Source organism: Chiloscyllium plagiosum, unplaced genomic scaffold (assembly GCF_037043375.1).
Source record: "Chiloscyllium plagiosum isolate Xiang-an unplaced genomic scaffold, Cpla_swu_hap1 HiC_scaffold_25, whole genome shotgun sequence".
NCBI lineage: Eukaryota > Metazoa > Chordata > Chondrichthyes > Orectolobiformes > Hemiscylliidae > Chiloscyllium > Chiloscyllium plagiosum.
In genome coordinates, this window is record NW_028270163.1 from 23,772,539 (window position 1) to 23,886,057 (window position 113,519).

The 113,519-nt window shown below is 41.2% G+C and overlaps 1 protein-coding gene across 2 annotated transcripts; it reads left to right on the forward strand.

Annotated features, from left to right (window-relative positions):
* Positions 1-13,558: 13,558 nt before the first annotated feature.
* On the forward strand, positions 13,559-112,275 carry LOC122562349 (MYCBP-associated protein). 2 transcript variants are annotated; one of them, XM_088000819.1, is made up of 19 exons: positions 13,559-13,677; positions 16,402-16,529; positions 24,753-24,903; positions 30,352-30,458; positions 33,863-34,037; positions 38,511-38,626; positions 39,156-39,306; positions 42,616-42,734; positions 56,656-56,765; positions 60,696-60,804; positions 61,569-61,761; positions 66,743-66,930; positions 84,321-84,467; positions 91,833-92,450; positions 94,957-95,081; positions 96,344-96,459; positions 102,768-102,862; positions 106,744-106,914; positions 111,963-112,275. In XM_088000819.1, the coding sequence occupies exons 1-19, from the start codon at positions 13,617-13,619 to the stop codon at positions 112,056-112,058; spliced, it is 2,976 nt and encodes a 991-aa protein (XP_087856945.1). In that variant the 5' UTR covers positions 13,559-13,616; the 3' UTR covers positions 112,059-112,275. The 2 variants fall into 2 exon arrangements, with proteins under 2 accessions (XP_087856945.1, XP_043571160.2); XM_043715225.2 differs by having other exon boundaries at positions 13,586-13,677; positions 16,399-16,529.
* Positions 112,276-113,519: the final 1,244 nt, after the last annotated feature.

Genomic DNA, 113,519 nt, shown 5'->3' on the forward strand with positions numbered 1-113,519 from the left:
GTGTCCCAGAGATATTCCCTAAAGCGCTCTGCTAAGAGGCGTCCAGTCTCCCCAATGTAGAGGAGACCGCATCAGGAGCGACAGATACAATAAATGATATTAGTGGATGTGCAGGTAAAACTTTGATGGATGTGGAAGGCTCATTTAGGGCCATGGATGGAGGTGAGGGAGGAGGTATGGGCATAGGTTTTACAATTCCTGCGGTGGCAGGGGAAGGTGCCAGGATGGGAGGGTGAGTTGTAGCGGGGCATGGACCTGACCAGGTAGTCATGGAGGGAACGGTCTTTGCGGAAGGTGGAAAGGGGTGGGGAGGGAAATATATTCCTGGTGATGGGGTCTTTTTGGAGGTGGCGGAAATGTCGGCGGATGATTTGGTTTATGCTAAGGTTGGTAGGGTGGAAGGTGAGCACCAGGGGCGTTCTGTTCTTGTTACGGTTGGAGAGGTGGGATCTGAGGGCGGAGGTGCGGGATGTGGACAAGATGCATTGGAGGGCATCTTTAACCACGTGGGAAGGGAAATTGCGATCTCTAAAGAAGGAGGCCACCTGGTGTGTTCTGTGGGGGAACTGGTCCTCCTGAGAGCAGATACGGCGGAGGCGGAGGAATTGGGAATACAGGATGGCATTTTTGCAAGAGATAGGGTGGGAAAAGGTGTAATCCAGGTAGCTGTGAGAGTCGGTGGGTTTGTAAAAAATGTCATGTCAAGTAGGTCGTCATTAATGGAGATGGAGAGGTCCAGGAAGGGGAGGAGGTGTCTGAGATGGTCCAGGTAAATTTAAGGTCAGGGTGGAATGTGTTGGTGAAGTTGATGAATTGCTCAACCTCCTCACGGGAGCACGAGGTGGCGCCAATGCAGTCATCAATGTAGCGGAGGAAAAGGTGGGGAGTGGTGCTGGTGTAATTACGAAAGATCAACTGTTCTACGTAGCCAACAAAGAGACAGGCATAGCTGGGGCTCATACGTGTGCCCATGGCTACCCCTTTGGTCTGGAGGAAGTGGGAGGATTGGAAGGAGAAATTGTTAAGGGTGAGGACCAGTTCAAAAGAATGAGAGTGTTGGTGGAAGGGTACTGTTGGGAATGTCTGGAGAGGAAAAAACTGAGGGCTTGGAGGCCCTGATCACGGCGGATGGAGGTGTGGAGGGATTGGATATCCATGGTGAAGATGAGGCATTGGGGGCCAGGGAAACGGAAGTCTTGGAGGAGGTGGAGGGCGTGGGTGGTGTCTCGAACATATGTGGGGAGTTCCTGGACTGGGGGGATAGGACAGTGTCGAGGTAGGTAGAGATGAGTTGAGTGGGGCAGGAGCATGCTGAGACAATGGGTCAGCCAGGGTGGTCAGGCTTGTGGATCTTGGGAAGGAGGTAGAACCGGGCAGTGCCGGGTTCCCGGACTATGAGGTTGGAAGCTATAGGTGGGAGATCTCCTAAGGTGATGAGGTTCTGTATGGTCTGGGAGATGATGATGGGGGGTACAGAGGGAGTTTGGTGATGGGGGGGTAGGGTCATGATCGAGAGGGCAGTAAGAAGAGGTGTCCTCGAGTTGGCGTTTGGCTTCAGCGGTGTAGAGGTCAGTGTGCCAGACTACCACTGTGCCCCCTTTATCCGCTGGCTTGATGGTGAGGTTGGGATTGGAGCAGAGGGATTGGAGGGCTGCGCATTGTGAGGGTGAGAGGTTGGAGTGGGGGAGGGGGGGTAGACAGGTTGAGGCGGTTAATGTCCCGGCGGCAGTTGGAAATGAAGAGGTCGAGGGCAGGTAATAGGCCAGCGCGGGGTGTCCAGGTGGATGCAGTGTGTTGGAAGTGGGCGAAGGGGTCCTCGGAAGGTGGGTGGGAATCCTGATTGTGAAAGTAAGCTCGGAGGCGACAAAAGAATTGTTCGACGTCACGGCGTGTATTAAATTCATTGATGCGTGGGTGGAGGAGGATGAAGGTGAGTCCTTTGCTGAGGACTGATCATTTGTCCTCAGTGAGGGGGTGGTCTGGAGGGATGGTGAAAACTCGGCAGGGCTGGGAGCTGGGATCTGGTGTGGGTATGGAGCTGGGAGTGGGGGCAGAACCTGTAACTAGAGTGGGTGTGGTGGTGGGGGAATGGGGGTGCAGTCATGAGCAGGGGTAGTGTTCCCCTCGGGGTTCTGGGGGGTGGGGATAGTGGCAGTGGGGTCTGTCGGGGGCGTATCAGCAGGATGCAGGTGAGTGGCGCTGGTGGGGGCGGAAGTGGCGGTGACCACGGCAGTAGGGGTGGCGGACCTCACTGAGCGTGTAGCATCAGTGATGATGTGAGGGGCGGAAGTGATGTCATGTGTAATGCATGAGGAATTGTGAGGGGCGGAAGTGACTGACACCAGAGCAGTCAACCTTTGACGCAGTGAACAGCAACATTCTGATAGATTGTAAACATAAGGAGCGTTATCACAGCCTTGCTGGGCTAAAGTCTAGATTTTGAAGTCATTCATTTGCGACTCTTATTAAATTGTCGAACAGGCTCGAGGGCTGTTCCCGGCAGATGCAATAGTACCATTATAAGGCAATTGCATGATTGTGATGGAATTCTTTGCGCAGTCAAATCTACATGACCTCATCATTTATTGAATCAATGCCTTTAGAGTCATGGAGCTGTACCACACGGAAAGAGACCCTTTGGTTCAACTCGAAGGGCTTTTGCCCGAAACGTTGATTTTCTGCTACTTGGATGCTGCCTGAACTGCTGTGCTTTTCCAGCACCACTCAAATCCAGATCCAACTCATCCATGCAGACCAGATAAACTCTCAATTAACCTTGTCATGGGGATCAAAGATGGCAGCAATCTGTGAAGACCACGTTGCAGAGCTCTGCACCACATCGCAAGTGGGGTGAAGTCCTAGCCCGCCCTACCTGGACCACCGCGATATCCTAGCACTCTGAATGGTTGTAGAGTCCCAGTAAACTGTCAGATAGCAACTTAGCTTGGTTTTCGCTATCTAGGGATGATGGAGAAGTGAGGAGGTATGTCCGAGGCCAGGCCCATGGCCCAGCCTGCAGAATTACTCGGACTCGATTTCCTACCAGGCCCTGGTGAAGGAGCTAGCGAAATTTTGCAAGATGTTAGGCAAGCAGATAGAGGATAAGCTGGCCCTGATCTCTATCATGCAGCAGAAGTATGAACAGTAGCTGGAAGCTCTGGAGAAATGGACGGATGAGATAGAAAATCTGCTATTAATCTGGGGCGGCACTGTGGCTCAGTGGTTAGCACTGCTGCCTCACAGCACCAGGGTCCCGGGTTCGATTCCAGCCTCGGGCAACTGTCTGTGTGGAGTTTGCACGTTCTCCCCATGTCTGCGTGGGTTTCCTCCGGGTGCCCCAGTTTCCTCCCACAATCCAAAGATATGCATGCCAGGTGAATTGGCCATGTTAAATTACCCATAGTGTTATGTGCATTAGTCACAGGGAAATGGGTTTGGGTGGATTACTCGGAGGGTCAGTGTGGACTGGTTGGGTTGAAGGGCCTGTTTTCACACTGTAGGGAATCTAATCTAATCGAGGCACAGTGGTGGAAGCTGATACCAGTTCCTCCAAGGATAGGATCCAGGCCCTGGAGACGCAATCTGTAATTTGCTTGACCAGGTTGATGGCCTCATGAACAGGAGAAAAAGAAATTTGGATCGTCAGTCTGCTGGAGGGTAAGGAAGGTGAGTGGCTGGTGGAATTTATTGAGCACTGGATGCTGAAATTCCTTGACTTGGAGGCTTGAAGATTGAGAAGGCTCAAAGTTTGTGCGAAGATTTGTAGCTCGGGTACTCGTTGTTGTGGTTCTGTTTGCCGAGCTGGAAGTTTTTGTTGCAAACGTTTCGTCCCCTGGCTAGGCAACATCATCAGTGCTTGGGAGCCTCCTGCGAAGCGCTTCTTTGATGTTTCCTCCGGTGTTTATAGTGGTCTGTCCCTGCCGCTTCCTGTTGTCAGTTTCAGCTGTCCGCTGTAGTGGTTGGTATAATGGGTCCAGGTCGATGTGTTTATTGATGGAGTTTGTGGATGAATGCCATGCCTCTAGGAATTCCCTGGCTGTTTTCTGTCTGGCTTGCCCTATGATAGTAGTGTTGTCCCAGTCGAATTCATGTTGCTTGTTGTCTGCGTGTGTGGCTACTAAGGATAGCTGGTCGTGTCGTTTCGTGGCTAGTTGATGTTCATGTATGCGGATTGTTAGCTGTCTTCCTGTTTGTCCTATATAGTGTTTAGTGCAGTCCTTGCATGGTATTTTGTACACTACATTCGTCTTGCTCATGTTGGGTATCGGGTCCTTCGTTCTGGTGAGTTGTTATCTGAGCGTGGCTGTTGATTTGTGTGCCGTTATGAGTCCTAGGGGTCGCAGTAGTCTGGCAGTCAGTTCCAAGATGCTCCTGATGTATGGTAGTGTGGCTAGTCCTTTTGGTTGCCACACTACCATACATCAGGAGCATCTTGGAACTGACTGCCAGACTACTGCGACCCCTAGGATTCATAATGGCACACAAATCAACAGCCACGCTCAGATAACAACTCACCAGAACGAAGGACCCGATACCCAACATGAGCAAGACGAATGTAGGGTACAAAATACCATGCAAGGACTGCACTAAACACTATATAGGACAAACAGGAAGACAGCTAACAATCCGCATACATGAACATCAACTAGCCACGAAACGACACGACCAGCTATCCTTAGTAGCCACACACGCAGACAACAAGCAACATGAATTCGACTGGGACAACACTACTATCATAGGGCAAGCCAGACAGAGAACAGCCAGGGAATTCCTAGAGGCATGGCATTCATCCACAAACTCCATCAACAAACACATCGACCTGGACCCAATATACCAACCACTACAGCGGACAGCTGAAACTGACAACCGGAAGCGGCAGGGACAGACCACTATAAACACCAGAGGAAACATCAAAGAAGCGCTTCACAGGAGGCTCCCAAGCACTGATGATGTCGCCTAGCCAGGGGACGAAACGTTTGCAACAAAAACTTCCAGCTCGGCGAACAGAACCACAACATTGAGAAGGCTCACTAGGTCACGGAGTGGAAGTCAGGTCTGGACCAACGTCCTTGTCCTATCTAGGTGCGGCTTCATCACTATTGAGATAAGGAGAGAATTGTGGAAGCTTCCAGAATCCAGGGGAAGGAGCCGAAGGCCCAAGCTAACAAGGACTCTAAGATCATGTTCTTCCAGTACTTCTCAGCGGCGTTAATCCGGAAAAGAAAATCCTGTGACAGCGTCAAGAGAAGATTGAGAGAGCCTAGGATCCATTACACTTTTAGGTATCCAGCGGTGCTTTGGTTCACCTTAGATGGATCTGTACATCTCTTTGACATGTCGGACAAGGCAAGAGATTTTGTGGACAAATTAACTTAATCTGAAAAAATTAGTATGTACAAATAGTGTGTTGTTTGGGTATGTGTCTGTTTTTATTTTAAAAAAAGAAGTCCGATTGGGGCTTTCTTTTCCTATTGGTAATAATCTGATCTAAATTATGTCTGGGGGTGGTTGGGATGTATACTTTCAATTTCTAAGTTAAGTTATACGAAAGGATGGTTAGGGTACTTACCCTTTTTTTTCAAAATTGCTTTGTTCACATTGTTATTTCATGGTGTATTTTCTTTCTTTTCTGCTTCTGTTTGTGGTGTGGCTCTAGCTAGAAGAAGGGAAAATGGTTGGGATGGCTAGATGCCTACTTTTGGGCAGCTTATGCCCTGTTCAGGTATTTAAATGCCCGGGCTGCAGTATGGCAACAGGATGGGAAGTTGGGTTCTGGGATGTGTAGATGCCCCCTTTGGGCAGGGGTTGAGTTCCCCTATTCAATGCCTTTGGTGCTTTATATGTTGGTTTATTTTGGTTTTTGTTGTATATAATCTTTGATAACTTTGTAGGTTTGTTAACTGTAGTGGTTTTAGTTTATGTAGTTTTTATGTTCGATGGATCTTGCGACACTAAAGCTCGGCGATTTGTAATTCGAGTTCCTCCTCTCTGGAATCTAAACGTTACTGCAGAAGGTTATGGCTAATGACTTGATTAAATAGTGAACCTGGAACATCAAGGGGAACATTTGAAACTACAGCAGAATGGCAATGACTGGGCTTACTTTTTATCTTTTAATACCATAGGTAGGGGAGTGGCTATATTGGTTAGGAGGAATCTTCCATTTAAGTTATTAGAGTGTGTTAAAGTCACAGACGGGAGTTTTGTAATCCTCAAAGCTCTGATAAATGGGGAAAAATATGGAGTTTTAAATGTATATTGCCCTCCAGTCCATCCCCTCAAATTTCTGGTAGATGAGCTCTCTAAACTGATCAATCATGAGTTCTGGCATGTCGTTGTAGGGGGAGATTTTAATTGTCTTATGGATCCCATGGTAGACAGGTTGCCCAAAGGTCCCCCGATATTGTCTGCGCAAACTAAATAATTAGTGGATCTGTGTGTGGAGTTAGGGTTGGTGGACATCTGGAGGCATCTCCAATCTATAGGCACGGATTTTACGTCGTTTTCCAATCCACACAAATGTCACACCAGGATTGATTTTTTCTAACCTCCGTGACAACCTGGACTTGCTGGCATTTTGTACCACTGGTAATATTACCATCTCCGATCACGTTCCAGTGTACCTGTTGGTTAAGATGAAGGATGCTATAGTGGGCCTGGCGAATGGATCCCTTTATCCTTAAGTATAATAAGTTTATGGAGTACTTCTTTAAGGAATTAAGGGCATTCCTAGACATTAACTCAGGCTCAGTTAGTAGCCTGTCCATCCTTTGGGAAACTGCTAAAACCAATGCCAGGGGGTTAGTTATTCCCTACTCTGCCAGTAGGAAGTGGCAGAAGGGCGAGCAGCAACGTCTCCTTGAAACACGGTTGAAGTCAGCAGAGAAGGCTTACTTTGACAGGCCCTCATTGGCCAAGCTACAGAGGATTACGGCACTGCGGTCTGCATTGAATTCCGTGCTCACGCAGACAGCAAAGAAGGAGCTTTCTTTCGCAAAACAAAGGTTATATGAGCATGGTGACAAGCTGGGCAAGTACCTAGTATATATCTTGCCAGGAAAAAGAGGGGTCCTCCAGCCATTACATCAATTAAGGAAGGGTCTGGGAACCTAACGTGATTCCAAAACGATTAATGTGGCATTCCAGATTTTACTCTGAATTATACCAATCTGAGGGAGTGAGGATGGGCAGGCCAAGATGGAGTCCTTTTTCCAGGATCTGGAGCTGCCAGGTGTGACCCCTGAAAAAGAGTCTTTCTCAATGTCCCCTTATCAGAACACGAGTTGCAGGAGGTTTTGAAGCAATTTCAGAGTGGAAAGGTGCCCGGTCCTGATGGACTTCCCAGCAAATTCCATAAGGGATTTATAAACATATTGTCAGGCCCAATGCTCAACATGTTCAATGATTCATACAGTCATGATTGTCTCCCGCCATCTCTAAGAGAGGCCAATCATTTGCTTGTTCTTAAAAAAGGGAAGGTCCTGGAGCACTGTGCTTCTTACAGGCCCATTTCACTTGACTTTAAAATCCTCTCTAAGACTCTTGTGCTGAGGCTGGAGATTGTTACATTCTATTGTTAAAGAGAACCAGACGGGCTTCATAAAGGACCGCAGATTCTCCAATAATGTTGGGAGGCTGCTTAATGTATTTCAAGCATGTCAACAACAGTCAATTCAGGGATTGGTGATTTCTCTAGATGCAGAGAAGGCATTTAACCGAGTTGAGTGGCCGTACCTTTTTAATACTCTGGAGCGGTTTGGCTTGGGCAAAGCCTTTATAAGATGGGTAAAGGTTCTCTACAGTGTCCCTCTCGCTGCGATCATCACCAATGGGGTGCGATCAAGCCATTTTAATATTTTTAGGGGCAGACGGCAGGGCTGTCCCCTTTCGCCATTGCTTTTTACATTGATGATTGAACCGTTGGCGGATGCCATTTGTAGGGATCCTAATATATCAGCTTCAGAAGTGGGGTCAAAATTACATAAGATTTTGTTGTACGCAGATGATGTCCTCATTATTTTGTCAAATCCAACAATTTTGGTGCCTCGCCTATATAATGCACCAGCACGTTTGGCACCTTTTCGGGGTACAAGATTAATTTTGCAAAATCAGAGGCTATGCCTACGGTTGGTCTTGCGAAGGTGCTAGGTCTTGAGGGCGAATCTCGTTTCCCATTTAAGTGGTCACAGGGGTCTTTTATATATTTGGGCATACTCATTACTCCAGAGTAAGCCCAGCAATCAGCCAGCTTGACTTCTATGGTGGAGAAATGTCTTGAAATGATTATTCAGAAAATAATTGATAGTCAAATGGAAACATGAAGGTTAGTAAAAAAACAGAGGATTACGTCCCACCTGCTCCATCTCTGAATGGGTTGATTAGAAAGATATGTTAAAAAGAAAATAAGGAGCCAGCACAGAGTTGTTAAAGGTGGCATGATAGAGTGAGTTGTAAAATAAAGCATACATTATCTTAAACTTAATTAACAGAGTTAAAAATCACACAACACCAGGTTATAGTCCAACAGGTTTATTTGGAAGCACTTGCTTTTGGAACATCACTCCTATATCAGGTAGTTGTGGAGTATAAGATCATGATCACAGAATTTATAGCCAAAAGGAGTCCACTGTCACAGAGATGTGATACATTAAACAATTTTAGATTAAGAGTCGAGCAGCAGACTCAGAGGAATTCATCAGACAGATGAGACTCAGGGAATTCTTTCAAGATGTCAGCAGTGATCTCAATGAGTCCACCAACAAACCAGAACAGTCATCACAGAGAAGCAACCAAAGAAGGGGTGACCTTGGACCCATCGGAAGGCCGCTGCCCTAGGCTTGATATGTATGCTGAAACAATCAGGAAATATATAAATGCCAGATTCATCATCAGCAAAACATCACCCGATCACAACGCAATGCCATCTATGCTTTCAAAACAATCACAACATCATCAAAAAAACCAGCAGATAAAGGAGGAGCCATCATCATTCAGAATAGAACGGATTCCTGCAAGTAAGTGTCCCGACAACTGAACAGCCACCATCACTACAGGCAATAACTGGTCAATCCAACCAAAACACATACCCATGAGCTAGAAACATTGATCAGGACTTTTAATCCAGTCCTTCAGAGTTCCCTACGTTATCTTATCCCACATACTTCCCACTTAGGTGACTTCTACTGCCTTCTGAAGATATATAAAGCCAGCACACTAGGACGCCTCATCGTATCAGGCAATGGGACCCTTTGTGAGATCTTCTCTGGCAAGATGTCGAAGGCATCTTGATACCCATTGTGCAGGGGATGCCCAGCTTCTGTCGCGACACTACAGAAACTCAGCAACCACGGACCAGTTGAATCGGGAATATTCCTTGTCACAATAGACATGTCAGCACTCGTCATCAGCATCCCCTACGATGACGGCATCAGGGCAACAGCCTCAGTACTCAATATTAACAACTGTAAATCTCCGAACACTATCCTACAACTCATTCCCTTCCGCCTCAACCACAGTGTTTTCACCTTTGACAACCAGTTCTTCATCCAGACACAGAGAACGGCCATGGGGACTACTTTTGCACCCCAATATGCCAACATTTTCATACACAAATTCAAACAAGACTTCTTTTCTGCACAGGACCTCCAACTAACACTATATACCAGATATATTGACAAAATGTTCTTCCTCTGGACCCATGGTGAAGAGTCAGTGAAACAACTACACAGTGATATCAACAAATCTCATCCCAACATCAGACTTATCATGGAATACTCTTCGAATCTGCTTCATTCTTTGACACATTCTTCTCCATTAAGGATGAGCACCTCAACATCTCACTGAACCTCAAACCCATGGATAACCTCACATTGCCATACTTCTCTTGATTCCACCCAAAACATATTAAAATAGCCATTCCTTACGGCCAAGCCCTATGCATACACAGGATCTATTTGGATGAGGAGGAACATGACGGATACTTGAAAGTGCTCAAGGATGCCCTCATAAGAACAGGGTATGATGCTCAACTCATCAACTGCCAGTTCCAATGTGCCACAGCGAGAAACCATAATGATCTCCGGGGATAGACATGTGCTGCAACAGGTAGGGTACCTTTCGTTGTCCAGTACTTCCTGGGAGCCGAACAAGTACGTTATGTTCTTCACAGTCTTTAACACATTATCAATGAGAATGAGCACCTCACCAAGACTTTCCCCATGCCTCCACTTCTTGCCTTTAAGCAACCACCAAACCTTAAACAGATCATTGTGCGCAGAAAGCTGCCCAGCCTTCAGGATGACAACAAAGTACAACCTTGTCGTGGTAGCTGCTGCAAGATGTGGCAAAGTATCAACATGGATAACACCATTACATGTGGGCACACCTCCTACCATGTACATGATGAGAACTTATATAACTCGGCCAACCTGGTCTGTCTCATATGCTGAGGCATGATACATTGGCGAGACCGAGCAGACACTACAACAATGGATAAGTTGACACCGTGCGACAATCAGCAGGCAGAACTGTTCCCTTCCAGTCAGGGAACACTTCAGCAGTCCAGGACACTCAGCCTCGGACCTTTGGATGACCATCCTCCAAGCCGGACTTCAGGACAAGCAGAGTGGCTGAGCAGAAGCTGATAGCAAAGTTCGGAACCTGTGGGGAATGGCCTCAATTGAGACCTTGGGTTATATCACACTACAGGTGACCTCACTACACTATATATACACAGACACACACACACTCCTACATACTCACACACCCATGCAGACCATCTCTCAGACACAAACTCTCTCACATATGCATACACAGACACCCCCCTGCACTAACACCCACACACACACCCTCTCACAGACACATAACCTATCACACTCACACACAATTTAACCAAGCTTACACATATATGCTTTCACGTGCACTCACACCTACATGCACACACCCATATGCACACTCACTCTGTCTCTCCTACACACACATAAAAGTTTAGGGGTGAATTTGCTTTTGCAGAACTACATTTTATTTTACTCAAAAACTGCATGAATCCATGTAAAACTCTGTAAAACTATGCAGAAGGCTTGTCAGTCTGACTAAACATTAGGACACAGACAGACTTCACATCTATTGTTAGAAAAGCTGAACTATTTTGAGAATATAATTTAAAAGTATTTACATATCAAAGAACAGAAACCAGCATATCCAATTTTAAAAGATAAAAGATTTAATCTAAAATTGTTTAACGTATCATATCTCTGTGACACTGGACTACTTTAGCTACAAATTCTGTGATCATGATCTTATACTGCACAATCACCTGATGAAGGAGCGGCGCTCCGAAAGCTAGTGTGCTTCCAATTAAACCTGTTGAACTATAAACTGGTGTTGTGTGATTTTTGACTGTAACCTAGTATTGTGTGATTTTTAACTTAGTCCACCCCAGTTCAACACTGGTACCTCCACATCAGATCTATTAATAGAGGCATGGAGTGCAGGAGCAAGGAGGTTATTATGAACTTGTATAACACAATAGTTGGGACCTCAGCTGGAGTATTGTATACACTTCTAGTATCTCACACTAGGAAGGATGTAAACATATTTCAGAGTGTGCAGAAGAATTTTACAAGAATGGTTGAAAGATCAGAAACTTCAGACACGAAGGTTGGTTGGTGAAATTGGGATAGCTTTCATGGAGAGGAGAAGGCGAGGAGGTTTCACTGAAGGGGTTGGCAGAACACAAATGGTCTCTGACATTGATCAAGGATGAAAAGGAAATTTCCAAAAGAAGCAATTGTGATGTGAGAAAACCTTTTTCACACAGTGAGTAGTTCAGGTCTGGAACACAGTGCCTGGAATTATGCTGACAGCCAGATTGATTGAGGCATTCAAAAGAGCATGAGATGATTATTTTTTAAAAAGCAATATTCGGAATTATGGGATAATGCAGAGGAATGGCACCAAGTCATTGGAGCAGTGCAACTTACTTAGGTGCAGCTGAGTGTCAGTGCAGAGTGGACTGGAGGCTTTGAGTGGAGCAGGACAGTTGTTGAACTGGGGCCTGTTACAAACAGACGACGTGCTCACTGAGCTGCAACAATATATTGTCGATTTCAAATTCTTTACTGGACAGTAAACATGTTATAAATATCTTATTTCTAACATAATTTTTAGATGCTGTAAATAATGTTATTACATTTCCTTTTATTCCTCTTTTGTATGAGATTTGTATTGAGGTACTCGTACCTAAGGTGGCGCTATTAGAGGCAGCCATTGTAAACACCTTTTGCTGTATTCCTGTACTTCTGTACTGGAGTAAATGTGACAATAAAAGGATATTCTATTCTACTCCAGAAAACCAGTGCAGACTTGATGGGCCAAAAGGCCTCATTCTGTACCATTCTCTCTCCCTCTCTCTCAATAAACTAGTCTAAATGACTCAATGTTTGTAATAATCTAGACAGAATCCTCACTCCCCTGTCCCAGTTAACACACTCTACACTCCACTCCACTGTCCCCGCTGCCCCAGTCTAATCCCCACTCCCCGTCCCCACTGACCCAGTCTAATCCCCACTCCCCTGTCCCACAGACCCACTCTAATCCCCATTCCCCTGTCCCCGCTGACCCAGCCTACTCCCCACTCCCCCGTCCCCGCTGACCCAGTCTAATCCTACTCCCCCATCCCCGCTGACCCAGTCTAATCCCCACTCCCCTGTACCCACTGACCCAGTCTAATCCCCACTCCCCTGTCTCTGCTAACCCAGTCTAATCCCCACTCCCCTGTTCCCGCTAACCCAGTCTAATCACCATTCCCTTGTCTCTGCTAACCCAGTCTAATCCCCACTCCCCTGTCTCTGATAACCCAGTTTAATCCCCACTCCCCTGTCCCCACTAACCCAGTCTAATCCCCACTCCCCTGTCCCCACTAACCCAGTCTAATCCCCACTCCCCTGTCCCCGCCAACCCAGTCTAATCCCCACTCCCCTGTCCCCGCCAACCCAGTCTAATCCCCACTCCCCTGTCTCTGCTAACCCAGTCTAATCCCCACTCCCCTGTCTCTGATAACCCAGTCTAATCCCCACTCCCCTGTCCCCACCAACCCAGTCTAATCCCCACTCCGCTGTCCCCGCCAACCCAGTCTAATCCCCACTCCCTGTCTCTGCTAACCCAGTCTAATCCCCATTCCCTTGTCCCCACTAACCCAGTCTAATCCCCACTCCCCTGTCTCTGATAACCCAGTCTAATCCCCACTCCCCTGTCCCCACTAACCCAGTCTAATCCCCACTTCCTGTCTCTGCTAACCCAGTCTAACCCGTCTCCATTAATAAAACCTAATTTCTTCTGACTCCCGCTGAGAAATAACCGAGCATCCCCCTCCGGTAATAACCCTACTCTCTTTGTAATAGTCCAGACTAAATCCCCCTCAGTGTCTTCAATGAGCCTCTAACTCTCTGTGACCAGGCCGCGGTGCGCCTGTTGTTGTCTGGTTGCTGAGGAGACGGCGGAAGTGTCGGTTGCCTGGAGACAGCGGCCGTGCTTGGGGGTGGGTTGTTCCCGGTGACGGGGCGCGCTCTTCTGTGCTGTGCTGTGCTGTGCCAGCCCTCGGGCTTTGGCTTGAGACGATGGGGACACGGGCTCCAGTGAAAGCTTCCCGGAAAGACACCACCGTGCGGAGTTCACCAGGTACGAGTGAGGGGGAGGGGGGGGGTTCTTTCTCCCCATCCCACCGGAGTGAGGCATGGAGGATGCTCCAGCGCTAGGTACACCAGTCCATGGGGCCTTACCTGGCACCTTCCAGTTCCACCTGACTGATGTGGCATGTCCCTGGACTGTGAAGACCCTCTGCAGGTGGTGTGGGTCTAGAAACCCAGTTCGACGACGCTGGAGACTTCCTACGAGAGGGTTAATCATGTCAAAGGCTGAAAACCGGTTGAGAAGAACAAAGGAGGGAAAGTGTATACTTGGCAGTCACAGAATTTCCTTTGTGACTTTTGACAAAACTTGGTTTGGTACATTTGCCGGGGTGATAACCTCATTCCAGGATACATAGGGACATATTTGGAGATGATAACACATTCAAGGATGTGTGATGAAAGAGGTCACTATTTGTGACATTTTAATGATTGTGTAAATGAGTCCGTATGTCTCTTTGGATATTCAGCATTTCTAACTTTTTTACCATTTAGAAATGTTTTATCCTTTTTAGGTTCTCACATGTGCCTCTACTGAAACCCAGCTCTCACAGTTTTATTCATCCATTTAATCTATCTAAATTTCCTTGTAATTTCCATCATACTTCTTACTTCTTTGTGTGGGCAAATTCAAATATGGTCACAGAATAAGAGTTACTGAATGACATCATTCAGCCCACCAAATCTATGCTAGCTCTCTGCAGAGCAATTCAGTCAGTCCCACTCCATCTCTGTAATCCTGCAGGTTTATTTCTGTCAAGTGCCCACCAGTGAACTTTTGAAATAACTGATCATTTATGTTTCCACCATCTTCTTGGGCATCAAGTCCCAGGAAATGACCTGTTGTGTTTTTTACGTTTTTAACAAATATGGTGAATTGTAAGGCCCAAAATTGCCATATTATACACCACCAATCACCAGAGTACCTGCCTATCTTCCCAACATATCAACTCCTCCATTAGAACAATTTCCTCAGGTCAATAATTAGCCTTCAATTCCATGAGCTACAACTTCAGCTAACATTCTATAAATAGCCATCTTCCCACAACTGCAATTCCTAATCATAACTGCTACACCATTAGTGAATGTGCCTTCAGTTGCTTTAGCCTTGGACTCTAGAATTCTCTCCATATACTTCTCCACCTTTCCAACTTTCCTCGTTAAACCCACCCCCTTAACAAAGCATTTGATTATCCAACATAACACTTCCTTCGTGGTGTCATACTTTGTTCTACAAAATTCCTGTGATACCATTGTTAACGTTTCATTATGTTAAGTGTGATATGTCTGCCTTGCCATTCGGACAGGACATTCCAGGGATGGTAATGGTGATGTCTATGACATAATCACAGACATGGAATCATACCAAACCTACAAAGTCAGGTTGTAACTTCACAACTTGTGAGACAGCTCTCCTAATTTGGGGCAAGCTACCAGGCATTAGCAAGGAGGACTTCCATATCATTATAAAACCACAAACATATATTCTAATGATATTCTAGGAATGTCTTGTTATGAGGTCTATAAATTATTTGTTTCTCTTTCTTGCTGTTATTAAAAAGCAAAGAGAAAGGTGAAATCTTGCAATCTATTGGAACAGTTTCAGAATCGATTGAGCTTTAGACGAATACAGAGAGATCATGTTCAGTAAAATCTGAAGATGGAAACCATCTGCTACTGGGGAGAAGTCCCTCCTTTTCCATTATATTATCTTATTTTTGTTAATTTTGTTGATTTGATTTTTGTTTGCTTGAAATGTGCAGTCTTCTGCCACCTCCTCATGTAAATATCAACACAAAATAGTTACACAATATGCAAACATTTTCTTTGTTTCCATTGACAATACCACTTATCAAGAGATCCATATTGCTCCTGATCACCCTCTTTTTCTTAATGTATTTGTAAAAACTTTGTGTTGATTTTTATATCCCTTGTGGAGCTTCTTTTTGTACTCCATCTGCTCAAAGTTTCACAAGACATTATGATGAGAGCTTTATGCTGTTTGGAACCTGCGTTCTAACCCACTTCAAAGTGTTTCTTAGATCAGTGTAGAGGAGCATTACCCTGTACCTAATCTGTGTTGTATCTGTCCTGAGAGTGAATGATGGGACAAGTAAAGGCAACCAATTCCAATGTTTTGTTCAGTCCTGATTTAAACAAGTCTCCAGGGATGTTTGTGCCAACAAATGCCCAGGCTCTAAATCCTGGAATTTCAATTATACATCTCTACTTCACTTTTCTCCTTTAAACGCTACTGAAATAACTCTGCAGAGGCCAGTAAGTCACCAAGTCACGCTTTATTTACACATTATGAACCCTTGACTTTAGTACTGCCTCATTTCGTGTCAGATACTAGAGTGTCAGTATCTTTGACACTCCTCTTTTTTATATTTCAGCTCGGGCTCCCTTATTGGATCAGATTAACAGCTCCAATCAGAGAACTCATATTCTATGATTTCCAACTGGCTGACCTCATTACAATCACAACATTCACCTCTTTGACAAAGCCTTTGGTCATCTCCTAATATATCATTTTGTAATTCAGTGTCATAATTTGTTTTATAGTGTTTCTGTGAAGCACCTTGGGATTTTTTTGTGCTACATATTTTTGACCTGTTTTGTTTTCTCCACAAAGCTGAGCAAAAAGTCCATTTGCAAAATTTATTAATTAAGGTTTGCCCTACAATGTTCTGTGAATGATTGTGTTGTTCAGCAGAGAAAAAGAAGGAAAATAAGAAAGAAATTGAGGAGATAATCCCCATTAAAGAAGAGCCACAAAAGGAAGATGTATTGAATGGAGAAGACATCATGGCCTTGGCAATAAAACCAGAAGATCTGACTCAGGTACGGAGAAACATTCCATTTCTATAATTTTAGTAATTGTGTTTGGATATGATTTTGGCTATTCCTGTGGAAATAAGTTTGTTGGACTGCAGTGGCATCTTTCATTCCATTTTGCACATGCGCAATTGCTGTTGAATTTGCATTACAGAAGCCTGAGCTTCCTCTGCATTACCTCGACTTTGAGCACTCCCAAACTCAAATCTTGGTAGCAAGTTGAGAAGATTTGTAGCTCAGGTTGAGATTTTGGATGTAGCTTTGCTTGCTGAGCTGGAAGGTTCGTTTTCAGATGTTTCATCACCATACTAGGTAACATCATTAGTGAGCCTCCGGATGAAGCACTGGTGGTATGGCCTGCTTTCTCTTTATGTGTTTAGGTTTCCTGGCTTGGTGAAGTCATTTCCTGTAGTAATGTCATTTCCTGTTCTTTTTCTCAGGGGGTGGTAAATGGGATCCAAGTCAATGTGTTTGTTGTTGGAGTTTCGGTTGGAATGCCATGCTTCTAGGAATTCTCATGCATGTCTCTGTTTGGCTTGTCCTAGGATGGATGTGTTGTCCCAAATACCTTGCAAGAATTGTGACAAACACTACATTGGACAACAGCAGAAAACTAACCACCAGGATACGTGAACAACTAGCCACAAAAAAGACATGACCCACACTCACTAGTATCCTTACATACAGATGAGGAAAGACACCACTTCAACTGGGACAACACATCCATCCTAGGACAAGCCAAACAGAGACACACATGAGAATTCCTAGAAGCATGGCATTCCAACCGGAACTCTATCAATCAACACATTGACTTGGATCCCATTTACCACCCCCTGAGAAAAAGAACAGGAAGTGTCATCACTATCCGTGGAAAAATTAAACACATAAATAGAAAGTGGGCCATACCACCAATGGTCTATACCACCAATGGCTCACTGATGATCGTGACGAAACGTCTGAAAATGAACCTTCCAGCTCAGCGAGCAAGCCTACATCCTCAAATGTTGGTGGAAGCCAGCACGTGATTACAACAGACTAGGCTCATGCTTTTTATCTTCAGCTAAAAAAGCTAAGGGAATGTTTCCCTCTTCTTTTGTAAATTGCACCACCATGGAAGCTAATCTTTAGAAAATTTAATTCATTCCACATGATAAAGAAATAGTTGAATGCACTAAATGCAGCAAAGGTTCACGCCAAGCTGTTTTAGTACAATGACAACACTGGCACCCAAAAATCAAAGTGGAAAAATTACCAAGGTACAAGATGTTTGGATTCACTTTCATTACAAGACCTCACAGGCTCAGTGGTTAGCACTGCTGCCTCACAGCACCAGGGTTCCAGGTTCAATTCCAGCCTGAGGCGACTGTCTGTGTGGAGTATGCACATTCTCCCCGTGTCTGCGTGGGTTTCCACCGGGTGCTCCGGTTTCCTCCCACATCAAAGATGTGCAGATCAGGTGAATTGGCCATACTAAATTGCCCATAGTGTTAGGTTCATTAGTCAAAGGGAAATAGGTCTGGGTGGGTTACTCTTTAGAGGGTCGGTGTGGACTGGTTGGGCCGAAGGACCTGTTTCCACACTGTAAGGAATCTAATCTAATCTATGAGAATTATAATTATAAATTGAGTGTGAGAGAGCCAACCTGAAGTTTACTAGTCTTGATTAATTACAATACCTATTCCAGGTATCATTTCACAAGTTTTCTTGAGTTTACCAAAGCAAGTAGAATGAAATTAATACTTAATAAAGCAGAAGACTCAGTGGATCACAATTTGCATCAGACTAGGCTACTGTCCCACGTTGCTTTGACTGAAGTTGTCCTTCTGTCTTTTTACACATGAGGCAGGCCTTATTAACCCTTGAAAGCCATTACTCCCTGGGTATGTTCAGACACATACTGAACTCTAATTAGCTTGTTAGTGCATGAAGAGTTCATCGTCAATCTCAAATTGTCTAAGTTCCATGTGCTCAATTCCTGCTTATTACTTTGAAAGAAACCAATCACCTTAATAACATTATTTGCTATTACCTTTTGATTGGTTCCCATGATGTCAATTATTTGTGAGGCATCCACTTCATCACGGTTTGTTACTTTTTTTTATCATTTACAATATTTTCTTTACTCATTAGTTCAGGTAGGAGGATGTACACTGTCATGTCCTCATGACTGACACCCTGAGTCCACCTTCTTCGAGTTGTTTAAATTAATAAGAGTTTAAATCAGCCATCTTATCAGTGACGGTTAGCTGTTTGAGGCCACCTGCTTGGGAGTGTGCTTCTCAGCCTTTACTGGATTGGAGGTGTTACTGCCCCATAGGAAGTCAATGTCACGGTCAGCACAAGAGGTTTTAAACATATTTAAAAACTACTGTGCAACATGAGGGGTGAATTGATAGAAGTTTATAAAATCATGAGGAGCATGAATGGGATAAAGAGACAAAGTCTCTTCCCTTGGTGGGGGAGTTCAGAACTAAAGGACATAGATTTAGGGTGAAAGGGGAAATATTTAAAAGGGTTCTAAGGGGGCAACATTTTCATACAAAGGGTGGTGCATGTTTGGAATGAGCTGCCAGAGGAAGTGGTGGAGGCTGATATAATTACAACATTTAAAAGGCATCTGGATTGGTAGGTGAACAGGAAGATCTTAGAGGGATATGGGCCAAGTGCTAGCAAGTGGGACTAAATTAATTTAGGATATTTATTCGGCATGGATGAGTCTGTTTCCTTGCTGTATATCTCTATGACTCTATAAAATGTGCATTTATTTTGGAAAATACGAATGATCTCCTTACACGCAAGTAGACTTTCAGCTGCTTTGTCAGTGTTGCAGTCTTCATGCTGCTCATGACCATTCTGCTTTCTGAGAATACAGACTGGACATCTACCCTAATGACCTAAACAATGACTTTACATGGGCCGATTATGTTGCTGTTTATAGAGAATGAAAATCACTTAGAAATCAATCCACATAAGCTTACTGAAAGATTTGCACTGGTGCAACAAGAAAAACATTTTGAAGAGAAGGACACAAAACACTGCTGGTATTTTGGAAAGCCAGATATAATGTGGATACTAGACCACAGAGGCTGCCAAACCAGAGTGTGTTGAATTAAGGAGATACAATTTGTACTTAAAAAAAAGCTAAACAGTGTATAAAGTAAAAATGCATAATGATAATCAATGTGTAAAAGTCTAGTTAGTGAAGTATACTTAGACATTCAGAAAGTACATTGTCTTGAGTGATATACATCCAAAAGAATTATAGAGTCAGAAAACTAACCACACACTATTGCAGATCTTAACTCTAATACAAAGAATACATTTAGCAAATTATAACTGTTTCTCACTTTCTAAAATACTACAGATAAAATTAGTCGAATGCAGAACACAGCTGTTATTTTACTTTTCCCCTCTTCACATAGTAAGCACCTTCAACTTTCCTCTGAAAGTGACAAATGGCAGGTACTTGATAAGTATTTAATGATGTAAACTTGCTTATTCAACTTTGAAAGGCTACAAGTTCTCATTCTGTGATATGGAATTAAGTATAGCAGGTGTTTCTCCCTTTCAAATAAGGGTTGGGTTACAAGCTGAGTTAATTGTATGATGAATAAGTATCGTGCTTTGACTACAATTAAGGAAATACAATGTAATTGTTTAGTCAAAATTTATTAATCATTCATGGCCATAACAAACAAGACAGAATGAAATAATCTTCATCTCTAACCATTGAGACACAGGAATTCAAAGCATGGTTAAACACTCTTCACTTGCTTGGATGAGTGCAGACTTGAGTGTCGATGGCAAATTACTAACTTGACCATTCAATTGCAGTTCTCGCTGGACTATGTAAAATACTATTAAATTACACTATCTTCTGCCAAAGCTGCACATTTTTCCAGATCATTGTGAATTGCAAAGATATCGTATGGCTTCTCTTAGAGTCATACAGTACAGAAACAGACACTTTGGTCCAACCAGTCCATGCCAAACATCATCCCAAACTAAACTAGTCCCGCCTGCCTGCGTTGGACCGATATCCCTCCAAACCTTTCCTAGTCATGTACTTATCGAAGTGTCTTTTAAATGTTGTAATTGTGCCCTCATCCTACACTTCCTCAGGAAATTCATTCCATATGCGAACCAACCTTTGTGTAAAAAAAAGTGTTCCTGCCTTTTTAAATCTCTCTCCTGTCACCTTAAAAATATGACCACTGGTCTTGAAATCTCCCACCCTAGGGGAAAAGACACTTATCTATTAACCCTATCTATACCCCTCATTATTTTTAAATCTCTATAAGGTCACTGCTTCTTCACTATAGGATGTCTTCTGAAATCCCTGTCACCTGTCTCTTTCACCCTCATCTCTAACAGGTTCAAGGGTCATTGTACACTTCTTTTGTTACAAGGATTTGAGACCAATCAGCTACCTCTGCTGATTCTCTCCCTTGCTCAGGACACATGGCAAAATATCCACTCAACCTTTCCTTGTTCTAGTTTCTTCTATTCCTTCTTTCCTTCTCCACCTCTCCTCAAACTTGTCTTGTCCACAAGACGTTTTCTTGTTCCAAAGACCCTATTCTGACCAAATAGTAAATGATCCAACTGTATTTCCTGGTCCACGTTAGCTGATATTGTTAACTGTTTTCTTCTCCTTCAAATCTTATTATCACCCACCTCCTCAAATAACTCACTACTCTATCCTTGCAAACTACTGCCCTGACATATCTCCAATTTCCTTTTTTTCTTTCCAAAATCCAGGTACATGTGTAATCACCCATATCTGTCTACACCTTTCTCAGAATTCCAAGTTTGATCACTTGTAATCAGATTTCTGTTCCTGTCACAGTTAATGAAAGTCCTTTTATCAAAGTCACATAAGATATTATTTGTGATTGTGACAAAGATAAATTATCCTCCTTCATTTTTCTCAAACTGTATGCCATCTTTGACAAGGAATACCACAGTCTGTTTCTCTAACATCTCTATTCTATCATTTGACTGGGAGGACTGCACTTACCTATATAAGTGTAGTCAGGGAAGTGCTTTCAATGTGTTTTTTTTCTCCTTTTTTTAAGGTTACGTATATTCAGATTGAGAGAATTGATTGTGTAATTACTTCTTCAGCACTTTAGCTAAGTGTTCTTGACGTTTGGCCACGCAGTGCAGGGTGGTTGTGGGAGGAGGTGGGGGGGCAGTGGAGGGGTTAGGGGTGGTGGTGGCGGGGTGGGGTGTTAGAGTGTTTTTTTAATTCTGTAACAGGATTAGGATGTCACTGGCTAGGCAGCATTTATTGCCCTTCCCTAATTGCCCAGAGGGCAGTTGAGAGTCAACCACATTGCTGTGGATCTGGAGTCACATATCAGCCAGACCAGATAAGGATGGCAGTTTCCTTCCCTATAGGGCGTTAGTGAACCAGATGGGTTTTTCCAACAATTAGCAATGGATTTATAGTAGTCATTAGATTCTTAATTCCAGATATTTATTGAAATCAAATTCCACCATCTGCCATGGTGGGATTCAAACCAGGGTCCCCAGAACATTACCTGAGTCTCTGGATTAGCAGTTCAGTGATAATATCACTAGGCCATCGCCTTCCCTTAGAGTGTATTATCTCCTCATAAAATGTTAATTTAATTTCTTTTAAAAAAAACACAAACATATTATAATTTATGTTACAATGTCTGTTTAAGGGGCTTTTGATTAAAAATATCAATGAAGAGAAACGTATGTTTCTGGGCTTGGCCATGAACAGCTCAATGGACCATGTTAGAGGTTGTTAGATCAACTGCCTTCCTCTCTTTCGTGGTTACATTCACATCTGGGCATCTTTGAAGAGTGAGCACAGGTCTGTTAGTATGCTTGAAGCCTTCCATGACCACATCATCAGCCCTAGGAACATTGTTTTAAATTAAATTTGATAAGGCTCCATAATGTTATGAACCAGGCCAGAGCCCCTCAAAACATTTCAAGAAAGCAGCACGGACCTTAACTTTGCTAGTTGTTTCAAACAGGTGTAAAGTGGACATTCCCAGAGAGATGTAACTGGCCCAACCGCTTAGTTTTAAACAAAATAGAATATATTTGCAAGATTACCGAATGAAACACAAACAAAAGACAACATAATAGAGAATAACTTAATCTATCTGAAAACCCAACAGACTATCCAAATGTAATGATGCTGTTTCAAATTTCTGCAACAATCCCCATAAGCACCCCTTGGCAAAAAAGGTAAAATCAAACACAGGATTGTACAGGAGAGAGAGAGAGAGATGACGGAGAGATTCAGCATGGAACACCTTCTTCAATGGAGCTGTTTCTTGGACCAGCAGCCTCAAAACTGACTGCCTGATTTTGCTGCTCCTCGGATGCTGCCTGAACTGTTGTGCTTTTCCAGCACCACTAATCCAGAATCTGGTTTCCAGCATCTGCAGTCATTGTTTTTACCTGCTTTCAGTGAACAGCCAGACTGCTAAAGTCAAACCGAACCAAAGAAAAGCTGAACTGGGAGAACTGGATGCTTCCCTTTCATTGCACAAGTGTTTTGTTTTTAAACTTGAAAGCCCTTTGCCTGAGGCAATCAAATTGGCCTTAAAATCCTTCAAACCTAGATTTTTCAGAATCACTGCTTTTACAATCTCTCTGGGAAAAATGCCAAGGGTAGCATAACTTTGTTGAAGGAGTAGCATCGTCACAATAAGAAATCTGATTTGCATTGCAGTACTCCTTTAAGAAACACTTACTACTAGGTCCAGGCCTGATGTCCTTGTATAAGTAGCATACAATGGTCATTGGTACATTTGGGGCTTTCTGTGACCAGTGGGTCCCACAGGAGCTGAAGTACATCGTCAGTCCTGGAAATTTATATGTTAATCCAATTTCATAAGTTTACTCTGTTCATGATTTTTGTTATAATGGTGCTTTAAAGTGCTGACAATGAAACTAGAGTGCATCTTTTCCACCCATCATGATTATTGTTTAGTTATTTTGTTTATTTGATTTCACTCAAAATACAACAAAGATAAATGTGCTGACTGGTGTGAAAGTACAGTTAGAGTTGTAGATATGTAATATTTCACTCCATGAATAAATCTAAAACTGCTAAACATTGGCTTCCGGTCTTCTCTTTCACCAATGGGTATCTCGAAGTTTAATACTCTGAGCAACAGCATCAAAAGTGCAACTGACCTATATCTCACCATGACCACCATGGACCCCCAATGTCTCTGGTTTGTCAAATTTTAGCTTTATCTTCATAATACTAAAGCACATTGCATGAGTACAAGTTTGCTGATGACACCACTGTTGTAGGTCAAATCTCAAACAACGATTACACAGAGTACAGGAAAGAGATTGAGTGCTTAGCAGCAGGATGTAAGACAAAAATCTCTCCATCAATGTCAGCAAAACAAAGGAGCTGGCCATTGACTTCAGGAAGCAGAGTGGAGGGAATGCCCCATCTGCATCAGTGGTGTGATGATCACTAACAATCTGTCCTGATCCACCCATGTCAACGCAGTAGTCAAGAAAGCAAAATAATGCCTCTACTTCCTCAGGAGGCTAAGGAAATTTGGCATGTTCATAAAGACTCTTAGCAATTTTTACTTTGCATCTTATATGGATGCATCAAAGCATGGTTTGGAAACTGCTCTTCCCAAGACCACAAGAAGCTACAGAAAGTGAACACAGCCCAGTACATCATGCAAACCAGTGTTCCTTCCATTGACTTCATCTGTACTTCCCGCTGCCTCAGGTGAGCAACCAACATAATTAAAGACCCCGCCCACCCTGCCAATACTCTCATCCACCCTCTTCTGTCGGGCAAAAAATATAAAAGTTTGAAATCATGTATGAACAGATTGAAGAACAGCTTCTTCCCTGCTGTTATCATACTTTCGAATGGACCTCTCAAATGTTAATGTTGATCTCTCTCTCTCTGCACATTTTTTGCAGCTGTTCTGCACTCTGTTCTGATACCCTCATGCACTTGTAAGGTACAGTCGGTTCTGCTATAATGCGGTAGTTTCATTCTCGTGCAATTCCGTGTTATAAGAAAATGAGGTAATAGTGGAAAACTTGTTGAAGTCAATAAAATAGGAAATTAGATGAGATTAGATTAGATAACTTACAGTGTGGAAATTGCCAGATCAAAAAGCTAAAAGTTTACCTAGTTGGAGTTGTGACTAACTGTAACCGACAATTAAATTTGTTCCTCTGTGTTCCTCGTAGCTGCATGCTCCTCGGATGCCTTTAAAGACAATACCTATCACCAGCAAATTGGTGATTCGAAAGCCAAAACCAAGGAAAGAAAGGGAAGTGAAACGTATTATAGCCAAAGCTGCTTCACCTACGGATGAACTGAAAACCATGGACTATTCAGGTTAGTAATTGTTCATGAAATGAAGTAAGATTCCCTGCTCCTTCCCTATATTCTCCCTACTTTTCATTCAAAGGCTTTGTAATGGTGAAGTGATTTGGCATGTTAAAATATGTATGTATCTGTGTCCAGCTGGGGGAAGTGCAAATATATATACCTGTGTGTGAGAAGTATGTTTGTGTGTGTGTGTATGTATGCATCTTTCTGCGTTACTATCTGTATGTGGGAGAAATTTACATCTCTGTGTATGGAATGAGTCAATATGTGTGGGCATATTATATATAAAGTGTGAATGTTTACCTGTTTGTGTTGGGAGTGTAGAATCTGAATTAAAAGTAGAACCTCGAAGGTAAAGAATGATATAAAGACAGAAAGAAAGGATTTTGATTCCGAAGATCAGAAAGTAGTATCAGTATGAGGAGATATTTGAAATAGCAAAGATTAGGAAATACTGCTGGAAGTAGTTTATACAACTCCCAATAGTCGATATACTTTTGGACAAAGTATTAAATAAGATATTATGGGAGTTTTTAACAATTGTGATGTAATAATTGTCAGAGACTTTAATCTTCAAAATGTTGGACAAGTCAAATTGTTGAAGATGGTTTAAAGGTAGAGTTTGTAGAATACTTTTCATGATAGTTTCCTGGAATTATAAGCTGTAGAGCAATAGGCTATGGAACTGACTAGGAATAAACCTATTTTAGATTTAATATTGTGCAATGCAGCAGGGTTAATTAGTAATCTCAAAGAAAATGATTCAGTAAGAAATAGTGAGCATGAAACAACTGAATTCCAAATTAAGTTTGAAAATTATATATTTCAATCACAAAAAAATGGTGAATCTAAAGCAGAACTGATCATATAAGTATGAAGGAAGAGCTGACTAATATTGTTTGTGTACATAGACCAAAGGTTAAAACAGAAAAATTACAATGGCAAATATTTAAATGAATAATTCAAAATGTTCAACAAAATGCCTTCCATTCAAAAAGAAAATCTGAACAAAAAAGATCAATCCATGACTTACTAAGGAGGTTAAAGGTAATGTTAAATTGAAAAGAGATTTATATTGTTGCAAAGAATAGTAGCAAGATTGAGGATTGGAAGTCTTTTAGAAACAAGCAAGTGAATACTAAACGTTGACCAATAAGAGAAAGAAAACATGGAACGAGAGCAAACTAGCCAGAAATATAAACACAGATTTTAAGAGCTTTTACAGATACACTTAAAGGAGAATAACTAAAGTAAACATCAGTTCCTTAAAGACACAGTTAGGAGAAGATATCATGGGAAATGAGTAACTGGCAGAGAAATTGAACAAATACTTTATATCTGACTTCACAGTAGAAATCAGAAAATATCAGAAATAGAAGTTAATTTAGGAGTTTATGAGTGAAGAACCTACGTAATTAAATTTAGTAGAGGAAAAGTACTGAAGATTTAATAAATCTAAATAAATCTAAAATCTAATAAATTCCCAGGATACGATGGTCTATGTCCTAAGGTTCTAAAATAGATAACTGCACTTATGATTTTTCAGAATTGCCTAGATTTTATCAAGTTTCCTGCGAATGGAAAGGAAACAACTGTAACACTGCTATTCTAGAAAGGAAAGAGAAAGGAAATAGGAAACTATAAACCAATTAGTCTGATGTAAGTAATAGAGAAAGTATTGGAATTTATAACTCAGGGAAATCTTCCACAATGCATTTAGAAAAATCATACTATGATCAGACAAAATTAACATGTTTTTATGAAAAGTAAATTATGTTTGACAAATTTAAAGCCTTTTGCTCAATTAAGGTTTGGATAGATAAAGGACAACCAATAGATGGATTAGATTAGATTAGATTACGTTACATTACAGTGTGGAAACAGGCCCTTCAGCCCAACAAGTCCACACCGACCCGCCGAAGCGCAACCCCCCATATCCCTACATTTACCCCTTGCCTAACACTACGGGCAATTTAGCATGGCCAATTCACCTAACCTACACATCTTTGGACTGTGGGAGGAAACCGGAGCACCCGGAGGAAACCCACGCAGACACGGGGAGAACATGCAAACTCCACACAGTCAGTCGCCTGAGGCGGGAATTGAACCCGGGTCTCTGGCGCTGTGAGGCAGCAGTGCTAACCACTGTGCCACCGTGCTGCCCACACGGTGTATGGAGTATGGAGTGTGCTTACATTTCCAAAAGGCATTTCATGGTATGCCACTCAGAAGATTAATAACACAAGATAAGGGCTCATGAAATAGGGGTAATATATCAGTACGGGTAGAAGATTGATTAACAGATAAGATTACACAGTGTAGACTGCAGCTGCACAGTATTTGATATTTTATAAGTCATGGATTTAGTGGAGAGTTGCTTTATTGTTGGCTCTCAGTTTGTTGATGTTGAAAAGCTTTCCATTGAGTCAAATCTCAACCATGTCCCATTTTGGCGGTTGGTCATGAACAGGCTGAGGTGAAGTGAGTTGATGCAATCACACATCCTTGCTTGATGTCCATCTGAATATGCAAGGGCTCAGCATCCAATTCACTACAAAGGACAGATGCTATTGGACCATCATGCAAGAGGCACCGGAAGGTAACAAATCTTATTGGACATGTTACTTCCTGGACGTTCCAAAGAGCTATGGTTCATGAAGTTCCTATGATAAGTAAAGACCATTGTTTATCCAGAAACTTTTGTCAAGTGACAGACATCATGTCTGTAATTCCTCTGGATGACCAGAAACCACATTGGGTCTTTGGAAGGATGTTTTGGCTGATTAAGATACATTTCAAAATGATCAATGTGAGAATCTTCCACATTGTGGAAAGAAGGGATATACTTTAATACTTCCCAAAAATCAACCTAACTGTTTCTTGAAAAGTGAAAAAATGATGCGTTTTGGAGTTCAGGAGGTAGCACCTCTTCTGCTTAACCTTTTACATAAAAGACTGAGAATTTGAGTAGAAGCTCATAACTGTAAGCGCTATAAAGCTGTACTGATGTGTTGTCCAGACTGCATGTCTTATTATTTCTCATTTGGATCTCCTTTAGTGTTTCAGCATGGTTGTCAGCATTCCCAACTTTGATTTCTCAAGCTTTTGAAGGATTATTTGGATTGTTTTGTCCAATACTTCAATTGAACTTTGACTTGAGAAGTCTTGATAGTGCTCCTTCCACTGGTCTCAGATAGCAAATTATCTTTGAGAACTGTATTGCTGACTTCAGCTTGGAGTAACGGGACAGGCCATTTGTTTTAGATTCATAATTGGTTTTAGTGACCTGGAAGAAGCTGTGTATGTCACGCAGGTTTATTAGAGTTCGATTTTGTATTTTTCATATAAACGTATGGATTATGAGGATTTGTACATTAGGGTTGAAGAGAGATTTAATGTGATTTCTTGGAAAAAGTCAAGCATCAAGGGGGGTTATTTGCCATTTACTGAAAAAGCAAATTATTTTGGAAAAGAAGACAACCCAGAGCTCTTAAAAAGAGATTGCTTTTACAGTCTTAATAGCTTGTCAAACCAACCTGAACAGAAATCCTAGGATCTATGCTGCAATCACCCAGCAATAGCATCTGAATTTTTAGTTTGTGTATTGCCACAGAGTTCGGAGTCAGAAGAAAACTAGCAGGAGCAAAAACATCCCCTCCCCCTGGGGAGTAAATTATAAGCTTTAGAAGAAAACCGGGAGGAGATATCTCAGTGAAATATGATCAGGGAATCAGAGAAACTTCCAGAAATCAGTATCTCAGATATCCTCAATACTCTGAAAGCTGAACTGTTCATTCAATCCAAGGGCCTATGGGCCCAAACAGAGGATCTTGCATCAGTCTGCAACTTAATTACATTAGTAGGAAACCAAATGCACGATGAGAAGTCAACTCATTCTACTTTTTTAGTTTAGACATTTGATCCAGAAGGGCACTTTTTGTCCTAATTTTATCCCATTTATAATACTTTATTCGAACAGTGTCTTGTTTTATCTCAGAATCAAAATATGTGTGTGTCTGTGTGTGTATGTGTGTGTGTGACTGTGTATGTGTGTGAGTGTGTGTTCAGATTTAGGGGCTTATAGTTTAATTCTGCATTGAAGCTTAGTTGATTACTAGTTTTGACACTTATCTAAAGAATACGTCTGTTTTAAATAAACAAGATATTTTTGACTTTATTAGAAAAAACCTGGTGAAATTCTTTTTTGTTGTAATTAATAATGATGAAAATCAAATTGACTGTTTTAAATAAACCATCTACACTTTTGACATGGCTTGTGGACTGGCAGAGCTTGTCTTTTAGCGCACTCCCCCCATCAATTACACAAATTTCATTGGCCTTCTCTATCCACCACTTATATTTGTTGACACAAACCATTCTCTGAGCTTCAGACTTAAGTGGTAAGTATTCATCGTATTTCTGCAGTGAAATAGATTGATTTTGACGTAATGAAGGCTTTCTGAGAAATTAGTAGCTTTCTGAGAAATTAGTAGCTTTCTGAGAAATTAGTAAATTTCTTCTTCATTCTCATTAATTCAGTCTTCATATCTATAAAATTTAAGCTTGACGATCTTTGTGCATGTTTTTTAAAATCTTGTTCCAATTAAGTCCTTCCATACTGACATATTTGGAGTGTAAGAGAATGATTCAAGAAAAATGTTGTACGTGGAATTTTTTTTAACATATCCTAGACAATGTGAATGCTAAATCTTCAATTGGATTTCTTGGACAATCTTCAGCTTTTGGCTGCTGATGGAGCATGAAAGTCTGCAGTCTATCCAGCAATTGTGTGTACTTCACATGGCTCAGAAAGTAAGTACATTCTTCTGCACCCAGTCTCAGGAATGATGTAGTCCTGGAAGTGTCATATCATTGGATAATGATTACCAACTCGTCAGGATTGTGCGGTTGTCAAATTGCACTGACGTGTTCATGATACATACAGTTCTCTGCTTGGACATGAAAAAGCCCATGGCGATGAACAGCTAGGGGCAGAACAATTAAGATAGTGCCCCAGGGATAGATCAAGAAAGGTTGTCCAGGACTGCACCTAATACTGTACTGCTGGATGTGAGGTCAGAGTATGATTGGATGTGGCTGCAAAGATTCACAAGACTGAATAGTTTGCCAATATTCACTGATGTAACATAAAATATGTTACGTTGATGGCAAAACAATCCAACATGAAATTGAGGCTTTTAATGTAGAAGGAAAAAAAATTGCAATCAAAGTATACAGACCTCGTGGTGGCTAAGCCTTATATTTTCGTATTTGGGAAGAACAACCCTTTATGTGATGTTTTGACTTTGCAATGTGATCATGCTTGGTATCTCAAGGGTGTGAACATATTGAATACTGTGAATTATTTTAACCTTCAAAGCTTTCCTCTGGGTAATACCTAGCAACAATCAACTTTTGCTAACAGTGTAATATCATCGCATCTTAAACCTACAGGTTCCGGGGGTCCTCGCTTTGACACAGAGGGGAGAGTACTGCCTCATAGCATCCTTGGAACCATGGCAGATTTTAGGCAGGAATTGCTTGCAAGAGGACTTTCTGAGGTAGAGTACAAGCAAAGTATTATTTCTGATATGAACTAAAACATACAAATAGTCATAAGAACGTGGGATATGGTTTATCTAAATTGGCTCATTTATAAATCTTGAGGACCACATTGAACGAATACAGTTCTAAAAGAAGGCTTAACATTTGAATTTGAAGTTGGAACAGTTGAAAAAGTGGGTCATTGAGTCACAGAGATGTCCAGCACAGAAACAGACCCTTCAGTCCAAATCGTCCATGCCACCCTGATATCCAAAATTAATCTAGTCCCATTTGCCAGCACTTGGCCCATATCCCTCTATTTGGTCACCAGGAAAGACTGATTTATGAACTTTGGTGTTGAAATAAGCTGTTTGGGATGGTAGACAATGAGGTTGGGGGTTGTAGAGAATCCTAATTTAATTTTCCAAATTATTTGCTGTGCTCTTACTTTTGTTACTTGTTTATAAACGTGCTGTTACTTTTGCAACCACATTATTATCAATGTATTGAAATAACACATTTCAATTTGAAGCAACTAGACTTAGCATTAAGTATACAACTTGAATATTGAGTAAAGTTCCCACTGCAAGCATTCCATCAAACACACCCAAAACAAGTACAATTAAGAATTGATGCAAAGTAAGGCAATCTCTATGTTGTGTACATCAAACACGCCAAGGTACAACAAGGGTTAGATTTAATATAAAGCCTCCTCTAGATTGTTACAGCAAATACTGCCAAGACAATGTTATGATCCCACCTAATGATAATATTAGACAAGTCAGATCCCAGAGTGAAATCTAGCTTGATAGATCATAAGTTTAATTTTTGCAGTTGGTGCTGTGATAGTCACTGAATACTGAACGAAGATGCTAATGTTCTTTAACGAAAGAACAAAGGTTTATTGCAAAAATGGGGGAAGAAAACTAAGATCTCTATTTATAATTTTTATAAAAATCTTAACATTAACAGCAATATATTTTATAAATACTTGATTCCAGAGAAGAGTCACAACTATCTTAACTCTGTAATCTCTTACTTTGCTGGCACTTGCGAGTTTGATGGCCTGGAAACTTTTTTCCAGTTCTGATAATCAAAACCTCTTTTCAGTTCTGACAGCTTGAGAGCATCTACACAAACTCTCAAAACTAAAACCCTTTTGCTAGGATGAAATTGTTCTCCTGAACTGAAACCTAATTCTGAACTGAATTCAAAAACAGTCATCCTTGGTCTCTTTCTTTCTGTACATCACTCTAGTTCAACTTTGTAAACATTCCATCAGTTAGCATAACAGGTATCCTGCTAAGCACTTAAATTAAGTCATATGCCTTCTTAGACCATAAGACATAGGAGTGGAAATAAGGCCATTCAGCCCACTGAGTCCAGTCTGTCATTTAATCATGGCTGATGGGCATTTCAACTCCACTTACCCACACACTTCCCTTAGCCGTTAATTCCTTGTGAGATCATGAATTTATCAATGTCTACCTTGAAGACATTTAAAGTCCAGCCTCCACTGTGCTCCATGGCAATGAATTCCACAGGCCTACCACTCTCTGGCTGAAGAAATGTCTCCGCATTTCCATTCTAAATTGAGCTTCTTTAATTCTAAGGCTGCGCTCACGGGTTCTAGTCTCCCCACTGAACAGAAACAACTTCCCAGCGTCCACCCTTTCTAAGCCATGCATTATCTTGTAAGTTTCTATTAGTTCACCCTTCAACTTTCTGAACTCTAATGAATACAATCCCAGGATCCTTAGCCGTTCATCATATGTTAGGCCTACCATTCCAGGGATCATCCGTGTGAATCTCTGCTGGACACACTCCAGTGCCAGTATGTCCTTCCTAAGGTGTGAGGCCCATAATTGGATACCATATTCTAAATGGGGCCTAACTAGAGCTTTATAAATTTTATATTCCAACCCTCTTGAGATAAACGACAACATTACATTCGCTTCTTAATCACGGACTCAACCTGCAAGTTAACCTTTAGAGAATCCTGGACTAGCACTCCCAGATCCCTTTGTACTTTGGATTTATGAATTTTCTCACGATATAGAAAATAGTCCAAGCCTGTATTCTTTTTTCCAATGTGCAATAATTTGCATTTGCTAATGTTGAATTTCATCAGCCATTTTCTGGACCAGTCTTCCAAACTGTCTAAATCTTTCTGCAGCCTCCCCATCTCCCCTGTACTACCTGCTTGTCCACCTAACTTCGTACCATCAGTGAACTTCACCAGAATGTCTCCAGTCCCTTCATCCAGATCATTAATATATGAAGTGAACAGCTGCGGCCCCAACACTGAACCCTGCAGGGCCCACTTGTCACCGGAAATTATATCTTCGGTTTGATATTCCAAAAGACTTTCTGATGTCTTAGAAAAATTACCATCACACAACTGAAACTGTGCATCTATTTTACCTCAACTTAAAAATCCAAATTCCAAATGTAATAATTACATTGTAATGATTATAATATATTTTATACCTTTATCATAACAGTTTAGATGGAAAGTAAAGCTCCAAGCGCATTGTGACAATGTTGAGTTTATACTATAACTAGACAGATAGCCTCAATAATGCTGCCATTTATATATCAACTTATCATCAAAATTATAATAACCTTATTGCAGTTTCTAGTACTTTGGCCTCTGTATCAGAAGCTTGTGATTTCGAGCATCATTCTAGAAGTTTGAGCAGATAAAGCAAGCTGACAATTCAGTTTAGATGCCATATATCAGTAGTGACATTAAATTAAAACCCCCATTTATCCCCTCACCTGGATATTAAAAAAAAATGATGGCCTGGCTAATATTAACCTCACAACAAACATTCTGAAAAACAGCTTATCTGGTGGGGATGTTAGACTGTTACTCTTTTCCCTAAGCTTAGTAAAGCACCACATGGTTCCCAAATGGAAAAAGATAAGTAACCTTAAATGCTATATACATGGTCTGCAGGATCACCTAGACAAGAATCAGCTAAGGTGTTTATAAAGTCATTTTCTGGTTTTCTTTCTCCGATTAGCCTTTTAAATTCATGACATGACCAATAGTGGACAAATTAGTGAGTGGGCACATGAACAGATGTCTGCTTGGGGAAAAGTGTAGAAGGGAATCTTTACATGTGGGTGAGTAGGAGGGCAGTTGGGAATAAATGGGCAGGTGGGAATGTGGACATCTGGTTATCCATTATCTGTGCTTATTCATGAGTTTGAGTAAAAAGGTAACATTCAGCTGACCATTTTCTGCCTATAAATTCTGAATGTTACCTTTTTACTTCCAGAGAGGCTTTCATTTTTTGACGATTTGAGCCTAGATCCTAGACATGACGGGCATCTGATCCATTCTCCACAAATTATTGCTTGGCTGAATTGCATAATGGTTATCCACTTAACTTTCTATTTCTCTGTTGTTCAGTTGGCCAATGCGATCTCAGAACATTTTCCTGCTGAAGCCACACCTCAGGAGCTGCAGGTTTATGAAAAGAAATCCAAAGACATTATTTATGCCAAATCACAAAATCAGGACCATGCCTTAGCAAATTGGCAGTGGCACATGGCAGAAAGAAAGAGAACACAACAACTGATCTCCAGTAAGTAGAACTGAATAAAGCTAGTCTTAGAGATTGAACCATTGCCTACCAAGTTTAGAATTTTAAACCATTTCCACATTCTGTCGGATCTTTTCTGCGCCCTTGCCTTTGAAAAGCCTTGAAATTCTTCTCATAGTCTGGTGCCCCAAATTGTACCCAATTCTGAGGCTTAATGAGTGAATGTTATGACTAAGCATAACTTCCTTGTTTTGTAATCTGTGCCCCGCTTGCAGAACCAAATAAACAGTATGTTTTCTCAACCTTATCATCTTGCTCTGATGTGGTGAAAAATTTCCGAATTTTGAGCTCTGTTTTGATCAGATTTGTACCATTTAGAATGTTCTGTCACTTCGTGGTACTCCTCTGAACATTTGAGTCATACCTAACACAAAAGATGATGATTGTGGTTGTCAGAGATCATTCATCTCAGCCCCATTTCATCTCTTCAGGAGTTCCTCAGGGTAGTGTCCGAGACCCAATTACCTTCAGCTGTTTCACATATGGCCTCCCTTCATTATAAGATCAGAAATTGAGATGTTTACTGATGATTTCATAATGTTCAGTACCATCTCCAACTCCTTAGATACTGAAGCAGCCAAAGTCCAAACGCAGCAAAACCTGGACAACATCCAGCCTTGGGTTGACCTCATGGAAATTCTTGGCAATGACCATCTCCAGAAAAAGAGAATGTAAATGTAACTTCTTGACATGCTACTACTGTCTCCAATTGTCACCATCCTGACCAGTAATCAAATTGGACTGTCCATATAAATACTGTGTGAACACAAGCAGGTCAGAGACTAGGAATCCTACAGCCAAAATACCGAAAGCCACAAATACAATAGGAATGTGATGGAGTACTTCTTACTTGCCTGGATGAATACAGCTGCAACAACAATGAAGCAGTTTGATAGCATCCAGGAAAGAGCAGCCTATTTGTCTGACACCACATCTATAAATGTTCATTCCTGCCACCAACACGAAATAGCAGCACTGTGTACCATATACAAGATGCAGGTCAAATATTCATCAAGTTTTCTAAGGCAGCCTCTTCCAAACCTATGGCCATAGCCATCTAGAGGACAAAGGCAATAGATATATTTTGCTGATCCTTCAGTGTTGCTGGATCAAAATCCTGGAACCTCCCTCCTTAATGGCATTTTGGGTGGACGACTGTGGTTCAGAAAGACAGCTCACCACTACCTTTTTAAGGGCATTTACGAGTGGGTAGTGAATGCTGCCCTAGCCAGCAAACCTCACAAGCTCTGATTTTCTTTTTACAGTCCATCAGTTTACACTTCACATTGAACTGTGTCTGTCACGTGTCTACTCATTTAGCCGTATGTCGATGTCCTCCTTATTTCTCTGCTGCACTCCTCACCATTTACTACATTGCCAAATTTACATTACTAGGTCAAGAGAACCCCCACCCCTACCTCACCCCAGAATCAACTTTACTAGTTTCCGAATCTCCCCTCCCCCCATCTCATTCCCAGATCCAATCCTCCAACTTGGCACTGCTCTCTTGACCTGACTTACCTGTCCATCTTCCTTCCCACCTATCTGCTCCACCCTCCCCACCAACTTATCACTTTTACCCCCCCATCTACATCCACCTATCGCCTTCCCAGCTATCCGCTCCAGCGCCCCCCCTCCCCCCCCACATTTATCTCTCATCCCCCTATCCCCCTTCACCCTCCACATTCCTGGTGAAGAGCTTATGCCTAAAACATCGAATCTGTTGCTCCTCAGATTATGCCTGACCTACTGTACTTTTCCAGTGCCACACTTTTTGACTCAACTTTACATAACACTCACTTTTGGGAATGAATTTGAATTTGATTTGAGTTTTTTTTAATTGTTGTCACATGTACTGAGATACAATTAAAAGTATCATTTTGCATGCTGTACAGCATGTTAAAACGATGTTTCTATAGCCAAGTTTATACCATTTATAAATAATAAAAGCAATAATCCTAATCTCAGGAGGACTCTATAGCATCCTTCTTCTGTTCTTCATTACTCTCTGCCACTTCTATCCTAGCCAATTTCATGTCCAAATATTATTGTTGGAGTCCTGCTGGAAGTTAATCTTCTCAGTCTTAGAACATCACTGTTTTTCAGAGTAGTGTACCTAGGTCCAACTGTCTTCAGCTGTTTCATGAATAACCCTCCCTCCATCATAATGTCAGAAGTGAGGATGTTTGCTCAATTTTCAGCTTTGTTCATGACTCCTCATGAACACCTGTTGGTGTCTTTATTGAGTGAGAACTGGGCAATATTCTTGCTTGTGATAAATAGTAAGTAATATCCAGGAAAGACAATGCCAGGGCAATGACCATCTCTAATAAAGAAATAAACTAGCCATTTCTGCTTGACATTCTATAGCAATAACGTCACTGAATTTCCCTTACCATCAACATGCTGGGGTTTAACCATTGACCAGAAACTGAACTGGAACAGCCATGTAAATACTGAGGCTATAAAAGCAAGAAAGATGATGTAACAGCACTCAAAGCTTGACACCATCTGGGGAAAGTAGACTACTTAATTGGCATGCCATCCACCACTTTAAACATTCACACCCTTCACCTTTGATGCAGAGTGTACTGCAGCAACTCATTCATGCTCCTTCAACAACACCATTCCTCATTGTCACTGGGTCAAAATCCTGGAAACCTCCCCCCCCCCCAACCAAACACTCCCAACACCAACTGGACTCCAGCACTTCAAGAAAGCAGCTCACTGCAACTTAGTCAAGGTCAGCTAGGAATGGACAATAAATACTGGCCTAACCAATAATTCCTACATCACATAAACAAATAAAAACAAATTGTAAATTCTCTCTGCAATGTCAGATCAATTGTTAATGTAAAATCTGAAATTGATAAACTGTTGATATCAAGAACGCTAAAGAATAATGGCAATGGCTGAGATCTGGTTTGCAGATCATCCATCGTCTAATTCAATGGGGGAACAAACTGGAGAGGCTAAGTGGCCTCCTCCACTTCCTGTGGTCCTAAAATGAAAAATGTCAGTGGATCCCGATTAAGAACAAATTGCATCTACTGTAACACTGCTTCATGGCAGTGAACAAAGCAAGTTACATGTTGAACTAAAATTCTGCAATTTTATAAATCATTGGTTCTTCCGCAGTTAGAACCCTGAATGCAGGATATATTCTGCTCAACCTATTCCAGGATGTTAATACACACCTCTGGAGCAGGTGTGACTTGAACCCAGCCTTCTGGTCGAAAGCTAGGGACACTACCCTGCACTACAAGAGTCCTTTTGCAGTACTAAACATCACAATATTGGAAATATAGTACAGCTGTTGACACACGAGAGCAACTGAAATGATTGAAAGGCTGATGGGGTTAGATGATCAGGAATGATTGTGTCAATTGTCGACATTTACATGAGGAATCAAAAGATTGAGGGATGGTTTCTTTGTGGATTCTAGAACAGGACAACCAAAGAACATGACCTGCATTTGACAGAATGAGGGTTGGAGTTTAGTGCACCCAAATAAATCTGTGGGAATAATCTAACAAAGCAGAAGAGGTCAAACCAAGAAACAAAATGCCAAGCAAGATGGTGGAAGCAATCATTATTGATTCCTTAAAATTCAAATTAGATACTTTTTTCAAAAAGTAAGATCATGGTTATAGTATATGAATAGTATGAGGCCTGCGATATCATATGGTTGGGTGGAACTGCTCTCCAACAACGCCATTATTATGTATGCAATAGTAACAAGGTTCTTGCAAACTCTGTGGATGAGTGTAAGGACTATAGGGAGGATGAGCAACCTGACTACAATACTATTGTAGAGGGTGCCATGTAACTAGGGGAGGAAATAGGATCATAGCAGTAGGGTACTTAAAATTAGGGAGATAAATACCTTTTGCTGAGCCGTAAGCATGATTTCCAAAAGCTATCCTGCCTACCTGGTGTCAGGCTGAAGGACATCTCCTGGAGAGGAATTTGGAGTGTGAGGGGAGGGATCTTGTTGTTGCCATCCAAGTTGGTACTAATGTTAATGGAATTGGAAAGAACGTTTTGAAAGATTTTGAACAGTTTAGTACCTGAGGCAACATGACATAGAGTAAATAAAGTAAGGCAATAAAGGATTATGGAGATTAGGCAGGCAAGTAGAATTGAGAATGACCAGATCAGCCATGATCTCACTGAATGGCAGAGCAGACTGATGGGTTGAATGGCTCCTAGGCCTTAAGGACTTATGGACTGTTGAGATGATAGAAAATGAAATAGTTAAATCTTGATCATTTTATATATAACAATTTCTTTTACATTTAATGCAGTATAGCTGATATCACAAACTCAGAGAACTTATTTCTAATGAGTACCTGTGTATTCTGTGAAATTGCTTTTTATATTTTTCCTCCTCACTCTTCCTTCTCACAAGAGAACTCTTCGTTATAATGGTGAAACTGGCTATTCTCTGTTTAGAAATCCTAGACAAGCCAGTTGATGAACTGGTGATGAATCAATGTGAGAATATTGAAGAGCGGAGACAACAGTCTAACCTCATCGATCAGACCGTTGCAGCTCTGGGTTCTGGAAAGGTCAGAAAAGGTTTTTTTTTACTTTTATTCATGGTATCCCAAGGTGCATTGGCATATCAAGTATTCAGTAGCTGGTGATATGGGTGCACTCTTTTTCTTTTCTTGGCTGTGGAATTCACTCCCTCTGATGCCAGACCATTGGAGATCATGACCTCCTGGGTTCTTAGCTAAGTGGATTCACACCATTCTGTTTCATAATATAGGGATTCATGTTTCCCTGTTCACTTGCTTCTGTTACTAACTAAAAATATTCATTCCCTCCTGGTTCTTGCTATGGAGATTCACTCCCTTCTGATCTTGGCACTGGTGATTAACTCCCTCATGTTCTTAGCTCTCAAGGTTTATTCCATCCTGTAAGGGGCTTGAGCTTCACATCTGGATTGCAGAATGCTGTTGACCCTGGTTATAGTGTTCTTTTTCCAGAGTTTCTGAGTTTCTCCAGCACTTCCTGTTTTTATTTTATATCTCCAGCACCTACAATATTTTGTTTTTATAAATATGCCACCTTGTCCCTTTCTTATTATTTTAGGGTTATCACATGGGGAGTGAGTTTTGGGCCCTGCCACCAATGATTGGAGATGAGTTAAGTGGTGTGGCAGCAACGTTAACACAGACAGAACGTGGATTTCCACCACCCATCGTTCATAGCAGGAGACCTCAGACAATCAAAAAGGAGACAGGTACTTTCACAACATTCCTGAACAAAAGTTCATTTGGTGTGATCGGTAAATCTAAATTTCAGGTTTCAGGAATTTAATGGAGAAAGGGTTCAGTAGGTTTAGTTTAACTTTTTTTTAGAAAAGTAAAGATTTTTAGCTTATAGAATTGAAATGTGCAGATTTTTGAAATCTGAAAGAACTGTTTGAACTCATTTCCAATTTCCGACAGACATTCTCGGATTTATTTTGGTTGGTGTATCAGTGAGCCCTAATATTATTCTGGGAGATCTTGACAATGTTTCCTATATGTCTTCCCTGTGGTAGAGACTGTTACAATATCTTTCCTCCCATTAGTACCTTGCTTATCTGATTTCTTTGGGTTTTTTCAATTCTTTTATCATGAAGACTGGTATAAGATGTTGGTTTAAATTATCTTCTATTATGCTGTTCCTGTTATCAATTCCCAAGTCACACCCTCCAAGGGTCCCACACTCGCTTTAGCTATTCTTTCTTAGAAGCTTTTGCTGTTTGTTTTTACGTTTCTTGGCAATTTACTTTCAAAACAAATTTCTTGCTCCCTAAAAGAAATTCCAAATCCACTAGTTTTCACCACTTTGTAGACCTAAACTGTCTAGAATTTAAAAGAATGGATGGAGATCTCATTGAGGTATATAAGATGCTAAAGAAATTGACAAAGTAGATGTAGAGAGAATGAGAAGTCATGGTTTTAGGATAAGGGGTAGCAAATTTAAAATAGATATGTACTTACTTCTCTCAAAGAGTTATGAATCTATGGAACTCACAGTGTGGTGGATGCTGAGACATTGAGTAAATTTAAAGAGATAGATTTTGGGAGCGGGTAAGAAAGTAGGATTGAAGCCAAGCTTGTGTTGGGGCAGCATAGTGATTCAGTGGTTAGCACTGCTGGCTCATAGCGCTAGGAAACCTGGTTCAATTCCACCCTCAGATGACTGTTTGGGTGGAGTTTGCACATTTTCCCTGTGTCAGCGTGGGTTTCCTCTGGGTGCTCCAGTTTCCTCCCAAAGTCCAAAAATGCATTTGGAAATGTAAGGACTGATTAGGGATAGTCAACATACTTTTGTGAGTAGGAAATCATGCCTCATAAACTTGATTGAATTTTTGAAGAAGGAACAAAGAAGATTGATCAGAGCAGAGTAATGGATGTGATCTATATGGACTTCATTAAGGCGTTCGACAAGGTTCCTCATGCTACATGGGTTAGCAACAATAGATCATATGGAGAACTAGCAATTTGGGGACAGAATTGGCTCAAAGGTAGAAGACAGAGAGCAGTGATGGAGGGTTGCTTTTCAGATTGGAGACCTGTGACCAGTGGAGTGCCACAAGGATCGGCTCTGGATCCACTACTTTTTGTCATTTATATAAATGATTTGGATGAGAACATAGGAGGTATAGTTAGTACATTTGCGGGTGACGGCAAAATTGGAGGTGTAATGAACAGCGAAGAAGGTTACCTCAGATTTCAACAGGCTCTTGATCAGATGGGCCAATGGGCTGAGGAGTGGCAAATGGAGCTTAATTTCGATAGATATGTGGTGCTGAATTTTGGAAAGGCAAATCAGAGCAGGACTTGTACATTTAATGATAAGGTCTGGGGGAGTGTTGCCGAACAAAAAGACCTTGGAGTGCAGGTTCATAGCTCCTTGAAAGTGGAGTCGCAGGTAGATAGGATAGTGAAGAAGGCGTTTGGTATGCTTTCCTTTATTGGTCAGAGTATTGAGTACAGGAGTTGGAAGGTCATATTGCAGCTGTACAAGACATTGGTTAAGCTACAGTTGGAATACTGCATGCAATTGTGGTCTCCCTGCTAAAGGAAGAATGTTATGAACTTGAAAGGGTTCAGAAAAGATTTACAAGGATGTTGTCAGGATTGGAGGTATTGAGCTATAGGGAGAGGCTTAATAGCCTGGGGTTATTTTCCCTGGAGCACCGGATGCTGAGGGGTGGTCTTCTAGAGGTTTATAAAATCATGAGGAGCATGGATAGGGTAAATAGACAAAGTCTTTTTCCTGGGGTGGGGGAGTCCAAAATGCTAGGGTATAGTTTTAAACAAGAGGAGAAAGATTAAAAAAGGACCTAGGGGGCAACATTTTAATGCAGAGGGTAGTGCGTGTATGGAATGACCTGCCAAAGGAAGTGGTGGAGGCTGGTAAAACTATAACATTTAAAAAGCGTCTGGATGGGTGAGTGTAAATAAGAAGGGTTTGGAGGGATATGGGCCAAATGCTGGCAAATGGGACTCAATATTTATTTAGGATATCTGGTCAGCATTTACCATTTGACAGAAGGGTCTGTTTCCATGCTGTATATCTCTATGACTGTAGGACTCTATGGGCATATCAAGTGTATTGGCAATGCTAAATTTCCCCCGTGTCCAGGGATGTGTAGGTTAGATGCTTTAGCCATGGAGAGTGAAGATTTACATGGATAGGGTATGGGTGTGGGTCTAGTGGGATGCTCTTCGGATGGTCAGCGTGGACATGGTGGGTAGAATAACCTGCTTTTGCACTGTAGGGATTCAATGATTCTCTGAGATCAGCCATGATCAAATGGTGGAATGACACTAACCCACCTCCTTTACCTTTTTGCCTATTTTTCTGGAACATTGCATATCCTTGAATATTGAGCTCCCAATCCTGGTCACCCTGCAACCACAACTTTGTAACAGTGTGAAGTCATATTCATTTGCTTACACTTGAGCCATCAATGCATCTTGTCATTTTAATTTTCCTATACTACCCACTCTCAAATTTCCTCCCTTTGCCTTCCATTGAATCTCAACGAAAGCTTGTGGAACAGTATCTCCTCTTTCACTTGGCACTTGATAACCTTCTAAACTCCTCATTGCATTTAACTATTTTCGATCATAACCGAAAGGTGGTTAAATTTTTTTGGTTCTTTTTGTAGGATCATATGCTTCTATCTCTTTTCATATTCCTTCATGTGGAATTCGATTGGCTGCCATCCATCCATTCACACCTCATCTGTATATATCTTTTATTTCTTTCTTGTCCTATTACCACTCCCTTGAACTTTAAACTTTTCTATTATTAATCTCTGAAGCTCTCCTCCTTCCTATACCCACTACATTGCTCAAAACCTCTTACATTACTATCTTTCCTCAGTTCCCATGAAGGGTCCTCAACCTAAAATGTAAGGATCTTTCTTGTTATAGATGCTAATTATATTCTTACCTGCTAAGAATTTTCAGTATTTTTTGTTTTGTTTAGGATTTCGTTCATCTACAATCTTCTGACTTTGTTTGAATTCCGTCTTCATTTACTTTAGGTACTGACTTCCCACAAGGCAAAAGAACCTACAGGAAGTCCAGGTCAGAGAGTTTGTACCTAAAACAGCGATTGGAAGAGATGAAGACTTTTTTAAAACACCTGGACTTCAGACAACCAGTATGTTTGTTAAAACACACTCAGGAGTTGTCACTGAGTTTATTCAGGGTTATCAATATCAATCCATTACCTTGATCCAAGACACAGCATAGAGTGATATATCCCTTAGTTCATTACCAACAGTCTCATAATAGTGGGCACCACAGAAAGAGAATCTATACTCCAGTGTTTTACACTGACAGAGGTGTACCTACCAGTAGTGCAACCAAGAATATACAATGATTTGGAGATGCCGGTGTTGGACTGGGGTGTACAAAATTAAAAATCACACACCAGGTTATAGTCCAACAGGTTTAATTGGAAGCACACTAGCTTTCGGAGCGACACTTCTTCATCAAGTGGTAGTGGAGGGCTCAATCCTAACGCACAGAATTTATAGCAAAAATTTACAGTGTGATGTAACTGAAATTATACATTGAAAAATAGATTGTCTGTTAAGCCTTTCATCTGTTAGAATACAGTGATAGTTTCACTTCTTTTATGTGTAAATCACAAAACATTTTTTTAAAAAGTTGCATTCTTGGGTTAGCTGTTAACAATGGTGATAGCTAGACAATATGTTGAAGATGTTGGCCCCCTGTGTTCTCTGTCTATGCCATGATGTTTAGATTGATTCTAATCTAAAAAGTGAGATAACGGAGCTTTACATAAATTTATGCAGTTTTTGAGCTCAGAGTTCTACATGAGGGACCTGAGGGACCTTGGGTTCATGTCACATTACAGGTGACCACCATTGCACTATACACACACACTGGCACTCCTATACATACATACACACGGACACACATACACACAGACACACACACACACACACCCTTACAGACACACACACTCACAGATGCACCCCCTCACAGACTTTAGACACTCTGCACTCACTACACACACACACATACACTTTCTCACACTCACAACCCCCAACCCAGACAGACACACACACACAGACAGACAAAGACCCACATGCACACATATATTTTGTGGGGTGAATTTGTACTTTCAGGGTTACATTGTACTTTGCTCAAAAACTGCATGCATTCATGTAGAACTCTGAGCTCAAAAACTGCATAAATTTATGTAAAGCTCCGTTATCTCACTTTTTAGATTAGAATCAATCTAAACATCATGGCATAGACAGAGAACACAGGGGGCCAACACCTTCAACATATTGTCTAGCTATCACCATTGTTAACAGCTAACCCAAGAATGCAACTTTTTTAAAAAAAGGTTTTGTGATTTACACATGAAAGAAGTGTATTCTAACAGATTAAAGGCTTAACAGACAATCTATTTTTCAATGTATAATTTCAGTTACATCACACTGTAAATTTTTGCTATAAATTCTGTGTGTTAGGATTGAGCCCTCCACTACCAGCTGATGAAGAAGCGTCGCTCCGAAAGCTAGTGTGCTTCCAATTAAACCTATTGGACTATAACCTGGTGTTGTGTGATTTTTAACTAAGAATATACAATGACTGACTTGTACCCACCAGTAAGCTTTAATCTTTAATTATACAATCTTAACTTTAGGTAAATGAAGCCAGGCAAGTGGGGAAGCATTTTTCAGACAGTGATCATAACTCCATTAAATTCTAGATTAAGATGGAAAAAGATAAGGATGGGATTGAAATCAAAGTTCTAAAATGGGGAATGGCCGATTTTCATAAGATCAGGAATTACTTTCCATAAGTGAACTGAGAGCAGATTCCTTTAAGTAAATCTATGTCAGACCAGCAAATCCAATGTGCCCTGGAAATCAAGGAATATGCAGGATTGAATAGAGAGAAAAAGTGTGTCTTATGGCAGAGACCAAGGCCTCAAAACAGCAGAAGCCCTGGAGGAATACAGAATGTGCAAGGGAAACTGTAAAAGGAAATTAGGAGAGCTCTAAAAGGGCCTGAAAGAATATTGGCAAGTATAATAAAGAAAGATTCTAAGTTGTTATTCTAGAACATTAGTGGAAAAGCATAACTAGGAAAGGGTTAAGGCTTATTAAGGACTACAGTGATAATTTGTACAGGGAAAATGAAGACATAGTTAGAGCTCTAAATAACACTGTCGGTGTTCACTGGTGAGAAGAATGATGTGGATATAGAAATCAGAGAGTAGGACTGTGATAAATTTAAAGAAATTACCATAGACATAAAAGAGATTCTGAGTGGTCTAGCAGGCTTAAAAGTAGATGAATCTCCAGGGATGGATGAACTGTTTCCAAGGTTGTTGAATCAGGCAAGAATTCGGGAAACAATTTTCAATTTGTCTTGGCTATAGGAGATGTACCAGAGAGCTGGAGAACAGTCAATGTGGTACCATTATTCAAGATGGGAGCAAGGAATGAACCAGGAAACTACAGGCCAATCTGTCTACAATCAGGTTCAAATCTGTTTGAGGCAATTCTGAGGAGAGAATTAATTTGCTCCTGGCATGGCAGGTATTAATCAAGAATAATCAGCATACTTTTGTAAGGAAGGATATGTCTAACCAACTTGATTGGATTTTTCAAAAAGGTAGCCAGGTGTGTAAATGAGGACAATGCATTGACAGTAGTCAACTTGGACTTCAGCAAGGCTTTTGATAAAGGTCCTGCCTGGGAGATTGATAGCAAAGTTAAGAGCCCAAGCGATCAAAAGAAATTTGGCTAATTGGATCCACAATTGGCTGCATGTCAGGAGCAGAGGGTGAAGATTGGCAGGTGTTTTTGTGAATGGAAGTCTGTGCCTAGTGTGGTTCCGCAGGAATTAGTGATGGTGCCAATAAATTATTTGGACTTGAATGTAGAAGAATTGGTCAGTAAATTTGTGGATGATACAAAGATTGGTGCTATAGTAAATAGTGAGGCTGGCCTTAGATTACAGAAGGATATAGACAGGCTGGTCAGATTGATTGATCAGTATCAAATGGAATTCAATCCAGATAAGTGTGAGGTGATGCACTTGGGCAGGACAAATAAGGCAAAGGAATACATGTGTGACGGTACTGTCACTTTAACAAGGTTATTTTGTCTTTGGGTTTTTTAAAGAGAGGTTGTAAAGGCAGAGGTGCTGAAATGTCTGGACAGACTCGAGTTTAATAATGGCAGGGGAGTGACCAGTTCTCCCAGTTTAGGTTTTTTCTAGTTTGGTTTAGTTGCAGTAGTGAGAAGCTGCTAGTGTAGCTGTAGCAGAAGTTGCTGCAGTGAAAAAAAAAGGTTTCATGCTTCAGCAGATCATCCCTGGCTGACTTTTTTCTCTGAAAAGAACCTGTGTTTGAATTTACCTTTTGCCAAGGGGTGAATTTATGGAATGTTGCAGGAATTGGAACAGTTCCTTAGTTAAGTTGCTGTTTCGAGTCGGTTGAGTTTTACAATAGTTAGGTTGTTCTAAATTCTGTTTTCTCCTGTTCGTGTTTCCACTGCAGTGTTTAAAAAAATTCTGTTTTGCTTAAAGCCAAGTGGTTTTGAACAGCTGCATCACACCTGGAATATCCACTTCACAACTGACTTTAAAATAAGAAAATGTTAGGGTCTGGACGACCTTCTTAAAATAATTTGAGGAGGTCTGGCCTGGTCCATAACACAGGATCCTGAGAAACACCAAGGATCAGAGGGACTTTGTTGTGCATGTCCACTGATCCCTTAAGCTAGAAGGACAAGTAGATAAAGTACTTTAGAAGGCATATTCATTACTTGCCTTTTGTTATCCAAAGAGTGTGATGCTGGAAAAGCACACCCAGTCAGGCAGCATCCGAGGAGCAGGAGAGTCTACGTTTCAAACATAAGTTCTTCATCAGGAAGATGAAGAGCTTATGCTCAAAACATCAGCTCTCCTGCTCCTCGGATGCTGCCTGACCAGCTGTGCTTTTCCAGCATCACACTCTTCAACTCTGATCTCCAGCATCTGCAGTGCTCACTTTCTCCTAGTTTTATTAACCAGGGCATAGAATTTAAGAGCCAGGAAGTTTATGCTGGAAATGTATAAGGCGTTGGTTAGACCACAGCTGGATTATTATTTGCACTTCTGGAATCCACATTAAAGGAGGGATGCGATAACACTGGAGACCGTGCAAAGGTGATTTACCAGGACGTTGCCTGGGCTGGAGACTTTTAGTTACAAAGAGAGATTGGATATACTGGGGTTATTTTCGTTGGAGTGGAGGAGACTGCGGAAGCATATGGTTGAGCTGTATAAAATTATAAGGGGCATAGACAGGGTATACAGGAAGGAACTTTTCCCCTTGGTGGAGGGATCCATGACCAGTGGCCATAGATGTAAAATAAGGGGCAGGAGAATGAGAGGGGATGTGAGGAATTTGTTTTCACCCAGAGGGTGATGGGAATCTTGAGCTCACTGCCTATAGGAGTGGTAGAGGCAGAAACCATCATAACATTTAAGAAGGACTGAGATATACATTTGCGATGCATAGGCATGCAAGGTTATGGGCCAAGAGCTGGAAAATGAGATGAGAATACTTAGATTGTTGCTTTTGATTAGTGCAAACTCAATGGGACTTTTCCATGCACTAAACCTCTATGATTCTTGTGACAGACTTATCTCCAGTTCTGTACCTCAGTGTAACATAATGAAAGACCAGTATGCACTAACCCAGTGTTATATAGGACCAGACTTGTACTCACCAGTATACAATTACCCAGTGTTAATACAGTGATAGATTTGTCAGCTCCAGTACTTTGCTCCAGAATTACACAGATAAAGAGCTTCTAGTTCTGTCACGTCACATTACGTCAGTATTCACACTGGAAAAAGACAATGTTCTCGAGGAGAATATTGAGATACAAGCTATTAGACTAAACAGAGTTGAGATTCATAAGGAGGTGGTGTTAGCAATTCTGGAAAGTGTGAAAACAGATAAGTTCCCTATGGAGGAGATTGCAGAACCTTTGGTTTTGATCTTTATGTCATCATTGTCTACAAATATAGTGCCAGAAGACTAGAGGATAGCAAATGTTGTCCCCTTGTTCAAGAAGGGGAGTAGAGACGACCCTGGTAATTATAGACCAGTGAGCCTTACTTCGGTTGTGGGTAAAGTATTGGAAAACATTATAAGAGATAGGATTTATAATTATCTAGAAAGGAATAATTTGATTAGGGATAGTTAACATGGTTTTGTGAGAGATAGCTCATGCCTCACAAACCTTATTGAGTTCTTTGAGAAGGTGACCAAATAGGTGGATGAGGGTAAAGTGGTTGGTGTAGTGTATAGGGATTTCAGTAAAGCGCTTGTTAAGGTACCTCACAGTAGGCTATGCAGAAAATATGGAGGCCTGGGATTGAGAGTGATTTAGCAGTTTGGATCAGAAATTGGCTTGCTGAAAGAAGACAGAGGCTGGTGGTTGATGGGAAATGTTCATCCTGGAGTTCACCTACTAGTGGTGTACTGCAAGGATCTGTTTCGGGGCCACTGCTGTTTGTCATTTTTATAAATGAGCTGAATGAGGGCGTAGAAGGATGAGTTAGTAAATTTGCGGATGAAACTAAGGTCAGCGGAGTTGTGGACAGTGCCGAAGGATGTTGCAGGTTACAGAGGAACATAGATAAGCTGCAGAGCTGGGTTGAGAGGTGGCAAATGGAGTTTAATGCTGATAAGTGTGAGGTGATTCATTTTGGAAGGAGTACAGGAATACAGAGTACTGGACTAACAGTAAGATTCTTGGTAGTGTGGATGAGCAGAGAGATCTCAGTGTCCATGTACATAGATCCCTGAAAGTTACCACCCAGGTTGACAGGGTTGTTAAGAAGGCTTACAGTGTGTTAGCTTTTATTAGTAGAGGGATTGAGTTTCGGAACTATGAGGTCATGTTGAAGCTGTACAAAACTGTACACCACCTGCTGTACTTGGAATATTGTGTACAGTTCTGGTCACCGCTTTAACGGAAGGATGTGGAAGCATTGGAAAGGGTGCAGAAGAGATTTACCAAGATGGTGCCTGGAATGGAGAAAAGGCTGAGGGATTTGAGGCACTTTTCATTAGAGAGAAGAAGCTTGAGAGGTGACTTAATAGAGACATACAAGTTGATCAGAGGATTAGATAGGGTGGACAGTGAGAGCGTTTTTCCTCGAATAGTGATGGCTGGCACAATGGGACATAGCTTTAAATTGAGGGGTGAGATTTAGGACAGATGTCAGAGGTAGTTTCATTACTCAGAGAGTAGTAAGGGAGTAGAACACCCTGCCTGCAACAGCAGTAGACTCCCCAACTTTAAGGACATTTAAATGGTCATTGGACAAACATATGGATGATAATGGAATAGTGTAGGTTAGAAGGGTTTCAGATTGATTTCACAGGTCAGCGCAACATCGAGAGCTGAAGGGCCTGTACTGTGCTGTGATGTTCTATGTTCTATAGAATCATAGAATCCCCACAATGTGGAAGCATGCCCTTTGGCCCATCGAGTCCATACTGACCCTCCAAAAAAGCATCCAACCCAGACCCACCCCTCCCTACTCTATCTCTATAACCCTGCATTTCAACCCTAACGTATACATTCCTGGACACTATGGTCAATTTAGCATGGCCAATCGACCTAGCCTGCACATCTTTGAACTATGGGAAAAACCCACACAGACACAGGGAGAATGTACAAACCTCAAACTCCAGATAGACAGTTGCCTGCAGGTGGAATCAAATGCTGGCGCTGTGAGGCAGCAGTGCTAACCACTGTGTCACATTACCGCCACTGTAGCCGATGTAAAAATTGAATCTTTTTATTTTACTTTATTTTTAACTGTAGACTGAATACAACAAAGGACTGAGGAGAGAATTGCGGTACTTTTAAAAAGCAAGTTACTGAAAACATTGTGGTTCGTGTTTACGCAGTTACTTTACAAGGTGGAGAAGGTGGAAGGGGCGATGACATGGCATTTGTGGGCGTATACAAAGTGAAATTCAGCCCGCAACAAGTAACTGATTGGTTTATGCAATTGAGACCATTTGTGGATTTTAAATGCCATCAACCTAACAATAATAATAATAGGTTCATGGGTAGCTGAACAACTTGTGGGTGTCAATGATAGTGGTAAGTGCTTGGAGCTCTGGAAGGAAGATGGTGTGAGTGTCTCTGTCTCTAGTAACATGCCTGGCCGGAAAGAAAACCCGTTGCTTTCTCCCACGAGTTGTAGTGAGCTGTTGCTCTTCATCAATAAGTCAGATACTTAATAATTTGTGAATCAATCACTCTGTGCATCCTGGGAAGTGAAAGAACCTGAAGGAAAAGCTTGGAATACTAAAGGACTTAGGAATCAAAAGGAACCCCTCCACTGAATCCTGAGGACTGGTGTCATTGAACTGTTTGCCTAATTTTGTTTCATATCTATTCCTAACACTTTGTTTTTGTACCTGTGTCTATCTGTATATATGTGTAAAAAAGTTTTAGGGGGGATCCAAGATGGCGGCGACCCAGCAAGTCTGAGTCTATAGTGCTCCTCCCAAGACTTGGGTAAAGTGGGTCACCCACCCCCACCACACTCACCAAATCATTTATAATAGCTGTTTAATTTAATTAGTTGCTTAGTATTAAATTTAAACAATCTAATATTTAGTAAAAATGACCAAAGGGAAGGGAGCCCGCAGCTCTCAGCAAGCAGGAACCCCTCCCCCACCCTCTCCAGCTGCAGCTGAGGCGTCCACAGCTGCCTCGGGGGACTTACCTACAGTGACAAGCCTTGTGGAAATGATCTCCAAACTGGATGCAAAGATCGACGCTTTTATCGAAGAATCCCGAAATCGATGGGACTCACTCTCGGCTGCGCTGCAGAAGCACGACCGAGACATCCAGGAAATCGAGCGCCGAGTTGGAGGGGCGGAGTTAAAGGCCGCGACCTCTCGAACAGTGAGTCCGGACCTTAGAGAATTACATTAACGACCTCGATAATCGAGGTCGTCGAAAAAATATTCGTTTGCTGGGCCTTCCCGAACGGGAAGAGGAAGGCCAGCTTACAGCGTTTCTCGAACAGTGGCTGCCACAGCTTTTAAATTTGGAAGCTGGATCAGGCCAGGTAAGGGTGGAATGGGCCTACCGGGTGGCAAAACGCAGGCCCGGCTCAAACCAGGGTCCACGCCTGGTCCTGTTCCGGCTATAGGGAGAGGCAGATACTCCTAGAAGCTTCTAGAAATCTTGGAAAAAACACCCAAGCTATGATCTATAAAGGATCCAAGATCATGTTATTCCAGGACTTTTCCCCAGCTCTGGTCCGAAAGAGGAAGGCATTCGATGAGGCGAAGAAGCGTTTAAGGGACTTAAATATTCAGTACTCTTTACGCTACCCAGCGACGCTACGCTTTAACCATGAAGGATCCGTGTATAACTTCGGATCACCAGAAAAGGCTAAGGAATTCTTGGACTCTCTAAGATAAACTTTAAGAGATAATGGATGTTGGTTTGCCTTTCCCCCCGCTTGGTTTACATCCCCCCCCTTTTTTTCTTTTTTTTTACCTTACTGTTTAATATTATCATGGGGGGTGGGGAGAGGGATTTGATTTTCTCCCCCCCCCCCCCCCCCCCCCCCCTCCTGGGGTTGTTTTCTTTTATTATTTTATGATATATGTATGTATGTATGTGTATATATATATATATATATATATAAGCTGGGGGCTTTGGTTAATGTTTGTGGGGGGAGGTGGTTACCTTATTCTATTTTATCTCTGTCTTTAGGAGCGGGGTTGTTTCTCCCTTGTTATTTTATATTATTATATTTAATTTTTATTTGTTGAGGTTGTAATTTTATAGTTATATGTTTATATATGGTATTAACATTACCAAATATATCCAGGTGTTGGTATGGGTGGGGGTAGGGTGCTCACTGTTAACTCTAGCTTTGTATTATATCTGAATTCTCCTCATTTTATTGAGGAGCGCCTGGGTCAAGGGTGGGGCATTGGTTGGGGGAGGATATGATGGACTTTTGGAAAGGAAGTGACACCCCCTGGGAACAAGGGGAAAAATCTCCACTTAAATACGTTTATATTTTTCTTATTATTTAGAAATAGTTTTTTATTATACTGTTGTGAGTGTATTAGAGAGCCTTTATTTTTGTGAATTTTATATGCTCTATGCTCGGGATGTTTTGGATAGGGTTTCCCCTCCCGAGGGGTCTCGGATTTGCCCGGATGATTATGGTTGATCAGTCGGTTAAGTGGTGCACCTGGAATGTCAAGGGGAGTAATTCGCCAGTCAAAAGGAAGAAAATATTATCAAATCTTAAGAAAGAAAGAGTTGATATAGCTCTCCTACAGGAGACACATCAGTCGGATAAAGAACACTTGAAATTACGACAGGGTGGATTTGATCAGGCCTTTTTTTCTTCTTTTAGCTCAAAAAGCAGGGGAGTTGCTATTCTTGTTCGGAAGAATTTCCCTTTCAAAATCCTAAATCAGATAAAAGATGAGTCTGGACGATATATTTTGATTAAAGCCCTTATAAATGCAGAGGAATATGGGATTTTAAATTTGTACTGCCCCCCGGCACACCCCTTTAAATTTATAACGGAAGCCTTTTCAAAATTGATGGCTTTTGGTGCCCATCATACAATTATAGGGGGAGACTTTAATTGTATTATGGATCCGGAAATAGATAGGATTCCCAAAAGTACTGCAGGAATATCTCCCAGATCTAGACAACTGGTGGATCTGAACAAAGAATTAGGATTAGTAGATGTATGGAGATGTCTTCATCCACAGGGCAGAGATTTTTCTTTCTACTCCAATCCACATAAATGTCATACCAGAATTGATATGTTTTTTGCCCCCTCGACTTTTTTAAATTCCATATCATCCTGTAAAATTGGTAGTATATCAATTTCCGACCACGCTGCTGTATATATGGAAACTAAGGCGAGGAACAATGGGACATCCCCTCGGCATTGGCATATGGATCCCTTCCTAATGAAAGATAGTAAATTTGTAAAGTACTTCTCTCAAGAATTTAAAACTTTTTTAGAAATTAATTCGGGTACGGCTTGCAACCCATCAATGATGTGGGAGACCATCAAACCTTACACGCGAGGTTTGATCATCTCCTACTCAGCGACCCAGAAAAAATTGAAGGGAGAACAACAGCGTCTGCTTGAAGCTCGCTTAAAAGCAGCTGAAACAGCATACACTGATAGACCTATTATTAAATTGCAAAGGATTACGGCTCTTAGGACAGCTCTAAATACTATGCTTACTCAAACGGCTAAGAGGGAAATATTATTTGCAAAACAAAGGTTATATGAATATGGCGACAAACTGGGTAGATACTTAGCATTTCTTGCAAAGAAAACAAAGGCCCCTCAGACTATTACGTCTATCAAGGAAAGTACTTCCTTGACTCATGATTGACTCAGTATTTTGACTCATGATCATAAAAACATTCATGCGATCTTTAGAGAATTTTATTCTGAGTTATATAAATCGCAGGATTGTGAAGATAGGACTAGGAGGATGCAGTCATTTTTTAAAAATTTGACCTTTCCGGGCCTAACTCAGGAACAGGTATCGGTCCTAAATGCTCCTCTAACAGTCCAAGAAATACTTGATGCAATTAGGCAACTTCAGAGCGGTAAGGCACTGGGCCCAGATGGTTTTCAAGCTGAATTCTATAAAGAATTTACAGAAATATTGGCTGGTCCACTTATGGACATGTATAACTATGCATATAGTCAGGGCTGTCTCCCGCCTTCGCTGAAAGAGGCAAATATCTCTCTTATCCTTAAAAAAGGAAAGGATCCAGAAGATTGTACGTCATACAGACCAATATCCTTGCTAAATGTAGATTTTAAAATCCTTTCTAAAACGTTAGCATTGAGACTAGAAAGGGTACTGCCACATATTATAAAGGAGGATCAGATGGGGTTTATTAAGGGCCGTAGATCATCCAATAATATTAGAAGGGTTTTGAATATGATTCAAGCCTGTCATCAGGGAAAGATACCAGGAGTAGTAGTTTCATTAGACGCGGAAAAGGCATTTGATAGGGTTGAATGGTCATATTTGTTTTACACATTGGAAAGGTTTGGCGTTGGACAGGTGTTTACCAAATGGGTTCGGATAGCTACAGTGTGGGTAGGGGCTGCCGTCAGGGATGTCCTCTCTCACCATTGTTATTTACGCTAATAATTGAACCACTAGCAGAAGCTATACGAGTTGATCCTAATATAGTGGCCCCAAGGATTGGTACAGGTAAACATAAAATTACCCTTTATGCAGATGATGTTCTTCTATTCCTCAGTAACCCTCTGATGTCCATACCTCGCCTAATCGAAGTTATTAATACATTTAGCGCATTCTCAGGCTATAAAATTAATTTTTCAAAATCGGAGGCTATGCCAATGGGTGGCCTTGCTCTGATACCCCACTTAGTGGACGGATCCCTTTTTCCCTTTCGTTGGTCCCTGGAGGGCTTCTTATATTTAGGCATTTTTATTACCCCAGTATTTGGTCAGTTGTATAAGGCTAATTTTGTGCATTTACTGGAAAGGATAAGGCAGGACCTCCAGCGATGGGGAGACCTTCCAATTTCCTGGTTGGGTAAAATAGCACTAATTAAAATGAATGTCCTGCCCGTCTCCTATATCGTATGAGAATGCTTCCGGTGATGCTACCGAGGATGGCTCTACGTAAATTATATGGCTGGCTGGGTTCCTTTATCTGGAATCATAGACGGCCCCTCATTAAGCTGAAGAAGCTACAGCTTCCACAGGCAAGGGGAGGATTGGACTTCCCAGATTTTAGGAAATATCAGTTAAGTTCCCTATTAAGTTACATAGCTGATTGGGTCTTGTCTGATCCACAATCAATCTGGTTGGACATCGAGGCCTCTCAAGTAAATACCCACTTATTAACCTTTTATTTTCAGACAAGAGGAAAATCATTACAGATCACTGTAAAAACCCTATAATACTAAACACAATTAAGGCTTGGAATATAATGCGGCAAAATGAGGGTAATTCACATAAAACATCCCCCTATGCGCCGATAGTGGGAGCATGAGGATTCCAACCGGGGTTTACAGATGCCACTTTTAAACTCTGGAGATCCAGGGGTATCTCATGTCTAGGGGACCTATTTAAAGATGGGGTCCTGATGTCTTTTGAACAGCTGCGTCAGAAATTCGGATTACCTAATAGAGACCTCTTTCGATACTTCCAAATTTGAGACTATATACAGAAGAAGACTATGTTATTAGATAGTCTTTATAAATCAGATAGAGAATGTAGTGTCCTACGACCAGTGGGGGTATCTTCCGTCAGTACTATTTATCATTTACTATATGATGAAGTATCGGGAGATATTAATAATTTGCTTAAAACATGGGATCAGGGTTTGGGACTATAAATCTCTATAGAAACATGGAATGATATTTGGGAAAATACTAGAAGAATTACTATCTGTAACAAAACCCAGGCTATCCAGCTGAAGATACTTCATAGGGCCCATATAGCACCGGTTCGATTGGCAAAATTTAAGGCAGGAGCATCTCCAATGTGTCCCAAATGTAAAATAGAGGTGGGCACTCTTGTACTTTGCCTCTGGACCTGTCATAAGATCCGTAGATATTGGACTAAAGTAGCAAGTACCCTGACAGAAATTTTAGGAACGGAAATTAAAGTGGACTCTGTATCTCTCCTTTTGGGCTTTTCGAACTTTCCCTCCCTGGACATGTACGGGAAGAGACTATTTTCTATTCTCTCTTTCTGTGCAAGGAAAAATATTTTGGTGAACTGGGTGGCTGAGGGCCCTCCTGGACTTTCAAATTGGCACAGATTAATTATGGAATGTATTCCCCTTGACTTCCTTACAAATATGGTGCACCGAAAGACCGAATTATTTTATAAAATATGGCAGCCCTTCTTGAATTACATAAATACAGATATTTCGGCTATCCTAACAAGGGCTTTTATTTAATTGAGATTACAAACCTGGCTGGTCCGGGGCCCCTTGGGAGAGGAATCCTGCATGAATACGGGTTTTATTACATTTGATGTTAACACATTCCGAGCATGTAAGAGACTTAAATATACACTCTGGTTAGTTTTTAGGTTAGATTAGTAGACAGTTGAGTTTTGTTTTTTTTTCTTTTTTGGTATTTTTTTCTTTTGTTAAATTTTGGCTATTGTATATTTGATTTAATTGTATATCAATGTTTGTATTTGAGAGTTTTGTTTATTTTTGTAAACTTGTAAAAATGTTAAATTTCTAATAAAAATATCTATAAAAAAAAGTTTTAGAAGGGTGTAAGCATTATAATATATGTTGACAATTCATAGTTGTTTCCCTGTGGTCAGAATCTGTTTATTTGTAAGAAATTTGTAGTTCTTGTTATGTACCGAGCCCTGGTCATGTTTTCTGTTTGCCTGGGTCTATCAGACAGGAAAATTGGGGACTTTGATTTTTTTTAACTTATGTGATGATTCCAGGAATAAGAGGCCTTGCTGTCCATTGCAGTGAGTTATAACAGCTGTAACACCATCAGTGGTGCCAGTGTCTCTATAATTACCCAATCTCCTGGAACTGCCCATACATCCAGCTGTGGCCTGACTTTAATGCAACCCTTAACTCAAACCGTCTATATTCATGAGCTGTGGCCAGAGTGTAATTCAATATTTGCCATTTTCCTGATCTGTTCATTACTGATGAATATAGAGTCTTTCAATGTTTTTAACTTTTGAAAAATGATGAAGTGCAGTATCTGAGCATTTCAGTTTTCTTGCAAGAGTCACAGTCCAGCCCCCAGCCAACCACTATTAAACCTGAATTGCATCGACTCTAATAGTAAGACTCAGAACCTAGAAACATCAGGATCAGGAGGACAGGAGGTCTTACTTATATCAATAGCCTGATGCCAACAGCAAGTTGTAAATATTGTAGTAAACATCAGCAAAATCCGACAGCTGTCTGCAACTAACTGCGACGAAACTGTGTCTTGAGATAACTGGGTGTTTTCTACACACAGGACATTGATCAGTTGGAAGTGATTGCAACTGGGCGCCCCTTCAGCTCAATGTCAGTAGAATTTTTCCCTCTGGAGGAGAATCACCCGACAACACAAGATAAAGAGAACATGTAAGCATCACTGTACATCCTGGAAGTTTCACACTGTATACTGAATTGTTGTGTTCAATGAAACGATTTGTGATCTGATTATATCATTTGAATAAATAAACAGCTAGTTTCTTTTACAATTTGGTATTCAGTAATCTGAGACATTGCTCATAAGCAAAATAAAAGATATTTTTTCAACTCACTTCTATGTCACTTGCATCACCATCATTCATTATTTCTGGCACATTCTAAGTACCTCAACTTCAGCAGTTTTCTCTTTTGGCTGTTTGTGTCTGTTAGTTGCAATACATTCAATGTAAGCCACTCTGCAAATTTTTCCCGCTACTCCTTCTCTTCTACACCAGCTTGCTCTTTATTTTTTCTCTCTCCCTCTCTCTCTCTCTCTCACACTCTCTCCCTCCCTCCTTATATTTATGTGACTGATAACTGGATTTCAGTTCGGTAGCTTCTTCATTTGCGTGTCTTATTTTCAGTTAATTTTCTTTCTGAAGTTTCTTCCTTGATGGTAGTCAGATTGATCAGTGGGAAATCAAGTCATTGAGTCAGAATGGATGGTTCATTTTCAGGTTCATTTTCAACTTTATCTAGCAGAGTGCTGCTGGGATCACTGCTTGGAATTCAAATATTTGTTTGTTAATCATTTAGATGAAAAAAAAAGAATATTATTGTAGTGCAGACTGCAAAATGCTGCAGTACAGAGGGATCTATGTGTTCCTGTATGTAAATCACAAAAAGCAAGTAATTAGAATGACAAATTAAAGATGGGCCTTCATTCCCAGGATTTGACACATAAGATGGTCTTGCCACAACTGTACAGCACATTGGTGAGGCTGAAACTGGAGGTAGAGTTTATAAGAAGAGCTTACCTGCCATCCCACCAGCCACAAAATGAAGATAATTTGGGATGTTGGTGATCAGAAATCCAGTTGTCTCGCGAAAAGATGGAATTTAATTTGGATCAGTACAATATATTACATTTAGTTAAAATGAACACAGGCAGGACTTATGCAGTTAATGGTCGGGCCCTGGATAGTACTGTATAGACAAACAGAGAGACTTGAGGTTCAGGTGCATATGTTCTTTGAAAGTTGCATCACAGGTAGACAGGATGGTTAAGAAGACATTCAGCACGCTTGTCCTTATTGCTCAGACCATTGAGTATAAGAGTTGGGACACCATGTTGAAGTTGTACCAAACATTGGTAAGGCCACTTTTGGAATATTGTGGACAGTTTTGGTCATCCTGGTATAAGAAAGATATTATTAAACTGGAGATGGTGCAGAATGTTGCTGGGATTGGAGGGTTTGAGTTATAAGGATAGGCTGGGACCTTTCTCACAGGAGCGTAGGAGGTTGAGGGGTGACTTTATAGAGGCTTATAAAATAATGAGGGGCATAGATAAGGTGAATATCAAAGGTATTTTCGCTAGGATGGGTAAGGTCAAAACTAGGGGGCATATTTTTAAGGTGAGAGGAGAAAGATTTAAAAGGAACCTAAGGGGTAACTTATTCATAAAGAGGGTGATTCATATGTGGAATGCAGGTGCAATTACAAAATTTTAAAGACATATAGACAGATATGTAAGTAGGAAAGATTTAGAGAGATGTCAGCCAAATGCAGGCAAATGGGATTAGTTTAGTTTTGGAAACCTGAACAAGTTGGCCTGAGGGTTCTGTTTCCTTGCTGTATGACTCAATGACTATTATTACACTAGGGGCAGACACAATTGTTCAGGACAACATTTCCTCCCAGGCCAGGGTGGAAGCCTTGTCCTAGAGAGCTGCCAATCAATCCGACAGGCTGGCAACTCTGTAGTCCCAGCAACACTGGGAGAAAGTAGTGACCACCGCAGGTATTTTAAAAAATGTTTCCTCGTGGAGCCTTCCAGATGCCCCCACCCCACATTTGAGTTAAGTCTGGTTTTTTTGGGAGGGCCTAGCTGGAAGATGGCAGTGAGAAAAGAAAGGAGGGGTGAGCATTAGAAACCAGAGGTAGAGGGTTAGATGGGAGTACAAACTTTTTGTGGACATGGTACCATCAATGGGCACAAGGATACTCTCAATGCCAGTAGTTTCCTTCGGCATTGGCAATCTGCACAGTCAAGACTACCAGCTTGGTCACTTTTTCTGTAGACCATAACATTGTAGCAGAAGTGAATTGAGACCCTTAAGTGGTTGTTAATTGGCAAATATGTGTAAGAGTGGGAAGGCATGCTATCTTATTGACCCCCAAAAGACAGGACAGTTTGGGAATGGGCAGGAAGGCACCAGGCTGTCCATTAGCTTTATCTTACAAGCGCCTCTCCTCCCACTTTCAAATATGCTGAAAAGTTAATTAAAATTTGACTCTTGGGTATAGTTCTTGTCTCTTCATTTAATAAAAGATACATTTGCATTGGCAGCAGTTCAGAGAAGGTTCACCCGACAGATCCTCAAATGGAGGGGTTGTCTTACAGGGACAGTTTAGGTCTATACCGGTTAAGGTTTAAGAGCAAGAGGTGATCTTATTGAAACAGTTAATATTCTGAGAAGGCTCGACAGGGTAAATGCTGAAAGGACATTTTGCCTCTTCTGGATGTCTAGAATTGAGGGACACAGTTTCAGCCTGCCACTTAAGATGGAGGTAAAGAGGAATTTCTTTTTTCAGAGAGCTGTTAGTCTTTGGAACTTTCTATGCCACAGAACAACGGAGGCTGGTCACTGAATATATTGAAGGATGAAATAGACAGCTTTTTGAACTACAAGGAATTCAGGGATTATGGGGGTAAAGATGTGGGGCTGGCAGGAAAGTGGAGTTATGTCTAAATCAGAACAACCATAAATTTATTGAATGGATGTACTGTTAGGCTGAAAGTGCCTAACAGATTCTTTAAGGTATGATCAAAATTAATACAAAAGGGCATGTGCATTTTGATAGAAAGAAAATTTATTAGCTTAATCTACTTTAGATATATGTAAGTTGATGAGTAAGTCTATTAGCTTAAACTACTTTGACGTATTCAACAAGCGAATCTAATTGCCTTCTGCCCATCAGGGACTCTTGGTTGACTGTTGGCATTCAGAGCTCTGTCTCAGTTTCCATGGCACCCCAGACCTCAAACCCCAGTCCATTGGAGAAAATCCCGGTCTCAAGAACCCCAGTCCAATGGGCAAGGTCTTACGAGTGGGATACAGCTTCTTATAGTCTTACTATTCTGGTTATGTGCTCTATCACCATTCTGTAATACTTTCAGAACCCCAGTCCAATGGGTAAGGTCTTACGAGTGGGATACAGCTTCTTATAGTCTTACTATTCTGGTTATGTGCTCTATCACCATTCTGTAATACTTTCAGTACTTTTCCTGATTTTCTTTTGTGTAGGAAACATTTCCAGGTAGCTCTGTGTTAACTACGTATGAAAATGGTTTCAACAGATGATCAAGGTTATGCAGTTACTTCCCAGCCAAAACAGGCTGTTTTTAACACCAGACTTGTTTTTCAAGCACCTGTCCGTTTTACTTCAATTGCTTTTTGTCATGTTCAATTAGTCCTTAATGTTTAACCATTACTGGTCTGGTGTGAAGATCTCATTTTAAGGCTAACACTACAATAGTAAAGCAGGCTGTACAGAGGCTGAATGGTCTACCTCAGCTCCAATTTCCTGTGTTAATAGATTAGGATGTTAATCAGGGAGCAACTTTAAGTGAATGATCACTGGGAAGTTGGAGTGAATGGCCAGTGGGGCTTATGATGAGTGGCTAGTGGGAAATTGAGGTGAGAGACCAGCTGGTGGCTGACATTGAGATGAGTGACCAGCCATTGAGATTTGAGGTGAGCAGTGGCAATTGAGATGAGTAGGCAGTTACTGATTGAGGTAAGGAAACAGTCAATGATGATATGGTGTGTTAATCATTGTGTTATGTCACATTCTCAGTTTTCTTTGTTTTCTCAGTGACCTGTTGGAGGATTATCCTGATGTAATTGAGAAACCAATCATTGGTCCATCCATTATGTTCGCTGGGCACCCGGCTCGCTGGCTGAATGACTCCAGCTCTCATAAGGTGCAGCAGTTACACTCAATGCGCTTTTAATAGACAAGGATCCAATCTTGTGTTGCAGTTTAGTCATCACTTATTTTGCTTCTTGCACCAGAATTCTATGTGGTATAAGTATACCAGAATTCTGTATGGAGAGAGCTCCAGGATTTTGACACAGCAGCAGCAATATAGATATGGCTATTAAGCATGAATAAGAATGCTTTTCCTCCATCTCAAGGGTTAGAGATCATTTGGAGAGCTTTATCAATGTATTATGTGAGATCAGCTAAGTCAGCAATGACTTAGGATTCAGCCTGAAATGTGTAGGAAGTCATTGTTAAATTATCTGTGTTTCTTGCTACAGATTGGTATCTCATGGACAATACAGGGCAGTGTTGTATTCAGCTGTAATACCTGTTCTTAGTAGACCAACCTGTCTACCCAGCCTTTCCTGAAGAAGGGCTCATGCCCGAAACGTCGATTCTCCTGCTCCTTGGATGCTGCCTGCACTTTTCCAGCAACATATTTTCAGCCCAGCCTGTAGACATTCTGGGCTTCCCTGTGATACAATACGAATTTGTTAAGGTATTGGTACCATAAAGAACCTGGAATTTGTTGATGGCTACCCACTTTCAGGAAGAGGAAGTTGTGAAAAAAATAAAGAGATTACAGGAAGGAAGAGATAGTTTGCTCTAGTTATTGGTAATTGTGAAAACTAAATTTGTACCAAACAACTTTTATATGCTGATATCGCTTCTTGCTGTGCTGTCATTTTCTCAATTTCCTAGGATGAGGTTGCTATGGTTGTCCGGCTCACTTTTGAAGCAATGGCAGGGGACAGGGTCATCTCCTGCCTACCAGTGACAAATGATGGAACTACAGTTATCCAGTACAAATGGAAACGTCTTCCCGAGCGAGAACACTGTATAATAAAACCAAATGATTCTTGGATGCAACGATTCTATTTCAACACTAATTCAGGTATACATCACTAGTATGGGTAGTCTACAGGTCTCTTTATATTAAGATAAAGTAAGTTATAGTAACATAGTAAGATAAAGTAGAACAGGGCATACGTCAAGAAATAGGAAGACATGGTGTTGTAGTTATAATGTCACTGGAGTAGGAATCCGAAGACTCATGCCCAGAGAGTATAGCCTCAAATCCCATCATGACAGCTGGTGGAATTTTAAATTCAGTTAATAAAAGTATGGAATTCTAAGCTTGTGGAACCACAGTTGACAGTCATAATCCTGGTTCATTAATATTCTTTAGGACACCCTTACCTAGTTTGTGATTCCAGATCTACTTAATTACCTAACTCTGAAATACAACAACACGACGGTTGGAGGAAGAGCGCCTCATCTTCTGCCTAGGAACCCTCCAACCACTAGGGATGAACTCGGATTTCACCAGTTTCCTCATTTCCCCTCCCCCCACCTTGTCTCAGTCAAATCCATCGAACTCAGCACCGCCTTCCTAACCTGCAATCTTCTTCCTGACCTCTCCGCCCCCACCCCAGTCTGACCTATCACCCTCACCTTGACCTCTTTCCACCTATCACATTTCCGACGCCCCTCCCCCAAGTCCCTCCTCCCTACCTTTTATCTTAGCCTGCTGGACAAACTTTCCTCATTCCTGAAGAAGGGCTTATGCCCGAAACATCGATTCTCCTGTTCCCTGGATGCTGCCTGACCTGCTGCGCTTCTCCAGCAACACATTTTCAGCTCTGATCTCCAGCATCTGCAGACCTCACTTTCTCCTCCTAACTCTGAAATAGTCCAGTAAACTACTTGGGTCAAGAACGATTGGTGATGACACTATACTTGGAAAAAACACCCATATGCCATCAACAAATAAAACAGGGTGGGGGAGAGGGCCGGCAAGAAAGGTACTGCAATAATTATGGGTGATTTTAATATTCACATCATTTGAACACATCAAAGTGGCAGTGATAGCCTGGAGGATGAGCTCAGACATATTTGGGCAATTGCTAGAACTATATATTTTGGAACCTACCAGGAACCAGGCTATTTTGGATCTGATAATGTGTAATGAGACAAGAATAATTAAAGATATTCTAGGCATAAGTGATCATAATGTAATTGAATTTCACATTCAGTTTGAGAGTGAAAATGTGCATCCATTCCTAGTATCTTAAACTTAACAGAAGGATAACAAAAGGATGTGAACACAGAGTCAACTAAATGGACTGAGAAAATAGGTTAAAATGGCAGTTGAGAAATTTTATGATTCTCATCATAAATATGTTCCATTGAAGAGAATGACATCAGTAGGGTACATAGTCTTTTGCCAATTAAAGCATTACATGGTATCAAATTGAAAAATAAAGGGTACATTTGTGTGAAGATTATAAAAGGCAGAAAATTAGGGAAGTTTTAGGCATCAGAATGATGACTTTAAAAAGAGAATAGGAGAGAAAATAACAAGAAGTGTAAAATCTTCAACAAGCATTTTAAAAAGAAAAGAGTTGCTAAAGCAAGTGTTTGTCTCTTAGAGGCTGAGATCAGGGCCAAATGAGAAAAGAGGAAATGGTCGAGGAATTGAACAAATATCCTAACAAAATGCTTTTGAAGGATAGTTAAAGTCACAGAGATGTACAGCACGGAGACAGACCCTTCAGTCCAACTCATCTATACCAACCAGATATCTTAAACTAATCTAGTCCCATTTGCCAGCAATTTGTCCATATCCCTCCAAATCCTTTCTATTCATATACTCATCCAGATATCTTTTAAATGTTGTAGTTGTACCAGCCTCCACCACTTCCTCTGGCAGCTCATTCTGCATGAAAATGTTGCCCCTTAGGTCCCTTTTAAATTTTTCCCCTCTCACTCCAAACCTATTTTCTGTAGTTCTGGACTCCCCCACCCCAGGGAAAATACCTTGTCTATTTACCCTATCAGTGCCCTTCATGATTTTAAAAACCTCTAAAGTTCACCTCTCAGCCTCCGACGCTGTAGAGAAAATGGCCCCAGCCTATTCAGCCTCTCCCTATAGCTCAAACTCTCCAACCCCAGCAACATTCTTGTAAATCTTTACTGAACCTTTTCAAGTTTCACAACATATTTCCTGTAGCAGGGAGACCAGAATTGCACACAATATTCCAAAAGTGGCATAATCAATGTCACGTATAGCTGCAACATGACCCCATCCCCCAACTCCTATACTCAGTGCTCTGACCAATCAAGGAAAGCATACGAAATGCCTTCTTCACTATCCTATCTACCTGCAACTCCATTTTCAAGGAACTATGAACCTGCACACCAAGGTCTCTTTGTTCAGCAACTCTCGCCAGGATCGTACCATTAAATGTATAAGTCCTGCTCTGATTTGCCTTTCCAAAATGTAGCACCTCACATGTATCTAAATTAAACTCCATCTGCCACCCTTCATCCCATTGGCCCATCTGATTAAAATCCCGTTGTAATCTGGAGTAACCTTCTTTGCTGTCCACTACACCTCCAATTTTGGTGTCATCCGCAAACTTACTAACTATACCTCCTATGTTCATGTGCAAATCATTTATAGAAATGATGAAAAGCAGTGGACCCAGCATCAATCCTTGTGGCACACCACTGATCACAGGCCTCCAGTCTGAAAGGCAATGCTCCACCACCACCTTCTGTCTTCTACCTTCAAGCCAGTACTGTGTCCACACGGCTAGTTCTCCCTGTATTCCATGAGATCTAACTTTGCTAACCAGTCTCCCATGAGGAACTTTGTCGAATGCTTTACTGAAATCCGTATAGATCATGTCCACCAGTCAAAAAAATCAAGTTCGTGAGACATGATTTCTCACGCACAAAGCCATGCTGACTATCCCTCATCAATCTTGTCCCTCAGGATTCTCTCCAACAACTTGCAGACCACTTATGTCAGGTTCACCAGTCTATAGTTCCCTGGCTTTTCCTTACCACCTTTAAATAATGGCATCATGTTAACCAACCTTCAGTCTTTCGGTACGTCACCTGTGACTATTGAAGATTCAAATGGCTCAGCGATCACTTCTCTAGCTTTCCACAGAGTTATGGGTGACACCTGATCAGGTTCTGGAGTTTATCCATCTTTATGCATTTTAAGACATACAGCACCACCTCTTCTGTAATATGGACATTTTTCAAGATGTCACCATCTATTTCCCTATATTCTATATTGAAAATAGTTAGGCAAAGGGAAGGGAGGAACTGAAAGCAATCACTTTAAACTGAAGAAAGAGCAATGGGAATATTAATAGCGTGAAAGGCTGATGGGTCCCCTGGGCCTTGCCACCCGCATCCTAGAATGTTAAGACGATGACTGAGCAAAAATTGGGCTGATGGATATAATGTGAGAAAAGATGAAGTCCTACTTGGGTAGGAATAATAGAGAAGTAGAGTATTATTTCAATGGAAAGAGACTGCAGAATGCTGTGGTAAACGTAGTTTCCTTGTTTATGAACCACAACATGTCAGCATGCCGATACAGCAAGTAATTAGGATTAAAAACAGCAGATTAGCTGTTATTGCATTGGGAATCGAGCACAAAAGTGGCAAAAGCTTGCCACAGCTAAACAGGGCTTTAATGAGACCACATCTAGAGTGCTGTTCAGTTTCAGTCACCTTGCTTCTCTGGAGGAGATATATTTGCATTGGAAACAGTTCAGAGAAAGTTCACAAAGGTAATTCCTGGAATTAAAAAATGGCTTTATAAGAGAAGTTTGAGAAAATTGGGCTTATCCATTGGATTTAGAAGGATGAGAGTTGATCTTATGTCAGATTCTGAGGGAGCTTGACAAGGTAGGTGCTGAAAATAATGCTCCACCTCATGGAGGACTCGAGAATTAGGAGTCAGGTTTCCAAAATAATATACTTCCCCACATTCCTGATCCATTCATTTAACACAGAAATGAGGAAGAAGTTCTTCTTTCAGGGAAGCATCAATAGTTGAAATTTTCTCCCCCAACAGACAGTGGAGTTTGGTCATTGAATATATTTAATGCTGAGTTGTGTAGTTGTTTAGTGAGCACTGAAGTTGAGAGTTATGTGAGACAGGCAGTGAGTACCATAAAGACTGCAATTAGATGAGACATGATCTTATTGACCAGCCAAGCAGACTCAAGGAGCTGAATGGCTCATGTTCCTGTGTGTTATGTTGTAATTTTTTTCACTGGCTGTTCTTGCTCCAGCACTCAATTTTTTTATTCATTTGATTTTGTGTATTTAGCTATATTTTTTAAAAATTGAAGATATTTGAGGTTTATTTTCAACCTCACTAATTCTGATTTTTGAAGGACTAGTAATTGTTAATTAATTTGATAATTGTGATGAATACAGCAATAAATCCTTAATTGAACAGAATAGAATAGCCTTTATTGTCACATTAAGGAATAATGTAAACTCATGCAATTAGCGTATGGACATGTGCATCCATTATTTTGCAAACTTGAATTCATCCAAATATTACATATTTGCATATTTTTAAAAAAATTAATGACAAGGCAGAGCAATTAAACTGAAGGAAAGAAAGCAAGTCCTGTACTCTGGATTCTGCTACCTTCTGAGTTATCATTTCCCATATGTACAAAGATCTGAGAGTCAAAAATTGGCCTGTTCAGTCAAGACAGAAATTCACAAACCTGAGTGGGCACTCAAGTGGTGAGTGATGACAAAAACACACTTGAAAAAAATGCTGAGAAAATGATTCATGTTAGCAAAATGATCAAGAACATAACTGATCAGAATCAGCTTTGGTTCAAAGTTGAAGGGAAAAGAGATTGTAATAAAATGCTTTTTGATCAACAGTTTTATTTAATTTAACTCAATGCTGGGTCCTGTTTGTCTCCACCCATCCATTGTGAAGCTTATACCTTTTAAATGTGATTCAGATTTTCAAAGATGTTTCTACTTGTAGGTCCAGACTGCTAAACTCTTGCATAGTTATTGTTACTCTCTGTTCCCAGGTGTCATTCTTCCTAGAGAGTCTATTAGTTTCCCATTCACCTTTAAGTCACCAAATGCTGGGATATTCACTGAATTCTGGGAGTTTTGCACTCACCCAGTGGTGTTAGGAGGGGCGTGCCTGCAGGTGGCACTTTGGGGAGTGGCTCTGTTTGAAGACAAGAATGAAACTGCAAGACAACAGCTACAGGTCAGTAACTGGGAATTTACTTGTTTTTGGTGCCCGACTGACAGTACCATAGTTATTATCAATGAAGAAATAACTTGCATTTACGTAGTGTTTGTTATGACCTCACAGCTGAAAGAATATGTTTGACCTGCAGTCACAGGTTTAGTGTGAAACCAGGGACTTGCGAAATCTAATAGAAAACAATGTAACGAACAGTATGACCAGCAGTCTGTGTTTTACATCCTTGTTCTGCCTGTCTTTCTTGATTGATCTCCAATGCCGTTTCTTGTGTCTCTGATCTTTTGAATTGTTATGCAATGTAATTAACTTCATAAGGTATTTCTGAACAAACATTATGTGTACCTTTAAAAAAATGATGCAAGTACAGAATAACTGTACTGGATCCTATTGCCTAGGACAATACTAAGTAATGCACGAGATAACAGAAATAATCCATGCTCTTCCTTTAATCTAGATTAACTATTATATTATGATTTGGGATAAATTCTAAACCAGCGAGAGCAGTTGATCCAGCTAAAGGGCCTGTAGTGATTGTAACAAGGTCAGCAAGCTGGACATCATAGAGTATGAGTTTCTTGATTGGGGTTGTTAATCTAGTTCAGTCAGGGAGACGTGGTTGACATGAAAGGACAAACGTCAGAGAATCTTCACGGGAGTGATACCCCGGAGGATTGGAGGGAAGCGAATGTTGTTTGTCTTTTCAAGATGGGGAATAGAGAAATCCCTGGCAATTATGGAGCAGTCAGTCTTCCGTCTGTGGTCAGCAAGGTTTTGGAAAAAATTCTGAGGGATAGGATTTATGATTATTTGGAAAAGCATAGAGTGATTAAAGGCAGTCAGCATGGCTTTGTGAGGGGCCACCTCTCAAATCTTGACGTTGGTCAGGCCGCTTTTGGAATATTGCGTGCAGTTCTGATCTCCTTCCTGTTGAGGGGATGTTGTGAAACGTGAAGGGATCAGAAAAGATTTACAAGGATGTTGCCAGGGTTGGAGGGTTTGAGCTATAGGGAGAGGCTGGATAGGCTGGGGCTGTTTTCCCTGGAGCATTGGAAGCTGAGGGGGGACCTATTAGGGTTTATAAAATTATGAGGGGCATGGATAGAGTAAATAGACAAGGTCATTTCCCTTGGGTTGGGAATCCAGAACTAGACGGCATAGATTTAGGGTGAGAGGGAAAAGATATAAAAGGGACCTAAGAGGCGACCTTTTCATGCAGAGGGTAGTACGTGTATGGAATGAGCTGCCAGAGGAAGTGGTGGAGTCTGGTACAATTGCAACATTTAAAAGGCATCTGGATGGGTATATGAATAGGAAGGGTTTGGAGGGATATGGGCCAAGTGCTGGCAAATGGAACTATATTAAGTTGGGATATCTGGGTCTGCATGAACGAGTTGGACCGAGGAGTCTGTTTCCCTGCTGTACATCTCTAAATCTAAATCTAAATCTAAATCGAGCCCCTGAGTGCCTGACTCAGTGAGAGGTAATGCTATTGTCAAGAGTTATATATTTTTAAATAAGGGATGATTGGTGATGGGATGCTGATAAATTTCTGAAGAATTATTTATGCATTTAAAGGAAGTAAAGGTTGTTGTCAGCATTTGTTGCCAGTTGTAATTACTGTTGAGAAAGTGGTGTTGAATCACCTTTTTGAACCTCTTCAGTCCATCTGGTGCTGAAATTTAGGCATTCAAGGCAATGGCCTCATGGTATTATTGCTAGACTATTAATCCAGAAACTCAGCTAATGATCTGGGGATCCAGGTTTGAATTTCATCACGGCAGATAGTAGAATTTGAATTCATTAAAAATTATCTGGCAATAAGAACGTACTGATGATCATGAAATCATTGCCTATTGTCAGAAAAACCCCATCTGGTTCACTAATGTCCCTCAGGGAAGGAAATCTGCCATTCTTACCTACATGTGATTCCAAAGCCACAGGAATGTAGTTGACTCTCAACTGCCCTCCAGGTATTTAGGGATGGACAACGAGTGCTGGCCTGACTAGCGACAGGCACATCCTGTGAATGAAATTTTAAAAACTCACTTAGACCTAGGTCACTATAGCATCCCATGATCATCACCTTCCACCTTTACCTCTACTCACCTCAAAAATGTAATCCTGAAGCATCCATCAGCTGGTTCGAACATCACCAATTGGTCTCAGTCAGTTTACATCTTCACATTTCGCACCAAATAAAAATCAGAACCAACTTGCAGCATTCAAAGCTGGGAAACATGCAGAAATAATGCAAAGTAATGCATTTAATTTTTGCAGATTAACAAATATCAAAAACATCCCTTTCTGTAGCTTTTGAACTATAAGATTTAGTTTTAAATTTTCTTATCACACGTACTCAAGTACAGGGATGTAGGAGTACAGTGAAAATGCATGATGTTGCCATTCCTGGTTCCATCTTAGATACAAACATTCCTAGATACGAAATCTTAGGTACAAAGTAGAAAAATAATGAAATACAGAGGAACCTTGATTATCCGAATATCAATTATCTAAATTTCAGATTATTCGAAGAAGATCTTAAGGTCCCGATAGAAACATTACATCAAAAAGCTGTTTCAACCCTGATCGCGTCTTTTGTTTACAGGTACAATGATTAACAATGAACTTGGCTCCCTGAAATGCTGCCGAGAACAGTCCTGGATAATCCAAGCACTGTCTCTAAATGACTGACCTCTAGTCCTCCCTCTCTCCCCCACACTTACTCTGGAGTTCTACATAGGGGTGAACCCTAAACCTCCTGTCCCCAGATACTCTCTCCAACATTGTCCTATAAGTGGAACCTGTCAAACTGTTGCTGTGTGTGTGTGGGTGTGTGTGTGTATTTACGCTTGCTATTTGGAGACTTACACCACAAATGCAGCAGTAGTCTTACTGTTGGTGTCCAGTCCAGCTGCTCTGGTGGAGGGTGGGGGAGGGGGGCACGGGGGCGGGCGGGCGGGAGTTGGTGTTGGATGGGGTTGGGGCGGGAGCTGACCCGGGGTGGGAGCAGACTGGGTGCAGTGTTGGATGGGATTAGGGGTGGGTGGGGGGTGGTATTGAATGGGGTTGGGGGCTGGGGCGGATGGGGTGGGGTGGGAATGGGCAGGGGCGGTATTGGGGGCGGGCGGGGATGGTGTTGGACGTAGTTGGGTGGGCTGGAGAGCAGGGGCTCACGTGCAGTGTGCTGCTGCCTGGTCTCCTGAATGGGGAGCAAACTTCACAGAAAACTCCGAGCCTGTTTTAAAAAATTCTCAAGGTCAGGTTCGTAGGAGAGTAGTCTGACACAGAACAAACGACCAAGAGGCGAGTCTGCTAGAATATGGGCATTTTATTCCCCGCAGCGTCGCCAGAACGGGTCTGGCTTATACTCACTCTACATGTTACCAAAACTGGGAGCCGTCAGTTCTCGTAGAGCGGTTGCCAACAACCCACGCTCGGCGGTTAAACGTAACCCCGGAGCAGACTCACCGAACTGGAGACTTTTCCAGCTGATATACTCTTTTCCAGATATAAACATTCATGTGAACAGCAGAGCAAGGCTAAAAAACACATTCCATTCTGGTTACATACAGATAAGAAGATTCACACGGGACTGAGCAACACCTCCATTCCGGTTAGATTCACACATGTATTGGGACATAATTTTTAACCGTTTCACCACATTCCACTGCTTGGAATTTTACACCACATTCCACTGCTTGGCCCAATACATGTGTTACATTATGATTCACACATGTATTGGGACATAATTTTACACCACATTCCACTGCTTCGCCCAATACATGTGTTACATTATGCTTAATTCAGTTCAATTCGTTTCAGTTAATTTCAGTTCAGTCAATTCAGTGTAATTCAATTCAGCTCAGTTCAGGTCTGTTCAGTTCAATTCAATTGTGTTCAATTCAGTTCCGTCCATTTCAATTCAATTTAGCTCAGTTCCATTTTGTTCCGTTCAATTTGATTCACTTCAGTTCCACTCAGTTCAGTTCAGTTCAATCCCATTCAATTCTGTTAACTCCGCTTCAGCTTTTTGGACATGCCCACATCCTCCGCTGTACCCCAGGCAAGGGGTTCTTCGGCAGGACTGGGATCCTTTCTCAAACAAACTGCCACGTACATGCCCACATCCATGCCATCCCGGGACGGTCGGGACCTCCACAGTTTGTTCTTCTGGTTTCTTAGTCTTTTTCCAAAACATTGTTCTGTATCAAAATCTCTCCTCAATTGCGATTGACCCTGCTCGACTACGCCAAATGTTTTAAAAAATTCTCAAGGTCAGGTTCGTAGGAGAGTAGTCTGACACAGAACAAACGACCAAGAGGCGAGTCTGCTAGAATATGAGCATTTTATTCCCCGCAGCGTCGCCAGAACGGGTCTGGCTTATACTCACTCTACATGTTACCAAAACTGGGAGCCGTCAGTTCTCGTAGAGCGGTTGCCAACAACCCACGCTCGGCGGTTAAACGTAACCCCGGAGCAGACTCACCGAACTGGAGACTTTTCCAGCTGATATACTCTTTTCCAGATATAAACATTCATGTGAACAGCAGAGCAAGGCTAAAAAACACATTCCATTCTGGTTACATACAGATAAGAAGATTCACACGGGACTAAGCAACACCTCCATTCCGGTTAGATTCACACATGTATTGGGACATAATTTTTAACCGTTTCACCACATTCCACTGCTTGGAATTTTACACCACAGAGCCCCAGAGGAAAACAATTAACTGAAAAATTAATTATCCGAAATAGTGCCCGCCCATCTCATTCGGATAATCAAGATTCCTCTGTATAGTTAAAAGTTCAACATTAAAGTCTTTCTTAAGTGCTTAGCCATGCTTGGCTTAGCCATGCTTGCACTCCTCACAAGAGTTCTATCTCCTTTGTGCTGGGGTCAATGTCCCCGTGCTTGATGTGACCACAGATGCTGGGAGATCTCAGGCTGCCTGCTCTCGCCACCACCATAGATGCTGGACGACCTCTTTTGCTGCTACACTGGGCTGTCTCTCTCCCATCCTGGCTCAATTTCCTTCCCGCTTGGTTCAGTTTCCCCCTGCTCAATACTGCCACAGATGCTGTCACACTGGGCTCGCTGTCTACCACGCTGAGCTTGCTTTCCTCCATGTTGGGCTCACTCTCTCCCATTTCCCCACACTGGCCCACTCTCTTACTCTCTATAAAGCTTTACATTTCCTGCCTCTCATACTTCTTAGTCATATAATCACTGTAGTTTCAGCAGCGATAGCAACAGGTTGCTCTCACCTCTGCTTTGACTCGTTGGTGCTCATGATCAATGACCTCATGAATGCACTGCCAGTGACAGCATCACCTGCAAGGCCAGCTTAGGTCAGCAGGAAGAGAGTCAGCATTTCGGGTTCTGGTTGAGAGAGGGTGTAAAAGAAATGTGTGAGGTATGCAAATTTTCTGAGATGAGTTTACATTTTCAACTTCCTTTATCACTAGCCTTCCTCCTGGGATTAGCAGCGCATCACTCCTCCACTCTGCAGGAGAGTGCTTAAAAGAGCTCAGTGATGAAGCTCATATCTAATCTATCTTTTTTAATCATTCATGTGAGGAGTTTCATTAGTAGGAATTTTTTTTAACCCATCTATAATTACCTTTGAGAAAGTCGTGTTGAGTCATTATTGCAGGTCATGTGGTATAGATACACCCACTGTGCTATTAGGGAGAGGTATCTGGCACTTTGACAGTGAAGGAAGAGCAATATGGTTCTAAGTCAGGATGGTATGTAGCTTGGTGGGGAATTTGCAGTGTTGATGTTCTCTTGTCGCCTTGCCTTCCAACTGGTAGAAGTTGAGGTTTGGAAAGTGCTGTTAAAGAATCCTTTTTGATTTGCTGCAGTGAATCTTGTAGATAATACACACTGCTATCACTGTGTGTCAGAAAAGAACATTGATAGTAGTGGAAAGAGTGAATATTTAAGGTGATAAATAAGTATTAATCAAGTGGGCTGTTTTGACTTGAATTGTGTTGGGGCTTTTTGAGTGTTACTGAAGCTGTACTCATCCAGGTGAGTGAAGAGTATTTCATCACATTTCTGCTTTATGTATTGTCAGTGGTGAACAAGCTTTAGGAAGTCAAGAGATGTGACATTTATCACAGAATATCCAATCACTAACCTGCTGTTGTGGCCACAATATTTAAATAGCTGGCCGAGTTAAGTTTCTGGTCAATGATAATCCCAGAATGTTGAGGTTGGTGTATTTAGTGATAGTAGCACCGTTGAATGTCAAGAGAGGTTGTTAGAGCAATGATCATTGCCTAGCACGCATATTACACAAACGTTACATGCCATTTATCAGCACAAATCTGTATATTCAGTTCTTGCTGCATGTAGACAAGGACTACTAGTTCATTACCTGAGAAGTTAGAAAAATACCTGAACATGTGCAATTATGAGGACTATGAAATTGGCTGTGCCTAGTTCACTATCCTTAGAAACATCTGCATCAATGTCCTGGAGCTGCGGTGATTGGCCTCCAACATCTTTCTTTGTGTTAAATATCAGTGGAAGATTTCAACCTGATTTGATTGACATCAAATTTCTTATGGTATTATGCTGCCAAACATGGTCAATGAGAGCCAATCTCATCTTGCCTCTTTTATGCATGTTTAAACCAAGGCTATAATGAAGACTAGAGCCAAGTGGTCCTGACAGAACTCAGACTGAGCATTAGTGAGCAGCTATTTGGTAAATAAATGCTATTTGTTAACACTTGAACAACACTTTCTCTTGCTTTGCTGAGTAGGCTTATGAGGCAGTATTTGGGTGGACAAAGGGATTGATTTAGAAGGGAAGAATAGAGGTACAAGAGTAAGCTTTCAGGGGGCATAGAAATTGTAAAAACTTCTATAGGTATGTGACGAGTAAAAGATAACATGAGACAAATCTACGTTCCTTACAATCAGAAATAAGGAAAGTTGTAATGGGAAACAAGGAGATGGCAGATAGATTAAATACACATTTTAGTTCTGTCTTCACAAAGCAGAACACAAAGAATGTACCAAAAATTGTAGGGAACACAAGAACTAGTGAGAAACTGAAAGAAATCAGAATTAGTAAGGAAATGGTGTTGGGCAAATTGAAGAGATTAAAGGCTAACGAATCCCCAGAGGTCAGTAATCTATCATCATAGAATACTTAGAAATAATATTTCATTGCTGGTCATCTTGCAAGATTCTGTTGTCTCTGAAGATTTGCTATGGATTGGAAGGTAGTTAATATAACCCTACTACTTAAAAAAAGGTAAAGAAACAACAGGAAATTATAGACCAGTTACCCTGACATTGTAAATGGGGAAATTACTAGAATCCATTATAAAAGGTTCAATAATAGAGCATTGGAAAACAATGACAGGATTAGACAGAGTCAGCATGGATTTACGAAAAGAAAATCATGCTTATAAAATCTACTGGAATTTTTTGAGAATATAACTAATAGAGTTGATGAGGGGGAACCAGTGGATGTGATTTATTTGGACTTTTAAAAGGCTTTTGGAAAAGTGCCACATTAAAGATTAGCATGTAATCTAGGAAAGTGCATGGGACTGGGTAGTGTACAGACATGGAAAGAGAACTTAATGGTAGACAGAATACAAAGAGAAGCTATACATGTGTCATTTTCAGAATTACAGATAATGACAAGTGGGGTACAACAGGGATCACTGTTTGGATCCCAGTGATTCGCAATATATATTAAACATTTAGATGAGGGAAGTAAATATAATATCTCCCAAGTTTGCAGATGACACACAACTTGGTGGGAGAGTGAAATCTGAGAAGGATGCAGAGATGTTTCAGTGTGATTCAGATAAGTTCAGGGTGTGGGAAAATGCGTGGGAGATGAAGTATAATCTGCTTAAATTTGAGGTTATCCATTTTCCTAGCAAAAACAGAAATGTAGATTATTACCTGAATAGCAATCCTTTGGGAAAGGAGGGGGGACTTGGTTGTTCTTGTACATCAGTTTCTGAAAGTAAGTATGCAGGTGGAGGAGACAAATAGTGCTTTAGTCTTCATAGTGAGTGGATCCAAGCAGGGATGTCTTGCTGAAACTTACTGGGCCTTAGTGAGACAGTTCCGGTGTGTTATGTGTAGTTTTGGTGTCCTTATCTGAGAAATGATATTTGTCTATCGAGGGAATGCAGCAAATGTTTTTCAGACTGATCCCTGGAATGGCAGAGCTGATATTTGAAGAGAGACTAAATTGGCTAGGCCTGAATTCACTGGAGCTTAGATGAAATGTCATAGAAACTTATAAAATTCTATCAGGACTATTCAGCGTAAATGCAGAATCCATTGCCAGCGGTTACAGCTTGAATACAGGTCATTCTGCTATAACGCACATTTCATCAATGCGAATTCACTAACACGATTGATGAATAGGGGACACTGTTTCTCAAGCATGAATTTTTAAAACATGTTTGGCTATCGCCAACACTTTTAGTTTTATTTGTATTGCACAATTCTTGTATAGCGCAGGGTCGCACAGGAATGCGACTGTCGTACTATATAAGAAATGACTGCATCATCTTTACACTGCTTTCCTGCAGTGAGACCTGACTGTGTGTATCAGTAATAGGTAAAAATTCTGTGGAGAAATTCTGTAAACAGCACATCTACCACATCTTCCAGATCCAAAAGAAGAATTGTCGACCAAATGCTAGAACTGAATTTTACCCAGAAATCGGTTAAGTGTGAATTTTGGTGAATTTTATGAAGAGTCATTTCTCAGGCTATTCTGTGAAAGATTCTTTACTATTCTCACTTCATTAACTACACACATACCTCTTACCCTATCTTCCCTCTCGCTGCACAGAAGTACTCACCACTGCCAAGACCTCTCAGGATTCCCTGCACCACCACTGTTTTAAAGCTCAGCTGTTCACCTGATCAAGCAAGAACTGAACTACACAGGTTACCCATCCTTAGCCTCATCCCATTTTACAACCTTGCCCATAGCCATGCTACTCTTTCCCCATTGCCATAGGTAGCCTATAGTTTAGATTTGCCAACCATCATGATGTGCTGTGCTGAAGCAAAGGGAGTTGTAAGCATTGTTGATTGCTCTTCCTGCAGTAATTTATGATCTCCAATGTAGTATCATTTCCCCTCCCTATATGCTAAGTTTCCCCTCAAATCCCCACAACTGACTTCCCCAACTTGACACCTACAGCTGTGGCCCTGATAATCCCCTCTTTGAATTTCATTCAGATGACCCCAGGACTGACCATGGACTAACCACTTGGTTGACTTTAGTTGGAAAACTTTGACTGATGCGCTATCAGATGCTTGACTGATCTCTGAGCAATTTCCCAACTGACTCACAATAACTCTCTGGACTGATCTGCTTTCAACGTTGAGAATTTCATCACTTCCCATCTCACCCTTTTTTTCCTAACCATCTTGCAATTCTCACAATGTTCAGGGCTGAGAAGATTACACCTCTCGTGTCCTTCATGAAACTACATCCACAACACTCAGGCAAATCTTCGGCAAAATCAGTTTGATGTGCTCAACACATATCTCCCAAGCCGGTTCCTGTTCTTTCAACTCTCAAATAGCTGAAGTTCTAGGGAATGGCAAAGGGGTGTGTGAAAAGACATTCTGAAGCTCTTCTTCTGAAGCACTGTGACATTGAACAATCTGACCACTAGGACCTGCTCATAGTCATTCAGAATGGTGACAAATTGTCCATTAAGTCTATGATACTTTGTGTCCCATCACTCTCATAATGTGGTAGAGAAAGAAAGAAAAGGAAGTAAATCCTGCGCTCCTGAATCCATTATTTCATGGGATATCCTGCTCCATTTGCTCAAAGATCTGTTCATTAAGGATTTGTTCCTTCAGTCCCATGAAGGTCCATGGCAGAAACTCCCAACCCTGAGTATACACCCTACTTGAATCAAAGGCAAACTGTCGTTGATGGTGACAGTTTTTCACATTGTAAATGGCTGAACTTTAGAACTTTTATCTAAACCATTAACTGCAAGATCACTTATTTTTGTCTAATTCATCCTACTTCTACAGTTGAAATGCTTAGGGTCCTGTGCTGAAATTTCACCAGATTCATACCTCAATTTTCAGATATGCCCATTGTAATACCTGAGCATGCTAATGGATATTGACGTTTCCCACTTTGCCAAGTGGTTTCAGTCCTAGTTGCCAGTTGGGATAGAGCAATAGATGGTGATTAGCAGGAGAATTACTTTCCAGTATTTGATAAACTTGGTTTTGTTTGACTTCCTCTGTGAAAAATTAATATTGAGGACTCTCAGAGCAACTCCCTCTAATTGAGCTCTTTTGAACATTGCTTATCACACCTAATCAGGAGATCCTGCGTTATAGTGTTATATGTACCTGGAAAAGTCAAGGATTGGATGTGGGACTGTGCAAGTGTTGAATGATTATAGGGATGATTTCTGATTAAGTGCTGAAGCGAACTCAAGGTGAGTTTGATTATAGAGATTGATGTAATATTGCCAAACTTTGACATTGCACCATAAACCTCAGTATTCCTGACATTAAGCAAAGCAGGCATGCAGCTAATCTCCAGCAACTGGCCACTGCACTTGCTTTCTCTCTCTCTTTCTCGACTGTACCAAGCAAAATAACAGAAGTTATGAAAGACCGTGCAAGAAGGTGCAAGTCTGTCAGTTTGACATCAGTGCTGGGTAATGTTTTAAAAACAACAGTAGGAGAAAACAATCTATAGATACATACTTAGGTTTCAATTAATTACAGAGAACCAGCGCAGGTTTATAAATTTTGTGTCTGTATATAATCAACAGGGAAAGTTGATAAAGGGAATCTGTATGAATTATCCATATGGATTTTAAGAAATCTTTTCACTAAAGTTGCCCATTGAAGACTGATTTGCAAAACTGAGGCTGATGGAAAGAGGAGAGGTCAGTGCAAGCTTGGGTAAACAAAATCGTACAGGGATGGGAAATCGCATTTGGTAAATGGGTGTATTTCAGACTGAAGGATGGTAGACAGCACTTTCTGTTTTTATTTATGATCTCCAGCAACCATAGTACTTTAGTTTTATTCAAGGGCCATTGTTTATTTGATATATGAATGACTTGGATATTGGAATTCAGAATAAATTTTAAAATTTGCCTGTGATGCCAGACTTGGAGGTTTTGCTGATACCAAGAATGTCCAATCAATGTAACAGGACATAAGGCAAGAAAACAGGCAGACAAGTAACAGAAATATAGAGAAGTGTGAGGTAGAAGCTTAGAGCTAGAACAAACAGTTGTTATCTCTGGTTTGTTACCCATGCCATGTGCTAGCAAAGTGAGGAATAGGGAGAGAGAGGAGTTGAACACGTGGCTACAGCCTTGGTGCAGGAGGGAAGGTTTTGGATTCCTGGATATTTGGGGCTCTTTCTGGGGTAGGTGGGACCTTTCCAAACAGGATGGTCTTCACCTGAACCAGAGGGGTACCAACATCCTGGGAAATTTGCTAATGCTCCTTGGGTTGGTTTAAACTAATTCAGCAGGGGGATGGGAACCAAAATTGTAGTTCGAGTATATGGAAAGATGAGAGTAGTGAAGTCAGACCTAAGATTTCAAGATCACAAGAAGGCATCGGCAGGCAAGAAGTTGGTTTGAAGTGTGTTTACTTCAACGCCTGGAGCATCCGGATTAACGTGGATGAACTTACAGCATGGGTTGGTACCTGGGATTTCAATGTTGTGGCCATTTCGGAGACACGGGTAGAGCAGGGACAGGAATGGTTATTGCAGGTTCTGGGATTTAGATGTTTCAGTAAGAACAGAGAAAATGGTAAAAGAGGGGTTGTTGTGGCACTTTAGTCAAGGACAGTACTACGGTTGCAAAAAGGACGTTTGAGGACGCCTCTACTGAGGTAATATGGGCTGAGATTGGAAACAGGAAAGGAGAGGTTACCCTGTTGGGAGTTTTCTATAGGCCTCCAAATAGTAGCGAGTTTTGAGAAGATTTGAGAAGAAGAGGAAATGACATCACCAACACAAAGAAACCCAAACATATAAATAGAAAGCATGAATTTTCAGCAGTGCTTTGCCTGAGGCCCATTGAAGATGTTACCTAGCAGGGTGTCGAAACGTCTGGAAATGAACCTTCAAGCTCAGTGAGCAAAGCCTCCAAATAGTTCCAGAGATATAGAGATTTGGATAGCAAAGATGATCCATGATCGGAGCAAGAGTGACAGAGTAGTTGTAATGGGGAACTTTAGCTTTCCAAATATTAACTGGGATTTTCCTGACACAGTACGTAGACAGGCCAACAGGAGTGAGGTCACGTTAGATTTGGCACTGGATAATGAACCCAGCCAGGTGTTAGATTTGAAGATAGGTGAGCACTTTGGTGATAGTGACCATAATTCGGTTATGTTTATTTTAGTGAAGGAAAAGGATAGGTATATACCGCAGGGAAAGAGTTATAGCTGGGGAAAGGCAATTACAATGCGATTAGGCAAGATTTAGGATGTATAGGATTGGGAAGGAAACTGCAGAGGATGGGCACAATTGAAATGTGGAACTTATTCATTTTGGGAAAGCAAATCTTAGCAGGACTCATTTTCGGAAAGCAAATCTTAGCAAGACTTATACACTTAATGGTAAGGTCCTAGGGAGTGTTGCTAAACAAAGAGACCTTGGAGTGCAGGTTCATAGCCTCTTGAAAGTAGAGTCGCAGGTAGATAGGATAGTGAAGAAGGCGTTTGGTATGCTTTCCTTTATTGGTCAAAGTATTGAGTACAGGAGTTGGGAGGTCATGTTGCGGCTGTACAGGACATTGGTTAGGCCACTGTTGGAATATTGCGTGCAATTCTGGTCTCCTTCCTATCAGAAAGATGTTGTGAAACTTGAAAGGGTTCAGAAAAGATTTACAAGGATGTTTCCAGGGTTGGAGGATCTGAGCTACAGGGAGAGGCTGAACAGGCTGGGGCTGTTTTCGCTGGAGCGTCGGAGGCTGAGGGGTGACCTTACAGAGGTTTACAAAATTATAAGGAACATAGATAGGATAAATAGACAAAGTCTTTTCTCTGGGGTCAGAGAGTCCAGAACTAGAGGGCATAGGTTTAGGGTGAGAGGGGAAAGATATAAAAGAGACCTAAGGGGCAACTTTTTCATGCAGAGGGTGGTACGTGTATGGAATGAGCAGCCAGAGGATGTGGTGGAGGCTGGTACAATTGCAACATTTAAGAGGCATTTGGATGGGTATATGAATAGGAAGGGTTTGGAGGGATATGGGCCGGGTGCAGGCAGGTGGGACTAGATTGGGGTGGGATATCTGGTCGGCGTGGACGGGTTGGACCGAAGGGTCTGTTTCCATGCTGTACATCTCTATGCTATGACTCTACTATAGTTCAAGTACTTTAGATGGGTCAGTTTTTGTCCAACGTGTGAAGGAGGGTTTCCTGACACAGTACGTAGACAGGCCAACAGGAGTGCGGTCACGTTAGATTTGGTACTGGGTAATGAACCCAGCCAGGTGTTAGATTTGAAGATTGGTGAGCACTTTGGTGATAGTGACCATAATTCAGTTATGTTTATTTTAGTGATGGAAAAGGGTAGGTATATACCGCAGGGAAAGAGTTATAGCTGGGGGAAAGGCAATCACAATGCGATTAGGCAAGATTTAGGATGCATAGGATGGGGAAGGAAACTGCAGGGGATGGGCACAATTGAAATGTGGAGCTTGTTCAAGGACCAGCTACTGCAGGTCCTTGAATAGTATGTACCAGTCAGGCAGGGAAGAAGTTGTCGAGCACAGGAGCCACATGCGATTGAGGGTGACTTAGCAGTTTGGATCAGAAATTGGCTAGCTGAAAGAAGACAAAGGGTGGTGTTGATGGGAAATATTCATCCTGGAGCTACTAGTGGGGTACTGCAAGGATCTGTTTTGGGTCCACTATTGTTTGTTATTTATATAAATGACCTGGGTTAGGGGATAGAAGGATAGTTTAGTAAATTTGCAGATGACACTAAGGTCAGCAGAGTTGTGGATAGTGACAAAGAATGTTGTAGGTTACAGAGAGACATAGATAAGCTGCAGAACTGGGCTGAGAGGTGGCAAATGGAGTTTAATGTGGAAAAGTGTGAGGTGATTCACTTTGGAAGGAGTAACAGAAATGTTGAGTAATGGTAAGATTCTTGGTAATGTAGGTGAGCACTGAGATCTCGGTGTCCAGGTACATAGATTGTTGAAAGTTACTACACAGGTTGATAAGGTTATTAAGAAGCCATATGGTGTGTCAGTTGTTATTGGTCGAGGGATTGAATTTCAGAACCATGAGATCATGGTGCAGCTGTACAAAACTCTGGTGAGGCAATATTTGCAGTATTGTGTACAGTTCTGGTCATCGCATTATAGGAAGGATGTGGAAGCTTTGGAAAGGGTTCAGAGGAGAATTACTAGGATATTGCCTGGTATGGAGGGAAGGTCTTATGAGGAAAGGCTGAGGGACTTGAGACTGTTTGTTGAGAAGAAGGTTGTGAGGCGGCTTAATTGAGACATATAAGATAATCAGAGGGTTAGATAGGATGGACAGTGAGAGCCCTTTTCCTGGGATGGCGATGGCTAGCACGAGGGGACATAACTTTAAATTGAGGGGTGATAGATATAGGACAGATGTCAGAGATAGTTTCTTTACTCGGAGAGTAGTAGGGACGTGAAACGCACTGCCTGCAACAGTAGTAGACCTGCCAACTTTAAGGGTATTGGATAGGCATATGGACAAGAATGCAATAGTGTAGATTAGATGGGCTTCAGATTGGTTCCACAGGTCGGCAACTAACTGATTGGACCCTAAGCTCTGTAATTTCCTGAACATCCAGTCGTGAATGGTGCTGGGCAATTAAATAATTTGCAGGAGGTGGAGGCTCCATAAATATCCCAACGATAGAGAAGCCCAGCACATCAGTGCGAAAGATAAGGCTGAAGCATTTACATCTATCCTTCTGCCCACAGGGCCAAGTGAATGATCCATCTTGGTCTCCCCCTGAGCTTCCCAGCATCAGAAGAAGTACCATCAACCAAACTGATTCACTCCATTTGATATTCAAACAAACTGAGGGTAGGATGTACTGCAACTGCCCTGACAACTTTCCATCAATCATATGCCCTTGAATTAACCACGCCTGAGTTAAACCATTATATTAAAGCTACAATAGTGGCATCTGTCCCAACAATGTGTCCAGTCTGGTGCTGTGTATGAAAAGGAGGACAAATCCAACCAAGCCATTCACCACCCTCTCAGTCTACTCTCAACGGTCAACAAGATAATGGCAGGTGTTGTCAACGGTACCACCCAATGCCACTTGAAATGGAGCTGCCAGCAAACTGGCACTCAATTTGGGTTCCGCCAGGGCCATTCAGTTCCTGCTGTCATTACAGCCTTGATACAAACATCAACAAAAAAGCAGAGGTGAGGTGAGAGTGAGCAGAGTGATGTCAAGGCTGCGTTCGATAAGAGTGTGGCATCAGGCAGCCTGAGCAAAACCGGAATCAATGAGAAGCACAGGCTAAACTCGAAACTGGCTAGAGTCATGCCTAATTCAAAAGGGAGATGGTTAGGGTTGTTGGAGGTCAGGAGTTCTTCAGGACAGGTCCAGCCACTCCCTGCTGTTTCATCAATAACCTTCCATTCACTATAACGTTAGAAGTGGGGATGTTCACTGATAATTGCATAATGCTCAGCACCATTCGCGATTCCTCAGATACTGGAACAAACAGCGTCCATGTGCAGCAAGATAACATTCAGTTCATAAGGGGCCAGTAACATTTATGCCACAAACTCAAGGCAGTGACCATCTCCAACAAGAGGGAATATAACTATTGCCCCTTTACCCATTATCAAGCCACAATTAACATCCTCACCATTGATCAGGAACTGAACTGGACCAGGCACATCGTGGTGGCACGGTGGCTCAGTGGCTAGCATAGCTGGCCTCACAGCACCAGAGATCCAGGCCCAAGACTCCCCTGGGTGATCGCCCACACGGAGCCTGCACACTCCCTCTGTGCCCGAGTGGGCCCCCGTCCCCACAGCGTAAAACCCGCAGGTCAAATGCACCAGCTGTGCCAAACTGCCCCACAGTGTCACAGGGATATACAGGTTGATGGATAAGCCAAGGGAAATGCAAGGCGATAGGGAAGGGGAGGTGAGTCTGAGTGGGATGCCCCTCAGTGGGCTGTTGTGAACCCAATGGGCTGAACGGCCTGCCTCCACCCTAGAAATTCCACACTTCAGTGGTGTACCATCCACGAGATGCACTGTGTCAACTCATCAAAGCTCTTTAGCCTGCACCTTCCAATCTTGTAAGATGAGTTAGTTAGCCTTATAGACTCCAAATGAAATTGATGAGTTAGATTGAAAAAGTTTGTTACCAGTAGCTGATGGAACAAGGAGTTAGGGTCTGATTTAAGATTTTGGGGAAGAGATACAAATTGAATGTGACAGAGAAGCTTTTTTTGTGCAGAGAATGGTAAATGATGCCTTTGAAGTTGATGGAAGTGGAGATGATTAATGTTTTCAAAAATAAATTGTGTGCACCTTTGAAGGAACATTTGGACTACGGGAATAGAGTAGGAAAGTGATACTATTATGGCTATGTAGAGAACTGACATGGACTCTGTGATCCTAATGATCCCCTCCTCTGTTGTAATAATTCTGTAACTCTGTGTACGCATTTGAGAAATGTCTGTTGAAGCTAATCTAGTGCTTACCTACCACAAGAGTACATATGATCTGCTTCAACATGCAGAAGGCATCAGAAAGCTCCTCACAATAAACAATACTTAAGAAACAGAAAGCTGTGATTGTGGATAGGAGGTGCCTTGAATGTCAAATGGGTTGAAGTGGAGTGGCGTTGTGTGGTGCATCCCTGTGAATAGACATTGACCAATGTATTATTATAACTTGGTTTTAAGGAAAATTATCAAATTGTAGACAATATAGGATTGATAGCAATTGAATGCCAGAATCAGCCAATGAACTATAAATTGTCTTCGATAAAATACGCAAATGCCATTTATTGTTTTGATGAAGTCTATTTGTGAGGTCCTGATATTCTTTGTTCTTTATATCACAAGTATGACAGGTTAAATCTTGACATAAAATTGTCTCAGAGCTCAGAATTATTTGCTGTTGTTGCACAACCTTGTCTGAGCCACTTTGAGGATTCTCATTTTTGAAAATATTGATGTGTTCCTTTTTTGAAATATAAATGCACTGTAACTTTCACTGTAAGTTCTGATTGTGTTTCAGCAATTCCTGAATCTTATAATCAAGCATGTTAGAGAACTCAGAGTGGTGGGTTTTCGCATCCTTCAGAATTGTTGCCTATTCTTTTCTTCTCTCTTTCTCCACTTCAGGAAGAACTTGAGAATAAAGAAAAGATGACCATAATTGACCAGCTCCTGAACGAGGTGATAGATGGAGTGCGCACCCCACAGCGATCCCAATCTCCTGTTGAAATTTCATTAATTGAGCAAGAGCTCTTTGAGAAGAAGAACCCCGGTGTAAGCTTGCGGTAACTTGAAATAATCAGAATAGCCGACTGTATTTTCAGGGCGGAAGGGTTGAATGTTCTTCACTAAGGTTGACAACAGAAGGTGCCAGTCATAACTGTGGTACATACAGATGCAAAGCTGATAGTTACAATAATGTACGTAATAACATTTTATATCCTCAATGAGTTAGAAGACATATGATAAAGACATATGATTAATTCTGCTTGTCTATACTGCCTGCTCTGAGTATTTCCAGCATAGTTAACTTCCTTTCTACATGAATGAATGGTGTCAAGAAGTGGTATAGCACATTTTATTTAGTATGTTTAATTTAAAGTCATAGCCCACAGTACTTTTTCAGTAAAAATAGAGGATTTGATATCAAAAGATAGAGAGAGAGAGAGAGAGACAATGGGATGATGCGAGTAAAACAGAGGCTGAAAATTCAGAATCAAAATGTTTCCAAGCAGAGTTGTTCTAGTCAAATGTTTTTTCTTGAAGTAATTTGTGTAATACACGACAGAATTTCAATATCTAGGCCAGGACCTCAATGTTATGTTAATTTCTGGTTGCCAGCGTCAACCGTGCAATGCATATGAGTTGCTGTTTGTTGGTATTGGTGGCAGCCTTCAATCTCATGTGATGACAGTTTGCATATTGGTGGCCAAGGCTCTTACTCACTGTCCAATTAGAAATGGTGGAGGTGGGATTAGGACGTTGGTTAGCCCAGTTTGACATGCAGGCCATTGTTAATGTAACCATTTGGCAATGGGTCGATGGAGGATGCCGAACAAAGGGCAATGTGAAAGAAGAATCCTCCTGCCATGGGCAATACCAAAAACCTGCTGTAGCACAACCACTACCTTCACCAGATCGCACACTGGCGATGTTACCAGAGGTGATGACAGATAGAAGAAGCATCCTGCTTTTCCCAGTAACAACAGAAAGCCTGCAAAGACTCACCAAGAAGGCATGGAGAGAGGTGGATCATGAGTCAAGAGTACAGACATGCTGAGGAGCAGCTGGATACAGTGTCTTTGTGTTTCAGTGACCTTCACAGCTATGGAAAGGTGAGCACAAATTTGGACTGCATCCTGGTGAGCAACTGTTAGAGTATTTAAAAGAAAACAATCATCAGGATGCATGGGATTCTTCTGAACATGGGAGTGAGGTGCTCAGCAGCCTTTGTAACAAATAAGCATAGGTCAGAACAGATTGCAGGCTGGAGTGCAGACTCCTACAATGTGTGGTAAGGAAGAGAGGCATTGTGTTCATGGCATCATTCTTCACCTTGCAGGCTAAACAAGAATTGAAAGTAATTGAGAGGTGCCACAGCTAGCACTGCTGATGTATTTTGTGAAGGTGGCCCTTGACCTGGACAGAATGGCTGTGCTTATAAGAAACAGGTCTTAGACAAGGTGAAATCTCAATATCTTCATGTCCAGGTTGATTGACATTGCTCCCTGTGCAATAATTCGTCAATTCCTAAGCTGACATTTAATTTTGTACTTACCATTATGCGTACCTGTCAAATATTCCACTCTCTCATAACCTCCTCTCATTTGAGTTACACTGGGTCAGCCACAAAAGAACAAGAGCCCACACAACAATCATAACATCCCCATGAACCACCCTGGAGCATGCACCACCATGTTTTATTTATACATCCTCCACCAATGCAGATGTCCTCACCTCTGTGAATCTGTGTGTGTTATGAGAGGGGATGGCAGAGAACAAAGCACATGCCCTGTCAGAGTGGGAAAATTTGGGGCAAGGCAGAATGGGTTCTGGCCAGAACTCCTGCAGAATGAAGAACAGACTCTAGGCTTCTCAACAGGGCATGTGAGGAATCTGTGTGAGATATGTGCCAAAGTTGATCTTACCTAAAGTAAATTGGAGTTAGGGAATAAGAACTGAGGAATCTAGTCATCTTTTGTGTTTCACAATGATTCTGTGCATAAGGTCTATACGTGTCTTCACTGAGAAGGTGGCCATTTTTATAGAGTGTATATTTCTGACATCACTCCAAGTACATACAGGAACAGTACTGACTTGCACCGAACACATGAAGTACTCTGTGGCATCAAATCTTCAGTGTCATAAAAGCCTTAATGAAGCATGGGGTGGACACCAGCTATGCTTCAGTGGTCAAGGGTGCCATGAGATGGCTAAGATGTCAACATAGAAATGAGGGGGCCACAAGGTTTTTCATCCACATCCACCTCCAATGGGACATGTGGTGGGTGAAGCATGTATCGAGACATGCCCTGTGACAGGCAATGCCAATGCAACAACCTTTGGAGTGTCTTCTGTCCAGGCACCACCACTAATATCCAGACAGGAAATGTGAGCAGTCCATCATTACCTTGTGTTCAACCACAGAGGTAGAATTTCAAAGGAGTGGCTGTGAATGTAGGTTTCTATATTCAGAAGTGTGGCTGTGAGCACGAACCACCATGTCATAAGGAATGGCTATGAGATCAGACTACAATGTCAGTCGGATTAAATGTGGGTGAGCTACCTTGTCAGTAGTGTCACTTTGTACATCACTTGTGTCTCTGATGTAAATATATAATGTATGCTAGGAAATGTTTTGGGCTAAGGCAGACTTAGTGTTTCTTTTATGTTGGTGAAAACCAGGAGAACAGGAAGTGAGGGTTGGCAGTGTGATAGAGTCGTAGTTTTTACAGCATGGAAAAAGTTCCTTCAGCCGATCGTGTCCTTAGTAATATTATGAAGGTATAGGTGTGCACTATACATCTAAGAGAGAGTGAAAGCAGGCAAGGACTGACTGAAAGCACAGAGTGTGCTGAACAATTTAAAAATGTAACATTTGGTTGTGAAACAAATAGCTGGAGCTGTGTTGCCATGGTGGACAACAAATTCAAATTCAGCCAATCAGTTTAAATTATGCTGAAAATGTGTGGCTGGAAAAGTGCAGCAGGTCAGGCAGCATCCAAGGAACAGGAGAATCGACATTTCGGGCACAAGCCCTTCTTCAGGAGGGCTGAAGAAGGGCTTGTGCCTGAAACGTCGATTCTCCTGTTCCTTGGATGCTGCCTGACCTGCTGCGCTTTTCCAGCAACACATTTTCAGCTCTGATCTCCAGCATCTGTAGCCCTCACTTTCTCCAGTTTAAATTATGCCCCAATTTACCAAAATCCAATCAAATTCAAATTTTAATGTTTTGATGACATCAAACCATTGAGATGGTCTGATGTTTTGGGATATATAAAATAGGTATTTTGAACAGTTGGAGAGAACGGCAAAAAGCAGCCAAGCACCAATAGACTGCTGGCAGAATAGCTCTCTGAAAAGTACCTGTCCATAAGAAATTTGTGCAGCAGAAAACCGAACAAAAGATGACCCAGGAAAATCTACAGAGGAAAATCTACAAAGGAGAATCGATACAGCTGGCTGGTTTTGAAACATGATTTTTTTTTTGTAAATCTTAATTGGGGCTTTTATTGGACCAGTGTTGTAGAGTGGGAGGTAAAAGATAGATTTAAGAGAAAGAAGTTGTAAATAGTTGTTGTCTAATATTCTTTTTTAGACTTAATGAATAAAATTGTGAAATTTTTCTTTAAATGGTGATATTTGGGGTAGTTCTTTGCCACTCGAAATTTAATAGATTACGGCACGAGGTGAGCTTTTCTGTGTGTCTGGTTTAAATTAGCAGAGGGGTTTACCCCATGTTGTAACACTGGTAATCAAGTATCTATCTGTTCTAATCCCATTCTCCAGCACTTGTCCCCTAGCTGTGTATGCTGTGGTGATTCAAGTATTCATCTAAATAGTTCTCCAATATCTTGAAGTTTCCACCTTTATCACTCATTTAGGCCATGAGTTCCATATATCCGCCATACTCTGGGTGAGAAAGGTTTTCCTCAAATCCCCTTTAAACCTTCTGCTACTTACCTGAAAAAAATACTCTCTGATTATTGACTCCTCCAATAATAGGAAATGTTCCTCCCTATCTTTACCCCTCATAACTTTGTACTCCTCAATCAGGTTTCTCCTCAGCCTTTTCTGCTTGAAGGAAAACAACTCCAACCAATCCAGACTCTCTTCATAACTGAATCAGTGCAGTCCAAGCATCCTCCTGGTTAATCTCCTAGATAAATGTGAGGTGCTGCATTTTGGAAAGGCAAATCAGGGCAAGACTTATACCATTAATGGTAAGGTCCTGGGGAGTGTTTCTGAACAAAGAGACCTGGGAGTGCAGGTTCATAGTTCCTTGAAAGTGGAGTCACAGGTAGATAGGATAGTGAAGAAGACATTTGGTATGCTTTCCTTGATTGGTCAGAGCATCAAGTGTAGGGGTTGTGAAGTCATCTTACGGCTGTACAGGACATTGGTTTGACCACCTTTGGAATATTGTGTACAATCCTGGTCTCATTCCTATCAGAAGGATGTTGTGAAACTTGAAAGAGTTCAGTAAAGATTTACAAGGATGTTGTCAGGGTTGGAGGGTTTGAGATATAGGGAGAGGCTGAATAGGCTGGGGCTGTTTTTCCTGGAGTATCAGAGGCGGAGGGGTGACCTTATAGAGGTTTATAAAATCATGAGGGGCATGGATAGGGTAAATAGGCAAGATCTTTTCCCTGGTGTGCTGGAGTCCAGAACTGGAGGGCATAGGTTAAAGGTGAGAGGGGAAAGATTTGGAACGTACCTTAGGGGCAACTTTTTCATGCAGTAGATGATGCGTGTATGGAATGAGCTGCCAGAGGAAGTGGTAGAGGCTGGTACAATTACAAGATTTAAAAGGCAAATGAATAGGAAGGGCTCAAAGGGATATAGGCCAAGTGCTGGCAAATGGGACTAAATTAATTTAGCTGGTTAGCTTGGATGAGTTGGACAGAAGGGTCTGTTTCCATGCTGTACATCTCTATGACTCTAATGCAATGACATTCTTCCTTTAGTTATCGCCAAACTAATGTTATATACAGCTCCATTATAATATCCTTAAATTCAATGCCTTGACTAATAAAAGCAAGTATCCAATATGCCTTCTTAACCAATTATCTAACTTCAAAGATCTATAACATGCACACCAAGGTCCCTATGATCCTCTCGTCCTCTGATATTCTGTCCTTCCCAAGGTCCTGTCATTCAACGTGTATTCCCTTGCCTCATTAATCCTCCCAAAAAGCATCATCTCTCACTTTTCCAAACTAAATTCTATTTTCCACAGTTAACTGCTACTGACCAGCCCAACTATAGCATCTTGAAGTCTGAGGCTTTTTCTCTCACTATTTACCAAACCATCAGTTTTTATGTCATCTACAAACTTGCTGATCATAACTCGCACCTTCATTTCTGGGTAATTAATGTACACTACAGACAACAAGAGACCCAGCACTGAATCGTGTGGTATGGCACTGGACACTGACTTCCCGTCACATAAAAACCTTCAACCATCATCACCTGCTTCCTGCTGCAAAGAGATTTTTGATTCAGTTTGCCAAATTATCCTGGGGTTTTTGCTTCTTAATCAGTCTGTATGTGAAACCTTGTCAAAAGCTGTACAGAAGTCCATATAAGCTACATCAACTTCACCATCCCCCTCTATACACCTCGTCACCTCCTTAGAAAATTCAATTAAATTTGTAAGGCATGATCTCCACCTAAGAAATGTCTGCTATTTTTCTAATAGTTTCTGTACCAAAGACATTAGACTTGCAGGCCTATAGTTTCCTGGCTTATCCCTACAACCTTTCTCAAATAATGGTGCCACATTGGCTGTCCCCCACTCTTTTAGCACACCTCCTGTGGCCAGACAGGATGCAAAGATTAATTTCAGAACTCCTTTAACCTCCTCTCATACCATTCACAGTGGCCTGGGATATTTCTTATCAGGACCTGGGATTTTCCTATATTCAAGCCTTCTAAAACTGTTAATAAAGCACTTTTAACATGAATCAATGCTAATTTATTCATGTATATCACAGCACCTCCCCCGCCCTCCTGATTCTTACACCTTCTCTGTAAAATACCGATGTAAAATACTTAAAGTGCTCACTGAGAGAGTATCCTAATAGAGAATCTGGCCTCCTTTCCTCTGTTGCCTGGGAGTCTGCAGTTTCTCTGGCAAATATTCCTCATCACTCATGGAAACAGAATCAGAGAAGCTTGATCTATTTCCTCTAATGTCCTTCCCTCATGGCCAATTAAATGTATTCTTCCTTAAATATCCTTCCTTTACGGGCCAGTGAAAACCATAATCAGAAGGAATTGAACACAGCCTTCCAAAGCCCCTCCAATCTTGCTCTCCCTCACAAAATGCCTTTGCAAGATTGCAGAGATGTGAGAGAGAATTCTTCTCACATAGCATATCAGGTTACCTGTGAAAGAGGGCTTTTCCCGAACTTCCATCTTCAATGTTCCCTCTTGGTCCAGTCCCATCATTGCATCTCGTTCCCCATGTTGTCACTGTTTACTTCTCCCTTTCTTTTGGTTCCGATGAAGCATCAAATCTTTCCTGATAGGTACTTTCTAGACAGTTTTCCTAGAATCCAGTCCTCCTGGCTCAGAGGTGGGGACGCTACCACTTGGTAACCCACTCCTTACAAATAGAAAATAAAACTGGTCCTTTAACAAACTAACAACAAGCTCTTTAAATGACTTAACTAACTAATTATACATCAGAAAGCTTGTCCCTTGCTACTGCTACTGCTGCTATTTTTCATACTCAGTGTATACGGTTTCATGTCTGTCTGCCCTCCAGAATGAATAATACTAATAACACTGTTTGCCATTGAAGGCAATGTCTCTTATGAAAGATGTTTATATGTAGAGCCTACTATTTGCTGTCAGAGAGATGTTATAAGTGATGATTCACACTCCTCAAGGAGTTTCTGTTGATATCCTTTAAAAATAACAGGCAATACTAAACTCTTCCATTGAAATCCACATCCCCTTGACTCTCTGACAGTAACACGCTCCCATCATCATGTAATAAGAACAGAAAATGCTAGAAATGCTCAGTAGGTCAGGCAGCAATTATAGGGAAAGAGAGTTAACTTTTCAAGTCAATAGCCTCTCCCCTCTTCTGAGACTTAAAATGTACTAGATTTGTCTGTCTTCAGTTCTGTTTAAAGGTCATTGATCGGAAAAATTAACTTTCATTCTCTTCAGAGATACTGCTTGACCTGTTTCAGATTTCTAGCATCTACAGTATATTGCTCTATCCATTATGAAATAATTTACTTGAAATGCTCACTACATTGGATTCCTTGGGGAAAGAGGAAAGAGTGATAAAGCAAATAAAATCTGAAATATTCTTCTCATAGCAGAACCTGTTCCGATCATTTTGCATTGAAGGATTTGCCTGAGAATCTGGTTGACCAGAATTTATGTTTATCTCCTCTGCAGCTGCACTACAAGTATGGCATAGTGCAAAACCTCAAGGATATTTGGAAACTGTGCTTCATACACAATAATTTAGAAGCAGAAGCAGCAAGTGAAAACCAACCCAAAGATAGTAACATTCCGCCCTTCACAGGGCCCAAAGACAAGAGCCAAACCTCTAGCAAGTATCTGGTTAATCGAGATAGTACAATATACCAAGATATAAGGACACCAATTAAACGTCAATCATTTGATGAAGCAGAGGAGTCCTCCAAGCAGAAGACACGTTCTTCTGGCAAAGCAACTTCTCAAGATACAGAGCAAACGAAGCACCATGATAAAAGGTCACCGACCAGCAAAACTCCAACTGATGATGCAGATGACCATCCCAGGCAGAAGACTCGCACCCATGGGAAAGCATCTTCTCATCAATCACACCATCAAGACACCTCACCTAGCAGAGCTAATGATTCAGAAAAGCAAAGCAAGGAGAAGAACCGTTCCCATGGAAGGAAATATGGTCGTCATTTGGAGCCAACAGCGAATGTCAAAATCCCCAAAGAGGTAGTGCAGATCAAGAAAGCTCCACCACCTGGCGAATCTGAACCTGAGTGGGACTTGTCAATTGACTCTTTTAGAAAGGTATAGTTCTGTTTTTCTGCTGTTTCTTGTAAAACTGCAGTGATTTAGATTTAAGTACAAAGTTATGTACTTCCTTTACAGGGATTAAGAACTAGATGAAATCACTGTTTTGTTTATTTGTTTTATAGGCATGGGAGTTCCTATTTCCTAAATTTGTTTTCTCTGAAGGCAATGGCCACCAAGACCCAGGACTGGGTGATACATCAGAATCCAATAACTAGGGAGCCTGTTCTAATCAGGTTGCAGGAGCATTGTGCTGTACTTGTTCAGAGAACTTGTGTTTTTTGTTCATGCCACAGCATGTCATACCAATGGGCAGGCAATCCAGCAGTATTCAAGGTCCCTTTTTTGATGCTGCCCACAAATTCCTAGTGAAATGCAATAAGCTCTAAGTTCCTATACCCTGGATATATTTTTCTGTCTCATTTTCTGTAGTTTTGTAATCTTTTTGACCTAGTTTTCAGACCACTTGTCTTAAAGGCAAGATTGTTACTGGAACCATTCTTCTATGTGTGAGCCAAAGTGCTGAGGGATTCATGGTGCTTCAGTGCATCAGATCTCCTGTTCGCCAGTGTGCGCAAGTAGTGGTGGCAATGTGAGGGGCACTGGTATCTATGTGCAGGTAATGTACAAGGCTTATTAGGCACATGGGGACAAACAGTTTAAACTAGGATCATTGCTCTAATCACGTATATTCCTGTTTGGAATGAACCACAAATTACTCTATGCGTCTTGTCCAATGTCCATTGTCTCTTAGCTCCTCCTAATGCTGAAAGGTGGCCCATCGTTGGCATTGCCTGGCTAGACTTTCCAGCTTCATTCTCCCACATAATAATAATACATGGAATGGCAAAAAAACTTTAAAGGAACTGCCCTTATATTAGCAGTAAGGTACAGTGCCTTACAGGATCTGTGTCATCATATCCTGAATGTTGACATTCTTTCAGATTCAAGCCTGGCTCTTCCTATCCTTGCTTTTAGTTCAAATAAATATCCAATACCCACGGACAGACAGACCTTTCTCTACCACAGAAGGTTGTTGAGGCCAAGTCATTCAATATGTTTTTTTTAAAAAAGAGAGTTTTTTTAGAGGCTCAAGGTGTCAAGGGATATGGGAAGAGAATGAGAGTATAATGTTGAGGTAGAAGATCAGCCATGATCATTTTGAATGCTGAAGTGGTCTTGATGGGCTAAATGGCCTAATTCTACTCCTATGTTTCTATGGGGTTCAGGATGATATGCAGTAGTTGTATTCATCTGATTGTTAAATATGATGTTTCCTTCTGATCTCTGACTATGGCAGAGGAACTGATGTGATCCTGTTGATGTTGAGCTTTCAAGGTTTATACTTTAAGAAAGTGGTAGACTAATCCCTTTTTACCATTAAGAACAGCCTGATGTCAGGCTCGTTGGCCAATCTTCATTGGATGAGGATGGCAGGTTGATCCTATGTCCTGTTCCTGGCGTAGGATATTTATTTGAACCAGTGAGCAAGTAGTAGAAGAGCAAGGCTTGACTCTCAAAAAGTGTTAATGCTCAAGATCCAACAACATAAATCCCATGCAGAGTTAAGCCTCACTATTAATATGAAAGTAGTTTCTTGTCATTCTGCATGCAAAGCTCTAATTCTGTGAGGAGTATGAGGCTAGGAATTTTAGCCAGGAGATTTAAAGGCTGGGGAAGAGGCCAATTTGGGAAAGAAAGGGAAATATTTCTAGGGTTTTCAGTAAAGTGCAGGGCAAAAATGCTGATTAAATAACTCCTTCTTAGAGTCAGTACAGGCAGAAAGCATTGAATGATCTTTCTTGTGCTGAATGTAAACAGCAAAAGTGTCATTCCAAGTTCTTCATAGTGTAAATGGCATCATATCTTTGCCTTCAGAGTCAGTGAACTTCCATTTTTTAGTTGGTTCACGTGGACCAAGACATGGTGTGGTCAACTGTCCAGCTTGATCTGATATGGAGATGCCAGTGTTGGACTGGGGAGGACAAAGTCAGAAGTCATACAACACCAGGTTATTGTCTGACAGGTTTATTTGAAATCATAAACTTTTGGAGCTCTGCTCCTTCATCAGGTGAAGGATTTCACCTGACAGAGGACCAGCACTCTGAAAGCTTGTGATTTCAAATAAACCTGTTGGACTATAACCTGGTGTTGTGTGACTTCCAGCTTGATGTGGTGCTCTTTCAATTCTTGCCTATCAAGCAACATTAAGAAAAATCAAAAGCAGATTCACAAAATGAACATGATTGAACTGTACTTATCCTACCCAAGATTTACTCGTGCGGTTTTGCTTTGAAGTCGTGTTCACATCTCATCAATTAGTGGTTTACTTGCAACCTTTTTGGATGCCATTTCCTTGATTTCTAATTGGAGTAGATTTGGTGCAAAATGCATCTCGTACAACTATTGGAGCACTCGAATTGGAAACTATGTATTGATGAAAGAGAGGCAGTTCTTTTATTTAAATGAGATTCTGTTTGTCTAAAATGTGTTCCTGCGACAGGATGTGCTAGCATCACTGATGGATGAGAAACATAAGAATAAGGTTCTGGAAATGCTCAACTTGAAAGTGCTTGAACTCAGCATAGCACCAAGCAATTTGCAAGAGAATATTTTCTACAAAGTACTGTAAGTGGAACTCCTTGAACCCATGATTTGTTCAATTATTTTTAAGTTGGTAAGCTTTTGAATAAGCTTTTAAAAGATTGAATGTAATAGTTTGCTACTTGTAGCACCTTTGTAACATGGTCAGCTCAAAGTCAATTTACCAAAATAAAGATGACTTCATGCTTTAGGAACATGGCTTCTTTTGAGAGCAGCTTCTTTCATGTGGGAACCTTACCATCAGTTTGGAAATATGGAGTAAAACCATACAAAAGGAGATCGTTCAGCTTATGGTACCCATGCCATCTCATTGAAAGTACGAACTAATTCAATTCACTTCCCTTCCTTATCCCCACAGCCCCAAATTTCTCGCTTCAAAATTTCCTGCAATCCCTTTTGAAAGGTATTGTTTCGTCTACCACCAAATCTGACCAACACACTACATAACAGTAAGGAAACTTTGATCCCAACATTCTGGATAGAATTTGAGTCCTGGTTCCAGAGAGAACCAATAGTTAGCCCTTTATTCTATCATTTTCTCCATTTAACTTTTTTTTAAGAACCTATTTGTTGTCTAAACAGAGGTGAAGGCCATTCTGTCCCTCAAGATTATTCTGTCATTCAGTTAGATCATGGTTAATCTGTATCTTAATCATGATTACCCATGCTTATTCCATATTCCTAGTGTAATTCCCCAATAAAAGTCTATCAATGGCCTTTCATCTGGTATGTACACAACAACAGAAGGCGCTATGGGTCTCACTGGTTTAGGAGCATAGAAACCAGATGCAGCTGATGGCACATTTCTCAGCCGCACTCCCACTTGGAGGCAGCCATTGATTGTCCATAATGGGCAGCAGAGGCATGTGAGCCACTCACTCACAATGAATGGTGAAGTGTTCCACATGAAACACATTATCCTGGTGTGATAAAATATCTGACAGTTGAAGGACATCTTGAGAAGCCATATTACTAAGTCTCTGGGAGATGCAGAATGGCAACATAACACAGTTCAAGATATAGTTCAGAAGAAATAACCCACGAGTGCTTTGGTTGTATAGAGGAGGAGGACCAACAGTGATGTATAGTAGAATATTCCCTAGATGGCATGGATTTGGAATTGTATGTTGATGGTTCTCAGAAGTATTATGGTGAAAGCCCTAAAACCGGATATGCAGCAGTGACTGAAGAACATTTATGTTGAAATGCTCATGTATACAACAGGTGTATTGTTTTGCTGCACTTCTATACAAATGAACTGCTTCTCCATATTTCTTCTGCTATAGTTATCAGCTTTGGCAAGAAACAGTGGATGTGTTTGTTGGTTATTCGATACAGCTCAGGGAAATAATGGGGCTGCCTGAAAAGGAGACTGAAGGGAGTGTCATCGTGGAAGAAACCCGTAAGTTCCGAAGAAAAGCTGTTTTACTGTGCTCTGTGTTATTTTTTAAGCTCATAAACTGCAGGTAAAACCGCTATGGGTGCATTTCTGACATAACATGCAATAGTGTCCACTTTCATCCTCTACAAGCTGTAGGAATGTAGCCTAGTGCAGTGGTTCTCAAACTGGTTCTCAAACTGCAGATACCTACAGGTCATAGAGTCATAGAGGTACACAGCACAGAAACAGACCCTTTGGTACGTGCTAACTAGATATCCTATATAAATCTAATCCCACTTGCCAGCATTTGGCCCACATCCCTCTAAACCCTTCCTAGTCATATACCCATCCAGACACCTTTTAAATTTGTAATCGTACCAGACTCTACCACTTCCTCTGGCAGCTCTCTGCATGAAAAAATTGCCCCTTAGGTCCCTTTTATATCTTTCCCTTCTCATCTTAAACCTATGCCCTCTAGTTCTGGACTCCTCCACCATGAGAAAAGACCTTGTCTATTTACCCTTTCCATACCCCTCATGATTTTACAAACCTCTATAAGGACACCTCTCAGCCTCTGACACTCCAGGAAAAACAGCCTCAGCCTATTCAGCCTTTCCCAACAATTCAAACCCTCCAGCCCTGGCAACATCCTTGTAAATCTTTTCTGGACCTTTCAAGTTTCACAACATCCTTCCCATATCAGGGAGACCAGAATTGCATGCACTATTCCAAAAGTGGCTGAACCAATGTCCTATACAGCTGCAACATGACCTCCCAACTCCTGAACTCAATGCACTGACCAATAAAGGCAAGCATTCCAAATGCCTTCTTCACTATCCTATCTGTCTGCAACTCCACTTTCAAGGAACCATGAACCTGCACTCCAAGGTCTCTTTGTTCAGCAACACTCCCCAGGATCTTACCATTAATGGTATAAGTCCTGTTCTGATTTGCTTTTCCAGCACTTGGGTCTATAGCTTTATATGCTATGGCACTTCAGGTGATCATCAAATAGGACTAGATCAATTAAGAATGTCTGGTCAACAAGGACAAGTTGGACAGAAGGATCTGTTTCCATGCTGCATAATTCTATCTAAATACTTAAATGTTGTTATGGTTTCCACCTCTACCAGCTTTTCAGGCATTGAGCTTTAGATTCTTCTTCTCATCAACTTCTAGGTGAAAAGAATCTTCCTTAAATCCCCTGTAAACCTCCTACCCTTTCTCATCTCTGTCCCTGACTATGATCCCTCTACTAAGGGGAAAAGTCTCTTGCCTATCTTTTCTATACTCCTCATTATTTTGTACAACTCAATCAGGCCACCCCCTCAGCCTTCTCTGCTCTAAGAGATACACCCCCTGCCTATCTATTTTCTTTTCATAGCTGCAATGCTCCAGCTCAGGCAATATCCTCGTGAATTTCCTCTCCACATCCATTGTGCCAACACATCTGCCCTATTGTCTGGTGACCAGAACTGTACACAGTAGTCCAGCTGTAGCCTAACTAATGTCTTATACAGCTCCATCACAACTTGCCTGCTCTTGTATTTAACGTCTTAACTAATAAAGGCAAGACTTCCATATGACTTATTAACCACCATATCCACCAGTGGGATCTACGGACAGGCACAACCAAGATCATTCCAATTATTTTTATTTCCTTAGGTCCTATCCTTCATTGTATGATCCTTTACCTTGTTACTTCTCCCAAAATGCATCATCTCATGGCCTTTCAAAATTAAATTCCATTTGCCATTGTTCTGTCCATCTGAGCAACTTGTCTTTATCATCCTGCAGCCTAAGGCTTTCCCCCTTGCTATTTATCACAGTGGAGAAAGTGAGGACTGTAGATGCTGGAGATCAGAGCTGAAAATGTGTTGCTGGAAAAGCGCAGCAGGTCAGGCAGCATCTAGGGAACAAGAGAATCGACGTTTCGGGTATAAGCCTTCCTGAAGAAGGGCTTATGCCCGAAACATCGATTCTCCTGTTCCCTGGATGCTGCCTGACCTGCTGCGCTTTTCCAGCAACACATTTTCAGCTATTTATCACAGTGCCAAAGTTTGTGCCATCTGCGAACTTACTTCTCATACCTCCTACATTTATTTTAAAAGCATTCAATTACACTACAAAATGCCAAGGGGCCTAGCACCAAACCCTACAGTGTGTCAGTAAACACAGGTTTCCTGCCATTAAAAAAAAATTCAACCATCACCTTCAGCCTCCTGCCAATAAGTCAGTTTGAATCCAGTTACCAAATTGTCCTGAATAGCATGGTCTCTTACCTGATTGACCAGTCTCCCATGACAAGACCTTGTCAAAAACCTTACTGAAGTCCATATCCACTACATCATCCATACTTCTAGTGACCTCCTCAAAAAAATCAAACAAACCTGTCAGATATGATCTCACTTGACAAAGCCATGCTGACCATTCTTAATGTATCCTTGCCTCTCCAAATGGAGATTAATTCTGTCCCTTGGAATTTTTTCCAATAGTTTCCATACCATTGATGTGAAACTTACTGGTTGAATGTTACCTGGTTTATCCCTACCACCCATCTTGAATAATGGATTGATTGTCCTCCAGTTCCCTGGTACCTCTCCTGTATCCATTTAAAAATTAATGTCAGGACCCCTGCAATCTCCTCCTTATCATTCCACTGCAGCCTGGTGTGTATCACATGATTGGAAGTGTTTAGCAGCAGGTAGTTGACTCCCTAGGTCATTGTTGGAGTGTTCCTCACAACACCTACTCCCCAACTGACCCAATCTTGTTGCAAGAAACTCATATGACATTATCATAGACAAAATAGAATCCATTATTCAACAAGAAAGTATAATCATGATATGTTGAATTGGACTCTGTAATTGTTGGCTTTCCCGCATCACACTGTTGGATGTGCATAAAGGTTTTAGTGATTTAGTTTAATGTCATGATTTCTTCAGCACCTCGTTTACTGTAAACTATGTTGTTCTCTGTCTCTCTCTTTACCAATTGCCTGAATTGTTCCTAATTTATTTAATGCAGATGGAGCCAGTCTTTGATTCAATGGGAACATACCCATCTCATAAAGGTTTGGGGATTGAACCCTGCTCCAGACCATGTTGTGGAATGGAGACTGGGGTTCTGACTCTCAATTCTGTGTTGACATTCATCAGGATACTCGGGTCTGGTGGGAATAGATGACCCAGCCTCATGACAGGGCTCGTGGAATGTATTAAATCCTCCTGTCCTATGGGACTAAGTATTCTATAAACTGCCATAAAGATGGTTATTGAGTGTTCCTGACTGGCTTGTCAGACTGTTAATCTGTCCAAAATCTTTACACTGCTCCATTTTGTTCTCCAAAGGATGAACATGAAGTTTGCAAAGCAACATTACTCTATCAGCCTGTCAGTCTTGCCACTAATCTTCAAGTGTGAAAATATGAAAACAGTGACAACCATTGCGGTTGGTTTTACCAGAGGGTAAATAAATGGTTGCTCCAGGAAAGGCCACCAAAAAAGTGTTTTTCTTTGAAAATTAAGAGCGTTGTCTAATTCTGTACAAATGCACAGTCCAACAGAGCCATGAAGTATCATCTTTATCTCCAGAATGAACAGTAATAGGCATTGATTTGATGAAAATATTGAATTGGAGAACTTAGTTCTAACAATGTTGCTTCAATGCCTTTGACCCACAAATAAGTGTTTTCAGGAAATTGCTATTGACTTGTGTGTGTTTCAGACCAGTGTTTAACAATTGTCTGCTTTAGATTTTAAAAAGACCTGACAATCATCAGCACACTTTTCATATGAAAATGTTAGTTTGTAGCTAGTCTAAAACCAGAATCATGGGATATTTTGCAAAGGGTTGCAACAAAAGAAAATGGGAATTCCACTCTCCAGTTGTCATGTAGGCAAGATGGAGTGTGCGCAGATGGTATTGAATGGACTTGCTTGTACAAGAGTGCATTTTTAATGCAGCCAGCAAACAGAAACTTTTCACAAAATTAGCAAAACTGAACTCTGCACTTAGTCTGGAAAAGAATCAGCAACGCTGAAGAATGATCATTTCCTTTTCATTATGAAATATCCTCTTGGCTCAAGCAGAGCACTCTTGTCTCTGAATGAGAGGTTGTAGGATTTTTACAACTCTTTGGGAATGTGGCGTCACTGGCAAGACCAGCATATTTCCATTTGATACAACTGAGTGGCTTACTAGTTCATTGTGGAGAGTGGTTAAGAGTCAAAAGCATTGGTGTGTATCTAGAGTTATAAATAAATTAGAATGGGTACGTACAATAGATTTTCTTTCCTAAAGGACATAAGTGAACCAGGTAAGTTCTAACAGCAATCCAGTAGTTTTGTGATCACCATTATTAATTCCTGAATTATTTCATTAATCAAATTGCAATTCTTCAACTGCTATGATGAGATTTGAATTCTATGGATCAATAATCCAGTTTCTGGATTACAAGTGCAGTGACAAAGTCACTATGTGATCCTAAGTCTGGATTCAAGGCCCACTCTGGATATAATCTAGGCTGACACTTCAGTGCAGTACTGAGGGAATGCTGCCTGCCAGTTTGGTGCATTTGGTTAGTTATATTTTGTCCAAACTAAAACCATGGCTACCAAATAATAATTGTGCCATAATTTGGAGACATCTTTCTGTAAATGTAAAAATAGAAGATGGTCCCATTTTTAATTACCAATGTGAAGGTGTTGCCACTGCCAAAACAAAAAATCCAGTTCAAAATTGGGCATGCAAGTGGGAATGAGTAAACTTATCTGGGGGGTAGGTGTACAATCAGTTTTATCAGCTTTCATAGATTACTAAAATAGAATTTAATAGCAGGAGACACCAATCTGAACCATCCAAATTTCAGAAGGATTGTAAACTGATAGTTGGGTGCAGTATAGATGTTAAATTTCTATGTCCCTTCCAAATGCACATTGGCATAGACATTTCCTATTGCTGCAATAGAAGTCATAAGAGCTTGAATTCTGTCTCATTCTGCACTTGATAGCCAGTCTGAGCCTAGGCAGCACTTAGATTATGGTTAGAAAAAAGTCAGCCAGAGCTTCTGCCTCTAATCATCACCTTACCGACTGCTGCTGGAAAGCCCATGTCCACATGCAGGAAATCCACAAGTCAACCCTTTAAGGAGAGGAATAGCTAAGGGTGGAAGAATTAAAGTGAGTCCTTATTGTGAAAAACCACTACATCATTTCGAGATACTATTACTGTCATCCAGAGATGTGCATGTTCAATCAGCCTCCTGTCCCCTCTTCTGCCACATGCCTTAAAGCATTGCCTTAGGCTGAGATTTATATTTCTGGGCATTGGCTGAACTCCAATATTTCGTCCACATAGTCATTCTTCAACTGAGATGCCAAAAGCTGTGTATCAGCACAATATTTGGCAGCGGGAAGAAGATACTGTAATTACAATGGAGCAAAATCCTGCCTTCACTCATCATACAATTTCCAATAAAATTTATTTAAAAAGAGTGAAAATTCTGGTGTATGTATCTCTTCCAGGCTAGGACAATAGAGATGGATTGTAGCATCCTTTGCTTTTGAGGTCAATTACTCAACACAGATTTCAGATCAAACGTTGGTTCCATTATAGCCCCGTAGCCATTTAGCCAGTAGCAACATAGACACTATCACACAGTGTTTTGTAATTGCTGGGGATGGATGAGGCCTTAGTGGAAAATAAAGAAAATACGAAAAGAATAAAAAAAAGATACTGACCCCAGGAGGAACATTTGTAGAAGTTACTAAGCTTTTTTAAAAGTATGGGTTTTCAGAAGATTTTTAAAGGTGATGAGTTTAAGAAGGCATTCCAGAAATTGGGACTGAAGTAGATGAAGGCTATACTGTCAGTCACAGAATAAAGGGGATGGATTGAATAAGTCAAGATATAATGACACTGGAGAGGAGAACTTTGAAGACCTAAGAGGATGAGACAGTGAAAAAGATGAACATGAGAAGCGAATGTTTAATAATCCATGGGAAATGGATTTTAGCAATGATATTCAGTGGGATGTGGGTAGATATATTAAAGAGTTGTAAAAATCAAAGTTTGTATGAAGTGTAATCTCCAATATATTTTTAAAGTTAAAGCCATTATTTTGGGCGTTAGGTATGTCTGTCATGTCAAGGGCAGGGCATGCAAAATTCTTTTTCTGCCTTGGATTGAGTGTTTGTTTAAAAATATGGAATTGGTAAATAAACATTTCTGAAACCTGGAACTTAAGATATTTCTCTGTTCCTTTCCTGTCCATTAAAAATTCCTTTCTATAAATTGCCTACAACTGTCCCAATGCCATTGCCAAGCAGAACCCAAAAAACAAGATAAAAAGGATGACAAGAAAACAGTTGACAAAAAAGGAAAGAAAGCATCAAAATCTGCTGGAAAAGAGGAAGAAAAGGAGGTATGATTGCTTCTTAGAATTCTACTTCCTGCTTTGTTAAATTGCTAGCTTGCTTTTTGCTTTGGAGCCATGTTTAGTTTGAAATTGATTGTAGCAGCATAAATATTGCAGACAGGCTATGTGTAGGCTGTAGCCAATATAGTCTGTTTTAAGATCTAGGTCAAATGCATGACACATTTCCTTCCCCATATTATGTTGAAATCAAGGCATTTCATTCCATGTCCTAATTCTATTTGGGTTTTTTTTCTGTTTAAAGCCTTAAAATTAAAAACTTCCCACAGTTTTCCTTCCTACAGTCTGATTTCTAAACTCCAAGCATGGTGGAATAAAGTCTGTTTCAAACTCTCAAATCCAACATGTGAGAAAGCCAACCCATCTCAGAGTGGAAGTGATTCCTACTCCCAGGCCCACCATTGGATTTAGACCACAATGGAAGTTACAAAAAACTTAATAGAACAAAGAATAAACCTTAAACCTGAATACCGCCTGTTTATCCTCTGCACAAGCAGTATCCTTACTTCATAGCTGACGTCTTGCCTTATCCCTTTGACATAGAACATAGAAAAATACAGCGCAGTGCAGGCCCTTTGGCCCTCGATGTTGCGCCGATCCAAGCCCACCTAACCTACACTAGCCCACTATCCTCCATATGCCTATCCAATGCCCGTTTAAATGCTCATAAAGAGGGAGAGTCCACCACTGCTACTTGCAGGGCATTCCATGAACTCACGACTCGCTGAGTAAAGAATCTGCCCCTAACATCTGTCCTATACCTACCACCTCTTAATTTAAAGCTATGCCCCCTCGTAATAGCTGACTCCATACGTGGAAAAAGGTTCTCATGGTCAACCCTATCTAAACCCCTAATCATCTTGTACACCTCTATCAAGTCACCCCTAAACCTTTTTTTCTCCAATGAAAACAGCCCCAAGTGCCTCAGCCTTTCCTCATACGATCTTCCTACCATACCAGGCAACATCTTGGTAAACCTCCTTTGCACCCGTTCCAGTGCCTCCGCATCCTTCCTATAGTATGGCGACCAAAACTGCACACAATACTCCAGATGCGGCCGCACCAGAGTCTTATACAATTGCAACATGACCTCAGGGCTCCAGAACTCAATTCCTCTACCAATAAAAGCCAGTATGCCATATGCCTTCTTCACCGCACTATTTACCTGGGTGGCAACTTTCAGAGATCTGTGTACATGGACACCAAGATCTCTCTGCTCATCCACACTACCAAGTATCCGACCATTAGCCCAGTACCCCGTCTTTTTGTTACTCTTACCAAAGTGAATCACCTCACACTTACCTACATTGAACTCCATTTGCCACCTTTCTGCCCAGTTCTGCAACTTATCTATATCCCGCTGTAACCTGACACATCCTTCCTCACTGTCAACAACTCCACCAACTTTCATATCATCCGCAAACTTGCTCACCCAACCTTCTAGCCCCTCCTCCAGGTCATTTATAAAAATGACAAACAGCAATGGTCCTAAAACAGATCCTTGCGGAACACCGCTAGTAACTGCACTCCAAGATGAACCTTTACCATCAACTACTACCCTCTGTCTTCTTCCAGCCAGCCAATTCCTAATCCAAATCTCCAACTCACTCTCAATGCCATACCTCCGTATTTTTTGCAGTAGCCTACCATGGGGAACCTTATCAAACGCCTTACTAAAATCCATATACACCACATCTACCGCTTTACTCACCTTCCAAAGAATTCAATAAGGTTTGTGAGGCACGACCTGCCCTTCACAAAACCATGCTGACTATCCTTGATCACATTATTCCTATCCAGATGTTCATAAATCCTATCCCTTACAATTCTCTCTAAGACTTTGCCCACAACAGAAGTGAGACTCACCGGCCTATAGTTACTAGGGTTATCCCTACTCCCCTTCTTGAACAAGGGAACCACATTTGCTATCTTCCAGTCTACTGGCACTATTCCTGTATACAACGAGGACATAAAAATCAAGGCCAATGGCTCTGCAATCTCCTCCCTTGCTTCCCAGAGAATCCTAGAATAAATGCCATCAGGCCCAGGGGACTTATCTATTTTCACCCTTTCCAGAATTTCCAACACCTCTTCTCTACATACCTCAAAGCCATCCATTCTAATTAATTGTGACTCAATATTCACATCAGCAACAATGTCCTGTTCCTGAGTGAATACTGGCAAAAAGTATTCATTCAGTGTCTCCCCAATCTCTTCAGCCTCCACACGCAACTTCCCACTACTATCCTTGACTGGACCTATTCCTATCCTAGTCATTCTTTTATTGCTGACATACCGATAGAAAGCCTTAGGGTTTTCCCTAATCCTACCAACTAAGGACTTTTCATTTCCCCTCCTTGCTGCTCTTAGCTCTCTCTTCAGATCCTTCCTGGCTACCTTATAACTCTCAATCGCCCCAATTGAACCTTCACGCCTCATCTTTACATAGGCCGGCCTCTTCCATTTAACAAGGGATTCCGATTCCTTCTTAAACCACGGCTCCCTCACACGACCCTTTCCTCCCTGCAATGGGAGGAACATGTATCTAATTCTTAAATGATTACATTGTCTCTGATAGAACCACGTGGTCTGGTCATAAATTTCATACCTTGGTAATTCTCTGCATCAAGAAACATTTTTCTGCCGTCTGTTCTAAGTCTCTTACATTCAGTCTAGTATTTAACTCCTTTTGTGAAGATCCTCATTGGAAACAATAGGCTGACTTTTATATTTCATTGACAGGCTGGAGAGACGTGGAATTGGGTATAATGCCATTCCCATTGCCTGCCATTTTAGGAGGTGTTAGGTTACCGACTTGCTCTTGGCCAAAGAGGGAAATATTACCCACATAAAGGCTTCTTCTTTTCCCATCATCCCCCACAACAATTTTTCCCAGAACTGGCACCATGTGAAACCCAATAGATTTCACTGTTTGTAAAAGCATTAGCTCATCCAAGGACTCCTGGTTCCCTCCTCTACTATTTCCTTTCCCTTGCGGGTCTGCCACTCTGGCCTCCCCAGGAGCCTTACACAGCAGCAGTAACAGTCACCTCAGCATCTGATGGCATAACTGGGATAAGAGAGCTGCTAACCATTTGATTGACCACCAGGTTTTAGGATGTGGAATTTTCTCCGACATTAGGGTAAATGGTTTACTTCAAGCTGTGATTGGTGTAGGGATGAGGTCACCCTCGATATTTAAACAGGGTTGTGAGGGATACAGTCTGGGGTACAGTGGAATATCTGAGCTAGTCTGTTTCTATCTACACTGACCTGTCTTTAATAGTTTATAACATATGTCAAATGAATCCTAATCTCTAGGCAAAAATGGGCATTTTTTAAAGTTCACTTTAATTTGTATTTCCTTACACGAGACAGCATCATAGTGAATTTGCATCTCATTGCATTAATATTTTTCCTATTGTATTGGAGTCTAAATGTTATGCAAAATTCTAACCATTTTCTATATAGATTCACCATTACATCATGATTTTTGTATTCTATAACAATTGCTCTCAAATCTATGAATCCTTTAACATTTTTATGGCTTTATTTACTTGAGGTACCCTCTGTTACTGAACTGGTGCCAAATCGGTCTTGTTGCTAGATGACATTACTTTCCACCTTTAAAATGTTTTTAAAATTGGAATGTACAACGTCACGCTCACTGAAATTGAATTCTACTTGCTATCTTTTTGCCTGATTCACCAACATTCATCTGCAGTTCTCCTTAATCCTCAATATTATTTATTAAGCCTGCTGTTTTAGTACCGTGTATGACATGTACAGATTGTTGCATGGTGAAAGCAGAACCCTGATCCTGTGCTACAACTGTAAAGCATTACTAACCTGCACCATCTTTCTTGTAGAAACGACTGTCTGCCAAAAAGGCAAAAGGTAAAGATGATAAAAAACATATCAGTCCCCCATCATCCAGGTCCAGCAAGCAGCCAACAACATCCAGGGAAAGTCCTGAACCAGATCTGAATCAGGAAGACCCCATCTTACAGCAGATGTACAGAGAGAAATTATATATCGAGGTGAGAGCCTCAGAGTTATCAAATTCTCTGTTATATCAATCAGCACAGTGAATGAGAAGAAACCTTTATTAAAAACTTTTTTTATTTATGTTGAGGTGGCAGGGTAAGGCAAGAGAATGAAGTTTCATGTCTTAAAACAGAAATGTAAGCAACATTCCATCTTTCTTGCTGTTGGAAGTCGAATGATACATTTTGTTTGTTCCTTTGCCCTGGTTTTGGCTAGTCTTACAGTCAACATGAAATAGTGAGTGATTCTGGTGCAATCAAAAGTAAAATTGCCATCATCCCACTGTTTCATTAGAGTGGTAAATTTAATGTGAGGTTCACCTTGCCTCAAGTGAGGCTGAGAAGGCAGGGTCTTCATGGTGATCTCAGCTGATGTGAGAATTGAACCTGTACTGTTGGTGTCACTCTGCTTCACAAGCTAGCTATCCAGCTAACAGGCATGAATTATGGTTTGTTTTTCTGAAGATCTCAATCAAGCTGACCTTTACACAGTTTGTTCAGATAAAGGCATTAATACTTACAACTTAGTTTTTCAAACTTGTAAGAGCTGATTATGGGTGGTTAGGCTGGGACCTTTCAAATCTTCATGCTGTAGTATCAACAGCCAGATTGCTTTTTTTTCAGAAAACACAGTTGAAAACTCAGTTGAAACTCTGACCACTTCCTCTCAAACTAATTGCCTTCTTCACCAGCTCCCAGTTACCATACAACATCTGCCATTTGGTTGAGCATAAGGTTTTTTTTCCAGACTTGCTGGTACCAACTCCCAGGTACTAACCTTGTAAATAGCCAACTTCTGCCGTCTCTTCAAACGTAATGCTCTTTTCTGGTGACGAAGCAGTTGCAGAACCCTTTGAGTAGGAATCAACCTGCAATTAACTTCTAGGCTTGACCTCATGAATAAGCAAAAGCTTGTTTGGTTTGTTTTCCTTTTTAACACAAGCTGTTGGCACTGTCCAAAAGTCATCTTTAGATTATAAATCATAGCTCCTAACCAAAATTAATAAAAGAATAAAATAAAAATAGTGAGAAACAGTGAGGGCTTTAACAAATACCTATTGAGAGATTTTAATGTACTGACTTTTCACAAAATGAGTTTCAGGCTCAGCTTGATAGTCATAGTGTCATTCAAAAGTCATTGACACCAATTGCCTGGGCTTTTACTGGGCCATGGGACCTAGGGATCTGATGTCAAGCAGGCTTCAGAATCCTGCAAAATTATATGTCAACAGAGGGCAGGTTGCGCAAGTCTAGATGCCAGAATAATTATAATGTATAACGGCAAAAACTTTGGATACTGTAAATCTGAATCAAATGCAGGCAATACTGGAGAAATTCAGCGGGTCTGACAGCATCTGTGCAGAAAGCAACAGAGTTAACTGAAGAATAATAGCAGACAGGAAATTTAATTCCATTTCTCTCGCCACAAATGATGCCAGAAAATTATGTTCACTGAGAACCATAACGTATTAATATGTTGCTGATGTGTCTTAACTGTGTAAGTCAGTGGAGCTAAGTGAACTAAAAGATCAGGCGTGATCTTATTAAATGGAGGAGCAGGCTCGATGGGCCATATGGCCTACTCCTACCTATTTCTTATGTTCTTATGTTCATGTTTTGAGTTTCCCCTTCTCTTTAAAGTGTTGACAATTGCTCCCTCTCTTTTTGTAAATGTACAAGGCTCATTTATTGAACATTCATTTGCACAGACATGCTAGCACAGTAACTTTCTGTTTTTTATTCATGGGATAAGGACATTGCTGGCTGGACCAACATTTATTGCCCAAACCTAATTGCCCTTGAAAAGGTGGCAGTGAGTTACCCTCTTGAACCTTGCAGTCCATTTGATGCATAGTGCTGTTAGGGAACGAATTCCAGGATTTTGATCCAGCAACACTGAAAGAACAGTTTCCAAATTAGGATAGTGAGTGACTTGGAGAAGAGCTTGCTTTTGTCCATCGAGACAGTTGTGGTCGTGAGTTTGTGAAGGTGCTGTCTCAGCAACCTCAGTGAATTTCTACATGGTATTTTATAAATAAACACTGCTGCTAATGAGCATCGGTGGTGGAGGGAGTGAACGTTTGTGGATGTGGTGCCATTCAAGTGGGCTATTTTGTCCTAGATGTGGTCAAGCCTCTTGAGTATTGCTGGAGCTGCTGGAGACAAATGGGGAATGATCCATCAAATTCCTGACATGCACATTGTAGATGGTGAACAGACTTTGGGGAGACAGAAAGTGAGTTTGTCACTTCAGGATTCCTAGCCTTTGACCTGCTGTGGAGACACAGTATGTATATGGCTAGTCCAGTTCAATTTCTGATCAATTGTAAGCACCAAGATGTTGATAGTGGGTGATTCAGCAATGCTAATACCATCTAATGTCAAGAGGTGATGGTTAGATTCTCTCTTATTGAAGGTGATTGTTGCATGTTATTTTTGTGGTGCGAATGTACTGTTATTTGTCAACCCAAACCTGGATTTTGTCCATCTCATGATGCATTTGGCCATGGACTGCTTCAGTATTTGAGAAGTCATAAATGGTGCTGTACATTGTGCAATCATCAACAAACATCCCCACTTATGAATTATGAGAAAGCCATTGATGAAGCTGCTGAAAATGGTTGTTCCTAGGATACCACCCTTAGGAATTCCTGCAGAAATGTCCAAGAGCTGAGTAACTCCAACAACCACAACCATCTTCCTATGTGCCAGGTATGACTCCAACCACCAGAGAAATTTCTCCTGATTCCCTTTGGCTTGAATTTTGCTCAGGCTCTTTGATACCACACTCTGTCAAATGTGGCCTTGATGTCAAGGGCTGTCATTCTCACCGCACCTCTGGAATTCAGTTCTTTTGTCCATGTTTGAACTAAGGCTGTAATGAGGTCAGGAGTTGATGGTCCTTGCAGGATCAAAACTAAGCATTAGTGAACAGCTTATTGCTAAGTAAGAGTTGGTCTATATCACTATTGAGGACACTTGCCATCACTTTCCTCATGATCAAAAACACACTGATGGGGCAATAATTGGCCATGTTGAACTTATCCTGCCTTTTCTGTACAGGACATACCTGGAACAGCTTGACTAGGGTTATGGCAAGTTCTGGAGCACACATCTTCACTGCTATTGCCAGAATGTTGTCAGGACCCACAACCTTCACAGTAATCAGTGCCCCCAACCATTTCTTGACATTACATGCACTGAATCAATTTGACTGAAGCCTGGCATCTGCCTGGCTGGGCCCTCTTGTTACCTTTAGATTTGATTATTCAAATGTGCTCTTAGCCTTTTGTATACTCCATAATTTTGAGGTCACCCGTAATTTTGCTGCTAATGTCCTCATTCACACCAAGACTTTTTCAACCATTCCTGTATTCACTAACTTACACTCATTCCTAGATTAACAATGCCTCAATTTTAAAATTCCAATCCTTGTTTTTAAATCCCCCCATTCTCTAGTTTTTCCATATCTCTGAAATCTTCTCCAGTCCCACAACCCTCTGAGATGTCTGTTCTCCTTCCATTCTGCCCTCTTAAGCTTCCCCTATTTTCAACATTCCACTATTGTTAACCATGCCCTGGTGCCCTATGCTGTGTCATTTCCTTCCTCAATCTCTCCACTGTTCTGCATTTCTTTCCTTGTTTTAAGGTATTTTTTAAAAACTTGCCCGTTTGACCAAGCTTAATAATACATGATTATCTGGCTCAGTACCAAATTTTGTTTGATAATGCTCCTGTGAAGTGCTTTGAATGTTTGTAAAGATGCTTTACATATTTAAGTTACTTTTGGAAAAACAGGGTCTAACAAACAGGAAAGCAACAATATCAAAGTGCGTTTGAGAGTGAAGCATTCCCGCATTACTGCATTGGGAGTGTGAACCTAGAATTTACACTCAGCTCCTTACAATGGAATTTAAACTATTACCTTCTAACTTAGAAGAGAGAATATTATCACTTGGCAATATTGACATCTAAAAAAGATGAATATGTGTACCTTTCCCTTAAAAACCTTAAACATCTTTATTAAATATGTATTAAATATTATTGTGTGAATTAATCTTCCATAAGAACATTAGAAGTAGGAGGGGTAGGCTAGTCAGCTCCTTGAGCCTGCTGCATGATTCAGTATGATCATGGCTAATCTCCTATATGACTACACTTACCCATATGATCTTCATACCCCCATTCTGAGTATTCTACAATCTGTTGATCTCTGTAATGAACTGAGCGGCTACATTGTCTGTTGTATAGAATTCTAATGACTCATAACCCTTTGAATATGGAAATTACTCATTTCAGTCTTAAATGTCTGACTATTTGCTATAAGACAGTAATTCCAATGGGAACAGCGTCTCAGCATCCACCATGTCAAATCCCTTATCAACTTTAAGTTTCAATTAGATTACCTCCTATTTGCCTGGGAATAAGGGCCGGATTTTCTTAATCACTCCTACTAGGACAATTTCCTTATCCCAGGAAATGTCCAGTGAACTTTAATTCTACTTCCTCTATAAGGCAGATATATCCTTTTTCAGGTATGATTTGGAGATGCCGGTGTTGGACTGGGGCGTGCAAAGTTAAAAATCACACCATAACAGGTTATAGTCCAACAGGTTTAATTGTAAGCTCTAGCTTTCGGAGTGCTGTTCTTTCATCAAGGAGCAATGCTCCGAAAGCTAGTCCTCCCAATTAAACCTGTTGGACTATAACCTTCTTCAGGTAAAAAGACCACAACTTGTCCACAGTACTGTATTTGTGATCTCTCCAAGGCATTACTGATAGGGAAAGTAGATCTATTATTAGGAATACAAAGAAAAGGGTATTTTGAAAATGTTATCTTTGGACAGAGACAACAGATATTTATGAAAGGGAAGTCTCATTTGACAAAATGGATTAATTGGCCAATTATGTTTTCCTGACTGTGAAACCTTGGTGCTACAACTCACCACCACTATTGACCCTATCCCAGCTACTAACTGATGACTGAGCCACTCACTGAAATGAATCTCTGAATCATGAAATCTCTGTTTCTCCCCTTATAGGTCTATGGATTGATAAAATCCATGATGAATGAAGCCTTTTCTCTCTTTGAGGATCTGAAGGAGCAGGACACAGAGCCTCTGGATAAATGTGTTTAACTGTATATACATCTGTAGAATGGAGTTGAGCTTGTTGCTTTATTAGATTTCTATATATTTGCGGAAATTATATATATTTTTTAAATTCCCCCAGTTTTTCTCTTTTTTCTGCCCGCACTGACACTAACAAATAATAAATACACTGATTTGGAGTTGTCAACAACCTGATGAAGGAGCAGTGCTCTGAAAGCTAGTGCTTCCAAATAAAACTGCTGGACTATAATCTGGTGTTGTGTGATTTTTAACTTTAAACAAATACACTGCTATTTGTTATATCACATGTGTCTCCTTCAAATCATCATTGCTTACTTTGCAATGTTTTGGGTCAAAGATATTTTAAAGAGTTCATTGGTTACATCTTCCTGCCATTTGCCTTAGATCCTTAGATCTAGAATGTGCCCTTTCTGCTATCTTCCTCTGTAAACAATACGAACACTTAGAGACTGTTACATGGAACCCTTATTCTGCCACTTGATTGTATTGTGCCACTATGCAATTCGCCTTCAAAGGTCAGGCTGAATGTATGCACATCGGAGTAAAACTTAAGCTTTAATACAATACAGTTTGGCCCTTGACTTTCATAGTAACATATTGATGCATGCATCACAAACGTGGGAATCCTTGCTTCTCATTATCTTCAGTTATCATTGCTCTTTTTAGCTACTCCATTCACATATATTACTTTAAACATGCCTACAGTGCTCAATCTCTTTCATATCCTATGTTTTTATCACTGCTGATCTACCCTGCACATGTAATGAAACTTTCCTTTCGAACATTAAGTGGGCTAGCATTACAGTCATGTTGGTGAGCAGAAATCATTCAGGAGGTGAACATGGGCCCTTCAGTAGTTATCCAGTGAAGCTATACATGATTGTCCACAGAATGACAGAGTAGTACCAGAATCCAAAGATTCAAATTAGTAAAAGTTAAATTTAACATTGATATCAACTGGTTATTCAGATGAAAATTAAAGTAAGTCTGGTTAACCTTCAGGTGAATTTAAGGAAGAAGATGGTTTTCATTCTAATTTGAGTTAATATTTATCTCTTAACTAGCTCACTTAATCTTTCCATAGTCTGGTTTTCCAGATGAATGAACAAAGGTGGTTTGTTCAATCTAAATATTAAAATGTTACTTAGTGATAAAGAGAGTACTCTAAGTTAGGTGTGATGGCATGGAAACTTAGGTAATCAACTACCACCACCCACACACTAATTATCCACTGTTCTATTTCTACTGCTGGACAACATTCTGAGCCAGCTATGTAACAATGAAAGTGAGGAAACAGGGGATTTAGACTATAAGCCCATTTCTGTTCCTCTCTTTTTGCTTCTCATCGATTAACAGTGATGTTATCACACACCTCTCCATCCGGTGGGACTTGAACCCAGGCCTTCTGGTTTAGAGGTAGGGGCAATGCAACTGTGCCACACAAGCCCTCCTGAGCAACTGCTAAGT

What these genes read in the sequence shown, in the direction of transcription:
- LOC122562349 (XM_043715225.2), top strand. Translation starts at nt 13,617, where the DNA reads ATGGGGACACGGGCTCCAGTGAAAGCTTCCCGGAAAGACACCACCGTG. An exon ending in GACAATCAAAAAGGAGACAG is followed by an intron (nt 39,307 to 42,615) that starts GTACTTTCACAA and finishes CATTTACTTTAG; the next exon opens with GTACTGACTTCCCACAAGGC. An exon ending in GAGAGAAATTATATATCGAG is followed by an intron (nt 106,915 to 111,962) that starts GTGAGAGCCTCA and finishes CTCCCCTTATAG; the next exon opens with GTCTATGGATTGATAAAATC.